General features: G+C 32.5%; 2 protein-coding genes across 3 annotated transcripts in view; both read left to right on the top strand.

Annotated features, from left to right (window-relative positions):
- Positions 1–31,877: 31,877 nt before the first annotated feature.
- LOC107451071 (uncharacterized) lies at positions 31,878–102,859 on the top strand. Its single transcript, XM_087158613.1, has 24 exons — positions 31,878–32,007; positions 35,708–35,807; positions 37,866–38,200; positions 43,742–43,896; positions 44,927–45,092; positions 66,796–66,998; positions 69,311–69,483; positions 72,637–72,828; positions 73,386–73,475; positions 75,703–75,897; positions 76,845–77,105; positions 79,605–79,817; positions 81,390–81,515; positions 82,120–82,258; positions 82,578–82,717; positions 86,207–86,287; positions 87,524–87,703; positions 89,127–89,199; positions 90,887–91,051; positions 91,346–91,519; positions 94,559–94,740; positions 95,362–95,539; positions 97,231–97,439; positions 102,368–102,859. The coding sequence occupies exons 3-24, from the start codon at positions 37,893–37,895 to the stop codon at positions 102,470–102,472; spliced, it is 3,708 nt and encodes a 1,235-aa protein (XP_087014739.1). The 5' UTR covers positions 31,878–32,007; positions 35,708–35,807; positions 37,866–37,892; the 3' UTR covers positions 102,473–102,859.
- A 25,879-nt stretch (positions 102,860–128,738) lies between these two features.
- Positions 128,739–129,341, top strand: part of LOC139424801 (uncharacterized) — a 12,833-nt gene continuing 12,230 nt past the window's right edge. For both annotated transcript variants that reach the window (XM_016067055.5, XM_087158610.1), the window contains exon 1: positions 128,739–128,912. In XM_016067055.5, the coding sequence (XP_015922541.3) occupies positions 128,896–128,912 (17 nt within the window). In that variant the 5' untranslated portion in view covers positions 128,739–128,895. The remainder of the gene's footprint in view (positions 128,913–129,341) is intronic.

Genomic DNA, 129,341 nt, shown 5'->3' with positions numbered 1-129,341 from the left:
CACATTCGAAATAACAATACATGGAAATTATTAGTTTTTCCGCCTATCTCATAAATTGTTTTAATTGGAGATAAATAATAATAAGTTACTGTCAATTAATCCGTTAGTTATAAAATATGTCAATAATTTTTTTTCTTCCTTTTTCTGATACTGATCACGTTTTGTGAATTTGAAACAATGAGGCAAATTTTTTTTTTAGCATAACTTTAGATTGGGATATTTAAACCCTATTTATCCCGACTAGAAAAATTATTAACTCTTTTTATAGCATTTTTGGTAATAAAAAAATTTAGCGTATTACTACAGTATTCAAACATTTACATTGATATAAAAAGAAAACATATTTATTTTAAGAATTAGACATACGGTCTCTTATGTCTAATAATAGTTTTCTTAAATCAAACATTACCGTACATTAACAAATCATTAAAAACGAACCTTAGTATCCAAACATTTACATTGATAAAAAAAAAACATATTTATTTTAAGGATTAGACATGCGGTCTCTTATGTCTAATAATAGTTTTCTTATACCAAACATTACCGTACATTAACAAACCATTAAAAACGAACCTTAGTATCCAAACATTTACATTGATAAAAAAACGAACATATTTATTTTAAGGATTAGACATACGGTCTCTTATGACTAATAATAGTTTTCTTATACCAAACATTACCGTACATTAACAAACCATTAAAAACGAACCTTAGTATCCAAACATTTACATTGATAAAAAAACAACAACATATTTATTTTAAGGATTAGACATACGATCTCTTATGTCTAATAATAGTTTTCTTATACCAAACATTACCGTACATTAACAAACCATTAAAAACGAACCTTAGTATCCAAACAATTACATTGATAAAAAAAAACATGTTTATTTTAAGGATTAGACATACGATCTCTTATGTCTAATAATAGTTTTCTTATACCAAACATTACCGTACATTAACAAACCATTAAAAACGAACCTTAGTATCCAAACATTTACATTGATAAAAAAAAAAACATATTTATTTTAAGGATTAGACATACGGTCTCTTATGTCTAATAATAGTTTTCTTATACCAAACATTACCGTACATTAACAAACCATTAAAAACGAACCTTAGTATCCAAACATTTACATTGATAAAAAAAAGCATATTTATTTTAAGGATTAGACATACGGTCTCTTATGTCTAATAATAGTTTTCTTATACCAAACATTACCGTACATTAACAAACCATTAAAAACGAACCTTAGTATCCAAACAATTACATTGATAAAAAAAACAACAACATATTTATTTATTTATTGTAAGGTTTCTTATTGTACTGTCTATTGTAAGGTTCTATTACGGTTTCTTATGTCTTATAATAGTATTCTTGAATCAAGTATTACCGTACATTAATAAACAAACTTTAGTATCGAAACATTTACATTGATAAGAAACATATTTATTGTAATGGGTCTAAAAATAGTTTATCTCAAAACGCTGTCACCATTAAAAGGAATGGCTGGAAGAGAAGTTAAGAAAATGAGGAGGCAATTAAAACTCTGTCCACTGTGGCTACTTTGACCACACTTCAAGTACTTATTTATGGGTGGGCTGATGTTGTATTAATCGTGACAGCGAGCCATCTATCCTATGGCTGGCTGGACATTGTCCTCAACCATGGGTCATTTGGCGATCTCTTATCCCCACTTTGGGGAGTTTCAATCCACTCTCTCATACACAAAAGTCTTATATTCACCGCAATTCGATAACACAAATTCTTAATGGTAAAATTGAAATTTTCAGAGCTCTGTTTTTATAGTGGATTAAAAAGAAGAAAATAATTCATTTTCACTGCATTGAAACTGAAAAATGTGAATCACAAGGGGGGAGGGGAAGTACCAGAAATAAACTTTTATTTTATTTTTTGTTCAACTCTAAGGCGCCATTTTTTTTTATAAGTGATCAGCTGGAGCTGATATCATAGGTCATACCCGAATTTTTGAATTTTGAACTTAATGGGATACGTGAAAGTGACGTAGTGTGGTTATATCGACCCTGATTGGTCGTTGAAGCATGGTATTTGCTTACGTTTGCAACTGTTCTTTCCATTCTATTTCGCGTAAGCCAAGCCCGTCAAGTATCAATTCTCTTTAATGACGCATTCCATATTCTTGCACAAAGATTTCAATTCTTTCATAATATATTTCTTCAATATAACTTCATGGAAGGAACTAGTAACAAGATAGACAACACACGGCTTGGGCAATATTTCCCTCACTGGAGCAATTCACAAGAGAGGAGAAGTTTAGTTTAATGTATGGCAAAAAAGAAACATATATAAAAATTTATTTTTCTTCGTTAATTCATCGATATTAAATCAGATTATTTTAACAAACTTGGTATAAAATTGCCTAATTTTTTTTTAAGCAGATTAATTTAAAGGTTTCATGTTAAATATTTTACTTGAGATTAAAACTATTAGTTGCAAATGTATATCATTCTACAAAATCATTCTAATTTGGAAAATAAGTAACATCATTCCGTTTTGCATAACGTATCAGAATTAGTTAACGATGTCAGAGTTCTTGATTATTCCATAAAATAATTTGCAACACACGAAAGGATTTATTTTACAGTTATATTTACGAAAGTATAAAATAATAGCTTCATCAATAAAACTCGAAACACTCATAAGATATAAATTGGCGTAAATATAAATATAATTATAATGCTCAAAAGTAAATAAATATAAACTCAAAGCCATTTTGTTTCTTCAACACAAAAAAGAACGAACAATCTCACAAAAAGTAAACAAACCGTTACTATAACAACTTTATGAACTAGATCAAAGTTAAAAATTAAGCAGACGATAATTCTCAACAGGTATCTTCTCGAAGTATAATAATGTATCTATAATTCCCTCAAAGTGTGTTACATTTGAAGCTGATACATATTTGTTCGATTTGAAGTTGAATGGGACAAATGTGGACAAGTGCACAATAGTCCCATCGCCATGCGTTTACATCAGCCCCACGAAGACACAAATTTGTTCTTGCCTAATTGAAACAATGCAAAAAAAAAGTTCGAATCAAAATAGAATCAAAAATAAATAAATTAAAAAAAAAACTATAGATTACAACATATTATCTTTTGCTAATAATAATCTTTTGCTAAAATGATCTTTTGCTAAAATTCTGAAAATAAATATGCCAATAAAAGAGTAAAGATAAAATTTGATAGTTACTTATGTCACTTAAAAACCTTTTTTTTTTTTATAAATTTGTTAAATTTTCATGGAGTGATTATGCACACGAAAATGTACAACACAGTATGTTGCCAATCTATGATATCTGACACAGAAGAGATTTGACCAATAATTAAAAATGTTATTCAAGAAGTCCTCTTCAGATAGACACCAGCCCTCTCCTCCTAATTATAACTAATATTGGGTAACAAAAAGTTTTAGTATTTAAGTTTAATGTATTTAAAATGATATTTGGACTCGCGAATAAGAATAAGCATATTTCTGTTATACAGTCGGATACACGATTGAACGAATTCATGGGAACCGAAAATATGAATCGCTAAATCGGGGATCGTTTTTAGGTTCGTCATTTTTTTCACCCCCGATATAATTCGTAATATCGGGGGTAAAAAAGTACCTAACCTTATGGAATATTCAAACATTTCTAATAAGCAAATACGCAAAATAAATAGAAATCTTACACTTTTTATTCAGGTTGAGTGATTCGAATGATTACGCGCTGATTAATTTGAAATTTTAAAGCATTTCGAGAGTAAGGTTTGCTTATTTCCTTGATTTCTTACTTTAAAAAGTTCTTTTTTGATGTCTTGACGAGAAGAAAATTATTTCTTTATTTACATCTTGTAGCATTTGGTAAGTTTTCACTATTTCCAAGCAGTGCAAAACATGAAAAAAAAAAGTAACAGTTTTCACTGGAGATTCATTATCATCGACTTCTGTGTCAGAGTCATTATTTCCTATAAATCTACCTCATAAAATTCGTTATATCGCGAAATTCGGTAAATAGGGGTTCGTTAAATCGGGGCTCAACTGTATTTATGTATAATACTATCTATGACAGTTAAACTTCGTATTTCTTTAACTTTTGATAACTTATGTTAAATTGCGTGGTCGTTTCTCACTCGCGTTTTTACTTCACCGTTTAAACTATGAGACTATCAACCTTTAATTAGATATTTCGTTTTTTTTTTTTTTTTCAAGGTTCTTTTTCTTTGTTTCTGCATTTTAGAACGATATTGTTTCCATGACAGTGCGAGATTGGAACAATGAAAAAACATATTTTTTCGATATTGCGCACGAAAAAAATAAAATAAATAATAAAATAACGCAAATAAAACATCGCAAAATCCTCCAAAACATATTAGTGAGCCGCGATGGCTCAAGGGATAGAGCGTTCGTCTTCCAATGAGGTGAACCGGGTTCGAATACCGCGCACCCTTGGTATATTATAATAGTTAGACCAAATTATTAGACACAGTGTAGTGTTTTAATTATGACGTGTTTTCCACGAGTTTGCATGGAATACTCTTATATTGAAACATACATGCTATGGATTTTTATTCAGGAGATTTTTTACATTTTTCCCATTTGTATTTATTTTTAACGTATGCATTACAATGTTAACCGATTGATATACGAACGTAAACAAATGCAAACCGGTTTCAATTACGTAAAAAACAATAATGCTGTATAGTATCACCTGAAAATTAAAATTTTGCGTCGAACCTTACAGTGGGTCCAATAATGGCCAGCGACTGTAGAGCCAAAGACTATAAACGAAGCTACTTTTAATTAATTGATGTTGAGATGGCATTTGTGTTTCGCCAAATAGACGCCAAATTCTCGCTAAAGAGCGGACTGTTTCTGACAACCCATAGGGACCACCTCTTCGGTTGTTGTTGAAATCAAGCATCATCTCATTTAACGGAAAGGAATGAGTTTACGATTACCGTAATGAGTGACACTTATATCTCAGCAATGTCGTCTCGTCCCCCCATCTACTTTCAGTGTCCGGCATAAAAGTGGGAACACAATATCCGAACGTTCAACTGAATCAACTTTCAAGTCGGAAATAAAAACGAAATTTCATAAAATATATTTAATGGATGCATTTAAAAAAAAAATTCGATTAATAAATTTGATATTTCGTTCTTTTTTTGTGATCAAGAAGGGTTTTTTTTTGTACTTCGACTCCATCGAATATTTAGGAAAAGGTAATGAAGTAATTTTTTATTTAAATTACGTTAATTTTGAACGTAATTGAATTCACAAAACTGTTTTAGGAACATGTTTTTATTGCTTATGTTCAGACCTTGAATTGAAATTGACTCCTATTACTATTTTCTTTTTATTTAAAATATTAGTACAATTAACCAAGTTACTGAAAAATTCTTCCCTCAATTATGACAATTTCTCTTGAGTGAAACGCAATTGCACAGCTGATTAAGTAAGCAATTTAAGATTTATTTACTTTCGATATCATCTTAAGCCCAGAGCCATGGTGGCTTAGGGGAAATGGCGTGTGCCTTCCAATGAGGTGAACCAAGTTCGAATCCCAACGATGGCTGATCGATACGAATTCCGCACTCGGCTAGCACCGACCACAGTGCTGAGGTGAAATATCCTCAGTGGTAGATGCATCATGGGTTAGAGTCCCCTTGCCGTCAGATTAACCCTGAGTGGTTTTCTTCTCCATCTAATGCAAATGCGGGTTAGTTCCATCAAAAAGTCCCCCCCCCCCGAAGTGATATTTCTCCCAATACTTGATCTAGGAGTACCCTTGTCTTCTGTATTGGGTTCAAAATTACAAGACTACGAGAATTCTGCTATATTTAGAAAATTTTGTCGTACGCTTCAAAAGAGAGCTCCCTTTCTTTTAACACATATTTCCCTCCGTGATTTATTTACGAACGAGGTAAATGGGCTGATTTTATTTTGGCTATTTTAATATTAAATAAGTATATTTGCTTATACAACGAATAACTACTGTGGCCAAATTTTCCGTTTGCTATGCAAGAAATTTTATATAAAGTTCATCTTACGTTAATTCTAATGTTAATACTATTTTCCACCCTTTAAAGACATTGCGATTGGTAAGAAAATGTGATGTTTTAGTTTATTTACGTCACACTAGCCAACAGTTGGGCTATTAGCGACGGTGTGGGAAACATCCCTGAGGATGATCCGAAGACACACCATCACAATTTTGATCCTCTGCAGAGGGGATTGTACCCCCGCTTCGATAGCCCGACGACCTAAGCGCGAAGTCGAGCACTTTACGGTAAAACAGTTTAACGAGGACCCATACCGCACACCCTCGGTTCTTTCGTCCAAATGATCACCGAGCCACACTGACAGCAGCCAGTGATGCTTGACTTCGGTGTTCTACTGGGAACCGCGTCTTAACGATCAGTCCACTGCGGGACAGGAGAATGTGCAAAATCTCTCTATTGTGAATTGTAGTTGCAACGGGCTTTTATTCCAATAAATTTAGAGGGAATATATTTTTTCTGCAGTCAAATCCCGCTACAGTGAACATGGTTTATAGTGGACTCCCGGATATAGTGAACAAAATGTTCGCTCCCGTGTCTTACTATACACATATAATATTATTATTTCAGGATATAGTGAACCAAACATGGAGGGGAAATTGAATAGGGTCAACTTTTTTCTATCCTCAACTGATTTCTTTTTCTTCATTTTTTGGAAATTTTGAAATTTCTAGACAAAATACATGGACCGATTTTTCAAACCATTTATTGAGTGGAGTGTTTTCTTGTTTGCCTCTTTTATCTAAGTTACCCATCCCTAAATAAAGGCTATCCCCAAATTTTTTGTAAGCAGGACGAAGAATAATAAATATAAAAGTTAACACATTTTTTTTGTTTTAACGTATTATTTTAGAATCATTTTTTTCTTTAAAATTTAATTTTTTTGCTCATTTATTTAAATAATGTGTAATAGAAGTTTGGAACCATTAGCTAAAATTGTTTGCGGAACGGATATAGTGAAGTCCCGGTTATAGCGAACCGAAATTTCGGTCCCTTGAAGATTCACTATGACTGTATTATATATTATGATACAAAAAAAAAAAAATTTAATTTTTTTTCCATTCTATAGAACTATCGATATCAACCAATACTACGAAACGGAATTATTCAAAAGAGGTATCGATAATTTTTCGATGTCGCTACGTGTATGTAGCTACTTAAAAAAGCGAGAAAATTCATTTTATGTAACAGAACATGGGTCTGGTTGCATGGTTTGCGTTGTAGCTGTGATTTCTCAATGTCACCTTCCTTTCTAGAATATCCACGATAATTGCTTCAAATTTCGCAGGCCTCAAAGCAGTAAATAAAGTGAAATTCTCCGTTTAGGAGACAAATAACAGAGGGCGTTTTGTTGAAATTATCCCCCATCCCTCTCCTGGTCCACCCTATTTTGTTTCCAAATCAAACGCATTTTTTGTCTTTACATTGCGAGACAAGAGAGGGGAAATGATACAAAATAAGGGGGGGGGAAGAGGGGAAAAATGAAAACCTGAAATCTAGGTTTCATGATAGATGAGATATCAAATAAAATATCCTTTTTTGTTTTGGGGAAGGGATTTGCGGTGCAGAAAAATCTGGCTAAGGGTCGTATTTCACAAACGACGTTTACTGTCACAAATAAGTGCTTCCCTCAGCCTGGCACCCCCTCCCCCATACTCTCCCATAGGTATAGAAGAACATTCTTCAGTCCCTGGCCAAATTTATGGACGCACTATAAGATTCTATATAAAATTTTAATTATCAGGCGATACTATTCATCTTTATTGTTTTTACGCGAAAATTCTAATAGAAACACAAAAGGAAAAAATATAATTTTCCACGTGTTCGAACAACTATGTAAAGAATGGCTTCAACGTTGCAAACGAAATGACCCAGTAAATATTAAATATGAACGAATATGCAGTAAGCGTTTCTTAAAACAGGATTATGATGATGATATGAGAAATCGTTTGCTTAGATTGCCGATTAGAATGATTTTAAAATTGCTCTAACTTCATCAAGTGCTCTCTTGTCTAAGGGAGGACTAATTGTTCCGTTAGCAGCATGGATGGAAGAGTGTCAGGAATTTGAGAACATTTTTCAAAGTGTGCATGGGACATAAAATCAAAAAGTGTCATCAAAGAATTTATAAGTGAATTAGAGGGACGATATCCCGCAGTGAATAAAACAGCAATACTCTTATTTTGCAAATCAGAACTTTTATAAAAATTCGTCATCTAAATTGAAACTACCCAGCTAATTCATAAAAAAGACAGACGAAAAAAATTAAAAACATGAATAAGTCAAAGAAAATAAAAACTTAAATGAAAAGTATAGCTAATTAATGGTTAAAATTATCCTAGTTTCCTAACGTAGTTTTAATGTAGTTATTCTAAATATTTATTATTATTTTTTAATTATAATATAACTATTTTTTTAATATAATTATATTTTTTTAAATTTAAATATCTATTAACAATTGTAAAATTTCTAATATTTTTATGAATCTAAATTATTATTTTGTTAAAATAATTAGCATTTAAGGTTGTTGTTTCCTAATGATTAAGTATAAACAAATTGCCATTAACAGCATATTTTACAGTCAAGATTCTAAATTTAACCCAACTTTACATTATTCTTATTGTTATCGAACAATATGTAGTTAAAAAAGTGTCGATATATGCATTCAGTTTTTTTTTAATAATAAAAGTTAAAACTGAAAATTTTAAAATAAAGTATTTATAACGTCATTTAAGACAACTAGTGAAATATTTTTATTAGTTTAAAATGGTATTTAATTTAATATTTTGGTAAATAAAATTTTTTAAAACTATTACAGAGAGAATGATACAAAGTTTTCGTAATATCTTTGCTTGAGAGCTCCGAGATCTGTGGACACAGTGACGTCATGAGGAGGAAAATCGTAGCTTCCGATTTTAAATTTAGGATGTTTTTAAATTTTTACAACTCAGAAACTATTCAACCGATCTTGTTATTCCAAATCGATGTTTTAAATCGAAATTTTGTCAACAACAATTTATGGACGGAGGCAAAAGTTACATCTCTAACCTACTACTGTGACTCAAATATTATAAATAGTTAAAATTTGACTCTTACCACTCGAATCTAGACAAAAACTAAATTTTTATCAGGTTGTTGATCAATGGCAATATGATTTGAGGCAAATAAATAAAACTACAAATCACAGTTTAAAAAAGAAGAAAAAAAAAATATGAAGGGCAATTTCGCAGGTGTTCGCAAAAGAGTAGCCTCCGTAGCGGCAAATTGAGAGGAGTAACACCCCTCAAAAGAAAAAAAGGGGGGAGGGGGGAACAGTCAATAGATTTGACTTGCAACATCAAAGAATTTTCATTCTGTCATCGAGCTCTATTGTTAGTTGTCGCATCAAAGGAGCTTTTACAAGATGGTTCAAGCGTTACAATCAACTTTACGAACTGTTGAGCTCTCTTTGTTGAAGAGAAGGCTTTTTTGAATTCCCACCGTTTTGCAGTAAACGGTGTGCACCATTTGACCACTTCCCGTATTTTGAGTTATTACGAGTTAGAGGAGTGTAATCCGATTTAGAATGGGGGGTGAGTCCTTAAAACTCTCCTGTCCTTGCTGAAATATGCATAACATATTTCCTAACATTTTAGAAAACAAATTATTATCTTATTATCCATTGACAAAATGGGTCTTGTTTTGGGTTTTATGACGTGCGTACTTTATTTGGACGTCATCACACTTTTCAACTTTGTTCAGGAGTAACAGTAAACAGTCTTCATTGCATGCGTTGCTATGGCTACCGCTGCTGTTTTTCTTTTTATTTTCACTATATTATAGCAGTTATTGTATTTGCATAATAATCATTTAAAGTATTTCTATATTATTTTTAATATTAACTTTACAATGACTGTCTTGATGGTGATTTCAATATAAATAAGAATGATGAAGAAGGAAAAGTATTTTGTGAGGTCTTGAAACACGTACATAGACAAGGATATGAAAACCAATCCGACGACAAACATCAATGGAGACAGTTTTTGAAACCCATGATTTGAAATGTTGTGGCTTTCAACGGATTCAATCGAGAAAGAAAGAAAGAAGCAATTATCCAATGGGTAACCAGCAATCGTAATAAAACGATCACAACTTTTATTCAATATTAAAAAATAATACAGTCAAGAACATGCTATAAATTTTTTTTTTTTAATTATAAGAAACAGTCTAATAGTTACTATTAAAAATCTGCTAGATTATCAGAATCATATTTGTAATAAATTGCTAGATTATCAGAATCATATTTGTATATAAAATAGATAAATCAAAAAACGCAGTTTAAAAAAACTTCTTTTCCATTCATATTCAAAAAATAATGAACAATTGATTTTGTAAATTGAAGAAATTTCAATAATCAATAACTGTTTCTCTTAATCTAAACAACTGCAAATAAGTGCACATTGGAAAAATTATGTAATACTTTTTCAAATAAATAAAAATCATTAACTTTAATCTTCTTATACCATAACCCTGAATCTGGTACAGAATAAAAACTATTTTTAGATTACGTCTGCCTTAACACATTTTAAGTAACCGAGGGAAGTAACCCGCATTTGAGTTACATAGGGAGGAAAACCACGAAAACCTACCAAGGTTAGCTTGATGTCAAGGGGATTCTAACCCATGCACTGTGGTCGGTGCAAGCCGGATGCGTAATTTGTATCGACCAGCCATCGTTACTGAACTTTCCTTGGCGAAAACTATATAACAGTACACGTGACATTCGCATCCTTTTTCTGAGCAATTATTTGCGTTTGTGCTAAAAATTTGCGTTTTTCTACGGACGTCATTGCTTAGCAGTAAGGTATTTAGAACTTCAGATTTTTGAAATTGTGTTGAATAAAAATTCCTCCTCACACTGGCAGAAATACATTTCGTTGAAAAATATACAAATAATCTGATATACTTACCTTAATACTTGAAATTATATTAAAAGTATGTTTATTCGGAAAAGCAAGCTTTGTATGATTTTGAAACTTAAAATATTGTCTGAAGGCATTAAGATTTGCTATTAGTATGGGATCAACAAATTATTATAACGAGAGTTCTTTAGGGTAATAATTTGACCTTAAGTCAAAATTTTTGATGGTTTTCCATTGATGGACCAACATAATCTAGATGATAACCATCAATGATTCCATCATGAACCATTATATTTTTTGATAGTAACCAACATAAGTAACCATCACCCTTATGTTGGAATTCGGACAGATTTGTGATGGTCCAACATAAGAATAGCAACTTGTTTTGATGGTTTGTTCAATTTGAACCATTAGAAATTACCATTGTAGTTTTAGAGAAATCAAATGTTAGAATGATCAGGAGGCACCATCCACCTAATGTAGGAATTCGAACTGATTTATGATGATCCAACATTAAAAACCTTAATTGCTTTGATGGTATATTCCTGCTAAACCAACAATAATTATTATTAAACCATCATGTTATTAATTATTATTATTATTAATAATTATTATTAAACTATATTATTAAACTATCATGGAAATGCATTGTTATGCCATTATGGACCATCACGAATTTTCATCATAGTATCTTTGAAATTAAATATTTGAGCGATCATGAACCACCATCATTCTCATTTTTGTCTATTATGACACTTTTGTCTATTATGAACTCGGTCACTTATGACAGTATAGCCATTGGTAAACCTTTTTTTTTAGAAAACAAAAATAAATAAATATTTGAATTAAATGTACTAAGTATCCACTAAAAAACTCTCTGGAAGAACGAAAAAGAAAAAAAAAAGTACTTGGCAACGTCGTCTGAATCGAATTTCTTGTTACAAAGCATTTCCCTTCGAACAATTTAAAAGGAGGGTTGTAAAAAAATATTCACATTTGGCAAATAGCTTCCTCTCGAAAATGAAAAAAAAAGAAATGCATCATCCCCCGAATGGTCGTGAGAGTAAAACTTAAGTAAATCACTGGTAAATAAGTGTTTTACCAATTCAATAAACGCGATAGGCGAGAAAAAAAATGCTAACGAAATAAATAAAAAAAACGAAAGCGATCGCTCTCTAACAGGAAAAGACAAGATTCCAAAGTGCGAAGTTGCTTTATTCTATCCGACCCTTCCTTCTCCCCCCAACCCCCCGGTCGGGTTTCAGTCAAATTGAAATAACTTCAATTCAATCCTTCAACTAGAGAGCTTCCTCCTCCCTCTTTCTTCACCCTATCCTTCGATTTCCGAGCTTTAACTTTTTTTAATATGTCTAAACGGGTGGTTGAATTTTTTTCTTCCCTTTTTCGAAGGGGGTAGGGAAAAAAGAACGAGATGTGCATTGAGGGGTCATTCCATTTGTAGGTTGACTTCATCAGTTAAGTGTCACTTTTGACTGACTAGGAAACAGCTAAACCGATCAACTGACTACCTGATTTTTTTTTTCCAACAGCAACCTTTTTGCCTAATATATTCTTCCTCGACCCTCCTCCTCCATCCCCATCTTAAAGGGAAAAAAGAAGATACAGAGTTGTTGAGAAGTCGCATGATTCTTTATTAACCTCTGGGAAATTCTATAAAAGAATAACGATTACAAATTCGTTGGTGCGATAGAATTTATTCGGGAAACGCGTGTCTCAATAGCATAAGTTCCTAAAAAAAGAAGCGTTTTCATTGATAAATTATCATTTAATCTTTATGCAATTGAAGGCGTAAGTTTGTTAATATCATTTTATCAACTTGATTGTTGTGGCACTTTGATTCTTTATAATAACTAAAAGATAATCAATATCTTAGATATATGAAATTGTTTGCATTTTGATAGTTAGACTTTTTTTTTCAGTTCCTACTATTAATTCTTATTCTCTCTCTATCTTCTTCAAATTTTCAATCGGTACTTAAAATACTTTTTATTCATCCGCTGTAAGTTTAAATAAATTTTTTTTAAAACTTGTACTGGAATGACACTTGACGTTAATACAGTTTTTTTTCAAATATTAATTCATTCATTAAATTTAATTAATTTTAGTCTTATATGGGAGAAAAATTGTAATTATGTAATAAAAAGTAACTAAAATAATTTGTTGACCTTAGTAGGAATTGACTTAATTGTTTTTTTTTTTTTTTTTTTTTAATATTACTTGTTTACATTTTAGCGACTGTCTAGTTAGGGCAATGTGTAGATTATAGTACGGTTAGCCTAACGACAAGCAATGGGACTCTAGCCCACGATCCGTCTACCACGTAAAATATTTTACGTCAACACTGTGATCGGCGAGAGCCGGGTGCTAAATTCGTATCAACCCGGCTTCGAACCCGAGTCACTTCATTGGAACTCTCAATCTTTCGAGGCTTTGAATCACCTCTGAAAATTGCATAAAAATTCGAGAAAAGTTAAAGGTTTTGCTGCAGTGTTTAGAACTATTTACGATATTTAGTGTTTAGGCAGCGTTTAAACTATTTAGGATCAGAGACAGACTAAGGCAGGGGCATACAGGGCAGTTGCCCCGGGTCCCCACCCCAGAGGGGCCCCAAAAATCGAATAGAAAGTTTATTTTACGTTTCCCTCTTTAATGAACTTTTTTTTAAAAAACAAAATATCACTGAATTATGAAATCCGTCAGTTTTATGTTGGCTTCTTCATTCATCTATCGTATGAACACAGTCTACATTTCTTAAATTCAAGGATTTTTAGGGCGGAATTTTCGAAATGAATGCGGAGAAATTTGGCCAATCAATAGTGTGTATTTTTACATATCGAGAAATGCGATATGTTTACTAAAATACAGGCTTCTGATTATCTTAATTGAGCCATCGGAATTTTGAAAATTCGGCTGAATTCCACCCTAATGTCAGCAGGGATATGAATTTTTTGCTGCTACAAAGTTAGCACTCAGAAAACTGCATTCGGCATGATGGTCAGAAAATGAATAAAATGGAGAGAAGACGTCTGACCAATGGAGTAGGGGTGAACTTTATAGCTACTTTAGGTTTTAGTCAATCTTCTTGTTATACCTCCACAATGCTCGGTTCTTCATTACTGAAGCAGGAGGGGGCCCCCAAAAAATGTTTTACCCCCGGGCCCCAATTAGGTTAAGTCGGGCCCTGTTTAGGATATTACTTTCTCTGCGCTAACCTTATGAAAATTTCGAAACTTTTATAAAGAGAACCCTGACTATTTCTAACTAAATCATGGATCCTGCTTGGCAAAATATTTGATAACAGAATCAAGACTAAACTCTATGATAATTGTGCTTTGTTCAGGCTAGCTTTAATTTATGCTTTTTTTTCCCCCTTCTTAATTGTACTGCTGAAAATATCGAAACACCACATTGTTAAAATACACATATTGACATGTTATAAATATATTTTGCTCGAAAACGGCTGTCTACAGCGAGCAAAGTAAAAAATATATCACTTTAAATTAATTTTGTTCTAATGGTTAATTTTGCCACTCTAAGTACCAGTTTTAATGGTTCAAAAGGGTCGATCTCAAGGTACTTTCTTTGAATAAATAAAGCTTCTTTTTTAAATGCAGATTTGGATTTTTATAACCATCATAATATGGGGGCTAGTCTCAAATATAGGATTCCTTATAGTTTCGATAGGAGAGCTGTATGGGATCCTTAATGATAATTTCACTTTCTGCGTATTTAACCATACTTGGAAAAGTTAAGAATTTTTTTTCTCACAAAAGTATAAAATTCGTTTATCAAGAAAGAAAAAAAAGATAATAATAATTAATTGCATGTTTAATATACTTTTCAATCATTGTTCTAGCATTAAACTAATTGTTGGTCAATCAATTAGACCAATCCTCTTATAGATATTGTTAATTCTCTTTCATATCAAAATTATCAGTCCTCCATCAGATGGAAATTGTTATTTTCGTACAAATAGAAGTCAGTAGGAACTACTGACTTCTATTTAATTGTATAGAAATGTATTTCCTTATACAAAAATTGTTAATTCCTTTTCTAAAAACATTATTAATTCCTTTTCTTATAAACATTTCATGATTCCTTTCCATAATTTATGTAAGAATAAAAATTACGATATGCCTTAAACAGATAAATGTTGGAAAGATTTACCAAGATTCGTTATTTATTTTTTAAATTTTTTTTTTTTTTTTTTTTTGAAATGTGAAAGTTTTTGTTTCTTACTTATAAATTGAATAATGCAATTACTCTTTTTCAGAATTTTGTCGTTTCGATATTTTTTTTCTTCAAATTTTTTTCGATTTATTAAAGATAGAGCGCAAATATTGTATTTTTCTTTATAATTCAATACTTGATTAGTAGGTACCAGAAATGATTAGTTAAAATAATATAGAGAAATAAAACGTTCAAAAACAACTTTTTTCGGAGAACTAATTAATTTTCGCCAATAATTTTCACATACCGTACCGTGTTTTCTGGGCGAATTTACGCACAAAATACTAAAAAGTTGTAAAGAAACGTAGTGTAATAGCAAAACAAAGTTATCACATCGATATGCAGATTGCATAGATATAAAGATCCCCTATATTAGTCCGTGGCAGATTGTAAAGTGGCCTAACGAAAACTTAGTGCAACAATGCAGGGGACATATTTAATGTTTTAATCGCAAGATGGCAGCACGACAGTAGTTGGACGTTTTGTTTTGAACTCTTATAAAACTATTATAATCTTTAAATCTTTTTTTTTTTCCTCTCGAAAATGTATTTAAATTTTTTTCTCATAATTATTATTTATTTATTTTACTACTCCGACTCCAAATAGTTAAAATTCTATTGACTTATTGTATTGATAGTTTAATATTATTTATAATATATTCATTAGGTGCCGGCTGAATATCGTTTTTTGAAATAATGTAAGAGATTTAAAATAAAAAAAATCTGTGTTATTATTTGTATTTGCAGTTTAAGCTAATTTTCACTTTTCACTACTTAAAATCAAAGTTGTTAAATAGAATAAATAAATAGGTACGAATTAGCTTTTTTTATTATTGTTTTGCTATAGAATACTCATTGTTCATTAAGTTTTAATATTTATCTCGGTTAAACGACGTTAACGCAACGTTGATGTAATTTAAAAACGTCATTTAAATAACGAATTTGTTCTCAATTTTTTTAATAAGTAGGGGAGAGTGGGGTCAATTGTAAAATTTTTACTTAACTATTTTTAACTAACAAAAAATCCAATATATTATTAGTAATAATTGATACACGAGTAAAGTAGACTATCCTCTACTAGAAAAAAAATAAATAATAAAAAAATAAAATTTTAAATGTTATTATATTAGTTATTAACAATTTTTGACAGTCGTGCACTTGTTACAATTGTCCCCACTTACGGGGTCAATTGTAACAGTTCATAAATTCAACTAAAACATAGTTAATTATACATAGTATCATAGTTGTGATATATTTCTTTATTGATCAAAATAGTAGTGATATTTTAGGAGTAAAAATAATAATGAGCAGAGACCTAAAGGGTTAAACTTTTAACTTTAAGGGGTTTAAAATTTTAATTTATGCTGTGAAAGGTGACACATAAAATAATGCACATGCAACATAATATAAATGATATAGGAAACTATTGGTGGTTCTTAAAGAGTTAAGTAATGGTTTGTAAACATAAGATTATTTATTTTCAGCTGTTACAATCGTCCCTTTACTTATTGTTACAATCGTCCCCAAGACACCATTTCAGCTTCATTTGTTAAAAACAATGCTAGTTAATTAACAAAACTAATCTTTTTTTTATTGAAATGTTAATTAAGGTGTCCACTTACATATTCGGTTAATAGTTTTTATTTGCTTAAACAAAATTATTTTGTTACAATATAATATTCTAGTACCAAAAAAAGTACTTACGTAGCGTGAAAATATCTTTTGTGATGTAACTCTTTCAAAAGTACATAAAAATAGTTGCCAGCAGGGGTGTACATGTAGATTTATTAAATACACCTTGTGCACCACCTAGGAACCAAATCTAGAACCCGACACTCGAAATTTTTGCTCTGTTACAATCGTACCCTGTTACAATTGACCCCACTCTCCCCTATAGATATAAGTCTCATTTTATCCATTATCGTGTAATTAACATAAAACATGTCTGGAAAGACCAATAAAATACTATTTATTCAAATGCATTTTTTTTTAAACTTGTAGACACTTGATGTTAATACAGTTTTTTTTTTCATAATTGATTCATTAAATAGGGATGAGCGAGAAATGAAGTGGAATTTTCCGATAGGTTGAGCGTTAGTCTTCTGTTGTAAATTTTACTATAAGCTATAAAGTTTTTCACGTATTTTAGAAATAACATATGTGATAATTTCTTACTATTTGAGCAAGAAAACTATAGTTTATTGCGCTACAAGGTCGACTGATTAATTGAAATAATGAGCTATATTTAGAATTATTTAACACCAGTAATGATCCTACTGATCACGGCCAACCCGATGACTACGCACTTTACTATACTTATTAATGCTTTAAATATCAATTTCCATTGACTTTGCCTTATTTAGATTTAAAGAGAATGGTTTCAAAAATAACTTTTACTTACGACTTTTTTATAATAAGATAACTCAGAAACTATTCGACCGAATTACATCCTTTGAAATGATGAAAACAATTTTATATCTTACAAAATTTTAAATAATTTTTAATAAATTCAAATAAATAAATTTAATAAATTCAAATAATAAATTAATTAAATAATTTCTTTTAAATAAATTCTTTAAATTAATTTTTTTCCGATTATTAATCCCAGATAGCAAAATAAAGTTTATTATAACTCGCCAAAAACTTTTTCATGTAAACCTACAAAGGTAAGTTATGTGGTTTACGTGTAAACCTTCGAACCTTAAGGCGAGATTTGTGACAATTTGCTCTATTCTACGCACATTTACCCTCATCCAAAACCTTGGAAAACAAACTTCTATATAAGAACCTTAAATCGAGGTTGACTTAAGGTTTGCAAGCGTGAAAAAAATCCTCGAATAAAGCTAGTCTCAAGGTGAAAATGATCTTAAATCTAGGTTATTATAAGGTTTTCTTTTATCAACGTCTTGTATGCTCAGATAAAATCCACCTTGTCTTGAAACTTTAATGGACAATGCAATTTGATCCTTTCGCTAGTGTAACGTCAGCTAAAACGTCATGATGGACCTAAATGACCCTTTTACCTAATGGTTGGTGTTTTCTACACTAGGGAGCGCTGCAAGCTCGGGACTGCCTAAATTTCCGGGTTACTGTTTCAGTTGTATTTTAAAGCCATTTGGCATCATTGTGTTTTGAGATTCTTGCAAACAATGTATTTGATTACTTATGTTTACAATGCTAACAATACTTGTGTTTACAATACTAAAAGTGTTAACACTAACTTCAGCTTGCAACACGAACAAACAGTAATAAACAAATGGAAAGAGGTCAAATCAAGACTGCCAAAAAAGCGAGTTATTCAAAATCTAGCAACCATGTCACCTTTTTTAATAATAAATAACAAAATAACTAAAACACATTTTCACTCCAAACTCCCCAGAATTACAGAATAACATTAATATCTTATGAAATACGGCAGATTTGAGCTCAGAAGTTATGTAATTTATTTCCTTTATTGAAAACAAAATTATCCGTTTGAAAACATCGCCTATCAGAATGACGTGTAGTAAGCAGCTGCAAACTTTTCAACCGGAACTAGAGTAGGTGCCGAGCTCGAGATTGTTATTGTTTACATTTCAATTGGGTATAATATAAAAAAAAAACACAACTACTTCCACTTAGTAGGAATAACATTTACCATGACGCAATGCTAAATTCTATGCCACTATCCACATAAATGCCACTATCCACATAAATGCCACTATCCACATAAATCAATTATTAATCAAAAATCGAATATCAATTACTTTTCTTTATAATGCAATAAAATCTGGCGAGCAGCTATTTAAACGATCAAACACTTCGTTTGTTTATTTGTGGCTTGAAGTTAGGCTCGCAGAAAATGCCGTTCATGAGTTAAATTTAGTAGGAATAACACAACCTGTGACGTAGGCTATAGTATACCCAATTGGGTATAATATGAAAAAAACACAACTACTTCGATTTAGTAGGAACAACATATGACGCAATGCTAAACGACTGGAATTTAGTTGTTGTTTATTTAGTTATTGTTATTAGTAGTTGTTGTTATTTGTTTTAGTTGTTGTTGTTTATTTAGTTGTATTTAGTTTCAATAACTTTTCTTTATAATGCAATAAAATCTGGCGAGCAGCTATTTAAACGATCGAACACTTCGTTTGTTTATTTGTGGCTTGAAGTTAGGCTCGCAGAAAATGCCGTTCATTTGTGAAATTTAGTAGGAACAACACAACCTGTGACGTAGGCTATATTATACCCAATTGAAAACACCATCCATTGACAATACTTTTTTAAAAATAGCTTTCAAAAAATTTTTTTTTAATCCTTTAAGGATGAAAGATTTGAAACTGCAATATTTTTGCTTTATTTATTTATGCTTTATTTGAAAAAAAGGTTTTCAGTACAAGCATTTTCCTGACAGTAAGAAATAAAATTCCGACACAATGTTGCTCTAAAAGTTTAATGCTTACTGGGAATGTAAACAACAGAATTTTACTCTGATAAATTCGTTGGAATATTGAAGATTGTAGAGGGAGTCCATGATAATCGATAGTAACTAATGGTGGGACTGCCGAAGTCAGTTCATGTACATAAAGATGTCAAGTTAAGATATCCTTTAATGTGAGGGATGTTACAATTAAGGAGGGAGCTAATCGTCCACCATAATTCTTGTCCTCAGGAATTCCCGACCATTATTCTGAAGTTATGCTCGTCCCATAAAGTCCACAAAATTAAAGAAGTGTTTTAATAAGAAAATCCATGGATAGATAGATTCCGGAAATTCTCTCCAGAATAGCCATTCAGGAATGGGACAGTTTAAAATAGAACGACGTTTAAAGGCATGATGATGATTCGACGAAAGGGGGCTTTTATTGGACCAAAGCAGAATGCGTCGGTGTATACATACTTAAAATGTCACCACTTCCAATAAAATGCGTAAGTTGAGTGCATTAATACGATGGTCGAACAAACGTATTGTTATAGGGAGTGGCGCAGTTATGGGGAGGGTTCGGGGGACAAAACCCCCTGCGAAATTAAACATTACTTGAATAATGAACTATTGTACACGGATGTACGCGGAAGTAGGATGTAGGTATAAAAAAGTTATCATTATTCATTTTTTGTAGTTTAAACGTTTAGAAAATATATATAACACAAAGAATAATAATAAAATATTAATGGAAAACATAAAATAAAAATAAATAGAATGGGAAAAAGTAAAGGTCTTCATCAGGACACACCCCTTACTATAAATAAATGCGATATTTCTAAATAAAGAATAATTATCTTAAGATAAAAATTATTCTTTATAATGTGTCGATATCGCTAAAAATAAAGATTCAGTTGAAAAAGAGTATGAAACAAACAAACAAAAAATCAGAAACCAAACTTACCGGCATGTAGCATAGTAAAAAATTGTTTTAAGTAGAAATACTAATTTAACAGTTAACAAATATCTCGAAGAAGAAAAAAATAAGCGTTGTGCTTATAGCTCGAATTGTATAAATAATATTAAAAACATATTTAGTCGAAAAAATGAAACAAATATATATGTAGGCAGGTACGTACTTTATTTACGTCGCACTTGAGCTGCACAATGGGCTATTGGAGACTGTCTGGGAAACATCCCTGAGGATGATCCGAAGACATGTCATCGCAATTTTGATTTTCTGCAGAGGTTATGGCTCCCCGGCCTTGGTAGCCAGACGACCTGCGAATGAAGTTGAGCACTTTACGGTAGAACAGTTTAGCGAGGACCGATACTGCACACCCTCTGTTCCTACGCAGGCTGATCACAGTAGTTACCCACCGGCTTTCTGACAGTAGCTAGTGATGCTTGACTTTGGTGTTGTACTGGGAACTGTGTCACTGCGGGACAGATCTGACATTATTTTCGTTTTTTACGTAGTTTTTTAATCAAGTATTAGAGGAAAAAAGTTTAAGAAGGTATACGGAGGTATACCTTCTTAAGGTTAAGGAGGTATACGATACTCTCCTTTTAAACAAAGTTCGCGAGATTCTTAACGCTGTTTTTCGAAGAAATGTCGCCAAGGAAAAAAAAATGCCATTTTTTAAGTGCTTTACACTTGAAGCAATGCGATTGTTTCAAATTATTTGTATAGTTTTGCCGTGTTTGGGTTTTAGAACAGACAAATAACTTAAATATTTAAAAAAAAAAATCGATAATTTGGCGATATTTTTCCACTTAAATGAAAATTATCTACATCACTGCCTTATTCTTAGTTTTTGCAAATCTTTATGAGGCCAGGTTATGCAACATTGCATTAAAAATTAGACCGCAAATGCCTTTTTTTTACAAAACTGTGACTTTTCTCCCTATTGACGTTTAGCTCCATTTTCAAAATAAACGTAGACAGGCTTTAGATTAGGCTAAACTTGACCAAACAGTCTTGAGTAACAGTTGCAAACTCAGTGTGTTATAAAAATAGCTTACTATTCTCAAAAATTTCATATTACGATCGAGCCTTCAAAAAACAGCCTTATTATACTGAAATGGTGACAGTAAAACGGAGAAAATAGAGTACGTTTACATTCAACACAATGCTCAACTCCAAATATCAGATTTCAAAGCTCTATGATTCCATAGCGATCTTAAAAATTCTATAGCGTTTTGTTTTTATTTTAAGAAGAATTATAAACAACATAGATTAGAGACAGTTAAACACGCTGTTTATTTAAGACACAAAAGTATTTTGCTAAAATATGAAGGTGGCAAGAGGTTTCTTGAAAATGAGAACACATCAGTTCAAGGTTGAGTGATCCTCCCAATACTTGTGGAAAGTTAATAGCCCCCTTTTATTTTACTGAAGGAGGGATATTGAGGGATCATTCTTCCATTTATCTTTATCTGAGCACGGCCGGATAGAAACATTTGAGGTAAAAGGGGGATATTCTTTGGCTATTCTGGAACAAAATCTTGGCTGATTTTGCACGTGAAAAGATTAAATGATCTCAACGAATTTGTTCCTCAAAATCTCCTCACGTAGAATCATTCAACACCGCAAATGAAATCATAACCCGTGAGTTTGTTCTAGAATCTTTCTTCAAGTTTTAAGTGTACCCGTGTATATCTGAAACAAAAGTAGTAAGCTTGTTTCCTCGAAAAAATACTAATTCATTGGGTTAATCTTTAACCTTATTCTTCTCAAAACCTAATAATTTCTTATAGCTTACGTACTTTATATTTAAAATATTATATGTTTGAAATAAAAATTAAATGCTATGAAAATATAAATTATATTATAAATTGAATATTAAAATAAAAATTAATATCAAACGTATTATACTTAAAATGAAAATATATTTTTAAATAAATTGATGCTTTTTTTTTTAAATGGGAAACATTGTAATAAACGCATTTCAGTCTTTTTTAATATTAGACATTTATTTTTTTCTTTTTATTTATTCATTTGTAATAGAAATACAATTTAACTCGCTTATAACGTATACGAAATGACTTCAATATTTCAATGACATGACTTCAATATATGTCATAAGGAACTAAAAAGCAGGTTCGTGAAAAGATCCCCAGCATTCTTATATACTTACTAAATTAAAAAATATAGTAATTCTGTACAAAAAATTATCAATGAATATAGCCCCATTTTACTAAAAGTTACAAACGTATTAACACTTTTAGCAGTCACTATCACTATATATATATATATATATATATATATATATATATATATATATATATATATATATATATATATATATATATATATATATATATATATATATATATATATATATATATATATATATTACACTAGGTCTAGTTAAGTGCCACTGCCCAGGGCCGCTTTCGAGGCGGCCCTGCACTGCCGGGTACTTCAAGCACTAATGTTTCTCTTAATCCATCCTTAGCAGATAATTAAAATATCGAATAAATATAATAATATCAAATCGCATATAACAAATATTTCAGACATTCACCAAAGCGACTATGTAACTGTTGACATTCACCGGTGAAAGTCGACATTCTCTTAATTTCACTGTATCATATATATAATTGGTAAAAAATGAAATATAAATATTTAAATATAAGTAAATTAGACTCCAGTCCTGTCATCAATGAAAAAGAAAGAATAATCAGAAAATAATAATTAGAATTAATAATTAGAAAGTACTATTAATAACAATAATTAGAAAAATTTTAAACAATAAAGTCCGTAATAGGGTTATATTAAAAAGACACATTTCTAAAAGAGGTTCAAAACGAAAGTTCAGATCCTGGACACAGTTCACCATGGGCGGGATAACCTACAGTTCAATGAGGCCTGGTTTGCAAAATTCGCCCCAATCATCACACTTCTTACAGTTTTTATATTATTTTATATTCATCATTGAACAGCCGACCCAATTTTGGGTTTACGACTACTAATGTTCAACTCCGTAGCCTTGTGAACCAATTCAAAAGACAAGGAAACTCCTGAATCAGTACCTCCAGAGGTATGATTTGCTATGGAAGCATGGAGGACCTAGCAACTCGACAGATTTAACGTGCATCAGTCACCATTTACTACACGGGGAGTCTTCGGCTGGCGGGGATCGAACTCACGACCACTTGGACATGGGTCCAGTGCCGTACCAACCAGGCACTGGATCCCGACCTATTTTATACTATTTGGATTCATCCCTAACAGACAGATTTTAAAAAGACATGGATTAACACTAAAACATGAGCCTCGAAAGTTCAGGGGATTGAGCTTTCGCCTTCCATACCGGGTTCGAATCCCATCGGTGTCTGGTCGTTACGAGTTCCTTATCCGGCTTGCACCATCCACAGTGCTGACGTGAAATATCCTCAGTGGTAGACGGATCATGGGTGAGAGTCCGTTTGCGGCTAACCGTGGGATGTCTTCCTCACCATGTAAAGCAAATACTGGTTAGCTCCACCAAAAAGTCCTCCACGAAGGCAAATTTCTCCCAATACTCGATCCAAGAGTTTCCCGTGTCTTTTGGATTGGGTTTTTAAAAAAATATTTCTTTCAATCGAATTATTCTTTTATTCTTTAGTCATTCGACGAATTCTGAAAATACTGATGTTCTATCCCTAGGGCTGAGATAGCCTGGTTGGTAGGGCACTGGACCCATGTCTAACAGGTCGTGGGTTCGATCCGCGCCGGTCGAAGACTCCTCGTGTAGTAAATGGTGACTGATGCATTATAAAACTGTCGAGTCACAAAGTCCTCCATGTTCCCCCAGCAAATTATACCTCTGGGGGGGTACTGATCCAGGAGTTTCCTTGTCTTCTGGATTGGGTTCAAAATGACAAGGCTACGTAGTTAAACATGAGTTGTCGTAAGTTCAGAAAATTGGATCGGCTGTTCAACGACTGTTGTAAAATAAAATACTTAAACACGTAGTTTGTCAGTTGTTTATAAGCATCACAGATATTGGAAAACCTGCAATGCCTCAACGATTATGTTTGATACATTCGGAATAAACAAAAAAAGCTTTATAGACGAGTGCAAAGAAAAGGGATCTGTTCTATTTCTGAAAGAAACAATCCGTAGATGAATGGAAAAAGTTCAATTTGTAAGGGGGTTGGAGGAGGTTAAATGGAATTCCTTTTAGAATGTCGTTGAGGGGCAGACGAGCAATTTGACTAGAAAGAGAACGTTTTTGAATTCGGGACGGATGCCTCTGTCATTTATCACATCTTTCTTTTCTCTCCCCCCCCCCCCTCTCTTTTGAAATGTGTTCTTGATGTTCCAAAAAGGGATCAGCAGAGAGAGGGGTTGCCCTGAAACACTTCTAATAGGCCACTAAAGTCGATTTATTTCTTCATTCCCTTCCATCTAAACGAAGGATTGTAGTTAAATGATGATGATGCCTGCTACACCACGTTATTATGAGATTTATCTAAACACAGTCAGTTATAAAGGCATTTGACGTTGTAAGCAAATACACATATTATAATATTATGGAAATAACATATAATATATATATATATATATATATATATATATATATATATATATATATATATATATATATATATATATATATATATATACACTACGCTATATAAAAATAAAATGTTAAAATTGTAAGAAGGAAACAATGTTCATTTTTCGCTTTTATGTATTCATACTTTAAATCATAAGTAGTCCCGCAGAGGACTGATCGTTAAGACACGGTTCCCAGCAGATCACTGAAGTCAAGCATCACTGGCTACGGTCAGTGTGCGGGTGGGTGACCACTTGGATCAGTCTGAGTAGGGACCGAGGGTGTGCGGTATGGGTCCTCGTTAAACTTCTCTACCGTAAAGTGCTCGACTTCGCGTCGGGCTACCGAAGCGGGGGTGCCATCCCCTCTGCAGAGGATCAAAATTGTGATGGCATGTCTTCGGATCATCCTCAGGGATGTTTTCCAGACAGTCATCAATAGCCCATTGTGCAGCTCTTGTGCGACGGTAATGAACTACAACAACAACTAAATCATAAGTAAAAAAAAATCTTCCATTTATACCTTTTTCGTATAATATTACTCCCTTGAACAGCAAAAAAATTCATTTGTCTAAAAAAAAAATTTAGTCGTAATAGCGAAAGGTAATAATTTAGTCGCAATAGCGAAAGTTTATAATTTTTTACTGGTTATAAACATACAGTTTTTGTATTTTTAATATTGGGATTATGTCGATTAGCTGGAAATCATAATATCGGACTTCTCGTAATGGGCGTAAGCCGTTATATCAACGCTTACGCACATTACGAGAAGTCATAAACTCGATAGTTTATACAGTAGTAATGCCAATAAACAATATTTATCAACAACAAAAAAACCTATGAAACTATCGAAATGGATGAATACAGTAAATAAGCAATTTATTCTTTGTCACTATTGTTGTTGTTGTCGTGAGCCATTAAGGCAAAGAATTCTTTTTTTCCAGTGGCTCCCTGTATGGACAAGAATTCGACTTCCGCCACACCCATACGTCACATTCGTTTATAGGGCGGATCCATTAATTCATCTACAGAGATCGTGGTTTTGACCTGAACCAGAGAACGATCAATCTCCAATTCAGTATTCCCAGAGGAATAATTTGTTATGGGAACATGAAGGACTTTGTGACCCAACAGATTTAGCGTGCAGCAATCGGCCGCCAGGATTCGAACTCCTGTTTTCATGAATGTGAGTCCAACGCCCTGCCAATCTGGCTATCTCGCCCATTACCCCCAAAATACTTACAGTGAAAAGTCTTTTTTTTAATATTTGTGGGAAATCATAGATTTAGAATTCAGAACAAAAATTTTAGATTGTCCTTCTTTTACTGTATTATGTACAAAGAAAAAACGGACCATTTTAAATAATTTCTTGATTTTTTCCCATTTTAGGATTCCTGCATAATGGTGTTAGGGGGACGGGGTGACATGTAAATCAATTAGTGTAGACAAGAAGTTACGAAATCAGACACAAAAAGGTACTATCACTGAATAAACATACCATTTTTTTAGACAGATTTTAGATTTTTGCCCCTCAAAAAAAATAGCGGGCGGGTGTTTATTATAAAACTGTACCTCAATTCATTTTTTTCCCTCTCTATTCAAGAAATTCGAAACAAATCTATTAGAATTATTAATTTGATTTATGATGCCTAAAGATTGAGGTCGACAAAATTAACTGAATTGTGGAAAACTTTGAGAAATCCCCTCCCAACAGAAGTGGTAAAAAAGTTGTGAAGAGTTGCACTTCAAAAAGAGAAGTCGCCAATTGTGGTAATCCTGTTTATTCTCTGTGACAAAATAGATGGCAGGATTCAGGGCTTTAAGGTTGAACCTCTAATGATATACAAATGTCTATCTTGGCATCATCTCTTTGTTTTCAGGCGATAAAAAAAGAAACTTCTAATATCTATCGTGGCTTTTACTTATATAGGAACACACAGGTCTGAATTCCTTCTATTTTTGTCTCAAATGCGCCATTTATCAAAATGTATTTATGGGAATGGGTGCTTTTTTTTCGTTTCATCATAAATTTCATTGAGTCACAAATCTTATTTTTAAATCATTTGAATATTTATTAAAATAAAATATTTCAAGCAGTTTTTAAGAGCACTAGCAGACTGCTCTCATCAAAATCCCCGTAATTGTTTCTTGTTTTCCTCAAAACAAGTCAATATTTTTCATAAAAACAAACAAATGTTTCTTAAAAAAATATACAATAATTAGTTCTATCCAAAAACATTTTGAGAAATAAGAAATACGGACTTCCTCATCCAATCAGGATCGAGATACTCAAACTACGTCACTTGCATGCATCCCATTACGCCAATGATGCTTAATTGAACAGCGGTGGCTGAGTGGATAGAGCGTTCGTTTTCCAATGGGGTGAACCGGGTTCGAATCCCAGCGATAGCTGATCGATACAAATTCCAGCTTGCACCGACCACAATGCTGACGTGAAATATCCTCTGTGGTAGACGAATCAGGGGTTAGCATCCCTTTGCCGTCGGGTTAACCGTGAGAGGTTCTCGCAGTCTTCCTCTCCATGTAGCACAAATGTGGGTCAGTTCCATAAAAAGTTCCCCCCGAAGACAAGTTTCTCCCAATACTTGATCCAGGAGTTCCCTTGTCTTCCGGATTGGGTTCAAAATGACAAGGTTTAATATTTGAACATTGGTAGTAGCAAACCCAAAAAATTGGGTTGGCTGTTCAACGACGCTTGTAAAATAAAATAAAGTTTAATTAATTAAGATAATATATGCATATTGAAATAAAAGAAATTAGCTGCGCACGAGAAGGCAAAAGTAAAGGTATTTATTTATTTGTCTAGAAGAACCATCAGTATATTATCATTGACTCCAAGAATGCTTAATTAATGTTGGTAATATGTATTTAATTGAAATTAAAAAAAATTCAAAAAATCTACAGATTATTATTTACACTAAATCTCAATTAATATTTATAATGTGTATTAATTGAAAAAACAATATACTGTGTGCTATAATGTCACGCTCATGGTGGAAAGATTCATAGAAAATTCGTTTAAAAAAAAACCGTAAAAAATTGCCATCCATAAATAAAGCTTAATTCATGTGTATCACAGGCGGTAACATTATGGTAATTGGTGAATTTGTTTTGATAAGAATTCGACAACGGGTTTTCTGAAGTTTCAGAAAATATTTTTTTCAGTGGTAGCTAAGATAGTGTATTAATGTTTTAGTGAATTGGAATAAATGATTCTTTTTCCACCACTACTTATAAATATTTTAACAGTAAATTAAAGGTCAGATAGCGAAATGGTCATGCTCCAAAATCCTTACGAAGTTCTAATATTCTTTTTTTTTAAATACGGCTTTAGTTAGCTGACACTGACAAATAAGTAAAAACTCAACTGTTGAAATGTTATGTAATAAGTACCAAATATTCTAATATAGCTATAAAATATTATACTGATATATTTGGTGATTATTAAAACTGCACCAATACTAAGCAGTTTTAATATCGATGCTTTGGAATTAAAAGTTTTACGTCCCCTTTAAAGGGATATATACTTGAGAAAATCACTTAATACAGGTAAATTTTAACTCTCCTGAATCGGCCACGAACAATAGCATCATGTCAAGTAATGCTAAATACTTTTTCTCTTTATTGCAATGGTATGAATTACAAACCATGAGCTTTGCTTACTTCAATAACGTAAAACCACCAAAGATTACAACGTATAATATTAAATTATGGTAAAATTAAACTGATTTTAGCTATATTAATTGAAACACTTAGTGGAAGAACCAGGTAAGTGACATTTTCAGAAAGAGAAAAAAAGTTTGTAGCCTAATTATTTCTTTTCAATTTATTAAAAGGCGGGACTAATAATTCTTTGCTATATTTTATTTACCACTGCCTAATTTGAAATAAAAATCATGCAAGCATACTGAAAACTAAAATGGATTTGTTATGTTAAGATAAAAATGAAAATAAAAACGGATCTGTTACATTAAACATACCCATATTGAAGCAACCATTTTATGTTATTTTCTCTAATTGATTAATTCCACTAAAAATGTCGTTCACCTGGTTTTTTTCATCCAGCTCTTTAATTGTGTCGATATATGCCTTTCAGTTTTGAGCACGATTGCCTTGTGTTTCTCAGTACTGATTTATTGATTCTTTTCTTTTTTTATTCACCCCGTGCGGAGATACTGCTCATGAGCAGGAAAATTTAATATTTTCTTGTGTGTGCTTGATTTTGTAGTGAATGGTATTTAGCAACTAATGAAAATAAAATTCCGATTTGAATACCTTTAAAATTTAATTAGTTTCAAGCAATTTTATAAGTAGTTTTCGTTGCTTTTTTTAAAGAAATCTCAAATGGATAAGTGGTTTTAAACAAATTATATTTTGAACTACATTGCTAAAAATGCCTATAAAAAATGGTTAAACAATAATTCATTTAATTGATATTCTACCATATTCAAACAAATCAGCCAAATAAACATAAATAAAATGGTATCCAAATTGCTAACTGTGAAAAAAAAACTGTTTGTTAACTGTTTTCGACAATTACGGTTGAACAACCAGAATTTGATCACACCAACTAGGCTCACCTAATGAAGCCACTTAGTTGCTTGCAAATCGGTACATATTATAGCAGAGAGGACTAATTTGTCAATTTGATAACCGACAGTGTTCCGGCGTTAACACCACACTATTCCCTCTATTCCTTTCAGCATGTGAAGAATTTTAATAGTCCTGCATTCCCCAATGTGTGACCATGGACTACGATACAGTCATTCAAGCATTGAAGACTGCACCATAAAATTTGCTAAACTATCTAGAAAGTCCGGTTAATGATTTTTCGGTTTTGAAGCCATGCTTAGCTGTAAATCGGTACAAAAACCATAGAGTTTCGTATCCATGGTTTTTCAACCATACTAGTTTTAAACGGTTTTAAAACCTAAATGGGAAAAATTGTTCTTTACCCTAAAATTAAACAAGATTTATTAAAAATGACACCGGCATTGTAGAGGATAATTTCGTATAAAAGTATCTTTTTTTTTCCGCATGTTTTCATTCCTTATACAATCCTAATTTGGTGCATGAACGTTTACTGTAATGCATTATCCCTTATTTTTTAATTTTGTGGTGTGATATAAAATATTACTTGTGGAAAACTCGTTATCAATTTAAGCTTTCTATTAAAAGGTAAAAAAATACTTTAAAAAAGGATTTAAATTTTTAAGCTGTTTGAATAAAACTTTTTTCATTAATTGTCAAATACGATGCGCTACAAACTTATGAAAAAAATGCTAATTTTTTCCGCGTTTGCGCAGTTTAAAAGAACTACCTTAATCACTTATACACTGGTGTAAGGAATTAAGAGAATTTGCAGACTGGGTCAATTATCCTTAGAACTACAGGACTAAAGTAGTTCTAGAGAATAACCAAGTCTGCAAATTCTCTTAATTCCTTACAACAGCGTATAATACACAGTTTTCTAAAAAAAAATTTTTTTAAACTTTTAAAGCAAAACTTTTGTCATTAATTTTAAATTGCTCTAAAAATCTTGTTTAATTTTACTAACTATTTTCAAACTTATAGCAAAAAACGCAAGACTGAAAAATTAGTTTGTTTTTTTTTAATAAAAATGTCTTTTTTTCCGTAATTATTTCAGCTAAGTAAATAAAAATTTGAGCAATTATTGCATATAAAAATCAAAATATTTGATACTAGTTGCAAATTTATTGCTACATTTTTTCGGCTTAGGTTGTTCAAAAACATTATTTTCCGTTTGTAATTTATGATCGGTCCCTCAAACCTGTAAAAATTTTAAACTTCATTGATATGCATGAGAAATTACATGATCTAAACCATTCTGAAGTTATAAAATAATTCCTTTAAGTATTTTTTGAGAAATATGAAAAAAATATACTAGATTAGAAGTGTTTCCATCATTTTGCCAGTCGCTTGTATTTTGTTATTATTAAAAAAAATAATTACACGTTTCTCATTAAATTAACGGGCTCGTTTGCTGTCGGAAATAGGTTTTCCATGACAGATGATTGAAAAATAGACTTTCTAATGGAGAGGAGGATATTATTGAAGAAAATATAAGAATTGTGGAAAAAATGCATGAAATTATATTTTTGCACATTTTTATCATCCCTATTTAAGAAATTTTTTTTAAAAAAAGGTGTAATATTGACTAAATTTATTTGTTTGTACTAATAACAAGCATTTTTGAACACCCTGTGCGAAAAAATCAAGCGATAAGCTTGTAATTTGTATCGATTACTTTGATTGTTATTTGCAAACCCTGCATAAAACATCGTAAATCTAGCTTAAATATAAATAATAATTGAAATTGATTGAAATATATAAATATATATAGTGTGTGAACTTATAGTAGGAATTCAAGAAAGAGAGAGAAAATGAACTATCGTAAAAATGCTGCATAGCCAGGAAAAATTTGCGAAATAATGAAAATGTTTGGGAGGTCGAAGCGACCTCCCGTCACCTTCCACCCCACCAGCCCTGTACATATATATATTAAGCATACACTGGAGTATGTTAGGTTCGATTTACTAGTTGAAAGAAAAAAAAAGAAAGAATTTACGGGAAAAAAGGAAGGCGTTTTCCCATTTCTAAGAAACAATAGGGTGAAAGAAGTTTAAACTTTGAATCCGTGTTTTTCTACCACGATTAGCTTTCATCGAGACCTTAGCAACGCTTGTTGATAAATTTTAGCCTGCACGACAACAGAGCCATAGCAACGGCCGCACTTTAATATACTCACTTTGCTTTCACGTGTCTGATAAGGTAAGGTTCTCCTTTCTCTTACAATGAAATAAACAATACATTTTTCCTCTCGAGATAAATTTGATTTAAATCGGTCAGCAATGATTAACATCCTAAATTAATGATTTTTAAATTGTGATTAAAATAAGTATTATTTTAAATTGCGTTCCGAAAACCATTAATGTAGCCCTTTAAATAGGAAAAAAAAAGATCCGCTATCTATTTCAAAATTTATCAACCTCTAAAATAAAATAATAATAGTATAAACAGTAATATTGTTTTTTTTATTTTATGTATTACATAAATGCAGCATATTACATATATTACATACTGTTGATATGTGGTTATCTCACATGAATTAGTTACTATTTGTTAAAATGAAGTAAAAAAGCATATACATGCCTGCATTATACGAATTAAAATGTCACTTATTTCATTATTTAAATAATTTATCATTTATTTATATGACTCTATAAATTAACAGCTGATCATTATTGTAAAACGATTTTTAACTGAGTTTATCTATCAAACCCACACTATTCATTTTTCAAAAAGAAAAAAAAAGAGATAAGATTACTAAAATGTGATTTATGAGCCACAAATTATTCTAAATAATAGCTTAATTTATTCTGAAGATAATTCGTTAGATAATTTTTTATTACCAAAAGAATCATATTGCAAGAACATTTAACTGAGTATGTCGATCAATACATTCACTGTTGTTCATTTGCAAAAGAAAAAATAAGTTAGGACTACCGACAAGTGATTTGTGAGCCATAAATTATTTAAAACAATAACTTCATAAATTCTTTCTTAATTGTAGGATAATTCTATAGAATTTGTAATAATTGAATAAGTATATCTAATCATTTAAATAAGTATATCTATCAATAAACACACAATCTGCGAAAAAAAACCTGCTGAAATGTGATTTGTAAGAAATGATTTATTCAAAATAATAGTTTAAATTACCTTTGATTTACTATAAAATAAACAGGTCTTTGAAAGAAATTACTGCCTTTGTTATCCTCTTTTCAAAAACAATCCAAAACATTGTAATCGTCATTTTTTCTTTTGAAAAGAGAAAAAAGATTGCTTATTTTTTCGTTGTGAAAAGCTGTTACTTAATTGACTAATTTTTCTTCTTCTTTTATCTATACTTAACACTAGAAAGAAACTTAGTATATACCTAGATTGCCCTGAAGTCGTCAAAGTGACTGCATTGTGAAAGAATAACTAATATGTAAAGAAATTTGTTCAAAATTAATTTTTAATATTTTTTATATTATTTACAATTATATAACAAGTTATTGGTAAATATTAGCATTAAAAAAATTATATGTTGTACAAAAAGTAACAAAATTCTAAGAAATTGTTACTGAATAGTTACAAAATTCTAAGAATTGAAAATGAGTATCTGGGCAATCTAGTGTTAAAGTTTGTAATAGTTAGACAATTTTTAAGAGACGTATTTGACAAAAGTTGCATTAATTTATTTAAATAAAAAAGCTAAACCTATGAACACAATATGCGTTAATTATCGTGTATAAATTTCTGAGTTAGAGTAATATAATATCTTTTATACTTATTCTGTCATGCAACATAAGAAAAATATTTGTATACATAGTGTCGATTTTCTTAAATCAGTCGGAATTCCTGCATTGAGGTGATGGTTACTTATCGTGGTTACCATCAAAAAATATGATGGTTCATGCTGGAATGATAATCTTGATGGTTACCATCAGGATTATGTTCGTCCATCAATGGAAAACCATCAAAAATTTTGACTTGGGGTAAAAAGAAACATTTTGAGTAAACATAACACAGTGTGATGTTTTAGTTTTCATAGCGGAGTTTTAATAAACTAAATAATTTTAACTATAAATTAGTAGATAAAACATGAGATTTTCAAAGGTCAAGAAATAGTTACGTTTTCATTGTGATTTCTTAGTGATGCTTAACACTAAACATACCATAACCGATCATATGACCATTTAAGAATTTTTGCATCGAAAAAGCGCTTATCATCTTATCTTTTTTGCACATTTGAATTTTTCTTATAATTTTAAACAGTTAATATTCTATTAGTTTTTTTGTATTTTGTTTTTGTTTCGAATAATATTTATCGTCTACCTATTTCTGCCACAACCGGTCACTTGACCGGGAGAACAATTTATTGCTTTATAAGGATAAGAAATGACGATGTCATGCGTATTCAACTTATTGCATTCATTTCTGCAAGGAATGTTGCGTAGTTGGTTCAATCAGAATATCTGTGAATTCAGATTTCAAGAAAGTACTTAAAATTTTAGATTGGTATTTTTGTGTCAGAAAAGGTGACAAAATCTAAATGTTTTGGTAAGTAGCTTATATTTTATTTGGATAACTTTACTTCATTTCTAACTAAAGGCCTGGTTTCTTAGGACAGGACGCCGTCAGCTGGAAATCAGCGCTAACCTCTGATTGGTCCATTTGTGATTTTGATAGTATACGTCATCGAACGCTCATCTTGAACTACAATTGCCGTCCAACTCAACTGCAGTTGGATTACAACGTGACGTTAACCACAGAAGCAATGACGGACAACATCCAACAGCACATTGAAATCAGCCAAGATTTTGATTTTGACATTAAACATAGCTTCTTCATTAAACATAGCATTCTTCATTTAACTCAGCTATAATGTGTTTTTTCTTGGACAAAGTCATTATTTGTTCTCTAAAACACTGGTCGACTATATCAAAATCAATACAAATTCAAAATAAATATTTGTTTACGTTATTAACGCATGCGCAATGAGAGATAATGTCTGCGTTAGACCGACTGCTCACGCTGAGCTAACAAAAAAGTATTTTTTTGGCGTCAGCTCTACGTCAACTTTCCGCTGACGCCCAGATAAGGCGCTAGTTCTAAGAAACCAGGCCTTGAGTTAACAAACCAGTATTTTGTTGGCGTCAGCGGGACGTTGACGTCCCGCTGACGCTCAAATAAGGCGCTTGTCCTAAGAAACCAGACCTTAACTGTTAGTTTTTACCTAGAAAAATGTCGAAACAATCAAGACAGCACAAATTCTTAGAAGAAATAATACTAATCATAAGAATAATTATGGAAATAATAATTAGAAGAAATATTTTTGTGGAAAATGTACTATGGAAACTCCCTGTACATGTAAAAATTGCGTTGAGCAATGAATTAAAAATTCTTATTCTTTGTGTTTGTAATACATAAAAATTGGCAATATACAACTTTGTTTAATAAAGTTTTTTTTAGTTTATTTCCTTCCTAACATCCATATTTCATACATTCAATCAAGAAACATAAAGTCCAATCATTTGACCGGCTATGGTAGGAATAGATATAGATTAAGTGTTGGTATGTTTAGAGTTAATATAGTGATATGTTTCACTGTATTGTTTTTGAACCATTTGTAGTTTTTAAGCTTCAATTGTTTTGACCAAAATCATCTCCGCAAATCGAGAGCTCAGTCTTGGACAGTAAATATTTTTATTCACAAAATAGTGGAAAAAATTAAATATTCAATGGTCAAGAAATAGCTATGTTCTTTTTTGCGTAACATTACTATGTTTTCTTATTGATACTAAACATGGTGACCGTTTTAATAGTGATGTTAAGCATATTTTTTACTTTCATTAATAACTGCTTTCGATTGAATATTGCTTCACAAATTATTGGAAATAATTAACATGATCATTTTTTTTAGGGATTCTGTGAATTGATGAACGGAAATGCTGTGAAATGATTGTGTTTATTAATGTTCGAATAAGGAAGTCACCAGGAAGTGCGCAATTGTCGATATCCGTGTAAGTAAATAATCTGTTATATATATATATTGATATTTTACTATTCTGGTTGAATTCTCGTAAGAGAATGAAAAATTCTGGTAAAGAGAAATAGCAATGGTGCTTATTTTCGACAAATTTGAATTTTCGGATTGAATGTGCTATTTTTACAAAATTATTACTGTCAGGACTCTGATTCCACTCCCAGGTAACTAAATGACCCCTGACCTGAGGGTCACAGGTTGAGGGACACGAGAAGTGTTGTTTCCCTATGGATGGGTGATCGTGTAAAGCTAAGGGTGGTGGCGCTAGTGGTAAAATTGCTCTTTCAAGACTTCCGGGTTACTGCTTCCGATATATTTTTACGCCGCAGATTGAAAAAACGCACCACCATATTATTGCATCATATCTTTTGCAGTATTTCACATGTACCGAGTTCTTTCTTTCAGCCTTTAAACTTCAGCATTAACATATTAATATTATAATCATTAGAATATTTTCTAATTAGTCTAACTTAAAAAGATATTTTTAAGGATATTTTTGGCGACATTTTATTCAAATGTAGCCAAATAAGGGATAAAATACAAAACATGGCAAACCTTAAGAATTATTCACAATGAGATATTAACTTTCCAAAAATTTTTTTGGCCTTACGACCTCTGAGAATCAATACATTTCTGAAAGCTCTTATGAATGGTACAATTATGTTTAGATTTGAGCCCAAATTACAATAACAAAACTGCATAGAATATTTGGCTTGTTCCCACATCGCCTCGTAGTCATAACATAAGCGGAGGGATACACCGGAAATTTTCTAAATTTCTTCCGGTTTAAGGACGCTTGTTATTGTTTACATTAGACCACCCATCCATAATTTCCATTGAGGGACCAACATAATCTTGATGGTACCCATCAGTAATTTCATCATGAACTGTTATGTTTTTGATGGTTACGTACCAACATAAGTAACCATCACCCCACTGTAGGTATTCGGACTGATTTATGACGGTCAAACATAAAAAACCAATTTGTTTCAATAGTATATTCCTGAGAACCAAGAAGAATTCCAAATAAGCCATCACGGAAGTGTATAGTTGGAACCATCACGGATCACCATGGATTGATGGTCCATGTGAATCAAACTTCTCTTGATGGTCAACCTTTATAGCATTAAAGTAGCACTTTCCATCATGGAATGATGGCATGTCAAAAACCATAATGGATAACGTGGATGATGGTGACCATCAAATGATGTTGGACCATCATGAATCGCACTGAAACTAACATAAACCCTCAAAATATTTTGATGGGACCATCAAGAATTTTGACTTTGGAAGTGAATGAGAGAGGAAAGAGTTCGAAGAGAAGGACTCTTCTCTGAGAAATGAGATGATTATGGAGATGATGCTGATGGAGTGTAGATGAGAGAGAAGGGAGGAATGGGGCTGCAGAAATAAAATCTGGAGATTTAACATATGTATATTATTATGTAAATATTGAGAACAATAATCCAAAATCTAAAATAAATATGTACCGATGATAAGTCCTCGCCATCATTCTCAGATATAGGGGGTTATGTGTATTTCGAACATGAATTCTATTCTTCCACTGTTGCTGTTGTTCATTTACGTCGCACTAGAGCTGCACAATGGGCTATTGGCGACGGTCGGGGAAACATCCCTGAGGATGATCCGAAGACATGCCATCGCAATTTTGATCCTCTGCAGAGAGGATGGCATCCCCGCTTAGGTAGCCCGACGACCTGCACGTGAAGTCGAGCACTTTACGGTAGCACAGTTTAACGAGAACCAATACCACACACCCTCGGTCCCTACGCAGGCTGATCCAAGTGGTCACCCATCCGCTCCCTGACAGCAGTCGGTGATGCTTGACTTCGATGATCTGCTGGGAACCGTGTCTTAACTATCAGTCCACTGCGTTACGACGAGATACAGAAAATGAAATTAACATAAGCAGTTAATACAAAGTTACAGTTAACATATCTGATGCCCCAATTAGCCTTAGTTGATCTCTAAAGCAATATAAAAATATAGTTAACTTACTGAAATTTCTTTTTAGAGATTCTTGTTGGATAGCGAAGATGAGATGAAATTTCATAGCGTACATGGATCGAACGTCGTGATAGAAGAAGGTGGCAGTCGAGCTTCTCGCTGTTCCTCTTTCTGCGATGCCATCACTTTTAGTCACAAGCCCATCACTCCCAACTCCAAGATCTCCATCCTCTTGTCGGCCAATCAGGACTGGACCGGAGCTCTACGCATTGGCCTCACCACCTGTGATCCCACAGTATTCGCCAATAAAAAACTGCCTCGATATATTTGTCCCGATCTCGTTTCTAAGCCAGGTTACTGGGCCAGACCCCTGTCAGAAAACTGGGCAATCCATGGTAACAGGTAAGGAACAAAAGCAGGGCTGCCCAACTCAAAATTTTTGATGGTTTTCCATTGATGGACCAACATAATCTTGATGGCAGCCATCAATAATTCCATCATGAACCATTATATTTCTGATGGTAACCAACATAAGAAACTATCATTCCAATGTGGGAATTCGGACTAATGTATGATGGTACAACATAAGAATAGTAACTTGTTTTGATGGTTTGTTCATGTTGAACTATCAGAAATTTCCATTATAGTTTCTTAGAAATCAAATGTTGAAACGATCATGAGCAACCATCATCCCAATGTAGGAATTCGGACAGATTTAGGATGGTCCAACATAAAAACCAAATTGTTTTGATGGTATATTCTTGAGAATCAACAAGAATTTCCGTTAAAAAATCATGGAAATGTATAGTTGGAACCATCATTAACCATCACGGATCATCAGGAAATGTTTTCCATGAGAATCAAACTTCTCTTGATGGTTAACCATCATAGTATTAAATTAGCATATTCCATCAAGGACTGATGGAAGTTTGTTGGCATATCAAAAACCATAATGGAAAATGATGGATAATGGTGACCATCAAATGATGTTGGACCATCATTAATCGCACTAAAACCAACATATACCATCAAAATGTTTTGATAGGACCATCAAGAATTTTGACTTGGATGCTAACTTATATAAGGGATAAAAGAGCTGAAACTGGTAAGAAAACCATTTCATTATTGCTTGCTTTCAAGAAGATTAAAATTATCCGTAACAAAAAACATTTTTTTAACAATTATAACATACTCGCAGAGCCGGATTATACCTTTCGTAGGCCCTAGGCACAGCCGTTTATGGGCCCTCCCCTCCTTCCCCCACTCCTCCCCTCTTTTCAAAATATATCCTAAAATTTTCTTCGTATGGAAACGTATTACGCCATTTTAGATGTATTAATTTCAGAAATGACTAAAAGGCATAAAGCTTACAATGATTTGTACGATAATTTCGGTTTTCTTGCTCACAAAAATTTGTCAGAATCTGAGATTAAACTAAAAGCGCAAAATTTTACTCATCCGATTTAGAGGAAAACTTTGTAGATGAATTTTTACTATTTTAAAATTTGTATGAACATAAATCTGCACAAGAAATGTTGAAGGCTCAAATTAAAGATAAACTTGTGAATACTTTTCCTAACGTTCACATTGCATTAAGAATATATTTGTCGATTCTTGGATCAAATGCAGAAGGAGAAGGATCTTTCTCCAGATTAAAATTGAAAAAAAAATTATTTGCTTTCAACAATGAATCAAGATCTTTTGGCATCGCTCGCACTTATGTCTATCAAATCCGACATTTTGCGTAGTTTGGAATTCGACAGCATAATACAAGATTTCGTTGAATCCAAAAATCGCAAAAAAAGTAATATATTAGATCATAAGATTCTGCAAAATAATTTATTACCGTAAAATATTATATTTTTGGTTGTATCTTCATAATTTTGTGCAAAATACACTTGTTGTTTTTAAAGCTAAACTATTTTTGATAACAAATTTTTTTCTCCCTAGTTTTTCGTAGGCCCCTGAATTTCGTAGGCCCGTGCCTAGTGTGCCTATAGGTTAATCCGGCCCTGCATACTCGTATATATATATATAACCATTTTTTTATAACACATAGTAATGTATATTTACAATATTAAAATTTATGAAATAATTAAGCAGCTATTACCATATTAGAATATAATTCAGAATAACTTAATTAAGACAAACCTTTATTCAGAGAGGTTTGACCTACAGTAATGGGCGATTAACCCACTCACTACGAAAAACCATATTAAAATGAAATGGTGATTAAAAAATTAGTTCTTAATTAATTGTTCACTTCACAATGATAATAACTAAACATCGTATTAACTAAATTAGATAAAATTAACTAAAAACGGTTTTGATAAACACAAAATTCAAAGTGTTTTTAAAGTTTAGGGTAAAGGGATTGTTTCTGAAACAAAAATGTTTATTCACCATAAGAATGTTACTTTTCCTTTTATTCATATTCCGTGAATTACAGTCGGACTTCTATTTTTCTATTTTGGGACTTTCTTCCAGGAACCAAGAATTGATACTTTCTTCGTAAAATAACTTCCAAATAGCGAAGCGAATTTTCTATTGAACGAACTTTTTTTTTAAGATTCACTTTACCTATTTCCCAATATATTTTGGAACATTTGAAACTTGTTAACGCATTTTATGGCGGAAATGACCTATAATTGATTTTCGCAGCCACTTAACTTTTAGAGAAAGCTGTAAAATCCCTTTTTGTTTGCATTTCATACACGAATCCATGACAAAAATCAATTAACGAGAAATCATAACAGGTATTTCTAAAGCGTGGAACCATGATGTTACAGATTGTTAAAGCTGGATTCATAACAGTTTTGTTAAAGCTGGATTCCTTAGTCAACGCGGAGAGTTTGAGAAGTGCGGAAGACGAGAATGATAAACCTTTAGAAGAACTTTAAAAAAAATGTGGGTACAGCTAAGAGAGGACCACGAAATTAACGATGATGTACTGATTATTGATTTTTCTTTTTATTGATTCTGAAGCTGCAACCAGAGAAGTATAAACTGAATTGGATATTTTGGACAGTGTGAAATATAGAAACAATGCCGGAATAACGAAAATGATGAAGAAATATTAAAATAATTTGAAACAATGCTATAATAATGTAATAATTTGCAAGATAAAGGTGCATTGATTGCTATTTTAATTATATCGAATGTTTGTGAATTAAAAACCTGTTTTGTGTTTCGTAAGTATTTCAAATGGTGATTTTCTATTTAACGAATTTCCCATATAACGAACTTTTTATCGGGATTTAGAAACTTCGTTAAATAGAGGTCCGACTGTTTTTAAAAAGACTGTTACATAACTTTCTAATACTCCATAAAATTTTACATAGCAAATTATTAGACACACTAGCATTTTTGCTTACTGTATGGGAACACCCTGTAGAATTCATGGGAATTTTTCATCCAAATTTCTGCGAAAGAAATCAACAGCTAATCTCATTAGCCTTATCATACGAGACTGCCTGTTGATTTCCTTCATCATATGAAATAACTCTTAGGAGTCCAGAAAGCATGTAACCTTACGTCGGAATTTTTTTTCTTATTGTCACGGAAATGTTTGTACTGAAAACCTTTTTTTCAATATTGCAAAACTATTGCAGTTTCATACCTTTCATCCAAAAAGGAATAAAAACTATTTTTTAAAAAAGCATTGTCACTTAGGTCCTTCATGACTAAGGCCCGGATTTTGATGACATTTGCATTTTTTTTGCATTTTTTGCATTTTTGGACATTTTTTGTCCCTTAGAGCATTTTTTGAGATTTATAGGGCATTTTCTTTAATTTTTGGGACGTACTCTGCATTTTAAAGCATTTTTTAAATTTTTTGTTAATTTTTTGTAATTTTTATTATTTTTTTATAATTTTTTATTATTGCACTGGTTTCCAAACAATAAAGAAAATCTCTAGGATATTAAAAGGTGAAACAACATCTTTTCAAATTGAAGAAGAATTGTCAGTAAGTGTGATCGTCCTTTTCAAGTACGCACCAATAACATCAGTAGACGTTGAAAGAAGCTTCTCCTGGTATAAAAATTTGTTTTCAGACAAGAGACGCTCGTTTACATTTCAAAATATTAAAAAAAAAAAAAAAATTAATAATCCACTGTAATTCTGATGTTTAGTAATATTATGAGATGGAAGTTGTCATATTCATTTAAGTTTCTACACAAAATGAAAATGTTTTGGAGTCAATATATTTTCCTTTTTTTTTATTTTAGGATCTATATATATATTTCTCTTACACGGCGATAAAAAAAAAGCCTCATTACAACTCCCCGAATGGCAACGCTAGAAAATAGACCAATGATTACCGCTAAAAATGTCACATGCCAAATCTAGCTAAGATGGCTCAACATATAGCGCTTTTAAAAACGGAAACTGAAATAACCAGGGAGAGCATAAGCTAGGCAGAAGTCTTTGTCGATAGATCTCTATTTTGGTTTTTTGTCGAAAGCGTTTTTTTTTTCACGAATTTATGTATTACGAATTTATTTGACAGTTTTTGATTTATATCACGAATTTATTTGTTTTACTAGAATTTATTTGTTTATGCAGGTTTTTCCATTGCAATTCACTTATTTAAATTTTTAATAGACTTAATTATAGCCGAAATTTTAATCTTTTTAAAGAGATATCAGTTTTAGAAATTTTATCTTAAGATTTTATACTATAGCACATTTCTAATAGATTTAACGAATTACATGTCATTTATTTGAATTCAAATTTATTTTAAGGACTCGGTACTTACTAAAAAGATGTAATTTTTTTTAGAAAAAAAAGTTGTTATATGGATTTAAATGATTGTTTTGAATTCTTAGAATTTTGTGCATTTGCAATGTACCTAAGTTAGTAGCGAGCGAAGCGAGCTTGGTTTGCGGAGCAAACCATATAACATTGCGTAGCAATTTTCGGGGGTTGGCGAGCGTTAGCGAGCAGGGGGCGCAGCCCACTAGTATAACATATTTGTCAAACTTTAATGAACGTAGAACAAGTATTGCATTGCTTTATATTTTTTGAAACGGCTCATAATAATTTTAAAGAGTGAAACATTGTTTTAGTTCAATATTTTTATTTCAATTTAAGTCATGTCATAAGGCATTTTTAGCGCAATTTTCGCATTTTAAGGGCATTTTTTGCACTTTTAAGGGCATTTTTTGCACTTTTAAGGGCATTAATTGAGATTTTTTAGGTCATCAAAATCCGGGCTCTAATCATGACGTCTCAACTGACGTCAAACTGGGTCAAATTGCATTGTTCGTTAAAATTTCAAGACAGCGTGGATTTTAGCTAAGCGTGCAAGGGCACCCCTTTTAGGTTTACATTAAAAGGTTTCTGCCGAGTGCAAATAAACCTTATTTTGTTATTGGGGAGTCGTTCATAAATTATGACACGTTTGGAGGTTAGATTTGGGTACTAATCCAATGATTTGAATCAGTGATTGAATTACTGAATTGATTTGGTGATTCGAATCTTCAACTTGCAACTGATTCGAATTGATCAATTGATAAAATCACTCATTGAATCGAATTACTGATTCGAATCACTGAAGAAAACCGATTAAATTGATTCTAATCACTTAGAGGATTCGTTTTGCTCAACTCTATTGGAGGCACCAAGATTTGTGAAATAGCAAATTTTGTGAAGTAACACATTTCAATCGTTCGCAGATACTGAAAAATATTTTATGAATGATTATTATTTTTCTATTATATCAATCTATTGTCGAACCAAATTGTATTCAAATCTGTCCACTGATTCTAGAAGATATTTGACCAAATGTAAAAAAATTTTTTAGTAAATTATTAATAATTAGAGTGTTCTATATTTTTTAAAAACAATATCCGTAAACTTTATATTAGATCGATGTAAAGGAATCATTTTAAAGTAAAAAATGCACAATAGTGAGCTCAAAATATTTCTTCTGTCTGATAGATTGACGTTCTATGTGAATGGAAGGGGTCAGTTTCATTTGTTCATCAACAACGATCACAAGGGTGCCATACTGACTGGATTGCCCGTTAAAGAGCAGCTATGGATCATCCTGGATCTTTATGGCATCACTGTTTCAGTCAAATTTGTGGCACACTGTAAGTATTAACAAACATTATGCGACAAATAGGTTATTTAGAGTGGAATAGTTGTAGGCATTAAACTCCGATCTTACGTATTTAATCCTAATATTTTTCATTATTTACACAGTTTAATAGATCTGTCTGTCTGGTCTGTCTTGTCTGTCTTGTCTATCTGTCTGTCTGTCTTGTATATCTGTCTGTCTGCTTGTCTGTCCGTCTGTCTGTCTTGTCTATCTGTCTTATCTATCTGTCTTATCTGTCTGTCTTGTCTATCTGTCTTGTCTATCTGTCTTGTCTATCTGTCTTGTCTATCTGTCTTGTCTATCTGTCTTATCTATCTGTCTTATCTATCTGTCTTATCTATATGTCTTATCTATCTGTCTTATCTATCTGTCTTATCTATCTGTCTTATCTATCTGTCTGTCTTATCTATCTATCTGTCTTATCTATCAGTTTTATCTATCTGTCTTATCTATCTGTCTTATCTATCTATCTAATCTATCTATCTATCTAATCTATCTATCTATTTATCTAATCTATCTATCTATTTATATATATAAATTTTGAATATAAGCAATATGTATAAAGTAGATTCTAATTACTGGAAATAAATGAAGTTTTACTTAAACGACCTCAAAGTTATTCATGGTTCTAATTTTGAGAAACCTTGTTTTCCATCAGTTTTTTAAATACAGAAGATGAGATAGCTGTTTGGGGACGACTTTTTGACATTGCACTTCCTATCCAGAATGTCAATTCAAGTAAAGATTGGTAAAACAGATAGCGGGAAAAGTCTGTCTGATTAGGACATATAAATCAATTGATAAAAATCTCTTTAACTAAAAATAAATTCGAAATTGGAAATAAGGAATTAAATTGATAATATTTTTAAAGAATTTCTTACATTAATTTTTTTATGAGAATTTATTTTATATTACTTGTTCTTTTATTCTCTCTCAATTCGCATTAATGTTGATGAGAGTATAACTAACATAACCCAGATGATAGATTAACATCCCTTCTAAACTAGTTTTATTTTCCTCAGCCGGTTCTGTCCCAACAGAAGTGATAGCAAGAGGTCCCAACGCTGTGCAAGCTTATCAGCATGCATTATCTTACGGCAGCACACCTTATTACCACACAAGAATAGCCATGATTGGTCCCCCAGACGGAAAAAAAGCTCTCCTCAAGAAGTTGCTCCTCAAGTCAGGGTAAGAAATCTTTTAGCATTTACTATTTTATTTCATAACCGTCATTTTATTTTATAAACAACTGACCCAATTTTGAGCCTACGACTCCGAACTCTTGTAATTTTGAAACTATCCCAGAAGACAGGGGAACTTCTAAATCAAGTATTGGAGGAAACTTACCCGCATTTGCGTTACACGGAGAGAAAAAACACGAAAACCTCATATTTTTTAACCTGACGGCAAAGAGACCCATGATTCGTCTACCTCTCAGGATATTTTATGTCAGCACTAGGGTCGGAGCGAGCCGGGTGCAGATTTCGTATCGGCCACCCATGGCAGGGATACGAATCCGAGTCACCACATTGGAAAGTAAATTCTACATCACCTGAGCCACCGCGACTCTTAGCATTTACTATTTTGTAACAGTCGTTGAACAGCAGACCCAATTTTGAGTTTACGGCTACAAATGTTGAATCCAGCCTTGTAATTTTGAACCCAATTCAGAAGACAAGGGAGCTCCAGAATCAAGTAGTGGGAGAGATTTTGTTTTCGTTTACTTTTTGATGGAACTTATCCACATTTGCATTACATGGAGAGGAAAACCTCGAAACCCTTCTACGGTTAGTCTAACGGAAAGAGACTCTTGGGTCACATCCTACACAATTTTGAGTTTACCCAATTCAATAAGACAAGAGGATCAAGTATAGGGAGAAACTTTGTCTTCGTGGAAGATTTTTTGATCAAACTAACCAGCACTTGAGTTACGTGGATCGAAAAATCACGAAAATATTCTGCGGTTTGTCAAACGGCAAGAGATTCTAACCCATAATCTACTACTGAGGATATTTTTACGTCAACACTGTGGTCGATGCGAGCCGGATGTGAAATTCGTATCTACCAGCCATCACTGTGATTTGAACCCGGTTCACCTCATTGGAAGGCTTAACGCTCTATCCCTGGCGCAACTCAGCATTTGCTATTATAACATCTCCCATTTTTACATAATTTCTAAAAGGTTTGTTAAGAGAATTATTCGCTGCAAGCAGATCATCAATCATTACGTAGAGTTAATAAAGAAAAAAGGATATAGGGTAAAATAACCAGTGAAGGAACACTTAAGCTTCGCATGCCTTTTAAAAAATCATATTAATTTCAAAATTCGTATATTCAGTTAAATGACAGTGTCAACATATTTGTTACTGATTTCAAACTATGTAAAAAAAATTGTAGAGAACTTACATAATATTGTTTTATAAGATGCATAAAATAATTTTACAAAAATTTTTTCCAAATAATTTACAGCATCTTTGATTTAAGCGACATCTGCCATAAGAATGCAGATATGCAAGGACAAATAAAATAAAAATTTAAAAATTCTCTATATTTATATTTGCACAAAACTATATATTTTTGAAAATTTTGACACGTATCCTTACACATGAAATTAATCTCAAAACTCTCTTTGATACCAAAAAAATTAAAAAAATCTTTAAAGTGTCCACGAAATGATTCTCTTATATGCGGCAATTAATAACGCTATGTAAATAAAAGAAAACAGCATCATAAACCGCTGCTGAGTGTTGGATCCTTTAAATATAAGATGCATAAAATAATTTCACAAAAATTTTTTCCAAATAATTTACAGCATTTCCTATTTAAGCGACGTCTGCCTTAAGAATATAGATTATCAAGGACGAACAAGAAAATTTTTAAAAATCTTCTATAAATATTTTTGCACAAAACTATATATTTTTGAAAATTTTGACACGTATCCTTACACATGAAATTAATCTCAAAACTCTCTTTGATACCAAAAAAATTAAAAAAATCTTTAAAGTGTCCACGAAATGATTCTCTTATATGCGGAAATTAATAACGCTATGTAAATAAAAGAAAACAACATCATAAATCGCTGCTGAGTGTTGGATCCTTTAAACATAAGATGCATAAAATAATTTCACAAAAATTTTTTCCAAATAATTTACAGCATTTCCGATTTAAGCGACATCTGCCTTAAGAATATAGATTATCAAGGACGAACAGGAAAATTTTTAAAAATCTTCTATAAATATTTTTGCACAAAACTATATATTTTTGAAAATTTTGACACGTATCCTTACACATGAAATTAATCTCAAAACTCTCTTTGATACCAAAAAAATTAAAAAAATCTTTAAAGTGTCCACGAAATGATTCTCTTATATGCGGCAATTAATAACGCTATGTAAATAAAAGAAAACAACATCATAAACCGCTGCTGAGTTTTGGATCCCTTAAATATAAGATGCATAAAATAATTTCACAAAAATTTTTTCCAAATAATTAACAGCATTTCCGATTTAAGCGACATCTGCCTTAAGAATATAGATTATCAAGGACGAACAAGAGAATTTTTAAAAATCTTCTATAAATATTTTTGCACAAAACTATATATTTTTGAAAATTTTGACACGTATCCTTTCACATGAAATTAATCTCAAAACTCTCTTTGATACCAAAAAAATTACAAAAATCTTTAAAGTGTCCACGAAATGATTCTCTTATATGCGGCAATTAATAACGCTATGTAAATAAAAGAAAACAACATCATAAACCGCTGCTGAGTGTTGGATCCCTTAAATATAAGATGCATAAAATAATTTCACAAAATTTTTTCCAAATAATTTACAGCGTTTCCGATTTAACCGACATCTGCCTTAAGAATGTAGATTAACAAGAACGAACAAAAAATTTTTTAAAAATCTTCTATAAATATTTTTGAAAATTTTGACACTATCCTTTCACATGAATTTAATCTCAAAACTCTCTTTGATACCAAAAAAATTAAAAAAATCTTTAAAGTGTCCACGAAATGATTCTCTTATATGCGGCAATTAATAACGCTATGTAAATAAAAGAAAACAGCATCATAAACCGCTGCTGAGTGTTGGATCCTTTAAATATAAGATGCATAAAATAATTTCACAAAAATTTTTTCCAAATAATTTACAGCATTTCCTATTTAAGCGACGTCTGCCTTAAGAATATAGATTATCAAGGACGAACAAGAAAATTTTTAAAAATCTTCTATAAATATTTTTGCACAAAACTATATATTTTTGAAAATTTTGACACGTATCCTTACACATGAAATTAATCTCAAAACTCTCTTTGATACCAAAAAAATTAAAAAAATCTTTAAAGTGTCCACGAAATGATTCTCTTATATGCGGAAATTAATAACGCTATGTAAATAAAAGAAAACAACATCATAAATCGCTGCTGAGTGTTGGATCCTTTAAACATAAGATGCATAAAATAATTTCACAAAAATTTTTTCCAAATAATTTACAGCATTTCCGATTTAAGCGACATCTGCCTTAAGAATATAGATTATCAAGGACGAACAGGAAAATTTTTAAAAATCTTCTATAAATATTTTTGCACAAAACTATATATTTTTGAAAATTTTGACACGTATCCTTACACATGAAATTAATCTCAAAACTCTCTTTGATACCAAAAAAATTAAAAAAATCTTTAAAGTGTCCACGAAATGATTCTCTTATATGCGGCAATTAATAACGCTATGTAAATAAAAGAAAACAACATCATAAACCGCTGCTGAGTTTTGGATCCCTTAAATATAAGATGCATAAAATAATTTCACAAAAATTTTTTCCAAATAATTAACAGCATTTCCGATTTAAGCGACATCTGCCTTAAGAATATAGATTATCAAGGACGAACAAGAGAATTTTTAAAAATCTTCTATAAATATTTTTGCACAAAACTATATATTTTTGAAAATTTTGACACGTATCCTTTCACATGAAATTAATCTCAAAACTCTCTTTGATACCAAAAAAATTACAAAAATCTTTAAAGTGTCCACGAAATGATTCTCTTATATGCGGCAATTAATAACGCTATGTAAATAAAAGAAAACAACATCATAAACCGCTGCTGAGTGTTGGATCCCTTAAATATAAGATGCATAAAATAATTTCACAAAATTTTTTCCAAATAATTTACAGCGTTTCCGATTTAACCGACATCTGCCTTAAGAATGTAGATTAACAAGAACGAACAAAAAATTTTTTAAAAATCTTCTATAAATATTTTTGAAAATTTTGACACTATCCTTTCACATGAATTTAATCTCAAAACTCTCTTTGATACCAAAAAAATTAAAAAAATCTTTAAAGTGTCCACGAAATGATTCTCTTATATGCGGCAATTAATAACGCTATGTAAATAAAAGAAAACAGCATCATAAACCGCTGCTGAGTGTTGGATCCTTTAAATATAAGATGCATAAAATAATTTCACAAAAATTTTTTCCAAATAATTTACAGCATTTCCTATTTAAGCGACGTCTGCCTTAAGAATATAGATTATCAAGGACGAACAAGAAAATTTTTAAAAATCTTCTATAAATATTTTTGAAATTTTGACACTATCCTTTCACATGAATTTAATCTCAAAACTCTCTTTGATACCAAAAAAATTAAAAAAATCTTTAAAGTGTCCACGAAATGATTCTCTTATATGCGGCAATTAATAACGCTATGTAAATAAAAGAAAACAACATCATAAACCGCTGCTGAGTGTTGGATCCCTTAAATATAAGATGCATAAAATAATTTCACAAAATTTTTTCCAAATAATTTATAGCGTTTCCGATTTAACCGACATCTGCCTTAAGAATGTAGATTAACAAGAACGAACAAAAAATTTTTTAAAAATCTTCTATAAATATTTTTGAAAATTTTGACACTATCCTTTCACATGAATTTAATCTCAAAACTCTCTTTGATACCAAAAAAATTAAAAAAATCTTTAAAGTGTCCACGAAATGATTCTCTTATATGCGGCAATTAATAACGCTATGTAAATAAAAGAAAACAACATCATAAACCGCTGCTGAGTGTTGGATCCCTTAAATATAAGATGCATAAAATAATTTCACAAAATTTTTTCCAAATAATTTATAGCGTTTCCGATTTAACCGACATCTGCCTTAAGAATGTAGATTAACAAGAACGAACAAAAAATTTTTTAAAAATCTTCTATAAATATTTTTGAAAATTTTGACACTATCCTTTCACATGAATTTAATCTCAAAACTCTCTTTGATACCAAAAAAATTAAAAAAATCTTTAAAGTGTCCACGAAATGATTCTCTTATATGCGGCAATTAATAACGCTATGTAAATAAAAGAAAACAACATCATAAACCGCTGCTGAGTGTTGGATCCCTTAAATATAAGATGCATAAAATAATTTCACAAAATTTTTTCCAAATAATTTATAGCGTTTCCGATTTAACCGACATCTGCCTTAAGAATGTAGATTAACAAGAACGAACAAAAAATTTTTTAAAAATCTTCTATAAATATTTTTGAAAATTTTGACACTATCCTTTCACATGAATTTAATCTCAAAACTCTCTTTGATACCAAAAAAATTAAAAAAATCTTTAAAGTGTCCACGAAATGATTCTCTTATATGCGGCAATTAATAACGCTATGTAAATAAAAGAAAACAACATCATAAACCGCTGCTGAGTGTTGGATCCCTTAAATATAAGATGCATAAAATAATTTCACAAAATTTTTTCCAAATAATTTATAGCGTTTCCGATTTAACCGACATCTGCCTTAAGAATGTAGATTAACAAGAACGAACAAAAAATTTTTTAAAAATCTTCTATAAATATTTTTGAAAATTTTGACACTATCCTTTCACATGAATTTAATCTCAAAACTCTCTTTGATACCAAAAAAATTAAAAAAATCTTTAAAGTGTCCACGAAATGATTCTCTTATATGCGGCAATTAATAACGCTATGTAAATAAAAGAAAACAACATCATAAACCGCTGCTGAGTGTTGGATCCCTTAAATATAAGATGCATAAAATAATTTCACAAAATTTTTTCCAAATAATTTATAGCGTTTCCGATTTAACCGACATCTGCCTTAAGAATGTAGATTAACAAGAACGAACAAAAAATTTTTTAAAAATCTTCTATAAATATTTTTGAAAATTTTGACACTATCCTTTCACATGAATTTAATCTCAAAACTCTCTTTGATACCAAAAAAATTAAAAAAATCTTTAAAGTGTCCACGAAATGATTCTCTTATATGCGGCAATTAATAACGCTATGTAAATAAAAGAAAACAACATCATAAACCGCTGCTGAGTGTTGGATCCCTTAAATATAAGATGCATAAAATAATTTCACAAAATTTTTTCCAAATAATTTATAGCGTTTCCGATTTAACCGACATCTGCCTTAAGAATGTAGATTAACAAGAACGAACAAAAAATTTTTTAAAAATCTTCTATAAATATTTTTGAAAATTTTGACACTATCCTTTCACATGAATTTAATCTCAAAACTCTCTTTGATACCAAAAAAATTAAAAAAATCTTTAAAGTGTCCACGAAATGATTCTCTTATATGCGGCAATTAATAACGCTATGTAAATAAAAGAAAACAACATCATAAACCGCTGCTGAGTGTTGGATCCCTTAAATATAAGATGCATAAAATAATTTCACAAAATTTTTTCCAAATAATTTATAGCGTTTCCGATTTAACCGACATCTGCCTTAAGAATGTAGATTAACAAGAACGAACAAAAAATTTTTTAAAAATCTTCTATAAATATTTTTGAAAATTTTGACACTATCCTTTCACATGAATTTAATCTCAAAACTCTCTTTGATACCAAAAAAATTAAAAAAATCTTTAAAGTGTCCACGAAATGATTCTCTTATATGCGGCAATTAATAACGCTATGTAAATAAAAGAAAACAACATCATAAACCGCTGCTGAGTGTTGGATCCCTTAAATATAAGATGCATAAAATAATTTCACAAAATTTTTTCCAAATAATTTATAGCGTTTCCGATTTAACCGACATCTGCCTTAAGAATGTAGATTAACAAGAACGAACAAAAAATTTTTTAAAAATCTTCTATAAATATTTTTGAAAATTTTGACACTATCCTTTCACATGAATTTAATCTCAAAACTCTCTTTGATACCAAAAAAATTAAAAAAATCTTTAAAGTGTCCACGAAATGATTCTCTTATATGCGGCAATTAATAACGCTATGTAAATAAAAGAAAACAACATCATAAACCGCTGCTGAGTGTTGGATCCCTTAAATATAAGATGCATAAAATAATTTCACAAAATTTTTTCCAAATAATTTATAGCGTTTCCGATTTAACCGACATCTGCCTTAAGAATGTAGATTAACAAGAACGAACAAAAAATTTTTTAAAAATCTTCTATAAATATTTTTGAAAATTTTGACACTATCCTTTCACATGAATTTAATCTCAAAACTCTCTTTGATACCAAAAAAATTAAAAAAATCTTTAAAGTGTCCACGAAATGATTCTCTTATATGCGGCAATTAATAACGCTATGTAAATAAAAGAAAACAACATCATAAACCGCTGCTGAGTGTTGGATCCCTTAAATATAAGATGCATAAAATAATTTCACAAAATTTTTTCCAAATAATTTATAGCGTTTCCGATTTAACCGACATCTGCCTTAAGAATGTAGATTAACAAGAACGAACAAAAAATTTTTTAAAAATCTTCTATAAATATTTTTGAAAATTTTGACACTATCCTTTCACATGAATTTAATCTCAAAACTCTCTTTGATACCAAAAAAATTAAAAAAATCTTTAAAGTGTCCACGAAATGATTCTCTTATATGCGGCAATTAATAACGCTATGTAAATAAAAGAAAACAACATCATAAACCGCTGCTGAGTGTTGGATCCCTTAAATATAAGATGCATAAAATAATTTCACAAAATTTTTTCCAAATAATTTATAGCGTTTCCGATTTAACCGACATCTGCCTTAAGAATGTAGATTAACAAGAACGAACAAAAAATTTTTTAAAAATCTTCTATAAATATTTTTGAAAATTTTGACACTATCCTTTCACATGAATTTAATCTCAAAACTCTCTTTGATACCAAAAAAATTAAAAAAATCTTTAAAGTGTCCACGAAATGATTCTCTTATATGCGGCAATTAATAACGCTATGTAAATAAAAGAAAACAACATCATAAACCGCTGCTGAGTGTTGGATCCCTTAAATATAAGATGCATAAAATAATTTCACAAAATTTTTTCCAAATAATTTATAGCGTTTCCGATTTAACCGACATCTGCCTTAAGAATGTAGATTAACAAGAACGAACAAAAAATTTTTTAAAAATCTTCTATAAATATTTTTGAAAATTTTGACACTATCCTTTCACATGAATTTAATCTCAAAACTCTCTTTGATACCAAAAAAATTAAAAAAATCTTTAAAGTGTCCACGAAATGATTCTCTTATATGCGGCAATTAATAACGCTATGTAAATAAAAGAAAACAACATCATAAACCGCTGCTGAGTGTTGGATCCCTTAAATATAAGATGCATAAAATAATTTCACAAAATTTTTTCCAAATAATTTATAGCGTTTCCGATTTAACCGACATCTGCCTTAAGAATGTAGATTAACAAGAACGAACAAAAAATTTTTTAAAAATCTTCTATAAATATTTTTGAAAATTTTGACACTATCCTTTCACATGAATTTAATCTCAAAACTCTCTTTGATACCAAAAAAATTAAAAAAATCTTTAAAGTGTCCACGAAATGATTCTCTTATATGCGGCAATTAATAACGCTATGTAAATAAAAGAAAACAACATCATAAACCGCTGCTGAGTGTTGGATCCCTTAAATATAAGATGCATAAAATAATTTCACAAAATTTTTTCCAAATAATTTATAGCGTTTCCGATTTAACCGACATCTGCCTTAAGAATGTAGATTAACAAGAACGAACAAAAAATTTTTTAAAAATCTTCTATAAATATTTTTGAAAATTTTGACACTATCCTTTCACATGAATTTAATCTCAAAACTCTCTTTGATACCAAAAAAATTAAAAAAATCTTTAAAGTGTCCACGAAATGATTCTCTTATATGCGGCAATTAATAACGCTATGTAAATAAAAGAAAACAACATCATAAACCGCTGCTGAGTGTTGGATCCCTTAAATATAAGATGCATAAAATAATTTCACAAAATTTTTTCCAAATAATTTATAGCGTTTCCGATTTAACCGACATCTGCCTTAAGAATGTAGATTAACAAGAACGAACAAAAAATTTTTTAAAAATCTTCTATAAATATTTTTGAAAATTTTGACACTATCCTTTCACATGAATTTAATCTCAAAACTCTCTTTGATACCAAAAAAATTAAAAAAATCTTTAAAGTGTCCACGAAATGATTCTCTTATATGCGGCAATTAATAACGCTATGTAAATAAAAGAAAACAACATCATAAACCGCTGCTGAGTGTTGGATCCCTTAAATATAAGATGCATAAAATAATTTCACAAAATTTTTTCCAAATAATTTATAGCGTTTCCGATTTAACCGACATCTGCCTTAAGAATGTAGATTAACAAGAACGAACAAAAAATTTTTTAAAAATCTTCTATAAATATTTTTGAAAATTTTGACACTATCCTTTCACATGAATTTAATCTCAAAACTCTCTTTGATACCAAAAAAATTAAAAAAATCTTTAAAGTGTCCACGAAATGATTCTCTTATATGCGGCAATTAATAACGCTATGTAAATAAAAGAAAACAACATCATAAACCGCTGCTGAGTGTTGGATCCCTTAAATATAAGATGCATAAAATAATTTCACAAAATTTTTTCCAAATAATTTATAGCGTTTCCGATTTAACCGACATCTGCCTTAAGAATGTAGATTAACAAGAACGAACAAAAAATTTTTTAAAAATCTTCTATAAATATTTTTGAAAATTTTGACACTATCCTTTCACATGAATTTAATCTCAAAACTCTCTTTGATACCAAAAAAATTAAAAAAATCTTTAAAGTGTCCACGAAATGATTCTCTTATATGCGGCAATTAATAACGCTATGTAAATAAAAGAAAACAACATCATAAACCGCTGCTGAGTGTTGGATCCCTTAAATATAAGATGCATAAAATAATTTCACAAAATTTTTTCCAAATAATTTATAGCGTTTCCGATTTAACCGACATCTGCCTTAAGAATGTAGATTAACAAGAACGAACAAAAAATTTTTTAAAAATCTTCTATAAATATTTTTGAAAATTTTGACACTATCCTTTCACATGAATTTAATCTCAAAACTCTCTTTGATACCAAAAAAATTAAAAAAATCTTTAAAGTGTCCACGAAATGATTCTCTTATATGCGGCAATTAATAACGCTATGTAAATAAAAGAAAACAACATCATAAACCGCTGCTGAGTGTTGGATCCCTTAAATATAAGATGCATAAAATAATTTCACAAAATTTTTTCCAAATAATTTATAGCGTTTCCGATTTAACCGACATCTGCCTTAAGAATGTAGATTAACAAGAACGAACAAAAAATTTTTTAAAAATCTTCTATAAATATTTTTGAAAATTTTGACACTATCCTTTCACATGAATTTAATCTCAAAACTCTCTTTGATACCAAAAAAATTAAAAAAATCTTTAAAGTGTCCACGAAATGATTCTCTTATATGCGGCAATTAATAACGCTATGTAAATAAAAGAAAACAACATCATAAACCGCTGCTGAGTGTTGGATCCCTTAAATATAAGATGCATAAAATAATTTCACAAAATTTTTTCCAAATAATTTATAGCGTTTCCGATTTAACCGACATCTGCCTTAAGAATGTAGATTAACAAGAACGAACAAAAAATTTTTTAAAAATCTTCTATAAATATTTTTGAAAATTTTGACACTATCCTTTCACATGAATTTAATCTCAAAACTCTCTTTGATACCAAAAAAATTAAAAAAATCTTTAAAGTGTCCACGAAATGATTCTCTTATATGCGGCAATTAATAACGCTATGTAAATAAAAGAAAACAACATCATAAACCGCTGCTGAGTGTTGGATCCCTTAAATATAAGATGCATAAAATAATTTCACAAAATTTTTTCCAAATAATTTATAGCGTTTCCGATTTAACCGACATCTGCCTTAAGAATGTAGATTAACAAGAACGAACAAAAAATTTTTTAAAAATCTTCTATAAATATTTTTGAAAATTTTGACACTATCCTTTCACATGAATTTAATCTCAAAACTCTCTTTGATACCAAAAAAATTAAAAAAATCTTTAAAGTGTCCACGAAATGATTCTCTTATATGCGGCAATTAATAACGCTATGTAAATAAAAGAAAACAACATCATAAACCGCTGCTGAGTGTTGGATCCCTTAAATATAAGATGCATAAAATAATTTCACAAAATTTTTTCCAAATAATTTATAGCGTTTCCGATTTAACCGACATCTGCCTTAAGAATGTAGATTAACAAGAACGAACAAAAAATTTTTTAAAAATCTTCTATAAATATTTTTGAAAATTTTGACACTATCCTTTCACATGAATTTAATCTCAAAACTCTCTTTGATACCAAAAAAATTAAAAAAATCTTTAAAGTGTCCACGAAATGATTCTCTTATATGCGGCAATTAATAACGCTATGTAAATAAAAGAAAACAACATCATAAACCGCTGCTGAGTGTTGGATCCCTTAAATATAAGATGCATAAAATAATTTCACAAAATTTTTTCCAAATAATTTATAGCGTTTCCGATTTAACCGACATCTGCCTTAAGAATGTAGATTAACAAGAACGAACAAAAAATTTTTTAAAAATCTTCTATAAATATTTTTGAAAATTTTGACACTATCCTTTCACATGAATTTAATCTCAAAACTCTCTTTGATACCAAAAAAATTAAAAAAATCTTTAAAGTGTCCACGAAATGATTCTCTTATATGCGGCAATTAATAACGCTATGTAAATAAAAGAAAACAACATCATAAACCGCTGCTGAGTGTTGGATCCCTTAAATATAAGATGCATAAAATAATTTCACAAAATTTTTTCCAAATAATTTATAGCGTTTCCGATTTAACCGACATCTGCCTTAAGAATGTAGATTAACAAGAACGAACAAAAAATTTTTTAAAAATCTTCTATAAATATTTTTGAAAATTTTGACACTATCCTTTCACATGAATTTAATCTCAAAACTCTCTTTGATACCAAAAAAATTAAAAAAATCTTTAAAGTGTCCACGAAATGATTCTCTTATATGCGGCAATTAATAACGCTATGTAAATAAAAGAAAACAACATCATAAACCGCTGCTGAGTGTTGGATCCCTTAAATATAAGATGCATAAAATAATTTCACAAAATTTTTTCCAAATAATTTATAGCGTTTCCGATTTAACCGACATCTGCCTTAAGAATGTAGATTAACAAGAACGAACAAAAAATTTTTTAAAAATCTTCTATAAATATTTTTGAAAATTTTGACACTATCCTTTCACATGAATTTAATCTCAAAACTCTCTTTGATACCAAAAAAATTAAAAAAATCTTTAAAGTGTCCACGAAATGATTCTCTTATATGCGGCAATTAATAACGCTATGTAAATAAAAGAAAACAACATCATAAACCGCTGCTGAGTGTTGGATCCCTTAAATATAAGATGCATAAAATAATTTCACAAAATTTTTTCCAAATAATTTATAGCGTTTCCGATTTAACCGACATCTGCCTTAAGAATGTAGATTAACAAGAACGAACAAAAAATTTTTTAAAAATCTTCTATAAATATTTTTGAAAATTTTGACACTATCCTTTCACATGAATTTAATCTCAAAACTCTCTTTGATACCAAAAAAATTAAAAAAATCTTTAAAGTGTCCACGAAATGATTCTCTTATATGCGGCAATTAATAACGCTATGTAAATAAAAGAAAACAACATCATAAACCGCTGCTGAGTGTTGGATCCCTTAAATATAAGATGCATAAAATAATTTCACAAAATTTTTTCCAAATAATTTATAGCGTTTCCGATTTAACCGACATCTGCCTTAAGAATGTAGATTAACAAGAACGAACAAAAAATTTTTTAAAAATCTTCTATAAATATTTTTGAAAATTTTGACACTATCCTTTCACATGAATTTAATCTCAAAACTCTCTTTGATACCAAAAAAATTAAAAAAATCTTTAAAGTGTCCACGAAATGATTCTCTTATATGCGGCAATTAATAACGCTATGTAAATAAAAGAAAACAACATCATAAACCGCTGCTGAGTGTTGGATCCCTTAAATATAAGATGCATAAAATAATTTCACAAAATTTTTTCCAAATAATTTATAGCGTTTCCGATTTAACCGACATCTGCCTTAAGAATGTAGATTAACAAGAACGAACAAAAAATTTTTTAAAAATCTTCTATAAATATTTTTGAAAATTTTGACACTATCCTTTCACATGAATTTAATCTCAAAACTCTCTTTGATACCAAAAAAATTAAAAAAATCTTTAAAGTGTCCACGAAATGATTCTCTTATATGCGGCAATTAATAACGCTATGTAAATAAAAGAAAACAACATCATAAACCGCTGCTGAGTGTTGGATCCCTTAAATATAAGATGCATAAAATAATTTCACAAAATTTTTTCCAAATAATTTATAGCGTTTCCGATTTAACCGACATCTGCCTTAAGAATGTAGATTAACAAGAACGAACAAAAAATTTTTTAAAAATCTTCTATAAATATTTTTGAAAATTTTGACACTATCCTTTCACATGAATTTAATCTCAAAACTCTCTTTGATACCAAAAAAATTAAAAAAATCTTTAAAGTGTCCACGAAATGATTCTCTTATATGCGGCAATTAATAACGCTATGTAAATAAAAGAAAACAACATCATAAACCGCTGCTGAGTGTTGGATCCCTTAAATATAAGATGCATAAAATAATTTCACAAAATTTTTTCCAAATAATTTATAGCGTTTCCGATTTAACCGACATCTGCCTTAAGAATGTAGATTAACAAGAACGAACAAAAAATTTTTTAAAAATCTTCTATAAATATTTTTGAAAATTTTGACACTATCCTTTCACATGAATTTAATCTCAAAACTCTCTTTGATACCAAAAAAATTAAAAAAATCTTTAAAGTGTCCACGAAATGATTCTCTTATATGCGGCAATTAATAACGCTATGTAAATAAAAGAAAACAACATCATAAACCGCTGCTGAGTGTTGGATCCCTTAAATATAAGATGCATAAAATAATTTCACAAAATTTTTTCCAAATAATTTATAGCGTTTCCGATTTAACCGACATCTGCCTTAAGAATGTAGATTAACAAGAACGAACAAAAAATTTTTTAAAAATCTTCTATAAATATTTTTGAAAATTTTGACACTATCCTTTCACATGAATTTAATCTCAAAACTCTCTTTGATACCAAAAAAATTAAAAAAATCTTTAAAGTGTCCACGAAATGATTCTCTTATATGCGGCAATTAATAACGCTATGTAAATAAAAGAAAACAACATCATAAACCGCTGCTGAGTGTTGGATCCCTTAAATATAAGATGCATAAAATAATTTCACAAAATTTTTTCCAAATAATTTATAGCGTTTCCGATTTAACCGACATCTGCCTTAAGAATGTAGATTAACAAGAACGAACAAAAAATTTTTTAAAAATCTTCTATAAATATTTTTGAAAATTTTGACACTATCCTTTCACATGAATTTAATCTCAAAACTCTCTTTGATACCAAAAAAATTAAAAAAATCTTTAAAGTGTCCACGAAATGATTCTCTTATATGCGGCAATTAATAACGCTATGTAAATAAAAGAAAACAACATCATAAACCGCTGCTGAGTGTTGGATCCCTTAAATATAAGATGCATAAAATAATTTCACAAAATTTTTTCCAAATAATTTATAGCGTTTCCGATTTAACCGACATCTGCCTTAAGAATGTAGATTAACAAGAACGAACAAAAAATTTTTTAAAAATCTTCTATAAATATTTTTGAAAATTTTGACACTATCCTTTCACATGAATTTAATCTCAAAACTCTCTTTGATACCAAAAAAATTAAAAAAATCTTTAAAGTGTCCACGAAATGATTCTCTTATATGCGGCAATTAATAACGCTATGTAAATAAAAGAAAACAACATCATAAACCGCTGCTGAGTGTTGGATCCCTTAAATATAAGATGCATAAAATAATTTCACAAAATTTTTTCCAAATAATTTATAGCGTTTCCGATTTAACCGACATCTGCCTTAAGAATGTAGATTAACAAGAACGAACAAAAAATTTTTTAAAAATCTTCTATAAATATTTTTGAAAATTTTGACACTATCCTTTCACATGAATTTAATCTCAAAACTCTCTTTGATACCAAAAAAATTAAAAAAATCTTTAAAGTGTCCACGAAATGATTCTCTTATATGCGGCAATTAATAACGCTATGTAAATAAAAGAAAACAACATCATAAACCGCTGCTGAGTGTTGGATCCCTTAAATATAAGATGCATAAAATAATTTCACAAAATTTTTTCCAAATAATTTATAGCGTTTCCGATTTAACCGACATCTGCCTTAAGAATGTAGATTAACAAGAACGAACAAAAAATTTTTTAAAAATCTTCTATAAATATTTTTGAAAATTTTGACACTATCCTTTCACATGAATTTAATCTCAAAACTCTCTTTGATACCAAAAAAATTAAAAAAATCTTTAAAGTGTCCACGAAATGATTCTCTTATATGCGGCAATTAATAACGCTATGTAAATAAAAGAAAACAACATCATAAACCGCTGCTGAGTGTTGGATCCCTTAAATATAAGATGCATAAAATAATTTCACAAAATTTTTTCCAAATAATTTATAGCGTTTCCGATTTAACCGACATCTGCCTTAAGAATGTAGATTAACAAGAACGAACAAAAAATTTTTTAAAAATCTTCTATAAATATTTTTGAAAATTTTGACACTATCCTTTCACATGAATTTAATCTCAAAACTCTCTTTGATACCAAAAAAATTAAAAAAATCTTTAAAGTGTCCACGAAATGATTCTCTTATATGCGGCAATTAATAACGCTATGTAAATAAAAGAAAACAACATCATAAACCGCTGCTGAGTGTTGGATCCCTTAAATATAAGATGCATAAAATAATTTCACAAAATTTTTTCCAAATAATTTATAGCGTTTCCGATTTAACCGACATCTGCCTTAAGAATGTAGATTAACAAGAACGAACAAAAAATTTTTTAAAAATCTTCTATAAATATTTTTGAAAATTTTGACACTATCCTTTCACATGAATTTAATCTCAAAACTCTCTTTGATACCAAAAAAATTAAAAAAATCTTTAAAGTGTCCACGAAATGATTCTCTTATATGCGGCAATTAATAACGCTATGTAAATAAAAGAAAACAACATCATAAACCGCTGCTGAGTGTTGGATCCCTTAAATATAAGATGCATAAAATAATTTCACAAAATTTTTTCCAAATAATTTATAGCGTTTCCGATTTAACCGACATCTGCCTTAAGAATGTAGATTAACAAGAACGAACAAAAAATTTTTTAAAAATCTTCTATAAATATTTTTGAAAATTTTGACACTATCCTTTCACATGAATTTAATCTCAAAACTCTCTTTGATACCAAAAAAATTAAAAAAATCTTTAAAGTGTCCACGAAATGATTCTCTTATATGCGGCAATTAATAACGCTATGTAAATAAAAGAAAACAACATCATAAACCGCTGCTGAGTGTTGGATCCCTTAAATATAAGATGCATAAAATAATTTCACAAAATTTTTTCCAAATAATTTATAGCGTTTCCGATTTAACCGACATCTGCCTTAAGAATGTAGATTAACAAGAACGAACAAAAAATTTTTTAAAAATCTTCTATAAATATTTTTGAAAATTTTGACACTATCCTTTCACATGAATTTAATCTCAAAACTCTCTTTGATACCAAAAAAATTAAAAAAATCTTTAAAGTGTCCACGAAATGATTCTCTTATATGCGGCAATTAATAACGCTATGTAAATAAAAGAAAACAACATCATAAACCGCTGCTGAGTGTTGGATCCCTTAAATATAAGATGCATAAAATAATTTCACAAAATTTTTTCCAAATAATTTATAGCGTTTCCGATTTAACCGACATCTGCCTTAAGAATGTAGATTAACAAGAACGAACAAAAAATTTTTTAAAAATCTTCTATAAATATTTTTGAAAATTTTGACACTATCCTTTCACATGAATTTAATCTCAAAACTCTCTTTGATACCAAAAAAATTAAAAAAATCTTTAAAGTGTCCACGAAATGATTCTCTTATATGCGGCAATTAATAACGCTATGTAAATAAAAGAAAACAACATCATAAACCGCTGCTGAGTGTTGGATCCCTTAAATATAAGATGCATAAAATAATTTCACAAAATTTTTTCCAAATAATTTATAGCGTTTCCGATTTAACCGACATCTGCCTTAAGAATGTAGATTAACAAGAACGAACAAAAAATTTTTTAAAAATCTTCTATAAATATTTTTGAAAATTTTGACACTATCCTTTCACATGAATTTAATCTCAAAACTCTCTTTGATACCAAAAAAATTAAAAAAATCTTTAAAGTGTCCACGAAATGATTCTCTTATATGCGGCAATTAATAACGCTATGTAAATAAAAGAAAACAACATCATAAACCGCTGCTGAGTGTTGGATCCCTTAAATATAAGATGCATAAAATAATTTCACAAAATTTTTTCCAAATAATTTATAGCGTTTCCGATTTAACCGACATCTGCCTTAAGAATGTAGATTAACAAGAACGAACAAAAAATTTTTTAAAAATCTTCTATAAATATTTTTGAAAATTTTGACACTATCCTTTCACATGAATTTAATCTCAAAACTCTCTTTGATACCAAAAAAATTAAAAAAATCTTTAAAGTGTCCAGGAAATGATTCCCTAAAATGCTGCAATTCATAACAGTATGTGAAAAAAAAAAGAAAACTACATCATAAACCGCTGCTGAGTGTTGGATCCCTTAAATATAAGATGCATAAAATAATTTCACAAAAATTTTGTCCAAATAATTTACAGCATCTCCGATTTAAGCGACATCTGCCTTAAGAATGCAGATATGCGAGGACAAATTAAAAAAAAATTAAAAAATCTTCTATATAGGGTAAACTAACCTGTGAAGGAACACTTAAGCTTCGCTTGCCTTTTAAAAAATCATATTTATTTCGAAATTCGTATATTCAGTTAAATGACAGTGTCAACATATTTGTTACTGATTGTAAATTATGTAAAAAAAATTGTAGAGAACTTACATAATATTGTTTTATGAGATGCATAAAATAATTTTACAAAAATTTTTTCCAAATAATTTACAGCATCTTTGATTTAAGCGACATCTGCCATAAGAATGCAGATATGCAAGGAAAAATAAAATAAAAATTTAAAAATTCTCTATATTTATATTTGCGCAAAACTATATATTTTTGAAAATTTTGACACGTATCCTTTCACATGAAATTAATCTCAAAACTCTCTTTGATACCATAAAAATTAAAAAAATCTCTAAAGTGTCCAGGAAATGATTCCCTAAAATGCTGCAATTCATAACAGTATGTAAAAAAAAAAGAAAACTACATCATAAACCGCTGCTGAGTGTTGGATTCCTTAAATATAAGATGCATAAAATAATTTTACAAAAATTTTGTCCAAATAATTTACAGCATCTCCGATTTAAGCGACATCTGCCTTAAGAATGCAGATATGCGAGGACAAATAAAAAAAAAAATTAAAATTCTTCTATATAGGGTAAACTAACCTGTGAAGGAACACTTAAGCTTCGCTTGCCTTTTAAAAAATCATATTAATTTAAAAATTCGTAATTTTAGTTAAATGACAGTGTCAACATGTTTGTAATTAAATGCAAATTATGCAACAAAAAAAATGGTAGAGAACTTACATAATATTGTTTTAAAGTTTTGGAGGTTCAAATAACAAATAGTAAGAAGACCAAGTGAAGGAACAGCTCTTACCAGTGAATGAACACCCAGTAAAGGAACACTTAATTTTGGTTATTTTTTAATGCTCTTTATGAATTTATAAGCCATACAAATACTTAAAAACAAGCCTATTCTTGAAATTATAACATATTAATATTTGGAAAATGTTAACCTTTTTTTGTAATCATGAATTGAAAATTTAAGTGTCAACATATTAACCTGTTCATTCACTGGGAAATCTATGCCCATTAAAGGAACATGCCTGTTCCCTCACTGGTTAGAAGTTGTTTTTCGTATTTTTAACATACTTTTGATGCGGAACATCACTAAAGGTACAAGAAAATTAAAGTTTATCTTTTATTTTCATTAACTTAGAAAAAAACAGTAAAGGGACACATGTTCCTTCACTGGTTTTTCATCGTTTGGTGATCCAGTGAATAAACACCCCCTTATCTCAGTACTTTATTCTGCTATGATGATTTAAAAAAATAAAACGTAACTTCAATAACTATATTTTGAATTCTCTTTTTCGCAGTGAGAAAAATAAAACTATTACATGCAATTAATTCCACTTCAAACATATAAAAACAAACATTCACCTTATAATTTTTTCAAAGAAGCAAGGTGTTGCAGAGATAATAAAAAATTCAAAAATTTTTCCAGAGAAGTCTATTTGACCAGGTAATCCAAAACATTGCTTGATGACTTCCTATTGTTTGGCAGTAAGCTATTGTTACCAATCAATCTAAAGAAAACCTTTCAAATTCTTATTTTTAATCAATATATATGAAATGTTCCTTCACTGGGTAGTGCTCCTTCACTGGTTGATTTACCCTATATTTGGTTAATAAGTTTGTAGCATGTTAGTGTTTAAATATTTTATTTAATTAAATAAACAAAAAAAAGTTAACATTAACGAGTCTAAAATTCAAAATTGTATATCGATACCTAATATCATTCCTACGTACAAGGTATCCGAACTATAGGGCGAAAAGTTTAAATACGAGTCCGTTTCTTTATTTAATTATTTGCCACCAAAATTATCCAATAACAGAGTATGTCTTGGTTGTAAATTAAGAGGACGCTACATCGTTTGGAGAAAAACTTTATACCTACACAAGCAATTTTTTTTTACATTTATCCAATAAAATTTATTATTCAGTCAATTCAATACATTTCATTACAATGTGTGCGAAAGGAAATAAAACAACACAAATAAACAATTACAAAAGAAATAAAGTGAGATTAGGATTACAGAATTAAATTTTTACATAATGATAAATGAAAGAAGTCTAGAAAAAAATACAGGTAAAACTTGAATAAACCATAAAGTTTAAAAGCCGTTTTTTTTTTAAATATTAAAATGCAAACAAATTGTGGCAGTATAATACTCAGGTAGGTACTTCATTTTCATCACACTAGAGCTGCACAATGAGCTATTAGTGATGGTCTGGGAAACATCCCTAAGAATGATACGAAGACATGCCGTCGCAATTTTGATCCTCTGTAGAATAGATGGCTCCCCTGCTTTGGGGGCCCGACGACCTGCGCGTGAAGTCAAGCACATTAGGGTGGAACAATTTAACGGGAACTGATACCACGCACCCTCGGTCCCTACGCAGGCCAATCAAAGTGGTCACCCACCCACCCGCACACTGACTGAAGCCAGTGATGCTTGACTTCGGTGTTCTACTGGGAACCGTGTCTTTACGATCAGTCCACTGCGGGACTATATTACTCATAATTAAGCAGTGTGGAAATAATACTGTAATAAATTGTTGATGATTTCATATTTGAAAACTTGTGGAACCTGATTGGCGGATAAATCTTTTTTTATTAATCAACTTCTCCCTCACATCTCCGAATTCGTTTGCGTGAATTTTTAGCATGCAGTTAAAAAAGGTCTCTTAAAAAACTAACAGTCTCGATCCTTGGAAAAAAATTTTTTTGCTTCCGCGTATATTTCTGCGGATAAATCTTGTGGGAATAGTAGTAACCGACTGTGTCAACCATCATCTATGAGAAGGTACCCCAACATAGAATCGAATTAACTTGTCTTATATACTAGTAGATTAGAATTGTATTTTTGTAGTGGTAGACACACTACAGTACACCCCCACCAGAATTATATCTGTGATAGAATTCGATGTATGGATACCCCTAGTTGATTCATTGCTGCTTTGTAAGAAGCCGGGAGAGCTGTGTTAAGATCACCGTACTTTTATGATGCTCATCGTGAGAACTGTATTGAGTTCACGGTCCTGGTCGCTAATGTGTTGCCATTAGCAGTCAAGTGTATATGGGCCGACGTTGTGTGGGATTGAGACTGAGTAGCAACCACCCGAGGAGGTGGGTCATGTCGCAGTCACAAGTAGTAAGTCAACTGTTCAATGTGAACCATCCATGGAAGAAGGAGTTTCTATCTAGCAAGGCGTGTTCGCATCACAACCGCAAGTCACCAATAGGGGATAGTTGTTATCGATTTAATCCATGAAAAGGTACCCCAACACAGAATCGAGTCAACATGTCTTATATACTAGTGAATTGGAATTATATTTTTGCAGTGGTAGACGCACTACAATCTTTTTTATTAATCAACTTCTCCCTCACATCTCCGAATTCGCATGCAGTTAGAAATGTCCCTTAGTTTTTCCCATGTAGTTAGAAAGGTCCCTTTAAAAATTTCCTAAAATTTTGTTCTTTGCAGTGATGCATCTGAGAAAGACTGTGATGGGATTGATACAACTTGTTACTGCCAGACGTCCGAGAGGTCAGTTTCAGAACCCTGGACACCTTTGAAAGTTTGCAACAGATTCTCTCTCAAAGACTCTCTCAACAACAACAACAGCAGCTCTGATAACGAAGACGATGAAGTGATAGACACGAGCAATGAAAACGAAGACGAAAACGGTATGTTTTTGTTTTAAGTAGAATTTCGAGGCAGTGTTTTTAACACAAACAATAATTTCTAAGCAAAAATAAATAAAAAATCAGCAAATATATAACAAGTAATATTAAAAAAAAAAAAATTCAAAGTCAATTCTCACTTTGGTTGAAAAATAAAAAAAATTATTTTAGTTACTTTTTACTAAATAATTACAATTTTTTCCCCATATAAAATTGAAATTAATTCATTAAATTTCATGAATGCATTAATATTTGAAAAAACTTTCTTTACATCAATTGTCATCCACTACAAGTTTAAAATAAATGTATTTGAACTTGAGTGGATAAATAAAAAGTATTTTGTGAACGGTTGAACATTTGAGCAAGGTATATAGATAGAGTGTGAACTAATTGTAGGAATTGAATCAGAGTGTACAAAACAGATGAATGTATTAGTAAAGGAGAACAAACTGTAGCTAACAGAATTGCAGTGTATGAGCAGTGAAATAAATCTTGAGTTTACTTTCTAATAAGCCACATTTTATTATCTTTCTAAATATAATAGGCGTCACTAGGCGATGAGTTTTCCTCACTTTTCTCCTCATCGTTACTCTGTGGAAAAAGCAAGATTTTCCGAAATCATAAAAACAAAGAGAGGAAAAGTGTAAGAAGTGGGGAAATCGCGTAACCTTAAAACGCCTACTCCACTTACAAAGACTATAGAGAATGTATATTCTATGTTAATGCTGCTTACCAACATTTTCTAGCTCTACCCCCCCCCCCCAAAAAAAAAAAACAGAAAAACCTGAAAAATCTATTTTACCTGAAAAAGGCAACATTAACGACACGTATTTAATAAATTCTGAGGACGATAAAATTTAACGCAATGCCAGATTTTATAATCAAGTTATATATATCTTATTATATATAAGTTATATATATATTATATATATATATTATTTATATATATATATATATATATATATATATATATATATATATATATATATATATATATATATATATATATATATATATATACATACATATATAAGTTATATCATCAAGTTATATATATATTACCGAAATCAAAAGAATGTCGATTTTCACCGGTGAATATCAAAAATCATATGTAGTCGCTTCGGTAAATGTCCAAAACATCTGTTACGTCTGATTTTATATTAATTTATTCGTTGATAATATTATATTCATTCGATATTTTAATATATTCTGAGGATAGAAATAATTTTACTTTATATCCGTCGTCGCAGAGCAGACCCAATTTTTTGGGTTTACGACTACTTACGCTCAACTCCGTAGCCTTGTCATTTTGAACCCAATCCAGACGACAAGGAAATTCCTAGATCAGTGCCCCCAGAGGTATGATTCGTTATGGGAACTTTGAAGATTTTGTAACTCAGCAGATTTCACGTGCATCAGTGACCATTTACTAGACGGAGAGTCTTCGGCAAGCCGGGATCGAACTCACGACCTGTTGGACATGAACCCAGTGCCCTACCAACCAGGTTATCCCAGGCCACTGAGGATAGAATCATTCAGTCCGCACCGTTGTTTATGTCCGAAATATGTGTTGTATCCGATTTGATATTGATTTATTCGTTGGTATAATTATATTTAATTCTATATTTTAATATCTGCCGAGTATAGATTTTATTTTATTTTATAACCGTCGTTGAACAGCCGACCCAAATTCATGGGTTTACGACTACTTACGTTCAACTCCGTAGCCTTGTAATTTTGAACCAATCCAGAAGACAAGGAAACTCCTGGATCAGTACCCCCAGAGGTATTGATTTGTTGTGGGAACATGGAGGACTTTGAGACTCGACAGATTTAACGTGTATCAGTCACCATTTACTACACGGGGAGTCTTCGGCGGCGAGGATCGAACCCACGACCTCTTGGATATGGGCCCAGCGCCCTACCGACCAGGCTATCCCGGCCGCCGAAGATCGATTAGGAGAAATATCTGTGTCTGTGTACCGGTTAAATGTATATTGGGAAGTGGCACTTGACCTTATAAAAAAAACGTCGATTTAGGTCACGCCAGGTTAATGTATACCGGACAGTGACACTTAACAACTGGACCTAGTATACATTTTGGGTATTTACCAAAGCGATTGTCAACAACTACCCATTTTGGTGATTCACAGTAACCTACATAAAGAATATAAATGTTTTAAGTAAATAGAATATCAAACATGCTATTGTATTTTTATATTAATTCTTTGGAATGTACTGTCTCAGGTCTAATGTCGTGCCTGACAAAACATTTCCAGAAATGGATTTAGATTTGAATTCACTCTTTCTTCCAGTTTTGTATGGAGATGAAGAATACTTCAAAGCAATAGCCGTGAATATCGTGAGAGAGATGGTTTTGCAGAAGAAGAAAGAAGAGAGAAAAAAGACAGCAAACAAGAAGTTTCGTTTGCAATCGAGCCTCTCGAAAATCGGATCCTCAAAGCCGAAGACCGAAGATGTTCTACAGGTAAGAGCATCAATCGAATGTAACTGACATAGTTTATAACCGTCGTTGAACAGCAGATCCAATTTTTGGGTTTACGCCTTCTAATATTCAACTCCGTAGCCTTGTAATTTTGAACCCAGTCTAGAAGACAAGGGAAAATCCCAGATAAAGTATTGGGAGAAATTTACCTTCGTGGATTTGACGGAATTGACCCACATGGAGAGGAAGAGCACTAGAACCTCCCACGAATAGCCTAACGGCAAAGTCACTCTAACCCATGATCCGTCTACCACTGAGGATATTTCTCGTCAGCACTGTAATCGGTGCAAGCCGGATGCGGAATTCGTGTCCACCAGCCATCACTGGGATTCGAACCCGGTTAACATCACTGGAAGGAGAGCTCTCTATCCCCTGAGGCTCAACTTACTTAATTAAAAGACATGTTTAGCTATTTTCAAAATGTCTCATAAACGTATCTTTTTGATTGAGATATAGTTGACAGAATAAATCTGTCCTTTTTTTATTGCTCTGTCGCTAAGAATAACGGGAAAAAGATAACCTTAAGAAAAAACATAGAACAAAGACCCGGAATAAAAAGCAAGGGGAAAAATGCACATGAAAAAAAGAAGCATTTGAAAAAGAAAGCATCGGAAAAAACACCCAATTGGGTATTTGCTCTTCGAGTTGAAGAATATCAAGCATACCCACGCATGTGACCCATGACGTCAGCGCCAGCTAATCGTCAATGAACAAAATTGCGTATCAAATTTGAACTAAACCTTTCCACATGAGTTAGAATGTTAATTATAGTGAAGTTAATCATATATAGCGCCGTATCTCACATTGAATATGTTGAAATGTAATTCCCTCTTGTTTACTTGTCTTTTACTATATAATAATTCTCTCTTGTCTTTTACTTAGATTTATTATTTGTTTATTTATTCTTTTGTAACCGTGATATATTTTTGTTTTGTGCACCTGTCAACTTCGATGCAAAATTAATTTGTTTATGTGTCACATTAGTGGCCGTGTGACACATTATGCTATAAGACGCATGCGTCACATGGCTTCTTGCCTGTCTTAGTGTAAAGTATCTGTGCAAATATATTGTGAAAGAATTGAAATCTTTGAGAAAGAATCTTTGTGAAAGAATTTAGAATATGTCACTTAAGAGAGTTGATACTTGATGGGCTTGGTTTATTCTAAATAGAATGGAAACAACAGTTGCTTACGTAAACAAATGCCATGCTTCAACATGCAATGATACCCACACTATATGCCACTTGCAGGTATATATATATATATATATGATGGCAAATATGAGTTATCTCATTGTTTAAATAATTGAAAAAACAAAATCGTCTGCAGTTTAGTTAAATTCCATTTCTCAAACAACTCGATTTAAAAAATTTTAACGATTTTAGGAATCAGGGGCTGGCATTACGTCCTTACACCTACAGTCCAAATTTCAGAACAATAAAACTACACGAACGATAAAACTAGGTTTACAGGAGAGAGACAGTCGCACAAATTCTTCATTTTTTTAATTATGGATATCGTAACACAATTAATATAATAATTGAAATATAAAGCAATTTTAGAATTGTTTGAGAGTCTTAAGCAACTTGTTGTAGTGAGGAAATTTCCTTTTCATAAATTTCAAATTAAGTTTTAGAAAATGTCAACTATAGTTCCAATAATAACGAAGGACAAAAATTTCCGTCTACAGAGTAACAAAAAAGTATAGGGATCACTTTTGTGGTTATCTACCACTAAAGTTTTAAAACCTTTTCACATATATAGCATACTGATCTAAAGCTCTGCTATTAGACTTTCAGTTGCAATATTATTTCATAAAATCACAAAAATGCCTTTGAAGAAATTTGACAAAAAGCTAATTGGTTAAGAACAAGCATTTTTAGAATTTCGATGGAGCCACAGGATTATACAAACCCATTTTAAAAAGAAAGGTATTGCGATTTCACTCAGTCATATCAGTCGCCTCAAGAATTCAAAGCTCGGATCGATGTAAAATAATACAAAACCAAAAAGAAGTGGACGGCCAAGAAAATTGAAGAAATCGGATTTGCAGAAGCTTGATAAGATGACATCAAAACCAGATCCACCAACACAGGCAAGCATGACTAAAGCTTTTAACGTGAGTCAGAAAGTTGTAAGCTATCAACTGAAACAAAAGTTGAAGAAAAAATGCCATAAAAAACCTAAATGTCATCATTTAAGTGAGAGATCGGTGCAGATTAGGAGGCAACGATCATGGCCCCTCTACAAGCTTCTCCTTAAGGACAGATGACGAAAGTTCATTACAACTGATGAAGCTTGGATCTATCTATCTGATACAAATGCTAAATCTAAAGTTCAATATCTTAGCCGCGGGCAGAACAACAACGCGGGCATTTGAAAAACAACTTTAATTTTTTGTTTTTATTGTTAGTGTATATATTTTGCGAAAATGGTGATTTTTAGTTAAATTAGATTAGTTAGAATAATGATTACTTAATTTTTTTTTAAATGTGTGCCTGATTTTCTGAACCTTAAAGCAAGATAGCAAATTTATAGTTTGAAGCTTTTATTTTTTCAAATTTAAGGATTTCTAATTTCGGTTTCTGTTTTTTTCTTCTTGACAAAGCAGCCTTCATAAAACAGACTTTATTTAGTATACGTTCAAATTTAAATAATAATGTTCTTCAACTAAGTTCGTCCCGCATTGGACTGATCGTTAAGACATGGTTAACAGCAGATCACCGAAGTCAAGCATCACTGGCTGCGGTCAGTAGGAGGGTGTGTGATCACTTTGACCAGCATGCGTAGGGACCAAGGGTGCACGTTATTTGTCCTCGTTAAACTGTTCCATAGTAAAGTACTCGACTTCGCGAGCAGGTGATCGGGCCACCAAAGCCATCTCCTCTGCAGAGGATCAAAATTGCGACGGCAAGTCTTCGGATCACCCTCAGGTATGTTTCCCAGACCGTCGTCAATAGCCCATTGGGCTGTTCTAGGGCGACATAAATAAAGCACCTACCTGCCTATCAACTAATTTTTTTTAAATAATTTATTTAACGTGTCTCAATAAGAAATACCATTTAAAAATAAATCATAGTTCAAAATTTTCAGAAAAAGTTAATAATGTTCAATATGGATTCCCCTTTATTTTAGACATTTAAAGAATCCATGAATGAAATCCTTCCTGAAGAATTGCCCTCGAGAATTGTGGAATTAGTGGAGAAGCTGTTGAAAGAATCAGATCCCAAAACAGTGAGTGAAACTAAGAAAGTCCAACAATCAACCGACATAACATTCAACATCTGGGACTACGGAGGATACGCTAAAAATCTTCTACTGCATCAAGTTAGTAGTATTTCCTTTAAACTTTGATCGTACATCCCTAGCAGCAAAATGCAGTCGGACCTCTATTTAACGAAGTCGCTAAATTCCGACAATAAGTTTCGTTGTAAGGAAAATTCGTTCAATAGAAAACCGCCTTTTGAAAGATTTAAACAACACAAAACAGGTTTTAAATTCATAAACACTGGACATAATTACACCTTGTAAAGTAGTGTCTACTGTTTGTTTTATAAATCTTAACCATAAAAGAAATCTGCATGGAAAGCAAGAAGGGAGCAAAACAATATCCAGGATTACTCTATCATGTTACATGCTAAAGAAAAAGCTAAATTTACGTATAATCACTTTATTCTCTTCATTTCCATAGCTAAATGCACTGATATTAATCAGATTCTGAATTGCTTGCATATGTTAGGTCTGCAATTCAATATTTAGTTGTGGTATTGCATTCATTTCAATAGCTAAATACACTGATATTAATCCGGGTCACCTCATTGGGAGGTTCCTTGAGCCACAGAAAGTTTGCCTAAAACAAGTAAAATGTTCTATTCCATTTTCAGATGTTCCTCTCGCCACAAACTGTTTACATATTCGTCTTTGATTTGTCTCAAGATTTAGATTCACCCATCTTCATTGGAGAAAATCTTGAAGTAAGTTTTAATATTTTATTTTCATTTTTTTTTTTTTTAAAAAAAACGTATTCTAAAAAAGCTTTACTTTCAGGGTGTTCAGTCACTCTTAATATCCTATTTTAGTGTCAAAATGTAAACAACTACGGAATTAAAATAAATGTTTTTAAAATATGACAAATCATTTATGATTTCAATCTGAGCAATGGCAAGATAAAAATCATAGAGAAACAAATTTATTAGGTAGATAAAACCAGGAGGTTTTAAACAAAAGGCGGTTTGACAAGCAAATTAAATTTTGATTTCATATTTGTTCCGATTAACATCGATAATGTTTCACCAAATTTTGATATCGTTTATTTTTCTTACTTTAAGTGGAAGGACAATTCATTACACACAATGAGTGGGGGCGATAGTTCGTCGCTTGGGAGCAGACAATTCCTCGTCAGTCCTTTATTTTGTATTCGTCGGAGTGACGGTACATCGAGAGTGCAATTCGTCGCGAGCACAGTTCGTTGTGGAAACAATTCATCTCAGACACAACTCATCGCAAACGTAATTTCTTGTTGTTTCGATGAAGTACGCCTATTTGCGGAACATTGTCTGTAAAAAAAAAGTTAACTAAATATTTAATTTGTGGCCATTCAAAAATTACGAAAGCACCAAAAAGACGAGAATTTTGTTGTTTATTGTTACTTACAAGGAATAAGATATGTATGAGCAATGCTTGCGTTAGACACTAGATGAATGTTCTGGCTAGTCTTTAGCGTCCAGCATAATTTCCCAGCATCAAAATAAATGTGGCCGTTATTAGACCAATATTCCCGAATCTTGGCTCAATAAGGTTTCAAAGGGTTATTATTTTTCCGATATTGGCCCTATACAAAATTGTTCGATTCTCCCGATATTTTACAGTCACTTTACAATCAACACCGGAGTTGCATAGAATTGTCAGATTCATCCAATATTTTACAGTCACTTTACAATCAATACCTACCCTGTATAGAATTGTCAGATTCATCCGATATTTTAGTCACTTTACAATCAACACCGGCCCTGTATAGAATTGTCAGATTCATCCAATATTTTACAGTCCCTTTACAATCAACACCTGCCTTGTATAGAATTGTCAGATTCATCCGATATTTTACAGTCACTTTACAATCAACACCTGCCTTGTATAGAATTGTCAGATTCATCCGATATTTTACAGTCACTTTACAATCAACACCGGCCTTGTATAGAATTGTCAGATTCATCCAATATTTTATATCCATTATTCAGCCAAAATAAATTATATTTGTTCTAGAAAGGCCGATATTAGCTCCAAATAGAGGTCCCATATCAAAAAAACTATACATCCCTATATATTCGTCCTTCGGTTCATGTTCATATAGGACGAGCCAATTTTGAGACCAACAGGGACCAGAGTAAAATTGTAGCTAGGGTAATTTCGAGATAAAATTATATATTGGTTGTAAAATAATTTTTAATTAGCATTTATTTTGGCTAAGCATAATATTTGTATTAGTCGTAACATATTTGTTTCAAGAAATATAATATTTTACCTATCGCCTTTATTTTACTTTATAACCGTCGTTGAACAGCCGACCCAATTTTTGGTTTTATTACTACCAATGTTCAACTCCGTGGCCTTGTAATTTTTGAACCCAATCCAGAAGATAAAGGAACTCCTGGATCAGGTATTGAGAGAAATTTACCTTTGTGGAGGACTTTTTAAAGGAACTAACTCACGTTTGCGTTACTTGCTGAGGAAAACCTCCCACGGTTGCCCTGATGGCAAGGGGACTCTAACCCATGAACCGTCTACCACTGAGGATATTTTACGTCATCACTGTGGTCGGTGTAGGCGAGATTTGAAAATCAATCGGACGACAAATATCCATCGAGACAGTTTATGCAACCCATGATTTGAAATGTTGTGGCGTTTAACGAAGTCAATCCAGAACAAAAAAGTATTTGACCAATGAACAACCAGTGACAGTAACAAGGCGATCGCAACTTTTTTGTTGATATTTTTTATATTTGATGACAGAGTCGTCGAAAAACAGCCATTCTCACTGCATGCGATATAATTCACGCATATCTGATCACTGTCGAGGGAGAATGAGAACCTGATTGGTGAAATGCATAACTCTTTCGACAGGATGTTCGTGATTTGCATGCAGTGAGAACTGTCTGCTAAATTTTAGAAATGATTATATATTCAAAATCTTTTCTTTTTCAGTTCGAGTTTTCTGAAGCGGTCTCTTACTTATCCCTGTTACACATATGGTTGGAAATGATCTACGTCTCCATCGCTTATCCGAAGGATGATCAGCGTCACAAGAATCAGCAGGACGTGAATGACATCGTCTGCACTCTTTTTCCACCCGTCCTCATTGTGGGTGTCCAAGAAGATTCAACCACTTTTGATTCAGCGGTTCGTCTCTTTCTCTTCAAAACTTTCCTCTAGGAATCAAAGTTTATGTATTCAAATAGTTTTCTTTTTTTGAAATCCTAACTATTTTTACAAATCCTGGAACTTTAATTGTGACAACTACATTGTAAGTCCGTTCTTAGCGCAATAAATAATAACAGATAGGTCCCGCAATGGACTGATTGTAAAGACACGTTTCCCAGTAGAACACCGAAGTCAAGCATCACTAGCTCCTGACAGTAAGCAGGTGGGTCACCACTCGGATCAGTCTGCGTAGATCGAGGGTGTGTGGTATGAGTCCTCGTTAGGCTGTTCTACCGTAAACTGCTCGACTTCACACACAGATCATCGGGCTACCAAAGCAGGGGAGCTATCCCCTCTGCAGAGAATCAAAATTGCAATATTTCATGTCTTCCGATCATCCTCAGCGATGTTTCCCAGACCGTCGCCTATACAGTGCGACGTAAATAAAATACCAACCACATTCATATTGAATTTTTTCAGTACGTGTCAATGATAAAATAATGTACAATACATATGTTATGGGAGACTTTATTCGGTTAAGTTGCATGTCTTATCTGTAGCAGTGTTCCCCATATGAAGTTTTTAGTTCTAAAAACGGGAAACTATTAAAAATTAAGTAAAAAATTATGCTTTTTTTTTCTGTTCAAATAAAAGCGATATAATGCTTTTAGTTTAAAAAAATTGCAAATAATTAAATTTTAGATAAAATTATTTTTTTTAAAAAATGTTTAAAGTACATTCGTTTATTATAAGCGTAAAAAAATATTCGCAATTAAATTTTTAATGTTTGGTCTATGACAAGGACATCTATATTTCAAAATTCGAGTTGAGGTAAAACAAGATTTGCGATGAAAAGTTTCTCCTGACAGTATACAATCCCTTCAAGGAAATATGTAAAAATAAAGAATTTTTTTTTTCCAACATAGGTTGAGCATCAGTTTAACAAGATCAAAGAGAGTATACAAGATAAAGTGTTCTACCACTTAGTGTGTCCGACATTTTACTACGTTGGTTCTCCTGAAACGTTGGCTGTGGACAGCATGATTGGTGAACTCCGTGAGAAAATCTTGGAGATGGCTCGTCTGCTGCCTTACTTCGGTACTGAAATCCCACTCAAGTGGATGCTCTTCGAACAGGCAGTGGACAGACTGGTCGAACGAGAGGTCTACTTCGCTGATATGTGCAAGGTACCTCTTTTGTTGTTGTGGACACCTCCTAGAAGAGAGAGAAGGCCTTCGCACGGACGGATTGAATAGTCCGTTGTAACGAGTATAAACTGCTCTGTGGAGGTAAAATAAGAAATATGCCATAACCTTCCGACTCCTAAACTGTTCAGTGAAGGGCCGGTGTATTAAATTAAGAGAATTTACAGACTGGGTCGATTATCTCTAGAACTACAGGACCGATTTTAATAAAATTTGATGTGCACAATACATTGATACAATACAAAACAAATAACAATTCAACAATTGTAATACTCACGCATGATCGTGCGCAACACTCGTTGGAGTCGGAAGGTATGAAATTGCCACAAGACAATTCAGGCGAAGGCCGTAGCCAGGATATTTTTTCGGGGGGGGGATATGGTAAGAAGCAAGGACAGTTTCAGACATGCAAAGTAGGGGGAAAACATTGTAACAAATATTGTTTATTCTGTTGTTTGCAAAAGTTAAACTAGTAATTAAGAAATATTACATAATAATTATTTTTCAATTAATATTACATAATAATTATAATCAATTTGCAAACAAAGTTTACAAGGACATGCGACGGGGATTTGAAGAAAATTTTTCGATCACTTTTTTAGGACAAACCGGAATATCCCGAAATTATGCTTAATAAAGTTAGTTAATAAAAGGTTTGATTCGACAGTTTTTGTTTTTCTTTTTACTGAGAAGCTCAAAGAAAGACTAAAAAGTTTGAATCCCACCCCTGGCTACGGGCCTGATTCAGGCCAATTGCTTACATGAAATGATTAACTGCCTTATTTCAAGTATGAAATCACGCTGCAAGGCCTGTGCATCTGTAAGAGGGGACCTATTAACTCATTTTATTTTGTTTATTCTGCAACCGCTGTTTCATACCTTCCGACTCCAACGTACGATCATGCTCGTGTATTACAATTGTTGAATGGTTATTTATTTTGTATTGCATCAATGTATTGTACACATCAAATTATATTAAAATAGGTCTAGTAGTTCCAGAGATAATCGACCCAGTCTGCAAATTTCTCTTAATATATTACACCAGGATAGGATGTCACAACCTTGGGTTGTCTAGTTTGCGCTTTCCCGTACGAAGGCTTCTTCTCTTTTATGTGGTGTCAGTTGGAGACAGTGCTGTTTTTTTTTTAATGAAACTATTCCTTTTTTAATACACAGGACGTTCGTGTAGATCAGGGGTCGCCAAACGTTTTAGATCATCGACCCCTATGTAATTTTTCGAAATCTCCATCGACCCCTGCAAAAGTAACTTTCTGTTAATTAAAATAAAACTATATCAGATACTGTGTTTGTACATTTATTTTATGATTTTAAACATTTATTAAAGTAATAGTACATTGTGTAACAATAGTTTTATGAAAAATATATTAATATTGAAATTTAAATACCTTATTATTAAATAATAAGTAATTATGCATAAGTAGATATTATAAGTAAAGTAACTAAAGATTTACTGCTTCTTGATCAATGAGATGGGTGTGCCTGGTGTTTTCTTGAAAGGTTCGCTATATTGGGTTCAAAATTGGTCAATTTTAATTTTCGTCAAAATTGGTCAATTTTGTAATTTTCGTAAAAAAATACAAAGTGTGCTATAGTTTTGTCGCGGTCTGTACTAATCCATATTAATAATGCTTACCTTTTTTTGTGCATTGATAATTAAAATTGATATCTAAACCAAACGAATGGCTTTATCGAAACAATAACTAATTATCCAAAACTGTAAAAGTTTTAATAATGACACTGCAAATATTCAACACAGTTTGCAAAGATAGCTGAAACTGCGTATGATATTTGCATTTGTAACGTCAATGCTCGTCACACGTGACATTTGGACAAGCGCACATATGCATATGACTTATAAACTGCGCTGAGTTCGTGCCACTGCGCGGTGCTACGTAAATACTTGTTACACCCCAATAAATATACGTTTATTAATTTATGTTTTATAAAGAAACTGATATTGAGTCAATTATTTAAAAAAACTTCTCATACTTAATTAGGTATGTGTGATTTGCGTATTGAGAACTGTTTTTTTTCCGACCCACAATCGACCCTTCCGATTCGGATAGACCCCCATTCGCCCCCCCTGTCTCAGATAGACCCCCGCTTTTGTTAAATAGACCCCTGGGGGTCTATATAGACCACTTTGGCGACCTCTGGTGTAGATCCTTCATCCAGTTGAAGACTATAAGAACGCTAAAACTTTAAATCTCCGTTCAAAGGGAATTAAAATTGTTTTAGAGACTAAAGAAAAATGTTTTATAAAAAGAATAAAATGCGATTTTGAAGCAAAATAATGTTTCACCTTATCTATTCTCAGCAGATATTAAAACATCGAATAAATATACTAACATCAACGAATTAATGAATATCAAACTGGATTACATTCACCTGTGAAAGTCGACATTCGGACATTCACTGTAACATTTATGTAAAAAAATAATACATAAATGTGTTTTGCAGCTTTCAGAGGTGGCAAGACTTGAGGGTATAGAGTGTGAAGAAGAATTCGTCTCCCTCATCCACTTCTACCACCACCGGGGAAAAGTATGGCACATGCCCTCAGAGAGATTTCAGAAGAACGACAACAATTGCACCGTCGTCATTCTAAAGCCTCAATGGTTCATAGACCACATTTATAAGCTCCTCAACGAGGATGCTCCCAAATTAATCAAGGTAAAGAATTAAAATAAAGAATTCTTTTTGCTTTTCAAAAGTCAAACTATTCTTTTTGAATTTTTAACAAATTATTTTGATATTTTTTTTTTATTTCATATGATGTTTTAATAGTTAGGGATTTTTAAAATAATTTGCTTAAAAGGTATTATATACTCTGCTTAAAAGTTTCCAGTAATAGTTCTTACTTACGTAAGTGTTCAATCAAAGTATGAAATTGATTTAAACAAATCTTAAGATAAAAAGTTTAAGATAAATTTTTAAAATACGTCAAAATGAAAAATCTCTAAAAGCAGATAAAACCAAATTTGTCTTCTGTAAACAATAAAATAAAATGCTAGAAACCAAAAAATAAGCAAAACGAAATTTTAAAGATATGTATGTTAGCAAAAAACAGCACTTCATCCTGAGGACCCACTGTCTGCTGACACAGCCTGGAGCCTTTTTGTATTCAGTGCAGACTGTGTCCTGAGGATCCATAATGGAAAAAGTACATAAGAAAATCTAGTACCTCAAAAATTTTAATATTGAAATAAAGATGTAAATCCGTAAGGGTTTCTTTTATTAAAAAAATTGGTAAAAAAAAAGTTCAAATATAAAATCATTGATCAGTGGGAATTTTATTTAAATTAAAGATCTGATAAATAATGTGCATAGATCGAAAATAACGAACGTAAAAAGCTTTTTATTTTAAAAAAATTTCTTAATAAGGGTTTGTTAAAAAATATTTTTCAGAGGGAGTTGAAGAAAAGTTTATCTTTAAAGTGTGTCAAGGAGTTTGAAAAAAACTACATGATTTATATATATATATATATATATATATATATATATATATATATATATATATATATATATATATATATATATATATATAAAGTTATTGAAGTAGATTTATAGGAAACAATGAATGGCTACTCTGACAGAGAAGTCGATGATAATGAATCTCCAGTGAAACCTTTTCTGATGCTTAGGAAACAGTAAAATCCTACTTAATGTAGCAATTTCCTGTCTTCATGCAGCCGAAAAAAAACTTTTTAAAGTAATGAATCTCCAGTGAAACCTTTTCTGATGCTTAGAAAACAGTAAAAACCTACTTAATGTAGCAATTTCCTGTCTTCATGCCGACGAAAAAGAACTTTTTAAAGTAAGAAATCAAGGAAATAAGCAAACTTTTCCGCTTTAAAATTGCAAATTAATCATCGCGTAATCATTTGCTGTTTTTTTAAGTTCCGAAATAAAAAATTTTAAGATTTCTATTTATTTTGTGCATTTGCTTACTAAGGATGTTCGAATATTCCATAAGGTTGGTCAATTTTTTTTTTAATTTTGCCCTCGATATTACTAATTCTCCTCGATTTAGAGAATAATATTTTCAGTCCCTATGAATTATTCGTTCGTTCGTTTATTCTATGATTTCAACGGTGTTTCTCAATAAATATAGTCACGCATAGCGAACAGGACCTCGCACAATTTTATAAAGAGCGGATCAAGTCAGTTAAAAAAAAATTTTATAAACCATTATTATAAAGATAGTTTCTATATTATTAAATTAAAATAATTTTCTTGTAACAGGAAAACCCTGATGAGGGTATCCTAATGACCAAGAGCTTCAATGCCAATTGCTCATTCTTTCACCATGGGGCCATTCTACTGGACATTCTGGATAGCATGGATATTTTATACTCTCTATTGGACGAGGTGAGTTTCTACTGCCCCTATATCAATTTTTAAATTGATCGGTTGTTGTTGTTTCTATTGCCTACTTGCCACGCCATCATGATGCCTACTTGAGAAAACAAGCAAATTTAAGGCGGAGGATGCGGTTTTTTGCCTTTCAGTGGCGCCACCTACGGCCAAGAATACGATTTCAGCTGCACTCACGCAAGTCTCAGCCCGTTTTACAAGAAAGACAAGTTCATACATTCCTTCATTCATCCACAAATCGTAATTTGGACTCGAACCAGAGAGCGACCCAACTCCAAATCGGTGTCCCCAGAGGGATTTAGTTGTTATGGGAATTTCATGACCCCGAGAGACAGATTTAACCTGCACCAGTCACCATTTAAATGCACGAGGATTCTTCGGTCGGCAGAATTCGAATTCCGGTTCTCACAAAAACGATTAAATTCAATTGGAAACTTGTTTTTTAAACACCGTAAAAATGTCTGCCTTTCATGAAGAACACAGCTACTTAAGTACGTAATATACTAAGCAAATATAATTGCATTTCACATTGCATTGCAAAAATGGTGTGAAACTTTTGATTCCATATTTAAGTAAACAATAAACTTTTTGTACGTAGGATTCGGAAGAGATCCAAGAAGAAGCGAGCACATTAAAATTCTCGATTCCATGGATTTCGCAGAATGACGTCATCCAAGGAGATAATTTCAGCTTCGACTGCATGACTCTGATTCTCGATTTCAATGGTTTACTTCCAGGTAATAATAATATATTGTTATATAATTTGAAATAATTTTTACATTTTTGTAATAATTAAATTTTTGTTTTTAATAATTAAAAAGGTGGCTCCCCATGAGGTGGGCTAATCTATTATTTTTCCCATACATACTTGCATATTGTGCCACATTGTGGTCCCCCTAATTTGTGCATAATTATCTAAATCAGTAAAGAAAAACTTTAAAAAAATAAAATGGGGAAAAATGTGTTAAATGAACCTGAAAAACCATTTCTTTGGTTGAATCATATTGTCTTTTATAACGTTGAGAAACGAAGTAACAATTTAACTTGATTTTCCAGTTGGATTTTTCACGAAGCTTTTAGTTCGATTGTTCCGTTGGTCCTCTCGACATGAATGGAAGAGAAGAAAGAATTTAGAAGTTCCAGTTGATTACAATCACAGTATTAAATTACAAAAAATATACGGACACAGAATACAAGTAATTAACTCTCATTTTATTCAATTCCTCTACTATTAGTTCACCCTCTCCCTACATCTTGTTCAAATTTTCAATAGTTAAATAAAATACTTTTTATTCATCCACTCAAATTCAAATACTTTTTATTTAAAACTTGTAGTGGATGACGCCTGGTGTTAATGCATTTTTTTTTAAATATTAATTCATTCATTAAATAGGGATGAGCGAAAACGAAATGGAATTTTATGATGGGTTAAGCGTCAGTCATTGTTTTAAATTTCACTTTTCAGTTTTCACAGATTCAGTTTTCACATATTTTAAAAATAACATCAGTGATCATTTCTAACTTACAGCTCTATTTGGACAAAAAAAAATAGTGTATTGCTCACACTTAATTATTTTATATTCGCTGTGTCAGATAAATTCAAAATTCGCGATCGCAACGCTCGAGTACGCCGTCTAGCGGGAGCCTGTAAATATCAGACATTAATTTATCACGTTTTCATTTAGTTCCATCAAAGTCATTGACAGAATCAGACGCCATTTTTTAGCAGCAAATAAGAAACAAAATTTCCCTAAGGAAAAGGCCAAAGAACTTGAAAAAAATCTCCAGAATATTAGTAAATCTTTCAGGAACAGAACACGCCAAACATTTGAAGAAAAATTCTTCAATAATTTTTAATTTCTATTATCAACAAACTTGCAATTGATGACTTCCGATTTCGGATACTGTTACAGATGTGTGTATTAAGGTAAAATGCATTTCTTCTGTCTTCAATTCATTACGAATTAAAGTGAAGTCAACATTGCTTTCGTCATTCCAGTGAATAAATATGAATTCAGAACATACAGAATTGTAATACTTATAGCATATTCTTCTTCGTTATAGAATAGTATATATTTCTGTATCTATATAATTCGGAAAACAAAAATAAAAAATTATCCAAGTTACTTGAAATAGTGCCATTTGTGCTGATTCTTAATTAATTTTAATCGTTTTCTTGGTAAATTTTTTTTAGTTTTGAAAGAATAAGTTCAACTAGAATTCAGCTATTCTGTTTTTAGCTACATATTCAAATTCATATCAATTATAAAATTTTGCTGTGTAGTATGTTATCTAAAAGTAATGAAGGGATAAACTATGTATCTATTATTTGAGAATAAAGTTTTCAAACAAGGAACTTATCATTTTGGAATTCTCCGGGAATTATAAATCAGGTAAGTGCAATGGTTTTTACAATAAAAAATTTGCTTGTAAATATTTTTTTTTCATTTGATGATGGTTCTCTACAGAATGGTTTTTTACGTCTGATTAAGAACTATAAGAATAATAAAAAAAGAAACAATATGAAAGTTTTTATTTCAATGTAAAGAATTCTTAAAATCGTTTTTTTATCCTAAGAATTCTTTATTTTCCGTTTTTTAGTTTATAATTTTTTGATAAAAATTGTTCTCAAAATACTTTTTTTGAAAAATTAAATGGTATAACATTATGTGTTTATGTATACTTCTTGTATATTCCAATGTTTGAAGTAATATGATTCAGAAAAATATGGAATAAAAATTCGGTACTTACGTATTAACGCCACCGCCGCTACAGATTTGGCGGTTTTTAAGTGCCGCCAATCTACACTTAAAATTTTTGCGACAATTCATAAAATAAAACACTTTATTTAAAATCAAAATAGTCAATCGGATTTCGGTGGAAAATGAGCCGATATAGAGTTTAGCATAGATTCAAAACAATCATATCGCCATATGAACTCTGATAAATAAGATTCCAAATGAAATAACATTTCTAAAACGTACGTTTACCAAGATAAAGTTTCATGTTGTGGGAATTGGTACATTTTCGTTTTTTCGGTAAAATATTTCCCTCCTGAAAAAATAAAATTGCATCTTGTTTTGTTTTTGGCAAATCCCAAAGACGAATTTTCGTAGCACTAAAAATGGCGACAAAAAGAATTGTGTTTTTGTTTCGTCAGCATTCTTTATTTTACGTTTCTTAGTTTCTAAATAATGATTTTTATTGAAACTTGAAATTTTTTGATAAAAATTGTTGTCAAAAAACTTTGTTTACAAAATTAAATTTCATAAAATTATGAGGCTTATGTATACTTTTTGTTAATTTTAATTTTTGAAGTAATATGATTCTTAAAACTATAGAATGTAAAGTTTAAATGGGCCTTTCATGTTATATCATTAAATTTAGTAATACTATTTCTCGGGCATTAGGTTTTAACTCTTATAAGAATATACATATTTTTTTCTGTTAATGTACAAATATTTTTTCGATGTGTTTTGGATATTCCTTCTCTAATAAAAAGAGATACCATTTTGCTTTCGTTTGCATAAGAAAGAATATCAAGCATTTTTCTTTTTTAAATTTAATAAGCCACATTAAAGAAGGAACGTTGCAATGCTACACGCTACATTAACGACGTCTCCAGAGTAACTGAATGACGGTTCATATAGAAATCGCAGGTATGCGTCTCATACAACAACGCCCCCTATAGTTCGTTGCGATCGCGAATTATAAAATTCCATTGTTTAAACACCTTGTTACAGATTAAACTTTTCATTACTTTCATTTTTATTCCATCTGTGGTGATTAGGTTAAATATATTAAATAAATTAATTCAATAAAAATTAACTATCAACACAGTTTAATAATAATAAAACATAAAAGAAATTATATTAAGTTACAAGTAGAAAGACGGACAGTATTAGCGACAGCAGCATTTTAAAAATGGTGTAAGTTCATCAGTCAGCAAGATGGAATGAATGTTTGACAATTGACCTGTTGCCATTTCTTGAAACTAAGGTTTTAACTCAGAGATGTTGCCATCTTATAGAAAAGGGGAATTGATTTCTTGAGGGGAAAGTTTTGTACTGCCACCTGGCGAGCAAAGTTCATCGCCATCTGGTGAGAAGGTGGTTCACCACACATTTCCTACTATTAGTTCACACTCTCCATATATATATTTATATGTCGCGTTCAAATGTTCAATCGTTCATAAAATACTTTTTATTCATCCATTCAAGTTCAAATACATTTTTTCAAAATTTGTAGTGGATGATCTAAGTAGGAATTGGGTATAATATAGCCTACGTCACAGGTTGTGTTGTTCCTACTAAATTTAACCCATGAACGGCATTTTCTGCGAGCCTAACTTCAAGTCACAAATAAACAAACGAAGTGTTCGATCGTTTAAATAGCTGCTCGCCAGATTTTATTGCATTATAAAGAAAAGTTATTGAAACTAAATACAACTAAATAAACAACAACAACTAAAACAAATAACAACAACTACTAATAACAATAACTAAATAAACAACAACTAAATTCCATTCGTTTAGCATTGCGTCATATGTTGTTCCTACTAAATCGAAGTAGTTGTGTTTTTTTCATATTATACCCAATTGACTTTAAAAATTTTTATATTTTTAATATTACTCGTTTTATATGCAAATAATGAGGTGTACTAAAAGGGTTGAAATCTTTTGAAGGTTGCCATTTGTCAAAGAAATTGTTTAAAAACAGACGATGAAATGAAGCATTCCTATCCCTCGCCGCACATATGCTCAAAGGTGATCCTTATTCTTTCAATTTTTAAAATGTTTAGGGGGTCATCCATAAATGATGTCACACTTTTTTCCCTCAATATTTATATCCCTCCCTTTTGTTACCCCATATTACATTAAAATTTGTTTGCAGTTCAGAAATAGGACATTACGTGACATACCTTATTTCAAATTATATTTTTAAGCGACTTTCGTGAGCATTATGATCATATGAGTATTTTTTTTCTTATTCTGAGGATTTTAAATGATAAACTAAAATATGTGCTGTCACACCTTACTACCCTCTCCCTTGCCACAATTTCGTGACCCCCTTCTTCTCCTTCAAGCGTGACATCATTTGAGGACGACCGCCAATCTTGCTTTTGATTAAAATTTGACAAACACGATCTTAGATCCTTTTTTTTAATAAGTAAAGGATCAATAGAAACTATACTTTTAAAATCAATAGTTATACATGATTTTTTAACGAAAGGAAAAGCTTATATTTAGATTTATTTTTTCAGCATTCATTTAATTATATGAATACATTTAATGTGAAACTATGACAAGCCGCAATGACGAAAAATTGTAGAATAAAAAAGTAGTGACAAACGAAGGAATGAATATAGTGCTTTATTTACTGATTCACCTGCTAGTTTAAAAACTTCTTTACGAACCTTTATATGTATATATATATATAAACAAGGAAACAAGGGAAAAATTACAGAACAATGGAAGAAGGGGGGGGGGAATAAAAATAACAAGAAACCGAAAGGGAAAAAAATATGAAAAAAGGGACGAAAATTTTCAAAAAATCCGGAAAATAAAAGATATAATCTTTTCATCAGCTCCACGATTATAGCCACAAAAGGAGTGCTTTCTAGAATTGTATCAATATAGCCAAAGCAAAATATATCTCAAATATATCTATAATCTCAAATATATCAAAATATATTTTTTTTGTGGATATAATCGTGTGAGCTGATGAAAAGATTATATCTTTTATTTTCGGATTTTTTTAAAATGTTTGTCCCTTTTTTTTCGGATTTTTTTTCTTCCGGTTTCTTGTTATTTTTATTATTATTTTTTTCCCCTTCTTTCATTGTTTTGTATTTTTTCTCTTGTTTTTTTTACATTTTGAACTTATTTTATGAATTCTATATACTTGTAGCTTACGCGCTATAAATAAAACTTTTTTTCGTGTTTTTTGTATTTATTTATAATGCTATATATATATATATGCATAATGTGCTATGTTGAAAGGTTCGTCACTTATTGGAAAGGGAGACAGAGTACCTGAGAGATGTCTGTTACAAGAGACTCTCTTATTCCATCAACATTCCGTGTCCGTGTGCCAAAACATGCCAACGGCACGATATAGTGAAATGCACTCATTTCCACTGCATGCATCTACTCACGCTCAACGAATGCCTCGCCAAGAAAGTAAGTCATTTTATCGTATATGTGTGAAATCTGATCATTCTATAGAATGCCAAAAATGTGTTCATTTTTCACGCATAATCAACATATTTTAAAGCGTGACTATCCTTTAACTATGAAATGATTAGTACTAAATGCATTACTTACGTATTCTATGCATAGAATGACGCATGAAAAAAGTACAGGCATTCTATGCAATGACTTGGTATAGTCCGTTCACCAGGAGTTGGCACTTGGCTCCACCTTCATCACGTGCTATCCGACGATACTATTTCGCTATTTTTGGGAGAAGGATGTGAACAATCCTGAACAAGGTTGCTATTTGGCGATCGTATGACAAAAATATTTATTTCGCAATCTTTATGTCCATTTTTCTTACATTTAATATGTCATAAATTTGATGCTATTTCTCTCTTTTGAGTGAATAGTTTGTCCTTTTGGAGACATTTCGCTACTAAACACAGCAGCTTTTAAATTTAAAATATATTCAATTAGCTGGACAACGAAAAGTATAATAGCAGATGATCAAGTGAAGTGACTGAAAACGAGTTCATTGTTTGAGTTTGGTTGACTGTTTATTTATCGCTGAAATAGTTGAAGAAATGATTGTGCAGCGAATCATCATTTATTTTTCGCTGAAATCGGTGGTTTAACAGTCCAAATAAAAAATTATTTTAAGCTAATTATTTCTAACTTAAAACCATGTTCAATTATAACCTAATTAATTAATTGAAATCAGTGGAAGGTTGTATAGGAAATAGATATTGAGTAGATGATATAATTGTTCCGTATCAAAGGTTAGAGTTCGATCCTAAGGGCTCGTAGAAAATTTAAAATTCTATAAACATAATATAAGCTTTCATATATTATTTCTGTATCTTCTGGAAGTTTCTAGAATGTTCTAATTTGTCATTTAATGTTCCATTATTTAGTCCTATAAAAAGATCACATGTTTTAAGCCGAAACAATAATTACTTTGCTTCCTGTACATTTCAAGGCTCTTAATAAATCTCTCTAACTTTCTGGACTAATTTAGATTCATTCTAAGTGAAAGTATATATATGTAATAAGCGAGACAACAGCCTCTATGTTATCCCGCCAGATGTCGCTCGTCTGAAGGAAATGCAATGATTTCTCAATGTAAATGAGGAGTCAGTTGGAATTGTCTGTCGGAGTAGTTTCTTAGTGAAACGGGTAACCTTAGTGGTTAAGACTCTAAGTGACTATGTTATTAGTTATTTGAAGTTTGTTTCTGGGTGAAACTTGGAGCCTGTGTGGTTCGATCCTGTGTAACTAAATGTTTCTGCGTGCGTGAGTGTTCCCTGAAATTTATTAAATAAACTTAACTCGTCTAAAACTTGTATCGAATGTTACAATTCACCTAATCTTGTAACAATTTAATATTGTATTTCTTTTTGCATTTAAGGTAATAGAATGCGATTTCCGTTTGATAAGAACAGATTTTATCCAGAAATATTTCTTCAGTGCCTCCATAAAAGGTTTGTTTGATGTGTCTCTATTTTTTTAATTATTGGAAATTGAGTATCGTATCTGCGTTTCTTTTTCACTTTTTTGTATTCGTATACCTAATTCAAATTTAGTTTTGTTTATACATATATGCAATATGCTAATATCTATGTCATATCTGTGAAAGACCCAAATGGGTGGTTGTTTGACTTCCACCGGAGAATGTTGACAGTCACATAGTCGCTTTGGTGAATGTCCGAAATATATACTAGGTCTAGTTAAGTGCCACTGCCCGGTATACATTTGCCCAGTGCACTGATGTTTTTTTTAAGGTTCAGTGTCACTGCTAGGTACTCCGATCACTAATGTTTCTCCTAATCTATCCTCAGCAGATAATTAAAATATCGAATAAATATACTAACATCGACGAATGAATTAATATCAAATCGGATATAACAAATATTTCGTACATTCACCGAAGGGACTATGTGATTGTCGACATTCACCGGTGGAAGTTTACATTTTCTTCGTTTCGGTCATTCACGGTAATATATGTATTACATAGTACAGTACAGAACCCGTTATCCGGAAATCAGAAAACCGGAAAACCAAAAAACCGAAACGAAATTCGATAAATTTTCTCGCCATAAAAAAAAAAATTTTTTTTCCTCATAAGATTTTAGGATTTTTCGTTCTTTTTTGAAAAATGTTTACCATTTTGGAAATAATCATTAGTGCATTACTCTATCGTTTTTTCTTCTTTTTAAGATCATTTTCAAAAAAAAAAAAAATTTTTTTTAGTTGGGTTTAACGATAAAAAAACGGCTTTTTGTTTAGCGATTCAGAAAACCGAAAAAATCAGTTTTCCGGAATAGCGATGGTCCCGATCTTTCCGGATAATCGGTTCCCTACTGTAGTAATCTTTGTAATTAATTTAGGCGATTTGCCGGTCACAAGACCACAAAACATAAAAAATGGCAATTTATTAGATTGTTTAATTAACTTTAATAACGGATTTTCATGCGTGTATTTTATTTTATTTATTTTATAACCATCGTTGAAGAGCCGACCCAATTTTTCTTTTTTTTTTGGGGGGGGGGGGGGGTTACGACTAATAATATTAGACTCCGTAGCCTTGTAATTTTGAACCCAATCCAGAAGGCCATCCGCGTGTATTGTACAAATTGTGTGTAGGTATATTCTTTATAAAATTATGCAATAATCAATCAGGAACTGTGGTGGCTCAGGGGATAGAGCGTTCGCGTTCCAATGAGGAGAACAGTGCTCGAATCCCAGCAATCGCTGTTCGATACGAATTCCGCATCCGGCTAGCACCGACCAGAGAGCTGATGTAAAAAATATCCTCAGTGATAGACGGATCATGGGTTAGTCCCCTTACCGTCAAGTTAACCGTGGGAGATTTTCGTGGTTTAGCCTCTCCATGTAACGCTAATACGGATTAGTTCCATCAAAAAAATCTTCCTATAAGGCATAATATCTTCCAATACTCGATCCAGGAGTTCCCTTGTCTTCTGGATTATGTTTAAAATGACAAGGTTACGGAGTTGAATATTAATAGTCATACATCCAAAATTGGGTGGCTGTTCTACGACGGTTATAAAATAAAGTAATTAATCGGTCTGCAGAAAATGAGGAATACGCACATTCGATGCTAATGGAAAAAAGAACAACTATAAAAAAAAAATATTCTTGTTTCAGATGAATATTCAAAGTGTTCAGAAAGTATCCAATTGGACTGCATATCTAATCCAGATCTGTGGAATGATCCATTGAAGGAGGATTCGTCATGGTTGACGCAGGTTGGGAAGATGCTTACATGTGCCAACACTGGACATGACTGGATTGCCTTAGCCAGGAGATTGAGTTAGTATACATTCTAGAATAAGTGTCTTCAAATTTCTAAAAAAATAAACAGTGATCCTCCTCTCTCGTCTCCCCCACTTACCTCTTATCCCTCCTTAAAATTCGTAAAAAAAAGGGGATAGGATGTAAAATATATAGTAATTATAATTTTATGTCATTATTAGTATGTAAATGAATGACTAAGGTAAAATTACATCTCCAAAAATATTAGAATTTTAACATTACTTATGGTAAAAATTTAAATTACTTATGGTAATTTAAAAAGTATAATCTTAAAAAATTATTTCTTCACAGGTTACAATGAGCGAGAGATCAAAAGATTTGGAGAAGAAGCCATCCCACCTGTCAGCCTCTTAGAACATTGGATAAACAGCAATGGCAGAACGAGATATTGCATCGATTTGTTGGTCAGTTGCTTGGAGCAAATAGACAGAATAGATGTCGCCAATTACATAACACTTGAACTTGGTAAACTCTTCTTCATATTCCAATTCATGTAAAAGAGTATCGTAACGAGTTTTGAGAACCGCTGCTTCGGAAAATCGTTTAAATTTTATTTAAAAATAATAATAATTGTTATATATAGTTCGTTCACCAGGAGTTGACTCTTGAGTACCACCTCTTCGGAAGCAAAATTTATTCCAACGCGGGAGTAAGAGGAGAAACGCGCTTGAAAGTGAGACAACCTTTAATGAGTGCCTAAAGCAAACAGTGAATTCTTTTTCAGTCACTAACTTTGCTTTATCATCTGCTATTCTACTTTTCATTACTCTAGCTAATTACATATATATTTTAAATTCAAAAACTGCTGTTTACCCAGCAAAACGTCTCCAAAAGAACAAACTATTCACTCAAAAGAGAGAAATAGCATCAAATTTATGACATATTTAATGTTAAAAAAATGCACTCAAAGATTGCGTAGTAAATATTTTTGTTATAAGATCGCCAAATTGCAATCTTGTTTAGGATTGTCCACATTCTTCTCTCAAAAATAGTATTGTCAGATACCACGTGATGAAGGCGGGGCCAAGTGCCAACTCCTGGTGAACGAACTATACCTCCTCGTTCAATAGGCCTAACTGACATGTTTTCACTTTTGTTTAGCACATTTTGCCAGTGTTTTCGGACGCAAAACATATTTTTATAGGGAACTAAGCCCTCTATTCGCTATATACCTTACTCTTTGACCCCGAGGATTGCTTCGCAATAATTGCTGTTTCTTAGCAGAAAACAGTTTTTTTTTCAGTACTACTGAAGTTAAAATTATTCACTTAACATGTATGTAAATATGTAACTGAACTGAATACTATGTATTTAATAGGAATTCTATTTGCTTACGCTTGTGCCTCCACTTCCCAAGTCCAAATATTATTATCTATTAGTATTATAAATACTTAGATCTATCGGTGAACAGAAGTAATCATTTCTTAAAATAACATTTATAGTTTTATAGCATTATATTGTTCAAGCAAATTTCATGAGTTCACAACCGGAATTTAATATTTTCGCTTACCAAACAGGGCGGATATATTAAATACTATCATTGCTTGCATCGCATTGTGCATGAAGCTGATCGTTAAGTTCTAAATCATTGAACAGATCTCTTTAACTGTAATTTATAACAGTATATATATATGTTATTTGCACAAAAATAACAATTGTAAAACGGTTAATAAGATTAGACCATATTTCTGAATAACTTCATCTTAAAATGTAGCTCAGTAATTTAATAAATGTACAAATGTTACATTATAATAATAATAAAAAAAACAACAACAATTCTCTTAGTTTCTAATTAAAAGCGTAATAATAGCAGTAGAGGAAAATAACTTTAAAATAGGGATACAAAAATATTTATCGAAAAACAATACCTTGATGAGTTTTATTAATTTTATGCTGACAAAACAATCTGGCAAGACAATATGACAACCAATATGGCAACCAATACGGCAAGGAATGAGGAAAAACTGGATCCTACCACGTGATTTTCCGGTCAATCAAAATGCACGAACAACTGCGACACTATTACTAGATTTTTATATATAGTAAGACATCAAGAATCAAATAATTCTGATTTGACTCAGTATTTATTTAAATCCATAGTAGATTATGAAACAGCGTTGAATAAGAAAAATAATAAGAAGAAAAAGGCTGACAACGAAGCTTTGATTTGTATTACATTTTGGATAGTGTCATGTTTTATTTAGTACCTGATTTGTAATAAGAGGCATAGAAGCTTCCCTTCAAATTTTTGGGATTTTTTATTTAAAATTGTCTACTAAAATTTTTAAAAAAAAGTTTAAATAAATAAAAACTGAAAACTATAAATACAGTCGAGCCTCGGTTTAACGAACCCCTATTTACCGAATTTCGCGATATAACGAATTTTATGATGTCAATGAGGTAGATTTATAGGAAACAATGACTCTGACACAGAAGTCGGTGATAATGAATCTCCAGAGAAAACTGCAACTTTTTTCTGATGTTTTGCACGGTTTGAAAACAGTGAAAACTTACCTACTGCAGCAAGATGTAAATGAAGGAGTATTTTTTTTCTATTCATGACATCGAAAAAGAACTTTTTAAAGTAAGGAATCGAGGAAATAAGCAAGCCATACTCAGGAAATGCTTTTCAAATTTCAAATTAACCAGCACGTAATCATTCGCTGTATTTTAAGTTCCTGAATAAAAAGTGCAAGATTTCTTTTTATTTCATGTATTTACATATTAGTGATGTTCAAATACGTATTTCATAAGGTAAGTCAATTTTTTTTGCAAAAGATATTACGAATTATCCACGATTCAGCGAATAATATTTTTGGTCCCTAAGAATTAGTTAAATCAGAATTATCATAACTTACTAATATTTAACTGTAATTTAAAAGTATCTTGAAAGCAAATTTGGTTAAAAATTAAGGTAAGAGAGGATTTCGACACTTCTGTGCTCCTGAAATTCTAAATCAGTTCCATCTGCCACTGGTAACTTTAACTTTTTAGAACAGCGCATCTAATTTTTTGTTCAAAAGTTTTATGTCTTTAATTTGTCTGAAACTGATTAGAAATGGCGAAATTTTACTGCGCTTTTTTTAATTTAATTATCGGAAAAGTTGAAAGCAATAAAAGAATCCCCAACTGGGCTCAAAACTGGCTTAATATGAACATGCACCGCGGGACCAATATTGGGATATCTAGATTTTTTAATATTGGTCCTATGCAGTGTCAGCCTATATAGGGCCAGAATAAGGCTTATATTGACTGAATAATGATTATAAAATATCGGGTGAATTTGACAATTCTATATAGGGCCGCCCATATCGGAAAATATCTGCCCTTCGAAGCCAAGATTCGTGAATGAGGGGCTTCTAATCTCTTATCATTCTCTGTTTCAAAACGTATCAGTTTATAGGAAATGCCTAAGGAGGAGACAAGTATGTTGCGTAATGTAAACTTTTTCTTCCAATTCTTTCTGTTCTAGAATATCAACAAAAAATGAATTCTGTATTCCAGGACAGCAAGAGACCCCCTCCCCTCCTGTATTCATAAGTTATCACTGGGATTCCCAAGAGGCTGTTTTACAACTTCGACACAGGATTGAGCTTGCTGGCTACACTTGCTGGATGGACGTCGGTCACTTGATGGCCGGAGATGCACTCTATGGGAAGATATACGAGGGCATCAATAAATCTAAAGTAAGGTCCATACTTCTGAATCTGGATAATTCGACTTAATGTATCAGTTGCAAGTGCAGTTATTCTATTTCATTTGAAGATTAGCTAAGTTGGTTTATTAAGTGCAAAACAATTGTTCCATTTTTCCATTTCAACAAGGTAATTTCAAAACTACCTATATAATTCGCACATTAATTAATCCTCTGACAGCTCAATTTTTCTTTATTATTAAGATAATATAAGTTTAGTTACACAAAACACTTATAGATCATCTTCAAAATGTAAATGGAGTCATTTCTTTATAGCCATTGAATCACGATTGTATATTTCTCAACTTTCATTTTAACCAGTAAGCAGATTCTTTTATTTTAAGGAAAGATAGTTAGATAATTCACATATTATTGTAAAACATCAAGAGTAAGCTTGTCTTGTGTGCTTGTTCTCTTATCATTAGATTAATATTTTACTATCTATTCAAATTTAAAAATCGTCGATAAAGCCCTCCTCGAAATTTGAGTTTATTACTCTTGAAAAGTCTGCAGATTTATTCTGCTCCTTGATTATGCGTAATTTATAAATACAAGTAAATTCCCAAAAGACAATACAATGTAAATATTTAATAAGTGGTTGTTTTTTTTAAAGGTTATTCTTTGCTGCCTGACCCCTCGCTATATTCTTTCCCCTCTTTGCACAAGAGAGATGAGCTTAGCTGACGTTCTAAGGAAACCAATAGTGCCCATCATACTGGAACCTACACCTTGGCCACCACCTGGAGCTTTGGCCCTCATTCTTAGCTCTTTAGTTTATGTTGATTTGTGTGGTAACTTCTTTTTTAGAAACTATTTCTTAATCTAACATTTTTGTTTGTTTTTTTACAACATCGAGAAATATTATTTTTAAATACTAGGGTTGTTTCTTAGGTAAGAGTCGTTTGAAAACAAGTAATGCAAAAAAAAAAAAAAAAAAAATAATTCAATTCCTACTTAGCTCAACAAAGAAACATTTTATTTCAGTTACTTTCATTAAATAATTACTATTTTTACAACCATATAAACTAAAATTAACTAATTAAATTTAATGAAGGAATTCAAGCGAACCACACGTGCAACCACGTATAGCGTTCTTTATTGAATTTACCTGACGCAGCGAATATAAAATAATTAAATATTTAAATGGGAGCAATAAACTATTTTTTTTTTGTTCAAATAAGCTGCAAGTTCTCCTCTTACTTAAAAAATATTAATTTGAGACATCTTGAGTGTATAGATTTGGAGCTGAATGGAAATAGTTCTGAACTGAAATTGAATGAAGACAACTTTGAAACTAGAACGAAATCTTGAGAACTTCCAGTGTTATGTTACATGTTTAGGAGGCGATGTGTGAACATTCTTGAAGGTTTAAGAAGATTTATTATTGAGATTTATATTCAATTTTCCACGTAAGAGACATAAGCCATAAATTGATTTAAGACAAATTCGAGAGTCGAGACATGAATAAGGGTTTGCTATGTTTTGAGTGTCATCTTTATGTTTACTGCTAAAGGGGGATTTACAAATAGCACACGTCATATTGTCTACAGTATCAAAATAAATATAAGATAGCATGATTTTTAAGCTTAGACGTAACAATAAATCTGAAGTAGGAAGTCTTATTACGAATTTAGCGCTTAGCTCTATCGGCGATCGAAATGGGCTATAGGTAGCGTAGAACAGCACTCTCTACCTGTTCGCATGCTTTCACCATTAGCGTGTGGTGAGTCATAGAAGAAGGAAGTACTTTAGTTTCCGCTTTGATTTTCAAATAGATCAAAATCTTTTAAGTTAAGAAACTATTTGGGACTGAACACTACATTAAACATAGTTCTAAAATAAAGTGTCATAGAAATTTTAAAAGTATTTTTTAGTAATTAAATACGAAAAATATTTTTTTTAAAAAGGAAAAATACCGTATTACATTCCTATACAACTGAAAATAGGAGGAGAGGGAAGGGGGAAAGGCATGGAACCCAGATGGCGAATTCGAGCGTTGCGATCGCCTCAGGGCCGGATTACCCATTAGGCCAGACTAGGCCATACCCTGGGGCCCCCATGATTAGGGGCCCCCATAAAATGGATTTTCTGAAAATAAATTTTAAAAAATTAAGAAAAACAATGATTTTTCAAATTTTTTCAAAATGTTATGATTATTTTTTAGTTCGAATTTAATAAAATAAGGTAAGGTAATTTATTATTATTTATTTTAATTTTAAATATGCTTTCTTAAATGAAAAGATATATAAATACTTTTATATTTGAATAAATAAAAAATTTAAGAAAAAAAAAGTTTAATTTAAGGGCCCCAAAAATTTGAATGGCCTAGGGCCCCGCGTACGCTTAATGGATCGCCTATTAGGTTCTGCATCCATATTTTTAACTTCATTTTTTAAAGAAAGTAATTCTAAAAATATTTATACAAAGGGTAGTCAATGCGAAATATAAAATAAAATTTATTCCCTCCAAAAAAAAAAAAAAGGTATTGGAGGACATGGTGGAAGCGGTAGACAGGCTGACTGGGAATCCCGATTTTCTTCCATCATCGAGAGGTTGACTCACTTTATCACGCCTTCTTTCGTCTCACCCCCACTCTCTAACATGCCCTCTGAAAGACACGTCCCATCACCCATCCTCATCAGGAGTCCCGAAGAGTTTTTGGACGCCCTAGATCCTTCTTCGGACGAACAGGTAAATTCATTTTGTTATTAAAGTTGGTCTAAGAAATGAAGAGAATTGGGTCGTTTATCTCTAAGAACTACTACACCGATTTTAATGACATTTGATATTATCTACATAACATTGATACAATACAAAACAAATAACCATTCAACAATTATAATACATATGAATATGAAATTATAAACTGCCTTATCTCCAAGTATGAAATCACGCTGCAAGGTCTGTATATCTGTAAGAGGGGTACCATATCACCTATTAAGTAAAGAATTCAAAATATTATAGCAACTAAAAATATTAATAATGCATCTTACCTATGGAAAGAAGCTCGAAGCAGCAGTGAGTCCAAGAGGAATTAAACAAATGAGACTATGAAGAAATGAAAAAAATTGGAGAATATGTCAACCAAAGCTGACGTCCTCAGGGGGTACCAGCCTCGGATGTCATAAAAGACAGCTGGTACCCCCTGAAGACGTCAGCTTTGGTTGACATATTCTCCAATTTTTTTTCATTTCTTCATAGTCTCATATCACCTATTAAACCATTTTATGTTTATTCTGCAACCGCTGTTTCATACCATCCGACTCCAAAGAGTGTTACACGCACGATCATGCGTGCGTATTACAATTGTGGAATGGTTATTTGTTTTGTATTGTAACACACATCAAATTTCATTAAAATCTGTCTAGTAGTTCTTAGAGATCCCAGTCTGCAAATTTTCTTAATTTCTTACACCAGTGTAGTAGTTGCAACTACACAATGGGCGATGGTAGGGAAAGCATCCCTGTGCAGCGAGGATCAGAATTGCCAACTATATTTGGTAGCCCGAGTATCGGGGGCACTCGAGCTTTTTACTGAAGAACAGTTTAACACGGGCCAATATCACAGATCTTCGCAGACTGACAAAAGCTGTCCCTTCAGAAAGCTTAAAGAGTCATTCTCACATCGCGTCATTTACGCAAGTCCACTGGCCGTCAGATGAGAACCTGATTGGTTAAATATATCCAATCAGGTTTTCCTTTTTCTCTTGGCGCCGATGAGAATTGCATGCAGGAAAAAACGATCTCGTAGCGATATCATTCGAAGATTGCAATATTTGTCTGTTTTCAACTGTCTGTTTATATATCCTGTTTGTGAAAATTGCAACACCATGAAGGAATCGTCATAATTGAATGAAATTTAATACACAGTTGAGTGGTAGTGGTAAAAATAAATGATTAAACTTTCAAAGCAAGCAAACAATAACAAGAGATCGAAATCAGTATTTTGTGTAGCCACCACGCTCCGCAATAAGTGCTGCTACACGACGTGGCATGAAGTCAAGCAAACTTTGAATGCCTGTCTGAGGAAGAGAATTCCATACTGTTTGTATGCGTACCCAAAGTTCGTCTGTAGAAGCAACAGGACGAGGATTATGAGCGAGACGCCGACCAACGAAATTCCACACATGTTCAATCGGCGACGTATCGGGGGAATACGCCGGCCAAGGAAGAAGCTATGCACCTGTCGCTATGCAAGGAATGATTGAACAGTCCTAGCAATATGAGGGCGGGCATTGTCCTGTTGAAATACAGCACCTGGCAAGGCTTGAAAGGAGGAAACAGCTTGGGGCAGTAGAACTTCACTGATGTACCGGTTGCTGTTCTGATTACCCACAATTCGTAGCAATTGAGATCGTCCGTGATATGCTATGGCACCCCAGACCGTAACTCCGTCCACTGTGGCGTTCGATAACGCGCTCCGGAAAATGGGGTTCACCGGCATAGCGTCTAACACGAATGCGGCCATCATGGTACCACAAATTGAAGCGAGATTCGTCAGAAAACACGACACGCTGCCAATCAGCAAGCCAGTCCCTATGCTGGTTGGCCCATTGCAGCCGCATGCAGCGAAGGTTTAGCGTGAGGGGGATCCTGTACAAAGAAGTCCTTGCACGCAGTCCACGCTGCAGTAGACGTCTACGAATTGATAAAGCACACAATGAAGCACCTATAGCTATTGACCACCGTGCTGCCAGTTGTCTAGAGGGAGCCGTACGGTCCGTTAGAGCAACGCCGAACAGGTGTCTGTCATCGCAAGCTGGCGTGACATTTCGGGGTCCACTCCCGGATTTCCGAGTTGTCCGACACTCGTCCGTCCACTGCTTTCAAACAAGCATCACTGTGCTGCTGTTACGCTGCACATGAGCGGCTACTGCACGATAAGATAATCCAGCTTCACGAAGGCCGATGATTCTCCCCCGTTTAGACTCCGTAAGTTGTTGAAATCTCGCTATCTTTCGGCGAATAGGCATAAGTAATGACTAAGCTAACTTTTACCACTAGCAGATAACCACCGATAACCATACTCGCTTGGCTACAGCCGTCTATTTATTCGGATCCATCCGCCGTTCAGAGGGCGCTGCTCAGCATACGCATGCGCTACAGGTCTGAAATTCTAATCATTTGCATATCATGCTCTACTTCGCATTTCGTGAAAATTTCAGCTCACTCGCGTAAATCCTTCATGGTGTTTCAATTTTCACAAACATGAGTTTATGTTTTATGTTATTTCTGAAACATGTATATAAAGTTTCCCAATGAAAAGCGTGATAGCGTCAGAAATACAGTAGTGATTCATAATTCAGGGTATTTAAGGAGGTAAAAGACTTGCGTTTGCTTTCATAGTCACATCGAAGAATGACTCCAGGACAGGGCACTATTAACACATTTAATCCAACAAAGTGATCCTCCGATTATCAATAATCACACAGCTCGTCTTCTAATGAGGTGAAGCAGGTTCGAAACCCAACGATAACTGGTAGTTACAAATTCTGCATCCGACTTGCACCGACCGCAGTGCTGGCTTTAAAATATACTCAGTGGTCGACGGATCATGAGTTAGAGTCCCCTTGCCATCGGACTAACCATGGGATGTTTTCGTGGTCTTTTTCTCCATGCAATGCAAATGCTGGTTAGTGCCATCAAAAAGTTCTCCGCGAAAGTTCAAATTTCTTCAAGTTAATTAATTTAAATGACATCTCTTTAGAATCTTTAAAAAGAAGAAGATTTCCTTTGTAGAAAGATTCCGGTAGTAAAAGTACATGATAGGAAAAAAGTGATAAAAACGCGTTGGCTCGTTCGTGATTTCCGACAATGTGATATGATGAAGCTATCAATGCCTTGGTGGGAAAAAAATATGTTAATTATCACATTATATAATTTCGGTTTATCTGATAAGAGATAAAAGTTTACAACTACCAATGTTCAATTCCGTAGCCTTGTAGTTTTCAACCCAAGACAAGGGAACTTCTGGATCAAGCATTGGGAGAAATTTACCTTCGTGGAGACTTTTTTAGGTAACTAACTCTCATTTGCGTTACATCGAGAGGAAAACCACGAAAACCTCCCACGGCTACTCCAAACCTCCCCTCCAGACGGCAAGTGGTATCTTACCCATAATCCGTCTACACTGAGAATGCTTTATTCCAGCACCGTGTTTGGTGTGAGCCATGTGCGGAATTCGTATCGACCAGCCATCGTCGAGATTCAAACCCGGTTCACTTCACTGGGAGGCAGCAAGTGCTCTAAGCCACCAAGGCTCAAAGAATGGCATTAATGTCTCCACGATATGTTCTACTCTAAATCACCACTGTTTCTGTTAAGGGAACGCTAATTAAATAGTTTTCTAATCCGTGACTATTTCCGCGGCCTTTCAAAAGCTATCAGTGTTAAACCCACCTTAATTGACAGTTCAAATTTATAATGTAGAGTTCAGATAAACTAAATGTAAGCTTTAAGAGTTTTGTTTCAAAATTTTAAAATGCAATCATCATGAAGACACGTCTTGAGTGGAACCAATCAACTCCTACATCGTAAAGCCTCCCCACGGTTTCCATAAGTAGTCTCTGCAGACTGTTTAAAAATTGAGCCAGTTCTGCGCATGTACTCAAATTCTATTTTCAAAGTACTCGAGAGAAATTTATCGTGTATATTTGAGAATTGAATCTGTAGTGGTAGACAAATAAATAAGACAAACCGATCATATTCATAAATTAAAAAAATTTTTTAGACATATATCTGCTACCACTTTCTTATTTTTACTAGATTTTCTATTAAATGGCTCTTTCGTAAACTGGTTTACCTTTATAGTATGATCGGACAACTTATAAAAAACCGTGTGGAGGCTTTCAGTTGTAGAAGGCGTTGGTGGTGCCTCTTAAGTGTTTCATTTTCTCGGTAAATATTTGCCTCAACTTGTGCCTTATATTTGAAACCAGGAAGAAGCTTCAACCAGATGTGTTACGTAACGTGCTGTACTTGTTCTTTCTGGGGAAATTGAGCTTTCAGCCGATATTAGTTTCAATTTTAAATAAAGTTGTGACAAATATTCACGTTTGAACTAACAGTTCGATTGACTTCACTACGACACTAAAGGAAAAGATGGCTATAGTTTGTCTACAGCAGGAACTCCCCTAACCATTCGTCTGGACCCGTGGTGGTGACTATGGTAACGAGGTAAAACTATTTCAAGTAGGGGTGTGAGTAGGGGTTTTCACTTGGGTCAGCGAGAGAAAGTGAATCTTTTTCTTCGTTCTGTTGTGTTAGTCCTGGAGTGAAGAGAAGCTACCCTCCCTGAAATGAGACATTCTTGTTTCCATAACAACAGACAGACTTTGTGGTAGACAAACTATAGTTGTCCACTTGTTTGCATTTTGAAGGAAAAAAATTTACATTTGTATCTGCATGATTTACTGAACTCACTTTTTTCTATAATTTAAATTACTAGTGTAAGAAAGCAAAATTTACCATGAACAGTTTTGTACCCTGTATGTTGCACAAAATATAAAAACAAGTACCCAACGTTTCAAGTCAGGAGCTTCTCAGACTTGACCTAAAGTTACCTATTTGATTTTCCATTTCCTTCAATAATCTGAGCTTTTTTCTTCCCTCCCTGTGCAGGAAACAATAGCCGAAGAAGATTCTGCCTCGGAGTCTGGTTCGATTCCGGAACCGACAACCTCAAGAAATCGAGTTATAAGATGTTCGGTCTGTGTTCTGATTTAGTAGATGAAAAACACTTTTGCTCAACTCCATACCGAGAACGAACTGTTTATTACCACGACAACCACTTGTTGTTTATAACTGATGATTTTATATGGCTCTTCACGTATACACACAAACATATATATATATATATATATATATATATATATATATATATATATATAAAGTTAAAATATCGAGAAAACATGGAGTATAATAAATATTAATGAAAAGAGAAGAGGAAAAATTATTAAAGTAAAATTGTTTTTTTTTTTTAAAGATAAATAAAAATAATTTTATTTTAATAATTTTTCATCTGCATTCCATGTCCTCTCAATATTTTAACTTATTTTATGAGTTCTATATACCTGCAGCTTATGCGCAGTTAATAAAACTTACTAATTCTCTTCGTTTTTCTCTCTCTTTTTATTTTATCCTCTCTCTCTTTATTGTGGTATATATATATATATATATATATATATATATATATATATATATATATATATATACACACACAGGGTGATTCTAAAAAGATGGAGAAAATTTTAGGAAGTGATAGTTCACACCCAGACACACAATTTGTATCAAAGAATGCATGGTCGAAAACAAAACCCAAAACCGCTAGAAGGCTTCAAAGTTTATGTTCTTTTATGGGGCAAAAACACACAAAGAACGATGAAGTTAAGTTATAGAAGCAAATTTAATGGCATGTGATTACAATAAGTGTTCAAAACAGTGGCCGGCAGCGGCTATGCTGGTACAACGGCGAAGAAAAGATAGGCAAACTTTCCCTGCAGCGGCCGAAAGCTTGGCGACAAATAACGTAACTCGCAATAGGAATGGAGCTTTCTCGTTTGTATGAAAAAACTTTCCAAATGCGCCAGCTCCTTTGCGTTTTGTTTTCGACCATGCATTCTTTGATAAAAATTGTTTATCTGGGTGTGTACTATCACTTCCTAAAATTTTCCCCATCTTTTTAGAATCACCCTGTATATATATATACACTCAAAATAAAAGAATGTCTCTTGTTCTAATGATTTTTGACTATGAAAATATGACGGGAAGTTTCGAAGCGATTTGAAAGCTGTGTTTTACACACAGTTTTAATATCCAAGCATAATTCCATGTAAAAATAATTTTTTAATATATATTTGTTATTCCTTATAAAATTCTGCTTTCCATGCACTTAATCATATGAAAAATGCCAACGTGAATACCCCACCTGCAAAAAATAAATAAATAAATTGCAAAAAAAAAAATCCTATGTAGGGAGTCAAGCTTGTAATTTAAGGACTGGTGTTGATACCGCGTAAGTTTTCGTTTTAAAATCATAGATATATTTCCATATAAACCATATAAATAGTACTTTCAGAAAATAAGTTCTTTCCTAAATTTTCTGTTCTTTCAATTGAAAGCTGATTTGAAGCTGATACAACGGTTTAAGAAAGTATTTTAAACAATTTAATTGGCTTCAATTAGAAGACGTCGAGAAATAAGAAGCCTTACAAGCCAATTTAATTATGTTAACGCGTTATCTATTATCATAACGCATTATCTATTATCATAACGCATTATCTATAATCATAACGCATTATCTATAATCAGAGAAATACAGGCAATTGAATTGCTTTAAACAAAAATCTATTTAGTTATGGGTGATCTCAACGTTCGAATATGCCATCTGAGGAGAAGACCGGTTCCATGCATTCTTCCTTCAGTTACATGGGAAATGTATTACGATATTTCTTTCTTTTCTTAATATTTTTCGTTTTTAATTAATTAAAAAAAAATTTTAATTTCCATAATGCTTTCTTTTGGAACAATGTTTAATGTAGTTTTCAGTTCCATATAGTTTCTTAACTTGAAAGTTTTTAATCTATTTGAAAACCAAGAGTGAAACTGGCTTACTCCCTTCTCCTATGACTCTCCACACGGTAACATTGAAGGCATGCGAAGTGTTGCCATATAGGTAGACAGTTCTGTTCTACGCCACCTATAGCCCACTTCGATAGCCAGTAACCAAAATAAAGCACATCTTGCATGAAAAGGGAAAATAACATCTTTGTAATCTAACTCTGAAAAAGGGTGGCCTTCTCTAGTCTGTTGTTGTTGTTTCTAATGCCACTTGCCACATTCGCAAGCCTGCTTGGAGAGGCCAAGCAATTTTAAGGCAGAGACTGTGCTTCTTGTTGTTAGTGACGCCATCTATGACCGAGAATCCGACTTCAGCCACATCGTACGTCACACTCGTTTATAAGGCGGATCCATTCATTCATCCACAGATCGTAATTTTGACCTGAATCAGAGTACCCCCAGAGGTATTGATTTGTTATGGGAATATGGAGGACTTTGCGACTCGACAGAATTTAACGTGCATCAGTCACCAAATACACGGGGAGTCTTCAGCCGGTGGGGTTCGGACCCACGAACTCTCTGACATGGGCCCAGCCTCCTACGTTATCCCGGCCTACTTCTCTAGTCTTTGGAAAAAATATAATAAATGAGATGTGATGTACTAGTATGCTATTCATGGAGCAGTTTTGGGACTTTTTTTTTTTGCAATATTTCTTTTATATGCAGAAATCGATGCTTTCGGAAAATATGACACCCGTTTTTTTTTTTTTTTTTTTTTTTTTTTGCACATGATTAGTTGGTAATTTTTTATTGAGTTGAAATTATTACAGTTCCTTTCTCCACCAGTTTTAAACTGTTTGTTGAGCTTTATTAGGGAGCATCTATGAACTAGTTCAATTTTCACTTGAACTACTGAATTTTGAATTCTATTGAACTAGCTAAATTTTTATTTTGTGACGTAGCTATGTAAACTACTAACTGAGATCAAAGCCGAAACGTAAATATTTGCCTCATAAAAGCCATTTCTTTGCTCCGGATGTAAACAAAAGCTTGTTTTGAAGCAAAGGAAGAGACTTCTCTTCCTCATAGATACACAAAGCAAAGCTCGTTAAATAATAGAATAGCTTGAACCTCTTTTCCTGCTTCAGAGATTATCTTACTTATGAGATAAACATAAACAAATCAACACAGTTAAGAACCTCCACCCGGTGTATCCCTCCGCTTATGTTATGCTTACGAGGCAATGTGTGAACAGGCTTAATATTCTAGGAAATTTTATTATCGTGATTTGCATTTAAATTTACGCGTAATTTTACCATTCGTGAGAGTTTTCAGTAATTTATAAATTATAACAGGCTGTGAGCCTCACTCAAATTTAACAAAATTAATATCATAGCATAAGCCGACCTGCCTGTGTAGGCCGAGCCGGATTATACCTTTCGTAGGCCCTAGGCACAGCCGTTTATGGGCCCTCCCCTCTTTTCAAAATATTTGCTAAAATTTTCTTCGTATGGAAACGTATTACGCCATTTTAGATGTATTAATTTCGGAAATGACTAAAAGGCGTAAAGCTTACAGTGATTTGTACGATAATTTCGGTTTTCTTGTTCACAAAAATTTGTCAGAATCTGAGATCAAACTAAAAGCGCAAAATTTTACTCATCCGATTTAGAGGAAAACTTTGTAGATGAATTTTTACTATTTTCAAATGTGTATGAACATAAATCTGCACAAGAAATGTTGAAGGCTCAAATTAAAGATAAACTTGTGAATACTTTTCCTAACGTTCACATTGCATTAAGAATATATTTGTCGATTCTTGGATCAAATGCAGAAGGAGAAAGATCTTTCTCCAGATTAAAATTGATAGAAAATTATTTGCTTTCAACAATGAATCAAGATCTTTTGGCATCGCTCGCACTTATGTCTATCCAATCAGACATTTTGCGTAGTTTGGAATTAGACAGCATAATACAAGATTTCGTTGAATCCAAAAATCGCAAAAAAAGTAATATATTAGATCATAAGATTCTGCAAAATAATTTATTACCGTAAAATATTATATTTTTATTTGTATCTTCATAATTTTGTGCAAAATACACTTGTTGTTTTTAAAGCTAAATTATTTTTGTCAACAAATTTTTTTCTCCCAAGTTTTTCGCAGGCCCCTGAATTTCGTAGGCCTTAGGCACGTGCCTAGTGTGCCTATAGGTTAATCCGGCCCTGTGTGTATGGGTTAGGGCATCAGAAAGGTTCCCTACCCTTGCATCAGAAAGGTTCTGGGTTCGAATCCAGGGCAAGGCATGGATGTTCTTTCCTTCCCTGTACCTTACTGTGGGAGCAACGTTGGCTCACCTAATAGGGTGCCCCTGACAGAGAGGCCAGCAAATCTGCCCTGTAAATGCCTAAATTGACAGGTGGGCATTGGAGAGAGAGAAAAAATAGCATAAAAAAGTGTGAGGTTAGACATATTTTGAGTTTTATCCCTTATTTAGCTATATTTGTGTGAAATAGCACCGTTTGTTATTTTTTGGGTTGCACGATAGCAAGCTTGCGGAATTTTCCGAGTTCATTAGTTGTTTGTTTCGTTGAAAGTTCGCGAACGAAAGCGTTTTGAAAGAACGCAGTACAATGAAGACACAAGAATACTGGATGGTGCGTTTTTTTCCCTTCAAGTTTAGGCTTAAAAATCAGTCGGAAATAGTAACCCGTCAGGAAATAGTAACCGTGTTACGTCAAATTTTAACCCCTAACGCCATCTGCGATTAGCGTCACACGGTCAACCATCCATACGGGAAGCTGATTGGCGAGTTTTTCGCAGCAAAATATATTTTAAAAATTAGATTTTCCTTGAGGCCCAGGTGGGAAAATAAGGTTTATTTTAACACTCCGAAAACCTTTTAATGTAAACCTAAAAAGGTTTGTCATGCAGTTTACGTGTGATCCTTCTAACTTTAAAACCTGTGACAATCTGCTCTATTCTAAGCACATTACCCTAATCCAAAACCTTGGCAAGCAACCTTCTATACAAGGCTCGAAAAACCACCCGTCCTCGGCGGTCAAAAATTCCCTGCGGACAATAAATATCTCGAATCCGGCGTCCGCGCGGACTGCCATTTTCCCGTTAATATTCGTCATACATTTTCAATTTTTGTTATCTTACAAGAGTCTAGCGCCTCACTTCTAAAATGACCCTCTAATCTAGAAATACAGCAACATACTGCGCTTGGTGGAATTAATGTTTTCTCTGTCTGGGAGTACTGCAGTGGTTGAAAGGGGCTTTTCAGCGATGAGCTTACAAAAAAATAAGCATTACGTACTGGTCTTAAACAAGAAGCGTTAAACGCAATTATGAACATCCACCTAAATGGAAAAACCCTTTCAGATTTCCGTGCAGAAACCTCTGTAAATCATTGGCTGGATTGTGGAACTGGCAAACGTCATATTTGTTTCATTTAAAAAACGAAGTACCCTCGGATAAATTGACATTCCAGATAACTTGACCTTTGTCATTTAAATTATTTCATAAAAGAAATACTAGGTTTTACAATTAGTAACCTAGTATTTGTAATCCTAGTAACTACTAATTCATTGTGCAATTTATATAAATGGTTGTAATAAATAAGAGAAAATTATATTTTTATTTAATCAGAAGCTACGGGTTAGTTTCAAAGGAGGACGGGTACATTTCTGCGTTTTTTCGAGCCCTGGTATAACGATTAACTGCATACTTTCTATTTTACTCTTTAAATTTTTTTTATATTTTGCGCTTTTTATTCTGTTTTACGTTATAATTTACTTACTTTTTAAAAAAGCTTTTAAAAAATAAATTTTTTTTTTTCCTTTTAGGCTAGACTAGCTTTATTAAAGATTTTTTCACGCTTGAAAATCCTAAGTCAACCTTGATTTAAGGTTTCTATATAGAAAGTTGATTTCCAAGGATTTAGATTAGGGTTATGTGCGTAGAATAGAGCAGATTGTCATGGATGACGTTTTAAGGTTAGAAGGTTTACACGTAAACCGCATAACGAACCTTTATAGGTTTACATTAATAGAATTTTGCTGAGTTAAATTGAACCTTATTTTGCTTTATGGGGGTTGGTTGTTTTTACTCATAACAAAAAAAGAGGACTTTGTGCCCCCTGAGCCATCACAGCTCATGCACGTGCATTATCAAATGTCTTTAATATTACTAGACATGTCATGTTAATATTCCGCTAAGCGCAAATGTATCTTAACCCCTTAACTTGTGCTCTCGAGTTAATTCGAGCGCGGTAAACAGGCCAAACTGTGCACACTCGAGATAATTCAAGCGACGTTGTATTTAATGCTGCTATAATTTTTCACACTCGAATATAATCGAGAACAGAAAATAACAATAGGAAAGCTGAGGGAAAAAAATAGTTTTATTAATATTTATCTTTTACATAGGATTGTAAGCTGTAACACTTATTTATTCAAGAATAAAATATGCAGAGATGCCAACTTGCTACGGACAGCAAATATATATTTTAAAGTGGTAGTTTATCAATTGTGATTCTTGGTTTAATAAGTTCAATTTAGTAGACTTTTATCCACCACTATTTTTCAAAATAATTCATAAGCTTAAATAATTCACCACTATATATTACTTATGCATACTACAACTTCAAAGATATTTAGGACCTCCTAGAATACGACAAAACAGAATCGATGAATCGGTTAGTGGCGCCAAACGCCGAGATAACCCCAATATCCAGCATCCAGTATATTACTTATGTTTGCTAAACACAGTACTCTAGCAACACCTCCTAGAAAAGAGTAGGCCTCTGCACGGGTTACCATAAATATCCTTTAGTAGTCCAAACGTAATGACATATGTCGTATTTTCAACCACTGCGCAGCTTAGTACCCCGAACGTAATGACATCTTTCTTATTTTTCATCAACTGCACAGTTAAATTCGTCACATCGGACTACTAAATTGATCCGTGCTGAGGCCTTCATACTTCTAGGAGGTGTTGACTCTAGTCGCCCACGGGCATGAACACAGACGAAGAAGTTGAGTGACCGCTCTGCGGACAGGTACTTCGTACTACATCTCAGCCTAAGCCTAATATTACTTATGTCATGCTGTACCTTTTAAAAAGCAAGCAAAAGTAGTCAAATATTTGCAAAATTTACTTCGTAGTCATTTACCTTCTTTTTAAAAAAAAAATTATTTTGACATGTCCGGAGCGCATCTCTGAATATAGACTTTTTCCATGGAACAAAAGCGCACGCAGTATATCAAAACCGAAAGAAAAGACAATGTTCTGAAGTGTGTGTGTGTTTTTTTTTTTTACATAAAAATGAATAGAATTTTCGGCCCGGCCTTTTTTTTTTCTTTTGTCAAAAATATCTGTGCGTTAAGGGGTTAATTGTAACTTATTAACCATTGTCGATGTTTGCAGGGTTTCCTCTCACTTCACTTCTTCTTCTTTTCCACTTGGAAAAACTTTAACTAAAACTTTTGTTATTTTCACTTCATGAAAGAGTAGTTACACAGGTTATATTTTTAGCCCCTTATGTTTCTTTCCCTTTGTTTAAAATATTACAAAACTTTTAATGAATTTAAAGTACTCGTAGTTTGCCAAGCAATAAACATTTTAGTGCCCGAAATTTATAATTAAATATATAAATTTGTTTAGTTACCAGCCATATAATCAGTTAAATGTTGAATTGTTTTTTTATGAAATTCAAAATAATCACACTTACCTGGCACTGGGAGTTGTCACTGCACTGCGAGGAGGGGTTGTCGTTACTTGGGGTGCTTGGTGTAAAAGTTTTGCTAAGTAAATTAACTAATGTATTTCACTGGAGCTTATAGTATCGAAATTATTTCAGTGTCAGCAACATCACTTAAGCTTTATGAGATTATCAAAGATTGAATATTTATTCAAATCCTCTCACCGTTTTGTGAAAAATTATCTTAACTCTAAATCTGTTTGTTACCCCGAATTTTGGGTATACTGATGAAAAGTAACGCCTACTTACTGTCCAAAGCTTTCTTTCCTATTGTGAGCAGTGTAATTATGATTCGATTAATATTGTGCTTGGAAACGATCAGAAATTCATTTTTCTACAAAACAAAATTCAAAAGGTAAAGATTGTCGCCCTTTTAAAAACTGCTAATGTTCTATTTCTTGTAACTTCCGACGAGGACATAAAAAAGATATTATAGAGAATCTGTTAATCACAAGGATGACAACACAGTCAGTCGGTGAACACATTCTCTTTTGCCTGGTAGTCTTTTCAGTAAATTTACGCCGATTATTCTTTGACGTGGTTTTTTTATGCTGTTAAAGTTTTGGAAAATCAAGATAGAATTTTCGGTAAATCACATTGAGCAAGGTTCATCATTACTATACGTTACAGAAAGTAGGCGTTACTTCTGCCTGTTGCTTTTGTTCACCCATCAGGCACATGTGTCCCTTTTTGGGAACATCTTTTTTTTTTCTTCATGAAGATAAAATAAGGTAACTTAAATCATTCTGTTTACACGGCTCAAGTTCTTAAATTCGAGAACTTTGATGAATTTCTCTCTCCAAGCAAGGGCGCCGGCAGAATAATGTAAAAGGGGGTGCAACCCTCTAACAAACTACCCCCCCCCTCCAAAAAAAAATTACAAATATTCTGTTATTACTGTTTTGTTATTACTTATATAATCTTACTTATTACAATCTGTTAATTTTTTTCTACATACATTTTTTCATTGTTAACAAGATATTTAAAAAAAAGTGCGAATTTCTTGTACTTGCAAATTTTGCCACGAGAAACTATTGATGGCGCTGGCATAGCTACTGACTTTGAAACACAAATAACTACAAACAGTAGTTTCGGGGGGCCGGGATAGCCTGGTCGGTAGGGCGCTGGGCCCATATCCAAGAGGTCGTGGGTTCGATCCTCGCCGGCCGAAGACTCCCCGTGTAGTAAATGGGGACTGATGCACGTTAAATCTGTCGAGTCTCAAAGTCCTCCATGTTCCCACAACAAATCAATACCTCTGGGGGTTCTGATCCAAGAGTTTCCTTGTCTTCTGGATTGGTTCAAAATTACAAGGCTACGGAGTTGAACGTAAGTAGTCGTAAACCCATGAAATTGGGTCGGCTGTTCAACGACGGTTATATATATAAAAAATAAAAAAAACAGTAGTTTCGTATACTAACGTGTTTGAGCACGCTTAAGATTTGTATTTGTTGTGTTGATATTTATTGAGCTTTAGAAGATTATATATATATATATATATATATACTATGTGTAAAGATCTGCTCTAACCGAAATTCATCACTGAAGCTACAACGTGGTACGAAATGTGGTGGAATAGAGAAAATTCTTATGAATCCCTTGAATACATCGATTTAGTAATTGAGGGCACACCGTTTTATCCAGCTGTAGCGGAGGCTATCAAAATTGGCCTAACTCCTCCAGCTACTACGTGCGCACTATTGAATGCACTTTTAGTACAATGCGACGCATCAAAACATGGAATCGGTCTACAATGTCTCACGAGAAATTAAGTAATTTGTGCATGCTCAATGTGCATAAGAAAAGATTCAAAGATGACTCAGAATTCATTGAAAAAGTTATAAACAGATTTGGACAGCAAACAAGACGATTACTATTCTTGTTTGATTAAACAATTTTTTAATTGTTATGTATCAATAATTATTTAATTACTTGTTTTTGAATAAAAATATTTGTAATAAAAAATTTTTATAACAAAATTGTTTTTCTGTATCTGCTTAATTGTTTAGAAAAAAAGCCAGAGGGGTGCAAGTGCACCTCCTTGCACCCCCCTGCCGGCGCCCTTGTCTCCAAGAAATTGGATGATTCGTGGACACTATCCAAGTTCTTGAATGTCACAGATGGATCGGAAGAAAGACTGCGCATACACATTGTTCGTAATCAATACTATAAAATCAAAATTTTATGAATTTAAAATCACTAAATAAATTCAAATAAAATCATAATAACACAAATAGGCGATAACAGATCAATTTATTTGGACTAAAATATATGAAAACAGACAACAAAATGACATAATCTGATGCCTGCTTGTTGACGTCACTGAACTTTAGAAGCTGGCTGATTGGTTAAGGGAGGAAAAACTTGGATGAAAAGTGAAACATGCTCTACCATCATTCAAGTACTTGGATGATCGTTTACACGATCCAAGCTCAAAGCAAAACAAGTTTCCATCAATTTCAATCAATCTTCGTCCAAGAACTTGGACCGTGTAAACAGACCTTTAGCATTAAGGCCTTTATAATGCCCTTGTAAATTAAATAAATGAGTGAAATATGAAGTTGACAGCTAGGTTCTCAGACACATAGAGCCACTGTGTTGAATGATAGTTCTGCTATTGGTATGATCAACGGAGGTCTTATAAAATTATATTTTTTTATAAAATCATTCTTACACTATAAGTCAACAAAAATCTCGAATATTTGCTCATACTATAGCTAACATCACGGAAACTTTTCATGAAGATTAGCTGAGCAGGATAACAAGGGAAAGCACGGACATGAACAAATTAATCTGTCTCTAAAACTTTATGGGTATGCTTTACGCTTTTGGCTTTATGATCAGTTTACGGTTAACTTCGCTACATTACGAAATAAAAATTTAATTAGTTGTTCATTCTACACAAAATCGTTTAATTGGAAATACTACAGCCTACATCACAGGTCGAGTTACTCCAACTAAATTTAACAAGTTAGCGGCATTTTCCGCGAGCCTGACTTCAAGCTACAAAAAAAACAAACGAAGTGTGCGATGTTATAAGTTGCTGCTCTCCAGATTGGAATTGCATTACATTGTTGTCGTGGCTCATTTACGTCGCCCTAGAGCTGCACAATGGGCTAGTGGCGACGGTCTGGAAAACATCCCTGAGGATGATCCATCCCAATTTTGATTCTCTGCAGGGGGGGTGGCACCCCCTCTTCGGTAGCCCAACGACCTGCACGCGAAGTCGAGCACTTTACGGTAGAGCAGTTTAACGAGGACCCATACCGCACACCCTCGGTCCCTACTCAGACTGATCCAAGTGGTAACCCACCCGCACACTGACCGCAGCCGCTAGACTTCAGTGATCTGCTGGGAACCGTGTCTTACCGATCAGTCCACTACATTATGTAGAAAAGTTCTTTTTGAAATAATTGATTTTGTTGTTATCTAAGAACGGTTATGTTAACACGTTATCTGTAATCATAACGGATTATCTATAGTCAGAGAAATACAGGCAATTGAATTGCTATAAACAAAAATCTATTTTGTTATGGGTGATCGCAACGCTCGAATACGCCATCTGGGGAGAAGACCGGTTCCATGCCCTTTTTCATTCCATCTTCAGTTATATGGGAAATGTACTACGATATTTCTTTCTTTATGTAATATTTTTCGTTTTTAATTAATAAAAATATTTTGTTTCAAATTTCCATTATGCTTTCTTTTAGAACAATGTTTAATGTAGTTTTCAGTTCCATATAGTTTGGAATTCGACAGCATAATACAAGATTTCGTTGAATCCAAAAATCGCAAAAAAAAGTAATATATTAGATCATAAGATTCTGCAAAATAATTTATTACCGTAAAATATTATATTTTTATTTGTATCTTCATAATTTTGTGCAAAATACACTTGTTGTTTTTAAAGCTAAATTATTTTTGTCAACAAATTTTTTTCTCCCAAGTTTTTCGCAGGCCCCTGAATTTCGTAGGCCCTAGGCACGTGCCTAGTGTGCCTATAGGTTAATCCGGCCCTGTGTGTATGGGTTAGGGCATCAGAAAGGTTCCCTACCCTTGCATCAGAAAGGTTCTGGGTTCGAATCCAGGGCAAGGCATGGATGTTCTTTCCTTCCCTGTACTATCTATCCTTACTGTGGGAGCAACGTTGGCTCACCTAATAGGGTGCCCCTGACAGAGAGGCCAGCAAATCTGCCCTGTAAATGCCTAAATTGACAGGTGGGCATTGGAGAAAGAAAAAAAATAGCATAAAATTGTTATTTTTTGGGTTGCACGATAGCAAGCTTGCGGAATCTTCCGAATTCATTAGTTGTTTGTTTCGTTGAAAGTTCGCGAACGAAAGCGTTTTGAAAGAACGCAGTACAATGAAGACACAAGAATACTGGATGGTGCGTTTTTTCCCCTTCAAGTTTAGGCTTAAAAATCAGTCCGAAGTAGTAACGCGGAAGTGTTACGTCAAATTTTAACCCCTAACGCCATCTGCGATTAGCGTTACACGGTCAACCATCCATACGGGAAGCTGATTGGCGAGTTTTTCGCAGCAAAATATATTTTAAAAATTAGATTTTCCTTGAGGCCCAGGTGGGAAAATAAGGTTTATTTTAACACTCCGAAAACCTTTTAATGTAAACCTAAAAAGGTTTATCATGCGGTTTACGTGTGATCCTTCTAACTTTAAAACCCGTGACAATCTGCTCTATTCTAAGCACATTACCCTAATCCAAAACCTTGGCAAGCAACCTTCTATACAAGGCTCGAAAAACCACCCGTCCTCGGCGGTCAAAAATTCCCTGCGGACAACAAATATCTCGAATCCGGCGTCCGCGCGGACTGCCATTTTCCCGTTAATATTCGTCATACATTTTCAATTTTTGTTATCTTACAAGAGTCTAGCGCCTCACTTCTAAAATGACCCTCTAATCTAGAAATACAGCAACATACTGAGCATGGTGGAATTGATGTTTTCTCTGTCTGGGAGTACTGCAGTGGTTGAAAGGGGGTTTTTCAGCGATGAGCTTACAAAAAAATAAGCATTACGTACTGGTCTTAAACAAGAAGCGTTAAACGCAGTTATGAACATCCACCTAAATGGAAAAACCCTTTCAGATTTCCGTGCAGAAACCTCTGTAAATCATTGGCTTGATTGTGGAACTGGCAAACGTCATATTTGTTTCATTTAAAAAACGAAGTACCCTCGGATAAATTGACATTCCAGATAACTTGACCTTTGTCATTTAAATTATTTCATAAAAGAAATACTAGGTTTTACTATTAGTAACCTAGTATTTGTAATCCTAGTAACTACTAATTCATTGTGCAATTTATATAAATGGTTGTAATAAATAAGAGAAAATTATATTTTTATTTAATCAGAAGCTACGGGTTAATTTCAAAGGAGGACGGGTACATTGTTGGACAAGCCGTCCTCGGGGACGGGTAAAATTTCTGCGTTTTTTCGTGCCCTGGTATAACGATTAACTGCATACTTTCTATTTTACTCTTTAAATTTTTTTTATATTTTGCGCTTTTTATTCTGTCTTACGTTATAATTTACTTACTTTTTAAAAAAGCTTTTAAAAAATAATTTTTTTTTTTTCCTTTTAGGATAGACTAGCTTATTAAAGATTTTTTCACGCTTGAAAATCCTAAGTCAACCTTGATTTAAGGTTTCTATATAGAAAGTTGATTTCCAAGGATTTAGATTAGGGATATGTGCGTAGAATAGAGCAGATTGTCATGGATGTCGTTTTAAGGTTAGAAGGTTTACACTTAAACCGCATAACGAACCTTTATAGGTTTACATTAATAGAATTTTGCTGAATTAAATTGAACCTTATTTTGCTTTATGGGGGTTGGTTGTTTTTACTCATAACAAAAAAAGAGGACTTTGTTCCCCCCTGAGCCATCACAGCTCATGCACGTGCATTATCAAATGTCTTTAATATAACTAGACATGTCATGTTAATATTCCGCTAAGCACAAATGTATCTTAACCCCTTAACTTGTGCTCTCGAGTTAATTCGAGCGCGGTAAACAGGCCAAACTGTGCACACTCGAGATAATTCAAGCGACGTTGTATTTAATGCTGCTATAATTTTTCACACTCGAATATAATCGAGAACAGAAAATAACAATAGGAAAGCTGAGGAAAAAAAAATAGTTTTATTAATATTTATCTTTTACATAGGATTGTAAGCTGTAACACTTATTTATTCAAGAATAAAATATGCAGAGATGCAAACTTGCTACGGACAGCAAATATATATTTTAAAGTGGTAGTTTATCAATTGTGATTCTTGGTTTAATAAATTCAATTTAGTAGATTTTTATCCACCACTATTTTTCAAAATAATTCACAAGCTTAAATAATTCCCCACTATATATTATTTATGCATACTACAACTTCAAAGATATTTAGGACCTCCTAGAATACGACAAAACAGAATCGATGAATCGGTTAGTGGCGCCAAACGCCGAGATAACCCCAATATCCAGCATCCAGTATATTACTTATGTTTGCTAAACACAGTACTCTAGCAACACCTCCTAGAAAAGAGTAGGCCTCTGCACGGGTTACCATAAATATCCTTTAGTAGTCCAAACGTAATGACATATGTCGTATTTTCAACCACTGCGCAGCTTAGTACCCCGAACGTAATGACATATTTCTTATTTTTCATCAACTGCGCAGTTAACTTCGTCACATCGGACTACTAAATTGATCCGTGCTGAGGCCTTCATACTTCTAGGAGGTGTTGACTCTAGTCGCCCACGGGCATGAACACAGACGAAGAAGTTGAGTGACCACTGTGCGGACAGGTACTTCGTACTACATCTCAGCCTAAGCCTAATATTACTTATGTCATGCTGTACCTTTTAAAAAGCAAGCAAAAGTAGTCAAATATTTGCAAAATTTACTTCGTAGTCATTTACCTTCTTTTAAAAAAAAATTATTTTGACATGTCCGGAGCGCATCTCTGAATATAGACTTTTTCCATGGAACAAAAGCGCACGCAGTATATCAAAACCAAAAGAAAAGACAATGTTCTGAAGTGTGTGTTTTTTTTTACATAAAAATGAATAGAATTTTCGGCCCGGCCTTTTTTTTTTTTTTTGTCAAAAATATCTGTGCGTTAAGGGGTTAATTGTAACTTATTAACCATTGGTCGATGTTTGCAGGGTTTCCTCTCTTCTTCTTTTCGACTTGGAAGAACTTTAACTAAAACTGTTGCCATTTTCACTTCATGAAAGAGGTTATATTTTTAGCCCCTTATGTTTCTTTCCCATTGTTTAAAATATTACAAAACTTTTAATGAATTTAAAGTACTCGTAGTTTGCCAAGCAATAAACATTTTAGTGCGCGAAATTTATAATTAAATATATAAATTTGTTTAGTTACCAGCCATATAATCAGTTAAATGTTGAATTGTTTTTTTATGAAATTCAAAATAATCACACTTACCTGGCACTGGGAGTTGTCACTGCACTGCGAGGGGTTGTCGTTACTTGGGGTGCTTGGTGTAAAAGTTTTGCTAAGTAAATTAACTAATGTATTTCACTGGAGCTTATAGTATCGAAATTATTTCAGTCTCAGCAACATCACTTAAGCTTTATGAGATTATCAAAGATTGAATATTTATTCAAATCCTCTCACCGTTTTGTGAATCAAAAATTATCTTAACTCTAAATCTGTTTGTTACCCCGAATTTTGGATATACTGATGAAAAGTAACGCCTACTTACTGTTCAAAGCTTTCTTTCCTATTGTGATTAATATTGTGCTTGGAAACGATCAGAAATTCATTTTTCTACAAAACAAAATTCAAAAGGTAAAGATTGTCGCCCTTTTAAAAACTGCTAATGTTCTATTTCTTGTAACTTCCGACGAGGACATAAAAAAGATATTATAGAGAATCTGTTAATCACAAGGATGACAACACAGTCAGTCGGTGAACACATTCTCTTTTGCCTGGTAGTCTTTTCAGTAAATTTACGCCGATTATTCTTTGACGTGGTTTTTTTATGCTGTTAAAGTTTTGGAAAATCAAGATAGAATTTTCGGTAAATCACATTGAGCAAGGTTCATCATTACTATACGTTACAGAAAGTAGGCGTTACTTCTGCCTGTTGCTTTTGTTCACCCATCAGGCACATGTGTCCCTTTTTGGGAACATCTTTTTTTTTTCTTCATGAAGATAAAATAAGGTAACTTAAATCATTCTGTTTACACGGCTCAAGTTCTTAAATTCGAGAACTTTGATGAATTTCTCTCTCCAAGCAAGGGCGCCGGCAGAATAATGTAAAAGGGGGTGCAACCCTCTAACAAACTACCCCCCCCCTCCAAAAAAAAATTACAAATATTCTGTTATTACTGTTTTGTTATTACTTATATAATCTTACTTATTACAATCTGTTAATTTTTTTCTACATACATTTTTTCATTGTTAACAAGATATTTAAAAAAAAGTGCGAATTTCTTGTACTTGCAAATTTTGCCACGAGAAACTATTGATGGCGCTGGCATAGCTACTGACTTTGAAACACAAATAACTACAAACAGTAGTTTCGGGGGGCCGGGATAGCCTGGTCGGTAGGGCGCTGGGCCCATATCCAAGAGGTCGTGGGTTCGATCCTCGCCGGCCGAAGACTCCCCGTGTAGTAAATGGGGACTGATGCACGTTAAATCTGTCGAGTCTCAAAGTCCTCCATGTTCCCACAACAAATCAATACCTCTGGGGGTTCTGATCCAAGAGTTTCCTTGTCTTCTGGATTGGTTCAAAATTACAAGGCTACGGAGTTGAACGTAAGTAGTCGTAAACCCATGAAATTGGGTCGGCTGTTCAACGACGGTTATATATATAAAAAATAAAAAAAACAGTAGTTTCGTATACTAACGTGTTTGAGCACGCTTAAGATTTGTATTTGTTGTGTTGATATTTATTGAGCTTTAGAAGATTATATATATATATATATATATATACTATGTGTAAAGATCTGCTCTAACCGAAATTCATCACTGAAGCTACAACGTGGTACGAAATGTGGTGGAATAGAGAAAATTCTTATGAATCCCTTGAATACATCGATTTAGTAATTGAGGGCACACCGTTTTATCCAGCTGTAGCGGAGGCTATCAAAATTGGCCTAACTCCTCCAGCTACTACGTGCGCACTATTGAATGCACTTTTAGTACAATGCGACGCATCAAAACATGGAATCGGTCTACAATGTCTCACGAGAAATTAAGTAATTTGTGCATGCTCAATGTGCATAAGAAAAGATTCAAAGATGACTCAGAATTCATTGAAAAAGTTATAAACAGATTTGGACAGCAAACAAGACGATTACTATTCTTGTTTGATTAAACAATTTTTTAATTGTTATGTATCAATAATTATTTAATTACTTGTTTTTGAATAAAAATATTTGTAATAAAAAATTTTTATAACAAAATTGTTTTTCTGTATCTGCTTAATTGTTTAGAAAAAAAGCCAGAGGGGTGCAAGTGCACCTCCTTGCACCCCCCTGCCGGCGCCCTTGTCTCCAAGAAATTGGATGATTCGTGGACACTATCCAAGTTCTTGAATGTCACAGATGGATCGGAAGAAAGACTGCGCATACACATTGTTCGTAATCAATACTATAAAATCAAAATTTTATGAATTTAAAATCACTAAATAAATTCAAATAAAATCATAATAACACAAATAGGCGATAACAGATCAATTTATTTGGACTAAAATATATGAAAACAGACAACAAAATGACATAATCTGATGCCTGCTTGTTGACGTCACTGAACTTTAGAAGCTGGCTGATTGGTTAAGGGAGGAAAAACTTGGATGAAAAGTGAAACATGCTCTACCATCATTCAAGTACTTGGATGATCGTTTACACGATCCAAGCTCAAAGCAAAACAAGTTTCCATCAATTTCAATCAATCTTCGTCCAAGAACTTGGACCGTGTAAACAGACCTTTAGCATTAAGGCCTTTATAATGCCCTTGTAAATTAAATAAATGAGTGAAATATGAAGTTGACAGCTAGGTTCTCAGACACATAGAGCCACTGTGTTGAATGATAGTTCTGCTATTGGTATGATCAACGGAGGTCTTATAAAATTATATTTTTTTATAAAATCATTCTTACACTATAAGTCAACAAAAATCTCGAATATTTGCTCATACTATAGCTTACATCACGGAAACTTTTCATGAAGATTAGCTGAGCAGGATAAAGAGGGAAAGCACGGACATGAACAAATTAATCTGTCTCTAAAACTTTATGGGTATGCTTTACGCTTTTGGCTTTATGGTCAGTTTATGGTTAACTTCGCTACATTACAAAATAAAAATTTTACTAGTTGTCCATTCTACACAAAATCGTTTAATTGGAAATACTACAGCCTACATCACAGGTCGTGTTACTCCTACTAAATTTAACAAGTTAGCGGCATTTTCCGCGAGCCTGACTTCAAGCTACAAAAAAAACAAACGAAGTGTGCGATGTTATAAGTTGCTGCTCGCCAGATTGGAATTGCATTACATTGTTGTCGTAGCTCATTTACGTCGCACTAGAGCTGCCCAATGGGCTGGTGGCGACGGTCTGGAAAACATCCCTGAGGATGATCCATCCCAATTTTGATTCTCTGCAGGGGGGTGGCACCCCCTCTTCGGTAGCCCAACGACCTGCACGCGAAGTCGAGCACTTTACGGTAGAGCAGTTTAACGAGGACCCCTACCGCACTCCCTCAGTCCCTACTCAGACTGATCCAAGTGGTCACCCACCCGCACACTGACCGCAGCCGCTAGACTTCGGTGATCTGCTGGGAACCGTGTCTTACCGATCAGTCCACTGCATTATGTAGAAAAGTTCTTTTTGAAATAATTGATTTTGTTGTTATCTAAGAACGGTTATGTTAACACGTTATCTGTAATCATAACGCATTATCTATAGTCAGAGAAATACAGGCAATTGAATTGCTTTAAACAAAAATCTATTTTGTTATGGGTGATCGCAACGCTCGAATACGCCATCTGGCGAGAAGACCGGTTCCATGCCCTTTTTCATTCCATCTTCAGTTATATGGGAAATGTACTACGATATTTCTTTCTTTTTGTAATATTTTTCGTTTTTAATTAATAAAAATATTTTGTTTCAAATTTCCATTATGCTTTCTTTTAGAACAATGTTTAATGTAGTTTTCAGTTCCATATAGTTTCCCAACTTAAAAGATTTCAATTTATGTAAAAATAAAGACAGAAGTCAGAAACTAACGCACTTCCTTCTTCTATGATTCTCCACCCGCTAATGGTGAAAGCATGTAAAGTGTTGCCATAGGTAGAGAGTTCTGTTCTACGCCACCTGCAGCCCATTTCGATCGCCAATAGCAACGTTCAGAATAATTGATTTTAGTCAACTTTTGATCATTCATATGAATGGCAGCTTTTAAAAGATGATGCAAAAAATTTATATTTTTTAGTCTCATTCTCGTATACAATTATATGTTTGTGCAAATTTAATTTTGATAAAACAAAATATTTACTCCTTTTTTTGGTTTTGAAATTGTAGAAAATTTCTGATGTGCCCATGAAAAGGTATTTTTGCATTATAAAAAATTATTGGCCATTTTCATAATATTAGATGCTTTCCTGGTTTCACACCCTGGAGAAATTTCTACGCTGCGTTTGGGTTTTGTTTCAGATGTTTAGTTAAGTGAAATTTCAGATACAAAAGGAATACTAAAGAATTTCTCCATTTAATTTCAGTGAAAAAAGAAGAAAATATTTGTTGAAGAAGATTTTTAAATTATGTCCCTTATTGTTTAAATTAATACAAAGAAGATAATTTAAAAATAAAACAATTTTATTTCAGGATTTTAAGAAGAAAAAAGATTTTGTGTTTGAAGTTAAAATTTCCACTCAACTTAATTGTAAATTAAACTTTATAATTATATAGCGAGGTTTTAATTGTATAATTTCAGAATATGATTGATGTATGATAATTGTGAAATTACAAATGGCTAGAGAAAAATGGGAGATAACTAGAGCTAATAAAATTGGCCAGCTTAATTAAATTGGAAATACATTAAAATTAAGTATACATTTAAAATTAAAAATTAAGAATACATTTAAAATTAAAAATTTAGAATACATTTAAAATTAAAAATTAAGAATACCTTTAAAATTAAAAATAAGCACTTCAAAATAAATAATGATATAAAATTTATCAAAAAACTCGTTGTATAAAGAAAAGAGGAAAAAAATATCAATAAAAGTTTAGCAACTCAAGTATCATTTCTTAATTAAATTTGGTCCCTCAGTGGACTGATCGTAAAGACATGGTTCCTAGTTGAACACCTAAGTCAAGCATCACTGACTGCGATCAGTAAGCGGGTGGCTGTGATCAGCCAGCGTAAGGACCGAGGGTGCGCGTTATCTGTCCTTGTGAAACTGTTCTTCCGTAAAGTGCTAGACTTCGTGCATGTCATCGGGCTGCCAAAGCAGGGAAGCCCCCCTCCCTCCAGAGGATGAAAATTGTGATGGTATGTTTTCGGATCAACTTCAAGAATGTTTCCCAGACCGTCGTCAATAACCCATTGTGCAGCTCTAATACGACGTAAATTAAATACCTACTTTTAAATTTGAAATATTTATTCAAGAAAATCAACTGGACACAAAATATACTTTGTAATAAGAGGTTGTTCCATCCTGGCAACAATTTCACCTTGACCCCAGTTTGGTTCAAAATTGGCTCGATATGGTTCCTATAAGAACATGCACCGAGGGACCAATATTGGAATGTCTCGATATTTTAATATTTTTCTTAGAATAGCCTATATAGAGCCAACATTGGCCAATATAAAACCTACATCGGCTAAATAATGGATATAAAATATCGGGTTTATCTGACAATTCTATATAGGACCGATATTGGTTCTAAAGTGGCTGTAAAATATCAGGTGAATCAGAAAATTCTATATAGGGCCAATATCGGAAAAATAAAGGCCCTTTGAACCCATACTGAGCCAAGATTCATGAATATTAACCCAATGAGGGCCCTAGTTTTTTTGCTGCTGGGAATGTTTTACTGCCTCACAACAAATGAAGTAAAATTTTATTGCCGATTTGTTCTACTACCATCCAAATCTTCCCCTTGCTTTCTCCAAAAATAAAATGCAACGCAAGATAATGTCAGAAATTACAAAATCTAATATTACGTGGCATCAAAACCAATGCAAACTAATGTTATGGCGACCGCTAGATAATATTAGTTTGTATAGAATATAATGTTACATAATGCAGAGAAAACAGCGACCTTTTGTATCGTTCTAATATTAGAAAGTTGTGCAAGATAACGTTAGATTTAAATGTTTTTCTTATGTTATCTAATATTGGCGATCGAAATAGGCTATAGGCAGGGCCTGATTAACCATTAAGCATACCGGATTAACCAAGATGCACGTGCTTAGGGGGACACCATAAGAAGCCAATGAAGAAAAATATATTTCTAGAAATGTTCTTTACAAATTTTCTTCAGTTATAAGCTCTAACACAAGATCATGGTTTAAACTAAATTGCTATTGATGTCTATTTATTTCAATCTCAGGAGATGTTTTCCTCTTGCTGCTGAGCTGAGTTGAGTTGTTTCCTCCTGCTGCCGTGTTGAAATGAGTTGTTTGCCTGATGTTGCTGAGTTGAGTTGTTTCTCTCCTGCTACTAAGTTGAATTGTTTTCCTCCTGCAGCTGGGTTGTCATGATTAGCTACCATTGCTGAGTTGAGTTGTTTTCTTTCTGCTTCTGAGGTTAGTTGAGTTGTTTTCTTGCTACTACCAAGTTGAGTTGAGTTGTTTGCCTCCTGCTACTGAGTTAAATTGTTTTCCTCCTGCTGCCAAGCTGAGTTGAGTTGTTTGCCTCCTTCTGCATATTTTTTGAGCAATCACTTTTCACGTTATAACTTTTTATGCAATCACATTTTGCGTAACACTTTTATGTAATCATTTTTGACGTAATCGCTTTTACGTAATCGCTTTTTGCGTAATCATTTCTTATGTAATCACATTTTGCGTTATTATTTTTCAAGTAATCATTTTTTCTAGGTTTTTGTAATTATTTTTTCTAAAGGCCTGGTTTCTTAGGACAGGACGCCGTCAGCTGGAAATCAGCGCTAACCTCTGATTGGTCCATTTGTGAGTTTGATAGTATACGTCATCGAACGCTCATCTTGAACTACAATTGCCGTCCAACTCAACTGCAGTTGGATTACAACGTGACGTTAACCACAGAAGCAATGGCGGACAACATCCAACAACATATTGATATCAGCCAAGATTATGATTTTGATATTAAACATAGCTTCTTCATTAAACATAGCACTCTTCATTTAGCTCAGCTATAATGTGTTTTTTCTTCGTCAAGGTCATTATTTGTTCTCTAAAACACTGGTCGACAATAACAAAATCAATACAAATTCAAAATAAATATTTGTTTGCGTTATGAACGCATGCGCAATGTGAGATAATGTCTGCGTTGGACCGACTGCTCACGCTGAGCTAACAAAAAAGTATTTTTTTGGCGTCAGCTCTACGTCAACTTTCCGCTGACGCATAGATAAGGCGCTAGTTCTAAGAAACCAGGCCTTGAGCTAACAAACCAGTATTTTGCTGGCGTCGGCGGGACGTTGACGTCCCGCTGACGCCCAGATAAGGCGCTTGTCCTAAGAAACCAAACCTTAAGCAGTAGTACAACTTCAGTTACTAATTTTCCGCGAACACCAGAAAATTGAATAGATTGAACAGATTGACAGATTAACTTGAACAGATTGAAACAGTGCGACTCTATCTGTAATCAGTATGTGTTAATTTTTCCTTTCTTTTTTTTAATTTCATATTCAAGGAGACTTGGTTCGGTTTAAGTATTCATCTTTTTTAAATTTTAATAATGCAACGAGGCTAGAAAAAGAAGCAAAAACCCTAGAGATTCTTCGAAGTCTTTACGATCGCGTAAAAAACAAAATAAAAATAAATAAAACTGATAGTTTTATTTTCTTCCTTCTCTGACTATTTGAAAATTTATAATAAAATTAGTGTTCAATACAATACAAGCATATATGTGTGTTATAAAGCAATCGCTCAATCATTCGGTTTTAAATACAAAACTCTTTTTCTATAATTAACTAATTTTCAAAAAAAGAGAAATCAAAATGAAGTAATATATAAAGATTCAATTATAAAGTTTACTTATTATTAATTGAGAACTTTAACTGTATATGTTGAACGCATTTTAAAGGTGTAGAATATTTTGAGACGCCCGATGGCTGAGTGGTAGCGCTTCGCACTCCCGTGCCACAGATCCTGGTTGTCTCAGCCTTTCATCCATTCAGTGGGTCGATAAATGAGTACCAAGCATGCTTGGGAACTAAGCACTGGGGGTTCCGCGTTCGGCTGACCACCTGACCGGAACATGTGCTCCTGCACCCCAGAGCCCAAGGTCAAGAAAACTGAGATGGGCACAGTAGGCCTTGGCCCTCAATGGGCTGTCGCGCCACTTAGTTTAGTTTGGAATATATTTGAATGTGATTGCAATAAATGAATTGAGTGTAATTAATAACTGATTATAATAAATATTTATTTTGCATTGTAATGTAATAAACGCTACGTTTTTCAAGTTAGCGGGAAAAAAAAGGAATAATTCGATTTTGTCACTTTTAAAACAAAAAGCTTTGGACGCATCGCTTTCTGAACACGGAGAGGGGGGTAGCTGGTGATAGGATTATCACCGACTTTAATTCCTCTTTCTCTCCATCGCTAGAAAGTGATGCGCCTATATTTTTCGTTTTATGCGCGACAAATTTCTTTTTTCTTTTTTGTCCACCTGAAAACATAGTTTTTAAAATTTATATTTTATTTTTTCTTGTTTTAAATGTTACCTGTTATTGTTTGAAAATCGTTAAAATTTTGATTGTCAATAAAACGGAGATAAATTTTGTTTTACAATCTTTACGAAACAAATGTAACTTGTATTGTCATCAGACACAGAGTTTAGGTTTCGGACACAATTGAAATTTGTAGATTCTACTCATAAAGAGAAGAAATTCGAAGTTTTGTTTCACGAAAAAAATTCTCTTTAGTGATAAAATGACGATAAACTTAGCTTTCAGTGGTCCGTAAGCAATCTTAACTGGTTTTGTCAATAGAATGCTGGTAGAATTTGGAGCATTTTGACTGCTTACGTGATAAAAATATCTATTTGTCATACGTCCTATTTGCCGATATAGTGTTGATAAACTCTATTTGTTGTGGTCAGGAAGCGACTTGAATTCTCAACAAGCACGGAGCTCAAGTACAGATTTGAATACTGTAGCTAATCGGAAAGTAGTAGATATTTCGATTGCATGTTATAATCAATTGCGTGTTACCATCGTTATAAATACGAAAGTGAGTTAATTCAGTTAGTAATAATAAATGCTGTAGGTAATAAGAACAATTCTATAAACTCACAGAGAATTATCACAGGGGTCCCAACACTTTCAGAGATAAAAGAAAAATTGTTTCTTAATTTTATTAATTATTAATTCAATTTTGATACAGTATTAAGCTTTTGCAAATTTTTTTTATTCTCTATAGAAATTCGGTAATGGTCGATAATTTTTTCCCATAAATATATTAACTTGAGATCCACAATAAAAAATTTTCCCTTATTTGCTAGAAAAAATTTAAAAAGCATATTAAACGATAATACGGAACACCCTGAAAGTTTGAATAAGAAATTATGTTATATTTCATAGAACTAAAATGGAAAAAAAATAGCTTGTGGGACAGGGAATTTTCAAAAAAATAAAACATCAGAATTACCAAAATAATTTTAGTTTCGGCTCTAAGATCGCAAAATATGTGGTTAGCGTTGAAAACTCTTCAAAGAGTTAATTGAAAAATTTTTTATTCCCATTATAGATCCTCCTCCTGCAGTTATATACATTTACTTTGGTAAACTTTCTCTAATATTATTTAAGAAAAGTATTTTTCACTTATTTATGTTGATATTTTTAATTTTATTTAAGGAGCATCAAAATCTTGTTAGTTCTTAGAGCCTCTAAGGCTCTTTATCCGGCCCTGGCTATAGGTGGCATAGCGCAGCACTCTTTACCTATGGCAACACGTCGTATGCTTTCACCATCAGCGTGTGGTGAGCCATTGAAGGAAATATGTTAGTTTATGTCTTTATTTGTATATAGATTAAAATCTTTTAAGTTGGGAAACTAATATGGAACATAGTTCTGAAAGAAAGCTCCATGAAAATTTTAAAAAAAACATTTAAAAAAATATTTTTAACAGTCAAATACGAAAAATATTAAGAAAAGGAGAAATATCGTAGTACATTCCTATACAATAATCTTGAAAAGAGGAGGAGATAGGGGAGAAGGGTCAAAGGCATGGAACCGGTCTTCTCCCCAGATGGCGTATTCGAGAGTTGCGATCGCCTATAGGTGCTACTTGGGTATTCTTGTGCTTATTGATGGTTGACCAGTGTAAGGCTAAGCACTGATGGCACTAGGGGTTAGAATTCGTAAGACTTCTGGGCTACAACTTCCGACTAAATTTCACGCCTAAGCTTGAAAAAAACACACCATCCAATATTATTATGCATGTGTTTCCAATATAACGCGCTTTTTCAATCTAACTTTCAACGATACAAGCAACAAATCAATTCGGAAGATATCACAATCTTGCTATAATGCTACCTAAAAGCTTACAAACGGGGCTGTTTTACACAAATGTAGCAAAATTAGGGATAAAACTCACCGCAAAGTTAACCTTACACTTTGTTTATGCTGTGATAATTTATTTTATTAAATTTATTTCAGGCTCTCGACTTGCTAGAATTTATAAATTATTGAAAATTCTTCTAAATGGCAAAATTATGCCTAAATTTTAGCACAAGTCCCAATAATAAAACGGCTTAAAGTATTTAGCCTGTTCACACATTGCCTCGTAAGCATAATATAAGTAGTGGATACACCTGAAGTTTTCTAAATTTCTTCCTGTTTTAGGAACCTTAAGGATGGTTCTACGGATGGTTGACCATGTAAAGCTAAGCAGATATGGCACTAGGAGTTAAAATTCGTCGTAAAACTTTCGGGTTACCACTCCCGATTGATTTCTACGCCTGCATGTAAAATGCGCAATTCGATATGTAGTGTTTACAATATTTCACGTTACTTTCAACGAAAAAAATAACAAAGAAAATAACGGAAGACTCCACAAGCATGCTATGATGCTACCTAGAAAATTACATCTGGTTATATTTTACACAATTATAGCCGAATATGAGATAACATCCAAAATGTAACAAATCTTACTCTTTATTTATGTTGCGATATTAATTTTCTTAAATTTGTTTTAGGCTCACGACCTGTTAGAATTTATAAAATGCAGAAAACTCATAAGAATGATAAAATTTTGAGTTAATTTGAACAAAGATCACAATCATATAACTTCCTAGAATATTATGCTTGTTAGTATAACATAAGCGGAGGGATATACCCGGAAGTTTTATAAATTTTTTCCTGTTTTATGTCGATCTGTCAATCTTCCATGGATTTTTGGCCGTGCAGAGCTGAACACAGATGGCGCTAGAAGTTAAAATTAAACTTTATTATTCTCTCAAACCGCGATTGGTCAAACTGTGGTCCGCGCTGAGATCTTGTTCATTCAAGATTCAAGAATAATCAAGTTTATTGTTTTGGAAATCGTTCGGTATTCAGTCCAGTTAATTTTGTCAAGTTTTAAATAGTTTATGAAATATTTATTTTATATTGTACGAATTTAGATGGCGTTTTATTACAAGTAAACATTTTTATTATTATGTTAATTACTCGTTGTATTCTCAAGAAATTGTTTATTTCTTGATTCATTTTATAATTTATTATTATTTTAACTGATTTAAATTAAATTAAAATTACTGTGTTTGTATATTAATAAGTTTGGAAAAGTAAGCATTGGTAAGAATTTACTATTTGTCGAATAAGACATTAATGCCTTACTAAATGCTCTTTCATAAAGTGTATTGCTTTTGTCAAATGCTTACTTTCTTGTTATCATGAATTTAAATATTCTTTTTATTTTATAACATTGATTTGTAGAGTGTAAAACAGGATTCCCCTTAGATTGGGCTCTGTATCTTGGAGTTTTTAATGACAATAATAAAAATTTCATCTCATTCTGATAATGTTTATATTAAGACCATACCAAAAGCGATGACCAGGATTGAAAAAA

The sequence above is a fragment of the Parasteatoda tepidariorum genome, chromosome 3 (assembly GCF_982258835.1).
Source record: "Parasteatoda tepidariorum strain Cologne lab strain chromosome 3, Ptep-v5.0, whole genome shotgun sequence".
Lineage (NCBI taxonomy): Eukaryota > Metazoa > Arthropoda > Arachnida > Araneae > Theridiidae > Parasteatoda > Parasteatoda tepidariorum.
The sequence above is the reverse complement of the archived record's forward strand: the minus strand, read 5'-3'. Positions and strand labels throughout refer to the sequence as shown.

Coding starts and splice junctions, on each gene's coding strand:
- LOC107451071 (XM_087158613.1), top strand. CDS start 37,893: ATGAAATTTCATAGCGTACATGGATCGAACGTCGTGATAGAAGAAGGT. Junction 82,718..86,206: donor TATACGGACACAGAATACAA/GTAATTAACTCT, acceptor AATCTTTTGAAG/GTTGCCATTTGTCAAAGAAA. Junction 91,520..94,558: donor TTACATAACACTTGAACTTG/GTAAACTCTTCT, acceptor TCTGTATTCCAG/GACAGCAAGAGACCCCCTCC.